This window comes from Magnolia sinica, chromosome 16, assembly GCF_029962835.1.
Source record: "Magnolia sinica isolate HGM2019 chromosome 16, MsV1, whole genome shotgun sequence".
NCBI lineage: Eukaryota > Viridiplantae > Streptophyta > Magnoliopsida > Magnoliales > Magnoliaceae > Magnolia > Magnolia sinica.
The window spans coordinates 26616322-26760500 of record NC_080588.1 but is presented as its reverse complement, the minus strand read 5'-3'; the positions used below and the strand labels follow the sequence as shown (position 1 = coordinate 26760500).

General features: G+C 38.0%; 1 protein-coding gene across 2 annotated transcripts; it reads right to left on the bottom strand.

Annotated features, from left to right (window-relative positions):
* Positions 1–52399: 52399 nt before the first annotated feature.
* On the bottom strand, positions 52400–136424 carry LOC131228565 (chromatin remodeling protein EBS). 2 transcript variants are annotated; one of them, XM_058224317.1, is made up of 5 exons: positions 135973–136410; positions 135506–135848; positions 135327–135395; positions 101985–102123; positions 52400–52812 (listed from the first exon to the last, which is right to left on the bottom strand). In XM_058224317.1, exons 1-5 carry the CDS (start codon positions 136043–136045, stop codon positions 52786–52788), a joined length of 651 nt encoding a protein of 216 aa, XP_058080300.1. In that variant the 5' UTR covers positions 136046–136410; the 3' UTR covers positions 52400–52785. The 2 variants fall into 2 exon arrangements, with proteins under 2 accessions (XP_058080300.1, XP_058080301.1); XM_058224318.1 differs by lacking the exons at positions 52400–52812; positions 101985–102123 and adding an exon at positions 102467–102620 and having other exon boundaries at positions 135973–136424.
* Between the last annotated feature and the right edge of the window lie 7755 nt (positions 136425–144179).

The following is a 144179-nucleotide window of genomic DNA, read 5'->3' as shown; positions in this document are numbered from 1 at the left end:
TTCAAAAAGTATTTTATATATTATCCTAATACTCACAAAATATTCAGATTCATATCATATCAATCTTCAAAAAGAGAGCTTTAAAAATGAAAAACTGGAAAAAAAAATTCCAAAATTTTTGCTCAAAACTACAAAAATACTGATTATATCTATTTAATCTCACCCCCAACCTAAAATCTACATTGCCCTCAATGTAAGAAATATGCAATAAGCACAACATGAGACAACAAAAATAAAAGAGGAGTGAGTATGAAGGATAGTACCTGAGGAAGAAAAATTGTACTATATGAAGTCTTCAATGTCTAAAGGAATTAGTACTAAACTAAAACAAAAACTTAAAACAAACAAACCTAATCCTAAGAAAGCAAGAAATCTACATGGACCTCCATCAGACTAGAAGGTCAATCTTGATACACAAGACCAATCAGAGGAATGGGCATAACCTTTGAATCAAAATTCTCAATGAATGGTTTGAGACGATGACCGTTCACTTTGAAAATGTTTCCATTCATCAAGTTCTCAATCTTGACAACCCCATGAGGATAAATTGTTTTAACTATGAAGGGGGGGCCGGTTCATTGAGATCTTAACTTATCGAAAAAAAGGTGAAGTCTAGAATTGTACAGAAGGACTTTTTGAGTTGGTATGAATGATTTTCAAAGAATGTTTAGGTCATGGAACACCATCCTATCCTTGCAAATCTTAGAATTCTCATATGCTTCGTACTGGATTTCTTCAAGTTCATGTAATAATAATTTTCGTAGTGAGTGTTTCGATAAGAAATGAATGTATTGCGATCGAGGATATCTTATTCAATAATAACAGAGGAAAAGGAAAGAATAATCATCATTGAATATTTTATTGATTTCTGAGTCATTATTGCATCCTCGTTTTCCCCTTGATTCCAATACAAAGCATACATATGCTAATATAATAATATAATGAAACAATTTAAATGGCAATTCCAGCAGCATTTCGGTCCATAGCGCACTTCTTAATGATAGAAGTGTTCCATGGATCTGAGAATCCTTTAAAACCCTATATTCCTTTCTAATATGCTTAGGATAATAATCTCAAAGGATATATATATATATATATATATATATATATATATATATATATATATATGACCCCACAACAGGTCCTCTTTGTGCATGTCTGCGCAACAGGGACTCCCCCATTCTTCTTCTTCTTGTTCTACCCCAAGATACCTAAGGATGTCGGAAAAAGAGAAATCCAGAAGAACTCTGCACTTATGAATGAATCAAATAAAGGCAAAAAAGAGGTATTTATAGGTAACCACACGTGTGAACCCCACTTTTCATACAACCTAGCCCCACTGTATGGGTGTGCCTGGGGACCCATTGTGCGCCGCACCAAAGGCCGGCGGTCAGCCCACACAACATATACATTATGCACATGAATATTTCTACCCTTTTCTCTTTCTTCCGTCTTAATTTTCCTACTTTCATTACTTCTTTCTAATTTTTGTGCACCAATAGTGAGCCAGCATTATTAAGATTAAAATTGAAATTCTTTGTTGTCCAGTGTCCAGCTCCACAAGCAAGTGACAAGCCTTCACATAAATAAGTCACTACACCAAAATAGCGGATTTGTGATGGACCAAATCCGTTGTAAAACCAAATTAACAACGGATTTCGTCCGTCGTTATTTACTGGGTTGTTTTTTTTTACGAATAAAATCCATCGTTGGTCCGTCGCAGATTACCAACGGATAAGATCCGTTGCAAAAATAAAAAATCCGTCACTAAAATTCAAAAAAAAACCCACCTTTATTTTTTGTCTTTAAAAATATTAGCGACGAATAAGGGCCGTCGCTAATATGAGGAGAGCGACGAACCCAAATTCATCGTTGATTTTCAACTTGTTTAGAAATTAGCGACGGATTTGGTCCGTCGCTAAAATATCTATAAATTAAAAAAAATATCGTTAGATTTTTTTATTTTTTTATTATTTTTTTTAATCTGACACCTGATAGTCATTCAAAAAATAATTTATACAATTGTTTAATAAGAATTCTATTCACAAAATAAATCCTATTCACATGATTGTTTAATAAGAATCTTATTCATCAAACTAAAAAGTTCAATCATACTGAAAATAAATACTCCCTGCCAAAGCATTATATGATACCTCATATGACAAATACACGCACATAAATGGAATCCACTAAATATGATACCTCATATAACAACATATAACCATTGACTTGGAAACGCCTGCAACTCCCTAATGAAATCTAATATATACTTGCATACTTCTAGTAGACGGGAGATTTTGATGGGACACTTCTTTCTTCCAACTTGAATTCACAGCTTTGTCTACCATGGGAACATATTCATTAAACTCTGAGAACCCTGCCCTTCCAAATTAGAGAAGCATGTCAAAAACTACTGCTAGACACATTGTCACAATATTTCTAGAAGACAGAACATTAATTAATTAAATACAAATAGAAGAAAAGCCTCATTGAGAGTACATGAATCTTTGAAGTGGTTTTTATATCGATAAAAGACTTCACTATGCTCCACAGCAGCCTAAAACCAGGGCCAACATTGATGATAAACATTCAGCACAATGTCTATACAAGAGAAAGTCCAAAGTTATAGGCAAGCAATATCTAGATGCACATTTTCATTAACAACTCGAATTCCTATTTAATTTCTGGTCTGAACCAAATTATGATTACAAGTGACATCAGGACTCCATACTCAATTAAGACTGCAATTTCTAATACAATTCTGCTTTATAAAACAATGTATATGGAAAGATGTTGGGTGAATCAAGACATACAGATTTATTTTCTTAGAAATATCTATTGGTGACTTCCTAAAAGCGTGCCAAGGCCTACACAAATATCAAGAGTTAGAACAATCTAATTATATTCATATATTTGTTTCAAATAAATAGATAAATAATGAAATCATTAGGACTACCTATCTGGTCGACATCCACATACCTAGAAATGCAATGGATTTATTTGGGAGAGGATCCACCTGCAATGCCTATCTAGTTGAGATCCACATACATGTTAGCCCAATATCTTCATTTGAAACTATCATGCAACTTTTTCTTTTTGTAGAATGAGAACCAAATAATTACAACTTTTTCTTTTTCTTTCCTTGAGGTGGTTGATGTTGGAGTTTAGGAACTTTTTCCTGGCAAGATAGAAATGTAGTCATGTACAAACACAATTACCTTTTCATTTCCCAAACAAAAAATAACCTACCAAATGGGCATCATTTGTCATTTTAACAAAATTCAAGCATTTTAGATTGCACCTCGGAGGCCCTTCGCAGCTCCAAAGGCCATAGTTCAAAAACTTGAAAACTTGATTCAACTTGATGTTTAGTCGGGTCAGGCTGACTTGAAGATTCAGTGGAGTATTTCAGCCATGCTTGGTGTGTTGGCCATGGATGTCGGTGCTCTAAAGGAGATTGTGTGTTTAAACCCTCACTATTTCTACATTTTATAAAATAAAACACTCTTCAGGTGAGTGACTTGGTTCAAGTTGTTCCTAGTTGACTGAGTCATGAGTCGAGTTGATGAGTAACACCAAGTTGAGACTGAGTCTCATGGTCAAGTTTCAGGGTGACTTGGTTCGAAATCATATCAAGTTGGTTCGAGTTGCCAGATTTTCAAGTTGGGTCACCGAGGTTTAGAACTATGCCAAAGGCAATGCATTTTGCACAACATGCTTCCTTGAACATGCAACATTGCAATGCAATAGGGAAAGCAAAAAAGAATAAGCTCTTTCAAGAGACATAGCACACGATTCTACCTTGCTTTTTGTATGAATTGAAGGATGATGTCTACGGTCCAATACCCTTAAACAACACAATTGCAGCCCCGCAAGTTTTTCAGCCAGTCAAGATGTTCAAAAGCTCAAACCTCAGCTTGGACTTGACAAAGGACAAAAACCCATATAGACCCTGTTTTACTAACCCCATTTTGTACTCTCTTAAGTTCTTCAATTTTTCTAATATAGGATTTAGTTATTTAAGGTTCTATAGAAGGAGAGTTATTGCAACATACACTTGAATATAGACTAATTATTCAATCAAATAAATTCATAGAGTTTTCAATTACCTGACAGGCGTTTATAAATCTCGTTGGATCATTTTGGCATACACCCAATCTTTATTAGCCTATTTGTGTAGGAAGAATAAAAAAATCTTCATGGAAAACTAAAAACATGGAAAAGAATCCATGGCCCAATGTTTGTTTTGAAACTAAATCTTTGTAATGGTGATCAAAGTGTTTTTTCTTTGCCATTGTTTGATACAAGTTCTCTTAAGGGCATGTGGAACTTTGATGTTTCTCTCACAATACTGACATAGTTTCCTGTACTAAAAATTCAAATAATAGAAAAGTGTAATAATTGTTAGTGGAATTTATACATTTCTTTGTCATTCAAATAACTTGAATTATAGAAAAGTGTAATACTCTTACACCTGATAGTCATTCAAAAAATAATTCAGATGATTCGATAGCAACAACATCAAACATGGGAGTGAGGTTAGGCAATTTTCATAATCATTATGCGAAAGGTACAGTTACCTACCAAGGGAGAAGTAACTACTTTCGTTGATTAATAAACATGGGATAGACATTCTCATGTATCATGACCATCGTAAGTACATACCAAGGGAGACGGAATTACTTATAAGGGGTCTTTCTGCATGAAGAAACTGATTTGATTGCAATTAGCCAACCAAATCAGGGGTCTTCTGCATGATCCAGATAGTCTATTTGATTTACCTTATAAATGAAGGACATCAAAAAAAATAAACACGAATTATATTGCAACAACAAAAACATGAAATTCTGGAAAAAGAAAAAAATCTAATACAGATACTACAAGAAGTCAGATATAAAAGAATCACAATTTCTCAACAAGAAAATATCTAGCAAATTAAAGATCGGAAGAATCTTACCATTCAGAAAGAGATGGCTGCAAATCAAGAGTAGAAGGAAATGGAGAAGAGAAGAAGAGAAACTACTATTTAAAAAGATATTTTGAAACAAATAGACAGTATCTGCAATGCAAAGGGATGGTTTAGAGAGGCCTTCATAAGAGTATCTACAATAGAGTTGGCCTACATCAGGCTAAGCTGAAACAAATAGATATGCTTGTTAAAACATAACAAAGTACCCATTGTAGTGCGCGTGGCTGTGAACAGGTCATTCTCTTGCTTACTTTACCTTGTACTTTTGAGTTATATGATACTAAGGCAACGTATGGTGCTTGATATGCAGGCACCGAGAAATTATACACATGAAAAAAAATTAACTCAAGTTAAACTGACTAACTTGTGAATTCCACTGTTACTGAGTCACTCAGGGTTTGGTTGGACAATTACCTTTTTAAAAAAAAGATTGGTTTAACAATCCTAACTTCTAATCCATGGACACTTGTTTGTGGCAATAGGACTGTTGGGCATGAAAACATTTTTAATCATCCAATAAATGTCCACCATTTTGATAGTCAGACAATCAGAGAGTGTAATTTTTGGTTCATGATATAAATGTCCAAGGAATGAACCATTGATACCTAAAAAGAATGCAAACCATATAAGAGTTATTATAAGAAAAATAATTTTCTAAACTCATGTTGCCTCTAGAACAAAATAGATGTCGCACTGAGTGAAAGGTCCAGCCATCAGGTCAGATAACAAGAAATGGCTGAACTCTAACAGTCTCATCCCACACTGCCTCATCCACCCCAAAATAAATAAATGAATTGTTAATGGAAGTGAGCTTACCACAGTGAGTCTTTTAAGATGGCCTTCTTTCATTTTGCAATGTATATCCTCACATTCTTCCTGCGACCACAAACATGCAAAAAGAAAAATTCTAAGAGATGGTGCTTGCATGGGCATTGATATGTACTAGTTCTAGTGATTTATTACAGACAAATTCTACGACCTAATGTCTAATAAAATGGAAATCACGAGCTGCAAATCTGAGAACAGAAAGGAATTCCAATCAAATCATATCAAAAGGAATTCCAAACATCTTGTTGTGTATTTTCCAATTAATGGAAACTCATCATCACTTTTTTGGTCCATTTCACCAACATCAAAGATTAAATGCCTTTCATCTTCAGGGAGTTCCTCATAGTTCTCACACTTCTTCAATAGGGCATCTGCAGCATGAAGATCTTGCACTAATAAGCCTTCATGCTGCGTTATCAAATCCCAATATTCCTTAAACAAAAATTCATGTCTCTGTGTCATTAAAATCCACTTTACCCTAAAAAGAGCAAGATAAAGCCAACAAAGAAGGACAATATCAGACGGCATCAGAAACTTATCATAGGGATGAAAGTAGCATAAGACACTAAGGAAATTAGAAGAGCTCGATTGAGAGCATACCCCATTGGAATCGACATCCAGGTTTTCTTCTATTAGTAAAGCAAGTCTTAAGCAGTTAGTGCAGAAGCCTTTTTTCCTTTTAACGTGCACAACTGTGGCGGCTCTTGTACATGCTCGGCAAACTGAGTTTAGGCAGCAAAAGCATTGAAGCTTTGAGCTTTTATGGAAAATAAGGCAAGAATGCCAACCTATCACATCAAATCTCTCATGCTAGTAAATGGTACTGTTTCTTCTATCATGTAAAATTTTAGCCTAGTAAATGCTAACCTATTTCTCATGCTAGCAAATATACCTTGAAGCTTTTAGCTTTTATGGCAAATAAGCCAGGTATACCAACCTATCACATTAAATTTCTAATGCTAGTTAATGGTGTCGTTTCTCATGATATCTTAAATGGAGTAAGCATTAATCATGCTCATTTTTTTTCTTGTATCGAAATTGAAAGTAATTGAATCTATTGAACAAACAGAGATTATATACCCTCAAAAGGCCCATGTTTGAATAAGCTCGAAAAAGAGAGGTGAAAACAATATGGGTTTTAGGAGGCAAGTGAAAGAAAATGAGTGCCAGGTAAATGAATCCATCCAAAGGAAGCAAGCATATGGAGTAGGAAGAGGCTTACTACAAGTCCATTAATCGCCCGTCTCCAAGAATGTGGAATCCTTGCCCACACATTCAGGATGATAAGCTTTAAGATAACATCTGACAAACAATAGCATCATGTTAATTAAATACGGGAATAGTAGATAAGCAACTCCCATGCCAATCATAGGAAGAATAAAAGTTTTTTTTTTTTTTTGAGAATTGGAAGTATAAAATATTTCATTTCACAGAGACTAGACATGCTAAATAAGATATAAAAATAAAACAAAGTGGCTCAATAAGTGAAAAATAAGCATGATTAAGCATTGACTAATCTCTAATAAAGTCAACAACAAACACGTCGAAAGTCACATCAGATCACATTACGAAGGCCGGATGCATTGATTCATACATCAAAGAGAACCAACTAGCCAAGAGTTGGGAGTGGCATTTCACCTTTATTCACAACTCATTCGAGTTGCAAGTTCAACAACCTATTAGTTCTTCTTGCCATTTATCTCACCCACTCACACAAGTTAAAAGGAGGCCCAACTCCATTGGTTGGTCAACGAACAATGAAAAGCCACATTATGAATAATGGTAGATTTTCTATATTTTCCATCTAACCCATTTATTTGCTTGCCCACAATTGGGGCAAGCCTCTTCTATCTGAATTTTTTAAAAAAAGAATGGGCCATCCACAACAGCACTAATCAAATAAAAGATTTGGACCACTAAACCATGAGCTCCAGTTCTACAAAATGAAAACCTGAGTATGTTGTAGATATTCCCGTGTGAAGCACTGTACCACGTGTCAAAAGAGGAAATATATTTGCACTGAAAACTGAAAAGTTGATCTTCTACTATTTTCTATATCATCATCCTACCATTGATCAAAACAATAAATATGGCAATGGATAAGAGTCCTTAATGAATCAGAATCTATTTCAGATCTAAAATTTAGAAAAACCAGGTTTAAAAACCCAAACGTGTTGCTAAAAATTTAGGAACATTTGAAAATCTAATAAAAGAAAACATAGAAAATCGATTCTGAGATAAAATTACAAAGAGTGAGAAATTTACCGATCTCTGAGATGGAAATGAAGAAATCAGAAGTGTAGACCTGAACCGCCATCCATCACAGGCCCCACAAGGTCATATCTGCATCTCTAATTTGCCTAGATCAGACCCAGTTGCACCCCTAGAGAATCAATGGGTGGGGTTGATCCCATGACCCACAGACCTGGTTGGACTCATACCCAGAACTGGGTCCAATGAATAATCCAGTTGGGATCAGGTCCCTGTTTACTGCTCCAGTAGAAAATCATGTAGTCTTCTAAAGCACAATGTAGGATATTTTTGAAGAGAGAGTTTGAATCAGATAAGAGTGCCCTTACCAATTATTTGGATGATGAATTGCGTTGCAATGATCGAAGCCAGCTACTTAAAGATCCAACAGTATTGCCTACTCCTAGACCATTATGTATAGCTTCAATTGGCAACACTGGTTTTGTGCTTATGGCATTTCTCTTGGACACACTCGAAGGAGCAAATGAAATAGATGGCATGTGATCTCTCTCCCTAAAAGTCCCTACTTTCTGTAATAATGGAAACCACAGAATACTAAATGAAGAATCTTCACTATTACATCATGTAAAGTAAATAAATTGCATTAGTAGCCCACAAGTCTTTAAAGAAATGAAAAGGCCTAGCTATATGTCTTAGAGGGGGGGTGAATAGGACTATGCCAAATTTAAAATAATAACAGCAGAATAAAGAAATAAGATAGCCAAGAAAAGGAAAGATAATAATTCATGATACAGAATGTAAAGCAATCACAAAATCTAGTTGTTCTAAGGACAACCTTTCACCATAAAAATCAAGGGTTTATGGTAGGACAACCTTACTAGAACAATTAGAGAATTAAAAGCTAAAACTGTAAAGGAACAGAAAGGAAATAGCAAGAATTGAAATCTAAACTATTACAACATTCCCCACAGTGCTTGAAATGTAAATATTATAACATTCACATCCACACATATATCCCACAATTTTGAATGATAAATGATATAGAAATTAAGCAAACATTCAAACCACAATACACAAAGAATTATAGTGGTTCGCCTATGTGTTCCCCAACTATTAAATAACAACCACACAGATTGCTACTCTACTCCTAATATCCTCACACAGGGGACATCAGTGTTCACTATGAAAATAGGTTTCACAGGTTCACCAAAAACCTTCACAATTGTGTCTTTCAATGGGCTTACACAATTCAAAAACCCCACTTCTAAGTTTTCCTGGCTCTCCTCAGATAACCAATAGATTGAGATTTTTCTGGCTTAATCTCAAACAAAAATCAAAATGAAGGAAATTTACAATATAGTAAAATACTTGGATTTCTCCTTTTGTAGGAGCCCGGAAGAACCAATCGGAGTAGAAGTTCGAATGTGGAAGTTCAATGTCCAATACTCACTTTGAAATGGTTCTAGGTTCTAATTAATTTTAAATTAAACCAGTTGGGCTAGTTATATTTGATTTTGATTCCAAGAAGAAGGAATACAACAATTCCTCTTTTCAATTCAGATTGGAATATAATAATAAAATCAAATTAATAACGCTAACAAAAGAGAATATTAAATATCCACAATGTAGCTTAAAAATGAACACATATTTATCTCAGAGTGATGCCTTGATTTTACTTGAAATTCGATATAAAACTCTGAAATTCATGTTCAATTTATAGTTGCAAAATCGCATCTACAACTAGTCCTGAGGACACTACGATTGCTCGTAGACCGAACAAATTTTTGAAATTTTAAGAAAGATCGAATAAAACCGTTTCACGACTGGTCGTAGGGTGTCCACGACCGGTCATGAGCCCTCCATGACTGGTTGTGAGCATCCTACGACTGGTCATGAGGTACTTGATTTGATCACCGTAGTTTAAGTCAAAGGTACACGACTGGTCCTAGAACGAGTTGACACTGTTCCTACGACCGGTCGAGCAGTCTCCAAGACTGGTCGTAGCTCAACCAAAAAATTTTTAAAAATTGGAACAACTTATGACTGGTCTAGGAATTTCTTGGACTGGTCGAGCCAGAGCTAGGACTAATCGAATAGAGTTCAGGACTAGTCTTAGAATAGACCAAACATCTATAAAATGATTCAATTTCAATTATGTATACAAAATGACTACCCTAAGGTCAATCTAAGGTCAATCATACCTTAAAAGTAAAGTATGAACATTGAGACTTCATTTCTTCAGATGATAGTTGACCTTTGAAGATTGTGAAGCTTGAGATCTCTCTCCTTGATGTAACATTAAGCTTGAGATCTTTTAGAGCTTGAATTACACTTAATCTTGAGTTGTACTTCCTATAGGTTGAATTACACTTGACTTAGGTCTTGAACAAGATCACTTCTTTCGTTGTAGCTTGTACTTGCATTTCTTAAAATGCTTTGAAGTAGTTCTTCGTTCTTGACTTGAAGCAAAGTGTTTAGAGAAGTGATGCAATGTCTTGATCATATATACCAATGAGCTACACAAGACATAGATTGATGTTTTGGCACCACAAAATTTGACAACTAAAGGAGCATAAAACCATAGCACTTACAATCTCCCCCTTTGTTAAATTTGTGACAAAAAAACTCTAAAAAAAATAAGAGAAGCACAACATGCACCAGTCATATATAAGAGAACCAGTTACAGCCTGGTTAAAGAATCATGCACCAGTTGTCATTAACTAGCACAAATTCTTCCTTACTTATTTACTCCCCCTGAGTAGCACACACATATATATCGTAAAAATTAAGGTTACTACCCTTCAATCCATATCCATTCCAATCAATCCAAACTACTTGAAATCTTCTCCCCCTTTTTGTCACAATATGACATAGGAAGCAAAAAAGAAATGGAAAAGGATAATAAATAGGAGTAAGAAAATGATGAACTAATCAAGATTTAAGCAAATTAAAGTCCATAAACCATTAACCAGTTCAAATTTCACAAACAAAGGTCAATCACCCAATTTGAAGTAAAATCAAAGTTCACACACCAACAAACGTAAAATAGTATAAGAGTTAATATAAACCAAAGGATAAAACACTTAATTAGATCTAGATGAAGGAGCAAGTATGGTAGGATCAAGTTAATGAAGGCCCTTATTTATGCGCCAAAGATACTTGCGCATATATTTAAATCGTAAATCATGGGCCACATTCATATTCTCTACCTTCTCCTCTAGAGCACAAAGACGAGCATCAAAATCAGATGGCTCATAATCAAGATCATTAGTATAATTAGATTCAAGTTCATCAAAAATATCATTCATATTAATATCATCAGGAAGATCGCCAGCTTCATCTTCATTCCCTGCTTCAGCTCCTCCAACACCAACATCCACTTGGCCAGGAGCCAATTCCAACTTCATTTTGTTAATATTTGAATTGTTAAAAATAAGATGATAGATAGGAGCCTCTCCAACAGGCATAGCAACTAACATGTGATTAGCTAACACAGTCATAAGATAGGCAAATGGAATATCACTATGACTTGGATGGAGACAAAACTGAATGACGGAATGACATATCAATGAAGGAAGACAAACTTTAATACCAAAGATAACAAAATGCAAAACCTGAACAATAAACGAAGTCAGTTTAGTTTTGTTACCTAAACGAGGATACAGATTAGAAATAAAAATTCTGTGGAGAACTCTGTATCTGGGTAACAAATTCTTTGAGGGGAGCGTATGCCCTTTATGAGTCCATTACACATTCATATTACATAGATCTTTAGTGAGCATGCATTTTTCTGATTCTGAGGGTTTTTCAGCTAAAGTATGAATAGGAATACCCTCATCATTGACAGGTATATCCATAAGACCCGAAATCAGATGGCGGTCTACTTGAAATGGACCTTCTCTAGCATCAATTTTAAATGATAAATTCTCAGTCAAAAAATCAGAGATACATGCAAACATGGACTGCGCAATAGATTGGTGTGCAGGCCCACCCCAATGTAAGATGTTAGCCCATCCTACAGCTTAAAGAAGTGGGAGAATACCAAAAGGAGTAATGTGATCAAGATTAACAGGTCGCTCAACAATGACATTACGCAAACGCAAATCCCGCACATATGAGGGATCATCTTCGAGTGACTGAAGATGACGCTGAGTGATAGGGGTTGATCGAGAAGAAGATGGACCACGAGAAGTTTTCTTTTTCCCTCTAGCATCCATTTACAATAGAATAATTAAAGAAACAAGTAACTAGAAAAGATGTGAAGTGGGGTTTTTATAGATCAAATTTTTCAAGATAAAACTCCAAAATTGCAATGAATGATAAAATAAATTACTCCAAGAGTGAAAATGAAATAATATTGACTAGAATCTACAACAAAAACGCAAAAGACACACTAACCTTGAAGATTTAGGAAGGTTGGTATGATCGGTCGGGCGTCAGCTCGTTGGAGAGGAAATAGAAAATAAGGAAGATGAAGTTTTTTTCAATTTTAAAATGTCCAACGCGCTACACGACTGGTCGTGGGATGTCCATGACTGGTCGTGTACCGAATAAAATATGTATTTTTCATAAAAATTTGAAATTTAAACTAATAAATTATCAAATATATATACAGTATGATACAAGTATGCATGAATATTCAATTTAGATTGCACATACTAAGATCAAATTTTAATTTATTAAACCTACTTTTGTCGAGTAGTTTAGTGAAAATGTCAACAAGTTGAGTCTCGGTAGAAATGTATTCCAAAGATATCAGCTTTTCTTCCACTAATTCACGAATGTAATGATACCTAATGTCAATGTGCTTGGTACGTGAATGTTGAATTGGATTTTTTGAAATGTTTATAGCACTAGAATTATCACAATATTGAAAAGGCTAAGCTATATGTCCTAGAGGGGGGGTGAATAGGACAATGCCAAATGAAAACTTATAACAGCGGAATAATAAAGAAAATGATAGCCAAATTAAATAACAATGCAGGAAAGAAAAACAACCTCAAAATTCAGATCTTGAGAGGTTGATACAAACGTTGTTCTAAGGACAACCTTACACCAAAAACCAGAGTTTATGGTAGGACAACCTTATTTCTAGAAAGGTCTTTGTATCAAGTCTCAAATCGAAGAGGAATACAAAAATAAATATAAACTAAATTGAAATGACTTGTAATTAAAAATGTATTGTTCTAGGGACAGCCATACACCATAAAAATGGCAGGGCAACCTTGCTGGAACAACTTTCAAATGAAATTGAAAATCAAGCTTATAAAGGAATAGTAGAAAGTAAATTCTAAGCTATTACAACATTCTCACAAAGCTTGAAATAATTACAACATTCACCACCATACATACATCCCACAAAAATTAATTAAAAGATTAAAAGAATAAATCAATCAACCACAACTCAAGGGATTATAGTGGTTCGCCTGTGTGTTCACCAACTGTTATACAACAGCCACACAAAAAGCTACTCCACTCCTAATATCCTCACACAGGGGATATTAGCGTTCACTAAAAATAGGTTTTCCCAGGTTCACCCAAAACCCTTACAATTGTGTCTTTGTATGTGGGCTTACACAATTAAAAAAACCCCACTTCTGAGTTTTCCTGGCTTTCCTCAGATAACCAAAATAACAAGATTTTTCTGGCAAATCTTGAAAGAAACCAAAATAATAGAAAGGAATTTACAATATGTAAAATACCTGAAAATCTCCTTCGTTGTAGCAGCCCGGTAGAACCAAATCAAAGTAGATGATTGAATGTCCAAGTTCAATGTCCAGTACTCGATTACAATGGTTCTAATTCTAATAGATTTTAAATTAAACCAAATAGGGCTTGCCTTAATTGATTTTTATTCCAAAGAAAGGAAATAATAATTCCTCTTTATCAAATCAGATTGGAATATAAGAAACAAAATCAATTAAATAAAGCTAAGGAAAGAGAATATTAAATAAGCACACTTAGCTTAGATGGAGCACAGAATTATCTCTCAGAAGTTCGACGAAGATTGGCTTGAATACTTTAATTAAATCGATGATTTCTTCTGAGATTCGTGCACTATTTATAGGTGAGAAGATCGAGTCTTCGACTGGTCTAGAGTGCTCTTCGACTAGTCGAAGCTCTAACAGATATTTGAAAAATCCGGCGGGATTTGCTTTGACCGTTCTACGACGGCGTAGCCCTCCTACGAATGGTCGTAGGTCACCTACGAGTGGTCGTAGGTTTCCTTCGAGTGGTCGTAGGTATATCTTATTTGGACTTCGAGTCGAAGAATGTACGACTGGTTGAAGATCAGTCGACACTGTTCCTACGACTGGTCAAACAGATTCCAGGACTAGTCGAAGGCTAACAAATTTTATCCAGAATTTATAACAAACTTACGACTGGTCGAGGAATTTCTTAGACTGGTCGAAGCAAGTCCAGGACTAGTCGAAGAAGGCCTAGGACTAGTCGAAGAACAGACCAATCACATGTAAAATAAACATTCGACTTATGTATCCGAAATGACCTACTTCTAAGGTCATCCTATGGTCAAACAAACCTCAATCATGAAGTATGGACATTGAAACAAGAGACCATGAAGAATGAGCCTTGAAGTCTTGATGTAGATTAAACCTTGAAGTAGCTCAATCTTGAAAGTGGCTTGAGTTTCAGCTTGAGTCTTGAGTTCAGCTTGAGTTTCAACTTGAGTCTTGAGATCAGCTTGAGTCTTGCCTTGTACTTTCTTTTCAGCTTGAGTCTTGTTTTGTGAGCAGTGCTTGTATTCAAGATCTTGAGTCTTGTCTTCTGAACAGTGCTTGTTGTGAGCTTAGCTTATTCATGAATGTTGATCCTTGAGAGAGCTTCACTTATGCAAGTTATATATAACAGAGTATAATAGTGATTTTGGCACCACAAATTTGACAACAAACAGGGATAGAAACTATAGCACTTACAAATATAATATCATTGATTCCTGTGCAATTCCATAATCGCTTAGCATACGTTTCATCTAAACAAGCTAAGTACATGCATTTCCAGCTGCTATGTATTCAGCCTCAACAGTAGAGAATGATATAAAACTTTGCTTCTTGCTAAACCAAAAAACCAAACAATTTTCAATATAGAAACAACCACCACTGGTTAATTTTCTATCATCAATATTACCAGCCCAATCAGCATCTGAGTACCCAGCCAATTGAACACTAGTATCATATGGATACCAGAGACCCAATTTAGCAGTACTTGTGACATATCGTATAATCCTCTTAACAGTAGTTAAATGTGACTCTTTAGGATCAGACTGATATCTAGCGCAAATACCAACACTTAAAGCAATATCAAGTCTACTAGCAGTTAAATAAAGTAAACTGCCAATCATACTACGAAATAATTTAGGATCTACATTTTTACCTGTAGAGTCCTTTGAGAGTTTTAAAGTTGTACTCATAGGAGTATCAAAATTCTTACCGTTCTCAAATCTGAACTTTTTGATTAAGTTCAGAGCATATTTGGTTTGAGAAATAAAAATGCCATCAGATTGTTATTTCACTTACAATCCTAAGAAATAATTTAATTCCCCAACCATGCTCATTTCAAACTTAGATTTCATTAAATCTGCAAACTCAATAGTCATGTTAGAACAGGTAGATCCATAAATAATATCATCAGCATAGATCTGCACTATTAAGATGTGATCATTAAGTTTCTTAACAAAGAGAGACTTATCTACACTTCCCATTTGAAAATCATGACTTAGCAAAAACTTAGTCAATTTCTCGTACCATGCCCTGGGAGCTTGTTTTAAACCATAAAAAGCCTTTTTAAGGTGATAAATATGATCAGTGTTCTTAGGGTCTTTAAAACCCATTGGTTGTTCAACATATACTTCTTCATGCAGATCACCATTTAAGAAGGCACTCTTCACATCCATTTGATAAATTTTGAATTTTCTAAAGCAAGCAATGGATATAAATAGTCTGATTGACTCAAGATGAGCTACTGGGGCAAAGGTTTCATCATAATCAATACCCACAATTTGAGTGTACCCTTCTACAACTAGTCTAACCTTGTTTCGAATTATATTACCAAGTTTGTCAGACTTATTTTTGAAAATCCACTTAGTTCCTATAATATGTTTATCTTTAGGTCTAGGAACAAGATACCAAACATCATTTCTCATAAATTGGTTAAGCTTTTCTTGCATCGCAATAATCCAATTTTCATCAGTAAGAGCTTCTTTTACGTTTGTCGGTTCAATCTGGGATGTAAAACATATGTAATTACATGTCTTCTAGTTGTCTACGAGTGCGTACACTAGTGAGAGGGTTTCCAAGAATCTGAGTGGTTGGATGATCTTAACAGTCCTCAGTTCAGAGTCAGTTTGATTTGATGAAGTATTTAGTCTGTTAATTAAAAGAACTTTATCATTATCTAAACTTAGGGCAGGTGTATTTAAGTGATCGTCTATGACCACATTAATAGATTCTTGAATAACACCAGTCCTTTTGTTCAGTACACGATATACGTGACTGTTTAAAGAATATCTTAAAAAGATCCCTTCATCACTTTTAGTGTCAAACTTTCTCAGATTTTCACGGTCATGTAAAATATAGCATTTACTGCCAAAAACTCAAAAGTATTTGGCAGTAGGCTTCTTATTGAACCACAGTTCATAAGCAAATTTATTATTTGACTTACTTGTATAAACTCGGTTGACAATATAGCATGCAGTATTTACGACTTCAGCCTAAAGATTTTTAGGGAGCTTCATACTATTCAACATTACATTAGCCATTTCTTGAAGCACTCTATTTTTTCTTTCAACAATTTCATTTTGTTGTGGAGTTTTAGGTGCAGAGAATTCATGTAATATCCCCTAATCGCTACAGAATTTCTCAAAACTGCTATTCTCAAACTCAGATCCATGATCACTACAAATTTTACTGACTTGAGAACCTTTTTCAGTTTGGTTCCGTTTGATAATCCTTTTTACTTCATCAAGGGTTTCTGATTTATCCCTTAGGAAGGCAACCCAAGTGAATCTGGTAAAATCATCCATGATTACCAATATGTATTTTTTGCCACTTTGACTCTCCGCCCTGGTTGGTCTTACAATATCCATGTGGAGAAGTTCGAGAGGTTTAGATGTGGCATTAGAGTCCTTTGTTTGCCAATCTGGCATTCGCCACATATTTTGTCTACTTTTTGCAATTTAGGTAGACCTCTTATTAGTTCTCTTTTGCTCAATCTATAGAGATTGCGGTAGTATACATGTCCAAGGCGTTTATGCTATAACTCGGTCTCATCGGTATGGACCATGTAACACAGTTAATTAGATGAGTTAGAATCACTTACGATGTAGTAGTTTTTAGACGTTCTACAACCAATTAATATTATTGAACCATTTTTGTTTAAAATTTCACACCCTAGGTTAGAAAATTTAACACTATGATTTTTATCACATATTTGAGAAATGTTTAAAAAGTTATGTTTTAACCCTTCAACGTACAAAACATTCTCAAATAAGGGGAGGTTAAAAAGTTGAACTGTACCTTGGCCAATAATCTTGCAATTGCTGCCATCACCGAATGTGACTGAACCATCAACCATGTCTTTGAGATTAGTGAATAGACCTTTATCACCAGTCATATGCCTTGAGCATCCACTATCTAGGTACCACTTTGAATGGCTTGAAGTTTTGAAAGTCGTGTGGGCAACCAAGCTAGCAACCTTAGGAACCCATTTCATAACTGTTTTGGGTTTAGGAGTATAGTTGGTTTTCTTGTATTTATAATTGTTGTAGGAATGACCCACTAAGTTAGATTTTAAGAGCTCCTTAAGCAAATCAACTATCTTTTCAACTAAAGGGTTTTGATTCTAATTTTTATGGTTGATATAATTACTTTTAGGTTTGAAAGATTGAAAAGTTTTAACATTTTTAGAAAACTTTTGATTTGAACTACTTCCTTTTGAGTTTGAAGATTCTCCTTTCACAAACTTAGGAAAAGTATTCTTCTGTTTAGGAGGAACACTTTTATCATAGCCCAAACCAAATTGGTCACCACATTTTCTTAATTCAGACAAAAGTTTTTCTAACTTTAGATCACCTTGGGCATACCTCCATTTATCCTTTAAACTCAGAAGAGAAGAGACTTCAAGTTTTAGTTTTTCATTTTCAGATTTTAGATTTTCAATTAGGGAAGTTTTGAAATCTAAATCGCATTTTGATTTTTCAAAACAATCTGAAATGTAGGATTTTCTAAAATAAGTGATTCAAAATTTTCTTTAAGTTTTAAAAACTTTTCTTTTTCAAGTTTTAGTTTTACGGCAATTTTACAACTTTCCTTGTATAGGGCATTGTAAGCATCTTGAAGATCGTCTTCATTTTCACAATCACTGTTCATATTTTCTTCACTTGTTGAATCATTGTTATCTGAAAAAGTGATTTTGGCTAGAGTCATAAGGGCTTTAACCTCACTGCCCGACTCGGTTTCAGAATCTTCTAATTCAGAAGAGGCTTCAGAATCAGAGGATTCATCCCAAGTAGCCAACATACTCTTCTTTTTGGATTTGTCCTTTTTAGGAGACTTGTTTACTAGATGCCCATATTCTTGGCAGTTGTAACATTGACTATCTTTTAGAGATTTCTAAGTTCTGGTTTTAGATCTTTTCTTATCATTTGATTTTTGAAAGTCAACCCTCTTTTTACTTTTGAAAATCTTGGAAAACTTTCTCGCTAAAAGAGCCATATCGTCTTCAGAATTTTCTAAATCAGAATTTTCTTGAGAAATACATTTAGAAGATTTAAGAGCTATAGAGTTACCTTTAGGAACTTTAAAGTTTAACTCATAGGTTTGTAAAGAACCAACAAGTTCTTCTATCCTCATATTGTCTGTATCACGAAGTTCCTGGATCGCGGTTACCTTAGAATTAAACCGTTCAGGAAGTGAGCATAGTATCTTTGCACACACTTTACTTTCTGAGATTTTATCACCAAGACCCCACATAGAGTTTACAATTTCATTTACTCTTGTATAAAAGCCATAAACATTTCATTTTCTTCCATATGAATTTCCTCAAATTTGGTTATGAGGAGTTGGACTTTAGATTTCTTAACAATTGAAGTCCCCTCGTATGTCATTTCTAAAATATCCCAAGCTTGCTTTACAGTATCATAGGATATAATTCTTTTGAATTCATCTAGTGATAGTGCGCAAGTGATTGCATTGTGCTTTTGCATTGGCACTACTTTCACTTTTCTAAACTGTGGTCCAAGTGAAATATGGTGAAACTTTTTTTTATTTTGAACCATCGATACCAGTTACTTCAGTAGTAGGGAGTTCCATTCAATCACTGTGGCTTACCACACGATCTCATCTGTGGATTTAAGGAAAATCCTCATTCTGGCTTTCCAATAGGCATAATTGGTGTCATCAAATGGTGGAGGCCTAGTGACTGAAAGGCTATCAAAATTTGACATCTTATAAATAGCTTAGATTGATTAGCTCAGGAAATAAATCCAAATATAAAGAATTAGAATGAACTATTAGGCTTTGATACCACTTGAAAAGGCCTAGCTATATGTCCTAGAGGGGGGGTGAATAGGACTATGCCAAATTTAAAATAATAACAGCAGAATAAAACAATAAGATAGCCAAGAAAAGGAAAGATAATTCACAATACAGAATGTAAAACAATCACAAAATCTAGTTGTTCTAAGGACAACCTTTCACCATAAAAATCAAGGGTTTATAGCAGGACAACCTTACTGAACAATTAGAGAATTAAAAGCTAAAACTGTAAAGGAACAGAAAGGAAATAGCAAGAATTGAAATCTAAACTATTACAACATTCCCCACAGTGCTTGAAATGTAAATATTACAACATTCACATCCACACATACATCCCATAATTTTGAATGATAAATGATATAGAAATTAAGCAAACATTCAAACCACAATACACAAAGAATTATAGTGGTTCGCCTATGTGTTCACCAACTGTTAAACAACAGCCACACAGATTGTTACTCCACTCCTAATATCCTCAAACAGGGGATATCAATGTTCACTATGAAAATAGGTTTCACAGATTCACCTAAAACCTTCATAATTGTGTCTTTCAATGAGCTTACACAATTCAAAAACCCCACTTCTGAGTTTTTCTGGCTCTCCTCAGATAACCAATAGATTGAGATTTCTCTGGCTTAATCTCAAACAAAAACCAAAATGAAGGAAATTTATAATACAGTAAAATACTTGGATTTCTCCTTTTGTAGTAGCCCGGAAGAACCAATCGGAGTAGAAGTTCAATGTCCAATACTCACTTTGAAATGGTTCTAGGTTCTAATTAATTTTAAATTAAACCAGTTGGGCTAGCTATATTTGATTTTGATTCCAAAAAGAAGGAATACAACAATTCCTCTTTTCAATTCAGATTGGAATATAGAAACAAAATCAAATTAATAAAGCTAACAAAAGAGAATATTAAAACTGCACAATGTAGCTTAAAAATGAACACAGACTTATCTCAGAGTGATGCCTTGATTTTACTTGAAATTCAATATAAAACTCTAAAATTCGTGTTCAATTTATAGTTGCAGAAATCGCATCTACGACTAGTATTGAGGACACTACGACTAGTCGTAGACCGAATGGATTTTTAAAATTTTAAGCAGGATCGAATAAAACCATTTCATGACTGGTCGTAGGGTGTCCACGACCGGTCGTGAGCCCTTCACGACTAGTCGTGAGCATCCTATGACTGGTCATGAGGTACCTGATTTGATCGCTGTAGTTTGAGTCGAAGGTGCACGACTGGTCCTAGAATGAGTCGACACTGTTCCCACGACCGGTCGAGCAGTCTCCAGGATTGGTTGTAGCTCAACCAAAAAATTTTGAAAAATTGCAACAACTTAAGACTAGTCTAGGAATTTCTTGGACTGGTCAAGCCAGAGCTAGGACTAGTTGCACAGAGTTCAAGACTAGTCTTAGAATAGACCAAACATCTATAAAATGATTCAATTTGAATTATGTATACAAAATGACCTACCCTAAGGTCGATCTAAGGTCCATCATACCTTGAAAGTGAGGTATGAACGTTGAGACTTCATTGCTTCAGATGATAGTTGACCTTTGAAGATTGTGAAGCTTGAGATCTCTCTCCTTGATGTAACATTGAGCTTGAGATCTTCTAGAGCTTGAATTACACTTAATCTTGAGTTGTACTTCTTATAGCTTGAATTACACTTGACTTGGGTCTTGAACAAGATCACTTCTTTCGTTGTAGCTTGTACTTGCATTTCTTAAAATGCTTTGAAGTAGTTCTTCGTTCTTGACTTGAAGCAAAGTGTTTAGAGAGGTGATGCAATGTCTTGATCATATATACCAATGAGCTGCACAAGACATAGATTGATGTTTTGGCACCACAAAATTTGACAACTAAAGGAGCATAAAACCATAGCACTTACAAGAAACCGTTGAAATAAAACAAGAATGCATTATCCCAAACAAAACAACATACTCCAACAGGACTACTATAAGTCTAAGCCTTTTCAAGACTTGTTCAGTTTTAACCATGTTGAATTTGTTAAGAAGAAGGATGGAAATCAAGATGGATTTTGAACCATGCAGAATTGTATAAGTTCTACTCGACCCTAGCATCAACAGATGTTCTACATTTGAACTCCGAGGAGAGCAGCATTACTCAATCTCATTCGATCTGTAACTTCGGCTAAATGAGAAACACCATTTCCCCCTGAGATTGGACAAACAACCAGAATCATAAGAGTTGGTCAAAACAAAGATTAGAAACCAAAAAATTTATGCCCTATATAATATGAATGCTAATAACTACATATTTCCTCAATATTATAGACATTAAGTCAGCATGAAAGAAGGTCAAAACAAAGACTATAGAAAAGTGTTTTTTCTTATACTAGAAATTCAAATAATAGAAAAGTGTTTTTTCTTCGCCTCTTGTTGTCATGATAGGAGGCAATTATATGTCACTAGACCTAAGGATATGCATGGTATCCTGAAATCCTGTGTTTGTCCAAGTGGGGCCCATGCATGGGTGTTCGAGACTTTTTATCTGACTTGCCCATGCTAGTTGCCCAAAAAATTTCTTCGATTAGGACAATCCTAGCCTTTTGGTTGGTGACTTGAAAGTAGATAGTTAAGAAAAGGAATGCAGCAACAATCCACAAATTGAAACAGAGGATCTTCTGCTTTGGCAATTTTTTGGGTTTCTAGTCCATCGACTATGGGGCCCATCAAATCAACAATCCAAGGACCACCAACCATGGGTGCTGCTTATAGAAACCGAGCACCTGAGGATACTACTATCTTGGACCTGGGTTGAGAATCATTTATTCCTCTTATGATAGTGCTTGGACAGTTTGTAAATGGATAGCATGTAGAAAATATGAAAAGAAGCTTAATATATGATATGATTTGCATTGACAAAAGCCTTAAACTTGTAGGTATGGAACTTTGAGGGCACTCCAAGTAAATTGTCTATTGTAGTTTAATACTTCTTGACTTGAACAGAATGGCCCTTTCAATTTCTAGTTTGTCTCAACTTTTATTGATTAGGGTGAAGATTTAAAAATCTGATTGAATTCAGTAGTCAATGTGACTTGATTAAGACCCAGTCCATGTTGTAGGTGTATCAAATTTTTAGAAAAAAAGGGAGTCATAGGTTTAATACTTTTCTTAGAACCCTTTGAAAAGCTTGATTGACTAAGTAAACCTAGCCCATTCCTCTTGAGTTGATCAAAATTTTATGACTTGACTGTGATAAAGTGTCTTCGTGCCTAAAACCCATGTGGAATTTGAAAGTGTCATGTTAATAAACCCTAAGTATTGTCAAATTTTGGTGTGCCAAACCAACTCAAGTTTGTATCTTGATTTATATCAAGCTTGTGCATCTGTTCACATTGAATTTTCGACGTTCGTTCCATTCATGCTAAATTTATCTTGCCGATATCTACGACGAACTTACCGAGATCTTCAAACTGGAAGAAAGTGAAGACTTAGTTTTCAAGAACATTGTTGTTCAAGATCTGGAACCAGAAAAGTTCAAGAATTCAAGACCTAGTTGAAGACTATGTTCGATATGTCAAGTTCAAGCTTCGAAGAGCACGAGAATTAAAGTTATTGAAGTGATCGATAGTTTGATGGTTCATATGTTCTATCTCACAAGTAAGGTATGATTGACTTAGATTGACCTTAGATCATGATTAGATCATTTCATACTTGCGGTCGGTCATTTTGGTCATTTTATAAGTGTTAATTTCTGTTCTTTCGACTAGCCCTAACACTGGCTCGACCAACCCTAGAATTTTCTCGACCAGTCCAAGATTTGTTATGAATTTTCAGAATTTTTCTATTGGTCTATGACCAGTCCTGGAAACTGCTCGACCAGTCGTGTGAATAGTGCTCGACCAGTTGTGCGGTGCTCGACTCATTTTCCAATGAGTAATCTGGACTCACACGACCAGTCATGTGGTGTCCACGACTAGTCAAGCAGGCCACTCGACCAGTCATGGGACCTACAAGGCCAGTCGTAAAATTGAAAAATCTTATCGTGCAAGAATTTTTGAAAATCTGTTTGGATAAGGCCAGTCGTAGCTATTTAAAGGCCAGTCGTGCGAACCGATTTTTCACCTATAAATAGTGCTCGAATTTCAGAGTTTTCTCTTTAATTCTTATCATTTTTAAGCAATCACTTTGAGATTATTTTGAGTACATTCTAGGCTATTTTATGCATATTTAAGATTCTTTAAAGTAGCTCTTGTATTTTGATTTTGATTCTATATTCTATTCTTATATTGAAAAGGAATATTTGATTTACCCTTTCATGAGATCAAAATCAATGTAAAGCCCTTGCTGATTTAATTAAAAATCATCTAGACTTATAACCTTATACACTTGTGAGATTGAATGTTGAACATCTACGTCGTCATCAAGTTGGTTCTACCGAGCTGCTTCAGAATCTTCACACAGATAAGTATTGTACTTTTTCTATAATTCAATTCCTTTTTGGTTTGTGAGATTGTTTCAGAAAATTCCTGTTTGTGGTTTGTCTAAGGTGATCTAGAAAACTCAGAGCGTGGGGTTTTTAAATTGTGTAAGCCCACTTAAAAGCCACAATTGTGAAGGTTTTAGGTGAACCTTGAAAAACCTATTTTGGATTAGTGAACGCTAATAACCTGAGGGAGTGGATATTAGGAGTGGAGTAGTTGTGTAGTTGTTGTTTAACAGTTGGTGTACACACAAGCGGACCACTATAATTCTTTGTGTTTGGTGGATGTGTGGTTTATTTCTTTATCTTTTATGGTTTAAGATTGTGGGATATATTTGTAGATGTGAATGTTGTAATCTTTACATTTCAGCATTGTGTGGTGAATGTTGTAATAGATTAGTTTCTATTTCTTTCATATCCTCTTCAGTTTGAGTTTTTGATACTCACCCACATTCTAGTAAGGTTGTCTTGCTATAAACCAATGGTTTTTGGCGTTAGGTTGTCCTTAGAACCAAGTTTGTATCAACCTCTCAATACTTGATTTTTGAGGTTATTATTTCCTTTGGTTATTTGCATTTTATTGGGCTATCTTGTTGTTTTTATTCCGCTTATTAATTTTATTTGGCATTGGGCTATCTTGTTGTTTTTATTCCGCTTATTATTTTTATTTGGCATTGTCCTATACACAACCCCCCCCCCTCTAGGACATTTTGCTCGACCTTTTCAGAATCTGAATGTCACTTTTATGGGTTTGTAAGCTTTAAACATTTGGACTCTAATGGAGAAATACATGATGATCTTGTAGTAATATACACAAAATGAATTCCTAATCCAGAGCATCCAAGACATGAGACCTACCGTGGAGGTGCATGGCCCAAAATCACACTCATCAGACAACCCTAACCATTCAATTTCTCCCACTGAATTTGAACTGTAAATCTTTCTTTTTACTATTATCTAGGATCATCAGGTCATTGTACATCTTGGGCCATGCAACAACCACTATAGGTCTCAGGATTTTAGGTCTGGATTAATGCAGATCAATGACAGGAGCATATATAGGAACCATACTGTGCGAAAGTGTGGTATAATCCTCATCTTAAAATTGTGATTCCTCTCAATATGAGACTGTTTAGTGTCCCAGGATCCACAGTCCATAAGAGCGAGGCACATCCTTCAGTGGCCCACACCATCTATTGTCCCACATTAGATCACCCATGCCCCAAAAATCATCCCAATAGAACAATCCTAACCCTTCAACCAGTGATTCAATTAGGGCCCTTCATGCATATATGCAGGAGAAAGAGGACATGTGCTGAAATCCATCCAGACCATTCATCAGATAGCGACCACCATGATCAACCTGTTGTATCTAAATGCAATTTCACTGATTCTCAACAGTGTGAAGTAATGCGCCCTAAAATCCCCAAATCCCTAAATGAGGGTCCACATCGAATCAGGAATCCACAAATTGATAAATCCCTAAATTGGTATTGAGATTAAGAGAGAGAGAGAGAGAGAGAGAGATACCTCATGGTCGTGAATGAGCTAGCCTACAACCGAGCTTTAGAGAGAGAGAGAGGGTGTTCGACAACGGTAGGGTGAAGAGAACAGAGAGAGAGGAAGAGAGAGACAGAGTGAGAGAGGAGGGAGAGGGTGCGAGAGAGAGAGAGAGAGAGAGAGAGAGAGAGAGAGTGCAAACGCTGAAAGAATTAGGGTGTCTCTCTGGACTCCCTAATTCCATCTGACGTCACCAAGTTCTATGGGCCGCACTCTGATGTATGTGTTATATCCACACCATCCATCCATTTTGAGATATCATTTTAAGTCATGAGCCAAAGAATGAGGCAGATAAAAATTTGTAGTGGACTCTACCACAGAAAACAGCGTGGAGAGTGATTCCCACCGTGGAAACTATCCTCAGGCCCATCATAATGTTTATTTGAAATCCAACTTGTTCAAATGTTAAAAAAGAGAAATAATGGAAAACACAAATATTCGCTTGATCTAAAACTTTTGTGGCCTTTAGAAGTTTTTAATGGTAGGTGTCACTGTCCCACTGTTTTCTGTGCTGAGGTCCTCTGGAGCTTTAGATTTATCTCATTCTTTGGATATTGCCCTAAAATGATCTCTCCAAATGGATGGAAGGTGTGGATATAAAACATACATCATGGTGGGGCCCACGGAACTAGTTGACGTCACTTCAATAGCTAGTCTCACTACTACCCCTAACACCAGCCCTGTGACTGGTGGTCGGTGCTCTGTGGGCCCCAACATGTTGTATGTATTTCATCCATTTTTAAAGATCATTTTAGGCATTTTTCCAAAAATGAGAGGTATATAAATCTCAGGTGGACCACACCACATGAAAACAATAGTGATTGGATATCCATCATTAAAATCCTCCTAAGGCCCACTGTATTGTTTATTTGACATCGAATCTGTTTATTAGGTCATAAAGGCCTAGATGAAGGGTAAAAACAAAAATCATCTCGATCCAAAACTTTTATGGCCCCCAAAGTGTTTTTAATGGTTGACGCTCATTCAACACTATTTCCTATAATGTGGTCCATTTCAGATTAGGATATACCTCATTTTTGGTCTCATGCCATAAGATAATCTTTAAAAATAGATGGACAACATGGATGAAACACATACATCATGGTGGGGCCCACAGAGCACCGACCACCAGCCATTGGCTGGTGTCAGGGGGAGTAGCCAATCTGTTCCCCTTATTTGTGGTATGGTCCATTTAATCTTTGGATATGATTCATTTTTTGGATAATTCTCTAAAATGATCTTGAAAAATGGATGAACGGTGTGGGTTTATCCCAAATTTTTGGTAAATCCAAAACTCAAGTGGACCATGCCACACGAAATAATGTGAAACAATGATTTCCACCGTTGATACCTTCCTTGGGCCCACAGTAATGTTTATTTGCTATCCAACCTGTTCATAATATCAAAAAGATATGAATGAAGAGAAAACACAAACATCAGCTTGATCCAAAACTTCTATGGCCTCCAAGAATTTTTCAATGGTAGAGGTTCAATCACACTATTTCCTGTAGTGTGGTCCCCTTGAGCTTTAGATATGCTTCATTTTTTTCTTTAGACCTCAAATTATCTGCTAACATGGATGAATGGAGTGGATAAAATAAATAAATTATGGTGGACCCCACGGAGTTTACTTTGGTAAGGGTAATGAGTAACTCACCTAAATGTAATGGAGAGGGGTTTCCTTAAAACATTCATAATCATATATTGGGCCTGCCTAAATGTGATTCACATATCCAACCCACTCATTATGCGTGTCCCACTTGGATGAGGGGTCAGACCAAGTTTCAGCCGCATCCAAAACTCATATGGGCCCCACTAAGTGCTTTTATATTTTTTTAGGATGTCTTCACATGGTTTTAGATGGTATGACCCACCTGAGTTTCGTATACGGATGATTTTTGAGATATCTCATAACCTAAAGGGGACACATCAAATGCACGGTGTTGATGTTTGACACACATCATGATGGGGCCCACAAAACTTACTAACATCAATTCTTAGGTTCTCACGAGGTCAATAAGTTGGGTCACAATTTTTACCAAAATATTTGGCCCATTTTATATGTCTGGTCCATTCACTCTAGTTTACTGATCAATACCCTCAATTTGACTAGTTACTCGCCCCGATCAGGCTACATATTTTTTATTTCACAGATAAATTTCAATTTTCATTCAAAAATAACATTTTTTTCAAAATGTACATTTTTTACTCTTAATTTTTCTTTGAAAACTTTTAACAAAATATCATTTTTATTATAAAATATTTTTAAAAAAATAAAATACAAATTCTGAATTTTTTATTTTCAAAATCCCAAAAAATTTCTCAAATTTAAATTTTTTTTCTCAAAAATTCCAAAATGCCGATTTTTTTCTTCAAAAGCATCATTTTGTTTTCAAATTTTCAATTTTCCTTTTTAAAATGATATATATATATATATATATATATATATATATATATCAAAATCTCAGTGTTTTTATAAATAAATTTTTCTTTTAATTTCAAATTTTGAACATTTTCAATTATTTTTCAAAATCACAATTTTTCAACTTCTTTATTTTTTGTTTCAAAACGTTTGTTTTTTTGTTAAAGTATCGATTCTTTAATATCTTTTTATTTTAAAATTTTCAATTCTTTCTAACTTCTCCATTTTTTTTAAAAGCATTTTTTCGAACTTGTCAATTTTTATTGAACTTCTTAATTTTATTTTATTTTTCAAAATACAAACTCTCATTTTCTTTTTTAAAATATTTTCATTTTTCAACATTGTCAAAAATTTCACATTTTTTTAAATATTTTTAATTTTCTTTTTCAAGATATTATTTTTTTTCTCCAAATCAAAATATTTTTTTTTCAAAATTATCAACTTTATTCAATATTCTTTATTTTTCCCACAGAATAGATTTTTATTAAATCACGATTTTTATTTTTTCAAAGTCTCATTTTTTTCTCAAACATTATTAATTTTTTTAAACTTCTCAATATTCTTTTTCATGTGATATAACAAATCATTTAAATATTAGTTTTAAATTTTTTAAAAATAATAATTTCCACTCATTTGATATAAAAACAAAATAATTTTTTTTTTACATTCAATCAATTGTTAAAAAACAATCTTAGATACAAATATGTACAATTAAACCACTGAAGTTCTATTAAAAAACAATTCATAGACTATAATAAAAACATAATTTTCCACCATATTCTAAAAATGAAAAAATGAAAAAAATAAATGCCAAGGCAAAAGTCCGTTTACGACGGACCATGATCTGTCGCAAAAGCAACAAAAACCGTCGCGAATTGCTATTTTAGGCGGGAATTTGCAACATTTCGTCGCAAAATCAAAATTTGTAACGGCTTTAAAGAAAAGTTTTTAAAATTGAAAGAGAATTTTGATAATCTGGATTTGAAAAAATCACATCTTTCAAATTGCTTTGAAAATACTAAAAGTGACTTAGATTTCAAAACGTCCCAAGTTAAAAACTTAAAATCTGAAAATAAAAACCTAAAACTAGAAGTCTCTTCACTTTTAAGTTTGAAGAACATATAGAGGTATGCCCAAGGTGACCCTAAATTAGAAAAACTTCTATCCGGATCCAGAAAATGTCGTGATCGATCTGGATTAGGCTACTCCTCCCAAATATAAGAATACTCTTGAATTTGTTAAAGGAGAGTCTTCTAACTCAAAAGGGAAAAATCGGAACCAAAATATTTCTAAAACGACTAAAACTTTTCATTCTTTAAATCCTAAAAAGAACCATATCAACTATAAAAATCAGAACCGTAATCCTTTAGCTAAGAAAATTGTAGACTTGCTTAAGGAGCTCTTAAAATCTAACTTAGTGGGTAGGACGTATAACAATTATAAATAGAAAAAGACCAACTATATTCCTAAACCCAAAACTGTAATAAAATGGGTCCCTAAGGTTGCTTGTTTGGTTGCCCACACCATATTCAATGCCATGAGCCATTCAAAGTGGTACCTGGATAGTGGTTGCTCCAGACATATGACAGGTAACAAAAGTCTATTCACCAGTCTTAAAGACATGACTGATGGTTCAATCACATTCGGTGGTGGTAGCAACTGTAAAATTGTTGGCCAAGGTATGGTTCAACTCCCTAACCTCCCTCTTTTTTAGAATATTTTATATGTAGAAGGCTAAAAACATAATTTACTAAGCATTTCTCAAATTTGCGATAATAATCACAATGTAAAATTTTCAAACCAAATATGTGAAATCTTAAATAAAAATGGTTTGTAATATTAACTGATCACAGAACTTTTAAGAACTGCTATATAGTTAGTGACTCTAGATCATCTAAGCTATTGTGTTACATGGTCCATGCCGATGAGACCAAACTATGGCATAAGCGCCTAGGACATGTACAATATCGCAACTTATATAGATTAAGCAAAAGTGATTTGGTAAGAGCTCTACCCAAAATAAAGAAAGTGGATAAGATATGTGGCGAGTGCCAGATTGGTAAACAAAACAGGAGTGTTCACAAAAAGATAAACTCCAATGCCACATCTAAACCACTCAAACTCCACATAGATCTCATTGGACCAACTAGAACGGAGAGTCGAGGTGGTAAGAAGTATATTCTGATTATTGTATATGACTTTACCAAGTAGACTTAGGTAGTTTTCTTAAGAGAGAAATCTGAAACTCTCGAAGAAGTAAAAAGGGTACTTAAACGTATCCAAAATGAAAACGAGTTACAAGTCACTAAGATCTGTAGTGATCATGGGTTTGAATTTGAAAATACTAATTTTGAGAAATTTTGTAGTGACCAGGGAATATCACATGAATATTATGCGTCCAAAACACCACAACAAAATGGGATAGTGGAAAGAAAAAATAGGTGCTTCAAGAAATGACTAATGTAATGTTAAATAGTATGAAGCTTCTTAAAAATCTCTGGGCTGAAGCCGTTAATACTGCTTGTTATATAATTAACCATGTTTATATTAAAAAATCAAACAATAAAATAGCTTATGAGATGTGGTTTGATAAGAAGCCTTCTATCAAATACTTTCAAATTTTCGACAGTAAATGCTATATCTTACGTGATCGAGAACATCTAGGTAAATTTGACACCAAAAGTGATGAAGGGATATTTTTAAGGTATGCTCTGAATAGTCGAGCATATCGGTTGCTCAACAAGAGGACCGGTGTAATACAAGAATCTATTAATGTGGTCATTGATGATCATATGAATACACTTGTCTCAAGTTCAGAAGATGATGAAGTTTTTCAAATTGATAAACTAGATTCTTCATCTAATCAAAATTACACTGAACTACGATCAAATAAAGATCATCCTACTGATCAAATCCTTAGAAATCTCCTCACTGGTGTACACACTCATAAATAATTAGAAGATATGTATAACTACGTGTGCTTTACATCTCAGATGGAACCAACTAACGTAAAAGAAGCCCTTACTGATGAAAACTGGATTGTAGCTATGCAAGAAGAGCTCAATCAGTTTATAAGAAATGATGTTTGGTATTTAGTTCCAAGACCAATTGATAAACATATTATTGGAACAAAATGGATTTTTAAGAATTAGTCTGATGAACTTTGTAACATAATTAGAAACAAGGCTAGGCTGGTTGTACAAGGGTACATTCAATTTGAAGGTATTGATTATAATGAAACCTTTGCTCCAGTAGCTCGTCTTGAATCAATCAGACTGTTTATATCTATTGTGTGCTTTAAAAAATTCAAAATATATCAAATGGATGTTAAGAGTGCATTTTTAAACGGTGATTTGCATGAAGAAGTATACGTTGAACAACCCAAGGGTTTTAAAGACCCTAAGCATGCTAATCATGTTTATCGCCTGAAAAAGATACTCTATGGTTTGAAACAGGCTCCAAGGGCATGGTACGAGAAATTAACTAAATTCTTATTAAGTCATGAGTTTGTAATGAGAAGTGTAGATAAAATATTATTTATTAAGAAACATAAAGATCATATTTTAATTGTGCAAATCTATGTTGATGACATCATCTATGGATCTACCTGTGCTAACATGTCTGTTGAGTTTGCAGATCTTATGAAATCCAAATTCGAAATGAGCATGGTTGGAGAACTAAATTATTTCCTAGGGTTGCAAGTTAAACAGCTTCCTGATGGATTCTTTATCTCTCAAACCAAATATGCTTTGAACTTAGTTAAAAGGTTCGGATTTGAGAGTGGGAAGAATTTTGATACTCTAATGAGTACCACTCTGAAACTCTCTAAGGATTCAACAGGTAAGAGTGTGGATCTTAAGTTGTATCGCAATATGATAGGAAGTTTACTTTATTTAACTGCGAGTCAACCTGATATTGCTTTTAACGTTGACATTTGTGCCAGATATCAATCGGACCCTAAAGAGTCCCACTTGATTGCTGTTAAGCAAATTTTACGATATGTCGCTAGTTCAGCTAATCTTGGTCTCTAGTATCCACATGATACTAGTGTGTAATTAGCTGGTTACATGGATGCTGATTGGGCTGGTAACATTGATGATCGTAAATCAACCAGTGGTGGTTGTTTCTATGTCGGGAACTGTCTAATTTCCTGGTTAAGTAAGAAACAAAGTTCAGTATCGCTCTATACTACTGAGGCTGAATATATTGTTGCAGGTAATGCATGCACTCAGCTAGTATGGATGAAGAGAATGTTAAGCGATTACAGAATTGCGCAAGAATCTATGATGTTATATTTTGATAACACAAGCACAATTAATATTTCCAAAAATCCTATTCAGCATTCACGAACCAAGCACATTACGTTAGGTATCATTATATTCGTGAATTGGTGGAAGAAAAGATAATTTCATTATAATATATTCAGACTGAGAATCAACTAGCTGATGTATTCACAAAATCGCTCGAAAAAAATCAATTTACAAAATTGAAATTTGACCTTGGTATGTGCAATATGAATTGATGATTTATGCTCATTTGTATCATAATGTATGTATATATAATTTTACATTTTTTAAAATTTAAATATATGTAAAATTGCACATTTTCTATGTTACACGACCAGTCGAGTACACACTCGACCAGTCATGGCACCACGGGTCAAGTATGTACACGACCAATCGTGAAACGCGTGAATTGGGTTTTTATTTGGGGAAAAGTGATTTTTCTTCATTTCCTTCTTCTTCTCCATCAAGCCCAACTACGACCGGCCGAACCCATGTCCAATTACTCTCTGGTTAGTGCTTTATTTTTTATTTCCTTGTATATTTAAGTTCATTGATCATCCTTAATCTTGATTTTGCTTCTTGTTTCAAGATTTATGGTGGTTTAAAAGTGTTTCTTCCTTAAAATCTGATTTGCTTGAAATCCGTTCATTCCTTTATGTAAACCTTTGTTTCTTTGTTATCTTGTTGCAATGAAAGGAAGAAATAAGAAGAGAACCACTCGCGGTCCCTCTTCTTCCCGTTCCGCACCCACTACCATGCATCACCTTCAGCCTCTCGAAGAGGATCCCGAGAGTATGTGGGATTTCCGTCTTAGAAATGTTATTATTGAGCATGTTATCCTTATTGATCATATTGAGCGCTTCAACATTGTCCCTCTCCTTCATGCTGTAGGTTGGGAAAACATACTATATTGGGACAATCTCGCATACCGATCCATTGCGCAGGGCATGTACGCTTATATTACCGAGTTCTCTCAAGATGATTTGACATTTACTATGTCAACTAGGGAAGGTCCAATTAAAGTAAACCAACATTTGATTTCAGCAATCATGAATATACCTATTGTTGATGATGTATCCATATCTACTTTGCAAGCTAGACCTTCTGAAAATGTTAAACAATTGATTACAAGAGTTCTCTGTAACATGAATGTGGAATGGAACGGCGGTACTATGCTCAGTTCTAAATATATGTTGCCCAGATACAGGGTCTTGCATCATATTTTTATTTCAAATAACTATCCTCACTCGGGTAAAAAGATTGAGCTAACCTCTTTTATGGCTCGCATTATGTATTCTATTGTAACTGGCATCCATATCTGTCTTCCTTCTCTTATTTGTCATCATATTATTCAGTTTTGTCTTCACCCTGGTCATAGCGATATTCCTTTCGCTTATCTTATGACTGCTTTAGCTACTCATGCTTTGGTAGTTATGCCTGTTATGGAAGGTTCTATTAATCTTCGTCCATTTAACAATTTTAATATCAACAAGATGAACTTGGACTTGGCACCTGGTCAAGTTGATGGGAATGCGGGATGAGATAAAGAAGCTGATGCTTTACCTCAAGAAGATGTTAATATGGATGATTTATTGGATGAACTTGAATCAAATTCTGAGGCTGACCCTGATTATTAGCCTTCTGATTTCGCTGAGGTTGCATACTCTTGAGGAACAGGTGGCTCAAATTCGAGTAACCCAGGATTCTCAATTTGCTTATATGCGCAAACATATGAGGCGCATTACAAAGGGTTTACATCAAATTGATCCATCTATTCCTGCTCCCTCTTCAGGATCTGACAAGTTTCGTTTTGATTCGGATGATATCTGTAATAACTTAATTCTAACTCTTTTCCCTATGACTGCATGGATAATGTTGTTTAAACTTTTATCTATGGTATCAGTTCAGATACTTTGTCTTATTTGCTTTGGATTAGTAGTTATTAATTCTACTTGCTCTCTTATTATCTGGGAGAACATTGTTGAATGATATGAGGATATGATAGCTATGATATTAATATTTTTTTTGCAGAGAGTAGTGTGGATTAAGGGGGAGAGTTGATTTTTTTATTATTATATTTGATTATTATATTATTGATTATGGATCATATCATAATATGCTTGTGGAATGTGTTGTTTGAATATCTATTGTGCATATTGTAATTTTAGTTTTGTCACAAATTTGACAAAGGGGGAGATTGAAAGTGTCATGTTAATAACCCTAAGTATTGTCAAATTTTGGTGTGCCAAACCAATTCAAGTTTGTATCTTGATTTGTATCAAGCTTGTACATCTGTTCATATTGAATCTTCGACGTTCGTTCTATTCGTGCTGAATTTATCTTGCCGATATCTACAACGAACTTACCGAGATTTTCAAACTAGAAGAAAATGAAGACTTAGTTTTCAAGAACATTGCGATTCAAGATCTGGAACCAAAAAAGTTCAAGAACTCAAGACCTAGTTGAAGACTATGTTCGATATGTCGAGTTCAAGCTTCAAAGAGGGCAAGAATTAAAGTTACTGAAGTGATCGATAGTTTGATACTTGCGGTCATCAATGTCGATCATCGATGTGACCTTCCCTTAGGCCCTTTATCAAGGCCGATCATCGATGTCGATTATCGGTGCCAGTTATCGATACCGATTATGAGTACGCGACAACATAGCATCATCATACCTGGTCATACGCATCATCTGCATGTTTGTGTGATTGTGATTACTGTACGCCCTAGCGACATCAGGGTTGTGGCCTCCACAGGCATGTCGTGGATAGCCAAATGGGACACCGAAAATATTTAGTTCAAGCATCTGGGCACTTTTGATGTCCGTGGGTGAAAGTTCCTAAACCTCCAAGGCCAGGAGACGCCCTAACGTCTAGACCAAGTGGATACATGAGCACCCAAGTGCCGAATACCAGTAGGCCATGTTTCCCACTATGTCGTGGTCGGTTGGGAGGGGGTGTGACCTTATCCGCCCGAGTGAGGGGGGTGTAAGCTAGGCTGAGTTTGACCAGCTCCCAAATGGGTCTGCTTTCGACGAGCCGGGTAGGTATACTAATAGGCGGGTAATGAGGTCTTTTCCACTCATTGGGCTGCGCGGTCGACCGGGGCAGTAGCCAGCTTGGAGTGTACTAGACCCCAGTGATGAACCCAGAGATGTACAGTACTAGTATGTGGACTTATTAAGCAGGAGTTGCATACTCAGCATTTTAACCATTCATTCATTCATTCACTATCCACTCGGGCTGGTGGTGTGTAATTAATTGTTATGTGTACCTTCACAATGGCTAAGATTTCAGTTGGGGCATGTGACTAACCTGAGATCAGGAGTTTACCACACTAAGTCTAACTATCCAAATTTAGGTATGGGACTAGTTTGGATAAAAGTCTCTTGTGATGGACCTCATAGCCTGCGATACTATGTACTATTATCCCGACTTCACACTTCAGCTTGGTCATTTCATTCACACCGCATATTGCATTACATCCGCGGCATATGGTATTTTGGGTTGCTATGTTTCTACATTTATATGGCTTAAATGAGGCTAATAGTATTCTTAGCTCTTCAGAATTGCATATTGTATTGCATCATTGGTATCTGATATTTGGCTCATTATGTCTCCACATTGCATAGTCGACATACATTACTTTCTCAGTATATGTCATTGGCTTATTATGTCTTTGCATCACATATCTTGGATAAGGTTAATGATATTTTATGGACTTGTTAGTATTTTCACTTGCTCTGATATATTGTGTGCTTGGCACTTATCTTATAGACACACTTACACCACCCTCTAAGCTTTCAATAAGCTTATGCACGATAGATGCGTGCAGGTGACGCTAGGATGCAGTCGAGCTGAGGTAGGAGCGTGCGGCAGAGCTTCTGGAGCTTTTGGCATTTATCTTGTATTTCACTTTCATGTATTGTACTCAAGTTTTTGATATTAGTAGATATGTGATGATGATATTGTCTTTGTGATTTGGGTATACTTGTGGTTATATTCATCATCAAACAAATTCATGTTGAAAATCCTCCTTGTAGGGTCCAGGGATCGAAATCTGGCATGTGGGTACTGGGAGCCGAGAATGGGGTACTATGGAGGCTGTCAGCACTGGATTCGCCGATCAAAAATTTTGTGAGCCCTGTTTCCGAGTTTGGGGCGTGACACTTTGCTTTATGGTAAGTGAAACTCCAAAGAGACAAACATTCATATAATGTAAGTTATCAAGTACATAACATTCAAAAAAGTAGCACACATGCAAGATATATAGACCTTTCATCTATTGAGGCCGTAAAAGGTAATATTTTAAAAAATATAACCAGCCTAATCATCCCACATGAGCCCACATGAGCCAATATAACATTTGTATGGATCTATAACTTTCTAAGTACATGACCCCCACAATTTTAAATTTTATAGATGGGATCTTTTCCACATATATACAATTTCTGAATGTCTATGTATCAAGAGTCATATAGTATTTAATGTTTCATATTGTAATAGGAATAATATATTTTGTATATGTAACACATGAATACAAGACTCAAATATATTAATCATTAACCACATATGATGGATCAAAGACCACAAGATACATGCAATGATACAAAAGGAATAAGGTGTGTTATCTATAGATATATAGTGATATGTGGGCCCATGGTTTGATAGACTTGACCATTGATCTGATCAAGTTTAATATAGTATACTCATTTATCACTTGTGTGCACTCATTATCATAAAGGTCATTCATTCCAAGTCTTTTTAACCTCATACAAGATAGAAGCCTAATGCCTAGGGCATGTATGATGCCAGTGTTGGATGATGGCCATGTTATTGATAATGCATGTGAATCCTTGTATGCTATATACTTCATGCATGAGCTTGCATGACTTTGATAATTCAGCGTAAAATGTTAGTATGACACCTGATTATTTTTTTGGCATTACATTAGTGATTGGTGCGAGGGTTACACTAAATGTTTGCTAATAGCATTTTCTTTATGTTGATATGGCACTTTCTTTATATTGACATGGTACTTTCTTTATATTAATGTGATACTTATTTTATATTAGAGGTAGCAATGTTCTTACATTTAAGTTAGCATTGCTTTATATTGATTTAATCATACTTTATGCTTAATATGATATTACACATCTCATGCATAGTACTTATAATTGTACGTTATCATCTCTCATACGCATCATTTGTATGTCTGTTGTGGATGATGATTATTCACGGTATATGTCATTCGGCTTGAGACACTTAGGTGACTCTATATAAGACAAGGTTGTCCGGCATGATTCGCGCAATACGCGCAGGTTTGATACATGCCTTAGATAGTATGATTCATGCATTCTGTACTATGTGTGACACGTATATCTACCCCCCTAGAGTCACCAGGGAGGTGGTCCCGTAGCCTTGTTGTGGTGGGCGGATGATAGACACTGGAAACTACTGAGGTTACAGGGTGTCACAGGCCTCCCTGTATGAAAGTCCCTAAACCCTGTAGTACATGTAGGATGCTTCAACGCCTAGATCGAGTGGATTCATGAGCACATGATGGCTGAATACCAGTAGGCTGCGTCTCCCACTGTATCAGGGTCGGTTGGAAGGGGGTTTGACCTTACCTGCACGAATGCAGAGGGTTATATGCTATATTAAGTTTGACTAGCTCGTGAAATGGGTTCGCTATCGAGAACTGGGTAGTTTTTATGTACCATTGACGAGGTGGATAGTGAGGTCTTTTACACTTACTTGGTTTTGTGCGCAATGGGCAGAAACCGGTGTTGGAAGTGTACTAGACACTTGTAATGTTTCCATATAGGAATTGTACTGAAATGTGGACTTACTAAGTAGGACTTGTGCATTCATTCATCCATTATCTACTCGGGTTGGTGGTGCATAATTAAATCATTATGTGCACATTTGCAATAGCCATGATTTTGGTTCAGTACGCGACTAACCTGATATCAGGAGTTTACCACATTGAGTCTAGCTATCCAAATCAGGTATGGGACTGGTTTGGATAGAAGTCCCTTATGATGAACCCCACGACTTGTAATACTGCGTACTATCATCTCGACTACACACACCAGATTTATTATTCCTCTTCCATCGTATGCTCCATAGTGGAATATGAAATTTGATTATCTTGTACATGATGATTGGCTATTCTCATGATTCATAATCGTTCGTCTGAGTAGTATGCCTAAAATTGATCACTTCATTTATGATAACCTGACGAACTTTAATAATATGCTCAGTTGATAATATTGTCACCTATGATAACATGCGTGGCTGATAATATGCTTGTACTTGTTTTGGATGTCTTTATGGGAGTAATAAGCCGTGTTTTATTTCCGGAACGCAGTAGACTCACGAGATATGGTTTGCTCATACAGATGATTTAACCTTTTTTTAGGATATGTTTAGTAGCATGGTGCGTGCAGGAGTTATAGGGGATTTGTTATCTCTTATCCCTCATTGTTGAGCTGGTGCACCATCATATGTGTGACATGTCGAACAGGTTCATTTCTTGAATATGCATTGATTCCATATATAAAATATGTAACTGCCTAATCAAATTAACCATTCAACAAAAAAAAAAAAAAAAACAAAAACAAAAACAAAATCAAAAACCCCCTCACCATGAGTTGGGTTTGGCGTTTCGGAAGTTCGCTAACCGTTCACCAAGTCTAGCGAGTGGCGAGGAAGCTGTCGTGACCCGAGTTCGGGAATTATGAAGTAGTAGAGCTTGAGTTCCGAATTTGGGACGTGACACAAACAATCATTCGAGTCCAAGTTGACTAACCTTTTATGCCTACCGTCAATTTAACAGGAGTGACTTTTATATGATACCAAGCTTATATTAGAATAGTTCTTATCACATGAATCTTGGTATAATCACATAACAAGGACAAGGTTATATCTTCCTCCTCTTTACCGTATAGGATGACGATTGCCCGTGACACCCACTAAACTTTACATTTTTAATAAAAATATTTTATTAAAAATCCTAGTTTTACTAAAAAGTCAATTCAGCATTTCAGCACGAGGATTTGATATTTATTGGATTTTAGATCACACAGACTAGATTTGTATCCTGACATTAGCCAAGTTATCTTCTTTTTTTTTCTTTAATATTTTCTATATATAGTTATTATCATTTTCGTTATATTTGAGAAAAAGGAGGTGACTCGGCAGATTGACTCATCCAGTGCAACTCGAATGTGGCCCAAAAAGAAAGTCCACGTATTGTGCAAAGCTACCAATTCAATACAATCCCACCCATTGGGGGATTGTGATGTTGTCCTTGGATCACAATGGTTGTAAACCCGAGGAATGGACGCACTTCTCTTTTTAAAGGTGACAGAATACACAGGCACCACCAAGCTTGTCAAATAGCAATTGTACAGTGGAACTCAGTTGCAGTATATCTGCATGAATCATCTTGCTGATCAATCAAATAAAAGGAAAAGGAAATTTCTTTTTGAAACCTGAGCATTATGATCATGTGTTCCACAAAACTTACTGAAACACACAACCACAGAAATCCAAGTCAACCACTGTGCATTGGACCGCACCAATGTTCATACATCCAAAACAATAAGAATAAGATGATCGTCAAAGAGATGTTAGATACCGGAATCATTTTGTAAGTGCTATAGTTTATATCCCTGTAAGTTGTCAAATTTGTGGTGACAAAATCTCTGTTATGTTTTATATAACCTGCTTAAGTGAAGCTCTCTCAAGGATCAACATTCATGACTTCATGAACAAACTAAGCTCACATCAAGCAAAGCTCTCAAGTACAAGACTCAGGATCTTGAATGAAAGAACTGATCACAAGACAAGACTCTTGAATGCAAGAACTGCTCACAAGACTCAAGCTGAAAAGAAAAAGAAAGTACAAGGCAAGACTCAAGCTGAACTCAAGACTCAAGCTGAAACTCAAGCCACTTTCATGATTGAGCTACTTCAAGGTTTAATCTACATCAAGACTTCAAGGCTCATTCTTCATGGTCTCTTGTTTCAATGTCCATACTTCATGATTGAGGTTTGTTTGACCATAGGATGACCTTAGAAGTAGGTCATTTCGGATACATAAGTCGAATGTTTTTTTACATGTGATTGGTCTGTTCTTCGACCAGTCTTAGGTCTGCTTCGACTAGTCCTAGACTTGCTTCGACCGATCTAAGAAATTCCTGGATCGATCGTAAGTTTGTTACAAATTAGGATAAAATCATTAGCCTTCGACTAGTCACGGAATGCATTCGACCGATCGTAGGAGCAGTGTTTCGCATCTTCGACCGATCGTAGAATCTACGACTCGAAGTCCAAGAACCTTTGTAGGACCTACGACCGTCGAAGGAAACCTACGACCGATCGTAGGTGACCTACGACCAGTCGTAGGAGGGCTACGACCAGTCGTAGAACGGTCTGCGCTTATCCCGCCTAATCTTTCAAATATCTGTTAGAGCTTCGACTAGTCGAAGAGCACTCTAGACCAGTCGAAGACCTGATCTTTTCACTTATAAATAGTGCACGAATCTCAGAAGAAATCATCGATTTAAATATAGTATTCAAGCCAATCTTCGTCGAACTTCTGAGAGATAATTCTGCGCTCCATCCAAGCTAAGTGTGCTTATTTAATATCTTCTTTCCTTAGCTTTATTTTAATTGATTTTGTTTCTTATATTCCAATCTGATTTGATAAAGAGGAATTGTTATTCCCTTTCTTTGGAATCAAAATCAATTAAGGCAAGCCCTATTTGGTTTAATTTAAAATATATTAGAATTAGAACCATTGTAATCGAGTACTGGACATTGAACTTGGACATTCAATCATCTACTCTAACTTGGTTCTACCGGGCTGCTACAACGAAGAAGATATTCAGGTATTTTACATATTGTAAATTCCTTTCTATTATTTTGGTTTCTTTCAAGATTTGCCAGAAAAATCTTGTTATTTTGGTTATCTGAGGAGAGCCAGGAAAACTCAGAAGTGGGGGTTTTTTTAATTGTGTAAGCCCACATACAAAGACACAATTGTAAGGGTTTTGGGTGAACCTGGGAAAACCTATCTTTAGTGAACGCTAATATCCCCTGTGTGAGGATATTAGGAGTGGAGTAGCTTTTTGTGTGGCTGTTGGATAACAGTTGGTGAACACACAGGCGAACCACTATAAACCCTTGTGTTGTGGTTGATTGTTTTACTCTTCTAATTTTTATTCTTTTTGTGGGATGTATATATGGTGGTGAATGTTGTAATTATTTCAAGCTTTGTGAGAATGTTGTAATAGCTTAGAATTTACTTTCTGCTATTCCTTTATAAGCTTGATTTTTAATTTCATTTGAAAGTTGTTCCAGCAAGGTTGCCCTGCCATTTTTATGGTGTATGGCTGTCCCTACAACAATACATCTTTAATTACAAATTATTTCAATTCAGTTCATATTTGTTTTTGTATTCCTCTTCGATTTGAGACTTGATACAAAGACCTTTCTAGAAATAAGGTTGTCCTACCATAAACTCTGTTTTTGGTGTAAGGTTGTCCTTAGAATAACATTTGTATCAACCTCTCAAAATCTGAATTTTGAGGTTGTTTTACTTTCCTGCATTGTTATTTAATTTGGCTATCATTTTCTTTATTATTCCGCTGTTATAAGTTTTTATTTGGCATTGTCCTATTCACCCCCCCTCTAGGACATATAGCTTGGCCTTTTCAAGTGGTATCAGAGCCTAATAGCTCCTTTTTAATTCTTGGATTTAATTCCTGAGCTAACGATTTAAGCTATTCGGATGTCAAATTTTGATAGCCTTTCGTCACTAGGCCTCCACCCTTTGATGGCTCCAACTATGCTTATTGGAAAGCGAATGAGGATCTTCCTCAAATCAATGGATGAAAATGTGTGGCAAGCCACGGTGAACCGAATGGAATCCTCCTATCATGGAAGTTTGGGGTTGATGGTTCAAAGTCTATGAAAACCACACCATATTACCAATGGACCACCCTTCAGAAAAGTGAGAGTAGTGCAAATGCTAAAGCACTAAATGCAATTACTTGCGCACTATCACCGGATGAGTTCAAAAGAATCATCTCTTGTGATACTGCAAAGCAAGGTTGGGATATATTAGAAATGACACATGAGGGTACTACAATTGTCAAAAAATCTAAAGTCCAACTCCTCACAACCAGATTTGAAGAAATTCATATGGAGGAAAATGAGATGTTTATGGACTTTTACACTAGATTGAATGACATTGTAAACTCAATGTGGGGTCTTGGCGATAAAATCCCAGAAAGTAAAGTATGTGCAAAAATTTTACGCTCACTTCCTGAACGGTTCAATTCTAAAGTAACCGCAATCCAGGAACTTCGTGATACGGATAATATGAGGGTTGAAGAACTAGTTGGTTCACTACAAACCTACGAGTTAAACTTTAAAGCTCCTAAAGGAAAATCTATCGCACTAAAATCTTCTAAATGTAATTAAGTGATTTTGAAGATGATATGGCTCTTTTAGCTAAAAAATTTTACAAAATTTTCAAAAGCAAGAAAAGGGTTGATTTTCAAAAATCAAATGACAAAAAAAGGTTTAGACCCAAATCTCGAAAAACCTTGAAAGATAGTCAATGTTACAACTGTCTAGAATATGGGCACTTAGCAAATAGATGTCCTAAAAGGGACAAACCCAAGAAGAAGGGTATGTTGGCTACATGGGATGAATCATCTGATTCTGAAGGTTCTTCTGAATGAAGATTCTGAAACTGAGTCGGGCAATGAGGTCAAAGCTCTTATGACTCTAGCCAAATTCACATTTTCAGATAATGACTCTACAAGTGAAGAAAATCTGAATAGTGAATGTGAAAATGAAGATGATCTTCAAGATGCTTACAATGCCCTATATAAGGAAAGTTGTAAAATTGCTGTCAAACTTAAACTTCAAAAAGAAAAGTTTTCTAAACTCAAAAATTGTTTTGATTCACTTGTCTTAGAAAAATCACAAATTTCAGATAGTTTTGAAAAATCAAAATGTGATTTGGAATTCAAAAACTCACTAATTGTTGATTTAAAATCTGAAATTGAGAATCTTAAAACTGAAGTATCTTCTCTTCTGAGTTTAAAGGACACATGGAAATATGCCCAAGGTGATCCAAAGTTAGAAAAACTTTTATCCGGATCAAGAAAATGTGGCGATCGATCCGGGTTGGGCTATGATAAAAATCAACCTCCTAAACAAAAGTATACTCCTCCTATGTTTGTTAAAGGAGAGTCCTCAAACTCAAAAGGAAAAAATACTTATCAAGATTTTTCTAAAAATTCAAAAACTTTTCAAAAACCTAGAAACAGCCATGTCAACTTTAATCAGAATCGAAATCCACTAGCTGAAAAGATAGTTGATTTACTCAAGGAGCTATTAAAATCTAACTCTATAGGTCATTCCTACAAATATACACAAAAGAAGACCAACTATGTTCCTAAACCCAAAACAGTTATGAAATGGGTTCCTAAAGTCACCTGCTTGGTTGCTCACACTGCTTTCAAAGTAACAAGTCATTCAAAGTGGTACCTAGACAGTGGATGCTCCAGGCATATGACAGGTGACAAAGCTTTATTCACCGATCTGAAAGATATGACTGATGGGTCAGTCACATTTGGTGATGGTAGCAACTGCAAGATAATAGGCCAAGGTACGGTTCAACTTTTTAATCTTCCTGTGTTTAAAAATGTTTTATACGTTAAAGGTCTAAAGCACAACTTGCTTAGTATATCACAAATATGTGATAATAACCATAATGTTCGGTTTTCTAATCAAAGCTGTGAGATATTAAATAATAAGGGTTCTGTAATATTAACTGGACGTAGAACGTCTGAAAATTGCTATATTATTAGTGAATCCAGCTCATCTAATCAAACATGTTACATGGTCCATACAGACGAGACTGACTTATGGCACAAACGTCTTGGACATGTACATTATCGAAATTTATATCGATTGAGCAAACGAGAACTTGTAAGAGGTTTACCCAAACTTCAGAAATTAGATAAAATATGTGGTGAGTGCCAGATAGGCAAACAAACAAAGAACTCACACAAAAAGGTGAATTCAAATACCACATCAAGACCACTCGAACTTCTCCACATGGATCCGATAGGACCTACAAGAACTGAAAGTCATGGTGGGAAAAAGTATATCCTAGTAATAGTTGATGACTTTACCAGATTCACTTGGGTAGTCTTCTTAAGGGATAAATCAAACCCTTGAAGAAGTAAGAAAAGTTCTCAAAAGGATTCAAACTGAAAAATCTTCTCAAATCAGAAAAATTCGTAGTGATCATGGATCTGAATTTGAGAATAGCAATTTTGAGAAGTTCTGTATCGACCAAGGAATATTACATGAATTCTCTGCTCCCAAAACTCCACAACAAAATGGAATTGTAGAAAGGAAGAATAGGGTGCTTCAAGAAATGGCTAATGTCATGTTGAATAGCATGAAGCTCTCTAAAAATCTTTGGGTCAAAGGCAGTCAACACAGCTTGCTATATTATTAACCGAGTCTACACAAAAAAGATAATAATAAGACGGCTTACGAATTGTGGTTCAATAAAAAGCCTACTGTTAAATACGCCTCGATCAGTCGAAGTGCTATATTTTACGTGATCGTGAAAATTTGGGAAAATTCGATACGAAGAGTGATGAAGGTATTTTTCTAGGATACTCTTTAAACAGTCGAGCTTATAGGGTCTTGAACAAAAGGATGGTGTGATTCAAGAATCCATTAATGTTGTCATTGATGATCATTTAAATACACCAACTTCTAAATCAGATAATGATGAAGTACTAATCATTGATAAAACTGATACTTCATCAAATCAAACTGATTCTAAGTTGGACTGTTAAAGATCATCCAACCACACAAATTCTTGGAAACCCTCTCACCGGTGTTCGCACCGTAGACAACTTGAGGATATATGTAATTATGTATGTTTTACATCCCAAATTGAACCATCTAACGTAAAAGAAGCGCTAACTGATGAGAAACCGGATTGTTGCGATGCAAGATGAACTCAACCAATTCATAAGAAATGATGTTTGGTATCTCGTACAAAGACCTAAAAATAAACACATCATTGGAACAAAATGGATTTTCAAAAATAAGTCCGACGAATGTGGAAATATAATTAGAAACAAGGCTAGTGGTGGTACAAGGTTATACTCAAATTGAAGGGATTGATTTCGATGAAACCTTTGCACCGGTAGCACGTCTTGAATCTATCAGACTATTTATATCCATTGCATGTTTTAGAAAGATAAAGATCTATCGGATGGATGTGAAAAGTGCTTTTCTAAATGGCGATTTACATGAAGAAGTCTATGTTGAACACCCAATGGGATTTGAAGATTCCAAAAATACTGATCATGTATATCGGCTTAAAAGGCACTTTATGGATTAAAACAAGCACCTAGGGCATGGTATGAGAAACTAACGAAATTTCTTTTAACTCATAATTTTCAAATGGGATCTATTGATAAAACTCTGTTTGTTAAGAAACATAATGATCATATCTTAATGGTACAGATTTATGTTGATGATATCATTTATGGATCAACTTGTACTGACTTGACTACTGAGTTTGCAGATTTAATGAAATCACAGTTTGAAATGAGCATGGTTGGGGAATTGACTTATTTCCTTGGATTGCAAGTAAAGCAACAACCTGAAGGAATATTCATTTCTCAATCTAAGTATGCCTTGAATCTAATCAAGAGATTTGGATTTGAGAATGGCAAGAATTTCGATACTCCTATGAGTACTACCGAAACTATTAAAAGACGCTACTGGTAAATATGTTGGCTCAAATCTTTATCGGAGTATGATTGGTAGTTTGTTATATTTAATGCTAGTAGACCTAATATTTCTCTAAGTGTTGGTATTTGCCCAAGATATCAATCTGATCCAAAAGAATCTCACTTGATTGCTGTCAAGCGAATTATTAGATATGTCGCAAGTACTGTAAATCTCGGTCTCTGGTATCCTCATGAAACCAATGTTCAATTAGCTGGGTACTCGGATGCTGACTGGGCTGGTAATCTAGATGATAGAAAATCAACCAGTGGTGGTTGTTTTTTTATTGGAAATTGTCTAGTTTCCTGGTTTAGTAAGAAACAAAATTCTATTTCACTTTCAACAGCTGAAGCTGAGTATATTGCAGCTGGTAATGCATGTACACAGCTTGTTTGGATGCAACGAATGCTAAGTGATTATGGAATTAAACAGGATTCTATGTTATTACATTGTGATAATTCCAGTGCGATAAATATTTCAAAAAATCCTATTCAGCATTCTCGTACTAAGCACATTGACATTAGATTTCATTATATAAGGGAATTAGTAGAAGAAAAAGTTATATCTCTAGAATATATTCCTACTGAAGATCAACGTGCTGATATTTTCACAAAACCTCTTGATAAAAGCAGGTTCAAAAAGATGAAATTTGATCTTGGCATGTGCATTTTAAATTGATAATTTATGCCTTTTTGTATAATATTGTATATATTTGCTAGATTGTATTTCAATTTTTGTAAAAATTGCAAGAAAATTGAATTTTTGGGGTTTGTACGACCAGTCGTGAGTATACACGACCAGTCGTACTACGACCGGTCGTAGATACCCACGACCAGTCGTGGAGCACAGGTTTCACTTCAAATGGTATCCATGCTATCTCAAATGGTACTCAGATTTGTTTGTCATCCTTAATCTGTCATTTCATTATTTAGTTTCGACTCCATCCTGGTCATAGTGACATTCCATTTGCATACTTTATGACTGTATTGGCTACTCATATGTTAGTCGATATGCCTGTTGATGAAGCACCTATCCATCATCTGATCTTCAACAATACAAATATTAATAAGATGAAGTTGGATCTGCTTCCTGAACAAGGTGGTGGTGTTGATGGTGGTCCTGAAGAAGCTGGTGTTGATATTAATATGGATGATATTTTTGAGGAACTGGATTCTGACTCTGCTAATGATCCAGATTTTGTACCATCTGATGTTGATGCACGTCTGAGTGCATTAGAAGATAAAGTTGAGAATATTAATGTTAAGTTGGAGAACATGTCTGTTGCTCATGATTTGCAATTCAAATACATGCGCAAATACCTAAGGCGCTTGAACAAAGGCATGCACCAACTTGATCCTTCTATTCCTGCTCCATCTTCAAGTTCTAATTCTGACTAGTTTCTATGAGACTTTTGGGTTGTAATAACTTTATTTCTTTGCTCTTGTTTGCTTGAGTTTGAGTTGGATTCTATGCTGGATATTTGTTTTTCATGTAATATTTATGCTGGATGCTATACTCTATTTCCTCCTCATGTTTACTCTCATTCCTTTATTTAGTTCTCCTTTGTCATATTGTGACAAAAAGGGGGAGAATGGTTTGTTGTTAATGTGATTGTGATTGTGAGAGGAGTAGCATTGGTTATGTTACTCAGGGGGAGTGGGGTGTCAAGAAGAATATATGTTTGATCTTGTTTGATCTTGTTTCTTGTTGAATGTTGAAACTGGTTGAATGTTAAATGTTGATTATTGATTTGCATGTATTAACCAGTTGATTTACTTTTGTTTGGTTATGTGTTTTGTCACTAATTTGACAAAGGGGGAGATTGTAAGTGCTATAGTTTATATCCCTGTAAGTTGTCAAATTTGTGGTGACAAAATCTCTGTTATGTTTTATATAACCTGCTTAAGTGAAGCTCTCTCAAGGATCAACATTCATGACTTCATGAACAAACTAAGCTCACATCAAGCAAAGCTCTCAAGTACAAGACTCAGGATCTTGAATGAAAGAACTGATCACAAGACAAGACTCTTGAATGCAAGAACTGCTCACAAGACTCAAGCTGAAAAGAAAAAGAAAGTACAAGGCAAGACTCAAGCTGAACTCAAGACTCAAGCTGAAACTCAAGCCACTTTCATGATTGAGCTACTTCAAGGTTTAATCTACATCAAGACTTCAAGGCTCATTCTTCATGGTCTCTTGTTTCAATGTCCATACTTCATGATTGAGGTTTGTTTGACCATAGGATGACCTTAGAAGTAGGTCATTTCGGATACATAAGTCGAATGTTTTTTTACATCTAGTTGAGTACATTCTTGACCAGTCGTGGTCTGCTTCGACTAGTCTAGACTTGCTTCGACCGATCTAAGAAATTCCTGGATCGATCGTAAGTTTGTTACAAATTAGGATAAAATCATTAGCCTTCGACTAGTCCGGAATGCATTCGACCGATCGTAGGAAGCAGTGTTTGCATCTTCGACCGGTCGTAGAATCTACGACTCGAAGTCCAGCGAACCTTTGCGGGACCTAGACCGATCGAAGGAAACCTACGACCAGAGTCGTAGGTGACTACGACCAGTCGTAGAACAGTCTGCGCTTATCCCGCCTAATCTTTCAAATATCATAGAGCTTCGACTAGTCGAAGAGCACTCTAGACGATCGAAGACCTGATCTTTTCACTTATAAATAGTGCACGAATCTCAGAAGAAATCATCGATTTAAATATAGTATTCAAGCCAATCTTCGTCGAACTTCTGAGAGATAATTCTGCGCTCCATCCAAGCTAAGTGTGCTTATTTAATATCTTCTTTCCTTAGCTTTATTTTAATTGATTTTGTTTCTTATATTCCAATCTGATTTGATAAAGAGGAATTGTTATTCCCTTTCTTTGGAATCAAAATCAATTAAGGCAAGCCCTATTTGGTTTAATTTAAAATCTATTAGAATTAGAACCATTGTAATCGAGTACTGGACATTGAACTTGGACATTCAATCATCTACTCTGACTTGGTTCTACCGGGCTGCTACAACGAAGGAGATTTTCAGGTATTTTACATATTGTAAATTCCTTTCTATTATTTTGGTTTCTTTCAAGATTTGCTAGAAAAATCTTGTTATTTTGGTTATCTGAGGAGAGCCAGGAAAACTCAGAAGTGGGGGTTTTTTTAATTGTGTAAGCCCACATACAAAGACACAATTGTAAGGGTTTTGGGTGAACCTGGGAAAACCTATCTTTAGTGAACGCTAATATCCCCTGTGTGAGGATATTAGGAGTGGAGTAGCTTTTTGTGTGGCTGTTGGATAACAGTTGGTGAACACACAGGCGAACCACTATAAACCCTTGTGTTGTGGTTGATTGTTTTACTCTTCTAATTTTTATTCTTTTTGTGGGATGTATATATGGTGGTGAATGTTGTAATTATTTCAAGCTTTGTGAGAATGTTGTAATAGCTTAGAATTTACTTTCTGCTATTCCTTTATAAGCTTGATTTTTAATTTCATTTGAAAGTTGTTCCAGCAAGGTTGCCCTGCCATTTTTATGGTGTATGGCTGTCCCTAGAACAATACATCTTTAATTACAAGTTATTTCAATTCAGTTCATATTTGTTTTTGTATTCCTCTTCGATTTGAGACTTGATACAAAGACCTTTCTAGAAATAAGGTTGTCCTACTATAAACTCTGTTTTTGGTGTAAGGTTGTCCTTAGAATAACATTTGTATCAACCTCTCAAAATCTGAATTTTGAGGTTGTTTTACTTTCCTGCATTGTTATTTAATTTGGCTATCATTTTCTTTATTATTCCGCTGTTATAAGTTTTTATTTGGCATTGTCCTATTCACCCCCCCTCTAGGACATATAGCTTGGCCTTTTCACATTTGCATAAGCACAAACCCTTTACTGTTCTCTTCTTCAACCAGACAATTTGACGATATGGCAACCAAGGACATGTTCCCTATTCTGGTCATTGATGAGTTCCTTGATGTCAATTAGGTTTTCTAAGCTCCAACTCCAATCAAATCCAGATACATGACAATAATGCCATCGTCAAAACTGCCTTATCTTCCATTTTGAGTTCTTGATCATGCATGCTATTTGGACTCACCCAAGATGCCTTCAACATCTCAGAGCCTTGTGAATGAGGTATTCCCTTCTTTTTTTTTTTGCCTTGTTAATGAGGTATTCCCTTCTTTTTTTTTTGCCTTGTGAATGAGGTATTCCTTTGTGTCCGAGAGAACTTGAGCGTTTTTTTTTTAATAGTAATTCTTGTATTGACTCGGGAGACTCACAATGACCTGGTTAATAGTAATTCTTATATTGACTCGGGAGATTTAGCATGCCCACAGATGAAAAGATGAGATTTTGAAGGATATCATAACATGAACTTTTGAAGGGTATGCCACAACTTCACGGTCAGGAAGCAGAATCATCATCAGTGAAGCTCTGAAAAGAATCCATGAGCACAGCCCTAGTAATAGAATCAGTTTGTGGGAAAGCTAGAGAGTTGACAAAAGGAAGGATATGCTAATATGGAGGGCCTCTAGGAGACCTAAAGGGGGAAAAGATGGGAGGGGCAACCACAACTAATCCTAATTCAAATCCGATTTGAAGGGCTCCCTGGAGATATCCACATTTTCTCTAATGACCACTCTGGATCTAATATGACTACCCAAAGGTCCCTTTTTATAGACATCAGACAGTTCAAGCTCTCCATCATGGAATGAATGGGATGGATGACCATACGATGCTGTTTTTCCCAAATCTTTGAAGCTGCTCTTTTAGCCTGAAAATGAGCACCCCTTTACCACCCCACCACGGTCTACATATATTGATGGTGTTTCGTTGGTGGTTGCCTGAGTGCTATAATACCAGTCTTCGCTTGGAGCTGTTGCATGTAAATGCAAACGACAGAACATACGAGGAAGTTTATGACCCACGTCTCAATTCAATTCTTATGCCCAGATTCCCGGAGATGGAACGTAACTGAAAGAAGAGCACCTCAACCTACATAGAGAGATATGTCCTTGGCACTTCAATTGTACGAGGATAATGGGCATTAAACTTACACTACAATGCTTAAAACATGCACCAAGATATTAGGAAAATGATAAACCATTCTTAACACTTATCTAGCCATCCATCTCTTCTTTGGAGTGGATGGACAAAATCCAGCCAAATGTCAACAATCAACAGCCAAAGTTCCTCTGGTTTGTATCCAACCAGCCACTGCAAGTTTTAGAAAACATACCAATATCCACACCTTGACCCAGCAAATAAAGTCTTCAACTTGTACCTGTGTGCTCCCTGGACAGACAGGGCGTGATAACTGAAGATATATGCCTTTTTGAGGTTCGCTCGACCCTTCAGACCCGCCATGTAGTAATCCAACCAGCTCATCTAGATTCTCATTGCGGTCAACACGTGAATAAATTCATTTACAGGAGATAATTACTGTTCATGCTTTCCTTTTCTTTCTTTTTCTTCTTTTTCTTCTTTTTCTTCTTCTTCTTCTTTTTTTTTTGGATCGCTGGCTTTAAGTTAATTCTGTATAATGACTTTTTTATTCCATGTGAACCATCTACAGTATGAATTTATAGATGAATGGTCTGGATCATCACATGGGAGGGAAGGAAGGGCAAGCCTGTAGGCAAAATCCTTGCCAGCAAATCCCTTTTCGTATAGTTTACACCATTTAAAAAGGTAGCAGTTTGCAACCGGAGTTGAGTAACTGCTTGGATTATTCCTGTTGGAGAGACTTGAGGGAATTCACGGTTCAAGGGTAACAGAGCGCATAGTTGAGACATTTGGGCCTCTCATTGGTATAATTCGCACAATATACATGCTAATGTGGTCCATTCATCATCTGCTAATGTGGTCCATTCATCATCTGGCCCACGTGTACAGACTAATAGGTCATTCGTTTTTCTTTTTTCTTTTTTTCTTTTTTGTCTATTTTTCTCCTACATGTTGCCCACCTATTCTGGGCAGTGGCTTGTTCACTGTCATACCAACTGATGAGTTGTCCAGGCCTCTCACACGTGCGCCATGAGTTGCCTTGTCAACATCCGAATAGCTATGATTTTACAATTCTACCTAGTTCCAGAGTTAAAGGTGACACTTTGTATCTTGTAGATAATGCTACGCCCATGCATGAGCTGATTGGTCCACTAAGCAATGGAAAGTAACCCAGCACAGCCCGTTCTTTGATTAGGGAGTTCAATCAGCGCACACGTGAGTCACTTAGCATCTAATAACCTGTCAATCATACTTCAACAAAAACTGGCTGTTTTAATAAGTTGGACACAAAGTACATACCGTGACAAGAAAGCATGTGACGTGTACAAAATCCACACATTACAAAAAAGAAGAAGAAAAACAAACTTTTTCCCTTCCAATCATTCTCTGTATTATCTCTATGCCTAAGGACTGACATTTTGCACAGGTTGTAGATAGACAGGACAGGTTCCAAATTCAACTTCTGGACCCGAGGACACATATTAAGTTAAACATTAAATTAAAGAGATTAAAGAAAAAAAAACGCCTCAGTTGGGTGCATACAGTCTGCTCTCTGCACTGTACATCTCCCAATAGCCAACGATAAAGAGCTAATGTGCCAGTAAATGCATACCTTGACCATGACCTTTGCATCAGAATTCACCGCTTTCGGCGTTTTGGTTCCACCTGGAACACGCTTACATGCATCAGAAACATGCCACATGAAATCATGAATTGTTTTCATCAACATGAAGTTGAAGATGGCTCTCCTATTCAACACTAGCAGTCACTTCTTAAAACAAATTAAAATGAATTATTATTATTATTATTATTATTTGATGTAGGGATTACTGTCAAGAGGAAATCTCTGATATTCTGGCAGAGTGTGATAGATGATACACAGGCACATAAAAATTACTTAGAAACTGCATGAGTGGAATACCAAGTACTACCAAGTTAAACTGTCTAAATTATGGCTCCCAATTTAGATGAATGATAAATCAGAAGTTGTGCATATCTCATAATCGTATTTAATGTTTAACGTATCGTTATCGCATAATCTCACCCTTGGGATACATATCTAAATCGGTTATTGCATGGGATATATTGGTTGTATCGCATAATGTATCGCACCATTGGGATACAGATATATATCAGTTATCGCATTGGATATATCAGTTGTCTCGCGTAATGTATCGCTGTTGTTGGGAAACATAGGGAAACATTGGGAAATTTGTTGAATTTTTCAATAAAACTTCAGGGATTGTTAAAAAAGACAACAATACACACTGAAATCAAAATATTACCAAAAAACAATAGCACCTAATAGGTTTCCTTTATATGGGGCCCTAATTTTTGCATTGTCTTACTGAACTAATGTAAGTATAATCAAAGTATATGTATATAATTTATAAATGTAAGAAGACATGTAAGGAAACAAAAATACATTAAAAAGTAAAAGAAGAACCACTAGATTAGGTTACATACATGTTTGATTTTGTGTTTGGATGCAAAGATTGCAACCGATTTGTGAGAAATTGAGAAATTTCGATTTTTCTCAATTTTTCGCAACTCGGCCCATCTCCCTCAAATCCCGAAATCGGGTCCAAATCCATGATTTTTCATGCAAAACATGAAGAATTATGGATTTGTAACCCTTTGACACTGATTTAACATGATTTAGATTTTTTTTAAGGATTGAAAATTAAAAACGCTCACTGGATCTTAGAGGTGGGATATATCACACTATTTGTGTTTCATATCAAACAGGTGAGATACAAGATATATCATGGGATATATCGACCGATATCATCGATATTGAAAACATTGACCGTATTATCACATTGGTGGACATTTATTGGACGGCGAAAAATGAAAAATGTGATGTTACTATTTCAGCAAAAAGAAAAAAAAAAAAGTGAGCACGAGTTGCAGGTTAAGATTGTTCAACCAATCTGATTTTGGTACTGTGACTTGACAGTGGGTTCTACATTTTAGTTGGTTTAATTTGAGTGAATTTATGCCATGTATATAGTTTGAGTGCCTGCGTATCAAGCGTCATACTCTGCCAGTATCGAAGAACTCCCCATACCATCAACCATTGCACTGTGAAAAGCACGGACCATTTTCATTATTATTATTATTATTATTTTGGAGAGGCAAAAGTACAAAATAATTCAATGTGCTGTAGAGTGATGAGTTCAGTTAATGTTTTTGATAGATGCGTAATGTGAACAGCATATATATAACTCAAAGGACCCACCATGCAAAAAATATGTAAACATTTTGTGGGTCACTAGGAAATGAATATCCAACAAATCAAAATCAATCATAGACTAGATTTACTTTTTAAGCACTTGAGTGAATTCTAGTGCAAACAATCAACTATAATCACCATATAATCTAAGAATCAAGAAGGATTTTAGCTTTCAATACCAGGGTCGTCCGGTAAGCATACGGAACATCTACACAGTACACTACTTCCTATTGTAACTGGTAGCTGGTATTATGGTGGCTCAGGTCAGTCCAGTGCAAACTATGATGTATATGCAATATAGTTGTATGAGCATTGATTCTGTAATATGGTGGGGAAGCTAATGTGAAAACTAGAAGTTTAAAGAAAGGCCCCTAATTGCTGATGGTTAATTGGCCACATGGCTTGTGAAACTAAAACAAAGTTCTCCAACCCCCAGCCACTAAAACCAGAAGAAAAAGAAAAAGGTGGGCAATGCCCGACATTGGAATTTAAGCATAGATGAAGGAAAAAAAAAAAAAAAAAACTAACATATGAAGCAAGTGAAAATCGCTCAGAATAAATCTATATGCAAGAAATTCATGTTGATATTAAGGCTTACTGATGATCAAGTCTAGAATGCTCTTACAGACATAAAAAGAAACAAGTGAAAAAAATAGCAAAGCCCATATTAAAGCACCATCTCAAATATTTGGTAATTTGATGGCCATTTTTATAGCTAACTTCTAAGATAACATCATTTATTTGACTATTTTACCAGTTAAAAGAGGATCCATATGACTATTGCTTTCTGAATGTCTGAGTAGGCTGCAAAAAGAACAAGGAGGCTATTAACTCATAACCCAGCAGCTCTTGATGTAGGTCAACAATAGTTGTCACCTTCAGACATTATTTTTACATCGACAGCAGTTGTATTCTGTTTAGAAGTTCAAAATTCATATAAGCTTGGCTTGATCATAGCATGTCATCAAGCAGAAGTCCAATCATTGTTAGGAAACAATTTCCATGTGTAATATATTAAGATGACTGGTTTAAAAGTACTCATGTGTAACTTTCTGACGTTAAAATCATGTAAAACAATATTGGATGAAATCCCTTCGCCAAGGGCATCATCATCGTGGTCTTAGCTTTTGTCCCAAAAACTTGCAATTGGCATTATGAGTCCTGTTTCACAAATCAGTTCCTAACGCCCTCTCCTCAATAATGAACAAGCCTTCATATCCCTTCTAAAAAGTTTGATCCAAGTCCTTTTCGGCCTTCTTCTCATTCTATTTTCAAGTCCTTTTAACTCTAATCAAGGTTCCCCTCCTTAAGGGAGCCATCCTTGATCTTTGTGAATGAACCATCTCAATCTGCTCTCCATCATTTTATCTCCTTATTGGGGCCATTCCCAGGCTTCTTAAGGTGAAGGTGATGTCATTTTTAATTCCATCCTTGTCTTCCCAGACATTCGTCTCTATAACACTCATCTGCTGCTCACATTGCTTTCTAATTGCCCACCACTTGCCCCGTGAAGCATAGCTGGTTGAATAGTCGTCACATAAGATTTTCCCTTAAGTTTCGTAAGCATGCAGCCCTCACACACCACTATAGAGGCATGTCTCCATTTCATCCTTTGGCCCGAGACCCACCGCGTGTTAAAGATTTGGATTTTCTGTTGTTGAGTTTGGGGCTGAATTTCCAGTAGTACAGTTTCTTTTATTTATTTATCTGTTTCTTTTTTTATGAATATCATCAGATTTATTGCAAACAAAAAATTAAAAAAGAAAAAACAGAATACAATGACAAACCAGAACATAAAAAACAAAAGACAGCGCAACCCACAAAATCAAAACATGGACAAGATTTTGTTAATCTAGAGCCTTGTCCAACTAAAGTTGCATTCTAAATACTCCATGATTTTGTTACTCTAAGCCTCTAGAATCTAGAGCCTTGTCCAACCCTCCAATTTAGCATTTCTCCTTCCCTAGTCTTGTCAACCAACGCCTCATCATCTGCAAACAACATATCCAAGGGGCCTCATCCTGCACACCAGCAGTTAATTCATCTATGACAAGTGCAAAAAGTTAAAGAGTTTATGCTGCTAACCCTTGAAGGCCTACTCCATTGACAATTCAATGGTCCTACCACAACTAGTTCTAATTTCCATAACAGCATCCTGATGCATGTGTTTATTTATGTTGATATAACCTCTTGGAACCCTTTTCTAATCAAGCACCGTAGTAACCTTCCTAGAGCTATGTTATATCCTCTCTGCATATTTATGAAAAAACATGCAGATTCTTCTCTCCATTTTTTCCTTCAAATTGTCGAAGGGAAAAAAAATATCCATTATTGAAATCCACAGTGCGAAGCCAAATTGATTTTTGGAAATCCTTGCTCCTTGCCCTAATTGGCTTCCACCACCCTCTCCTAGAGCTTTATAACGTGACCCACAAGTTCAATTCACCAATGGTTGGTGCAACTTTGTATATCTCAATTGTTTTTGTAATAGATATCCTGAATCCATGATCAGTGTTTTAAATAGCGGTAGCTTGTTGCTAGCACTCAACCTCTGTAGCGTGTAGAGTAAATAGCATAGCGTGTAATGTAAGCTACACGATACGTCTATTTTTTTAATTTAAAATTAGGAAAAATATAATAAATAGTAAGGAAATATATATATATATATATATATATATATATATATATATATATATATATATATATGCCTCAAAGATTATTCATTTTTTCAAGTATAGGCATGTTCAAACAAGTTATTGATTATCATTTATCAAAAGCCAATCCACATATATAAACCAAATCAAATAATTATCACATCAACAACTTTCTAAGCAAACCACTTTAATTAATAATGTCTAATTGAAACCACAAGTCACAAGTATGAAAAGAAATAAAAATCCCATAGGTTATAAGTATTAAGTATAATACAAGTATTTCGTTCATCAACATTAGATATAAAGAAAGCGTAAATAAATAAATAAATAATAATAATAATAATACATCAAAGCATACGCTATGCAGCTATAGCATACTCTACAACCCCTGTAGCGTACATTAAGGGGATTTACGCTATTTAGTATGCTACATAGGGCTATGGCGTACACTGCGAGTGCTATGGAAACATTGATCATGTGTGTGCGTGTGTGGACAACAAAGAAACTTCTCCAAACTAGAAGAAAGACATAATTCTCCATTAAGGCAATGAATAAAGAGAACTACAAACTAAGGCTTCTCTACATGCAACATCCTTAGCTAACCCATCAGCTAGACTTAAATTGTGTATGTCGATCCTCTCTTCCAAGGAGCACTACGTGGGCCGAAAGCCCACAACATGGCCTCTTTGACAACTCATTCCACGATGAGTAGATCTTAAAAAGATTTCCTGTAAAGAGTAACCCCATTTTTTTCCACCAAGAGCTCTTAATAGAATGCCACTCCTACTCAAACCCAAGAAGGCAAAATGATTGATCATCTCTTATAACCAATGTTTACAGTCGTACATGAGCGATACAAAACCAACCTCAAATGTATTAATTCCATGATATCGGTCAATGTATCGCAATGTATCGCAAATATCACAATGAATCGCGAGATATTGGTGATCTTTCTTTTGAGAAAATCCTTTATATCGACAATATCTATCAATATCAACAGATATCGTCGACACCAAACAGATACCGTAAGAACTTCCTCCAAAAGCCCTTTCTAACTCTTTTTCTTTTCTTTTTTACTTTTTCCTTCAATCTTCTCTCTACTAAACAGATTGTAAGTGGATTTCAGTCCATCCATTGTAATCTTTTGAAAGAAAAAATTGCATTTTAAAGTGGAATCAAGATTTTTCTAAGTTTGGGGCCGGTTCTCAATCGGTGAGTGTTTTTGCATTTCGATCCTTTTTTGTGTAAATCATACAAAATCAGTGTGAAAAAGTTAGAAATTCTTGACTCTTCATGAGATGAATTACTTTTCTTGAGCATATTGATGAGAAATGAAAGATTGATGGTTTTTTTATATAAATTTTTCAGTTTTTTATTTTTTAGATTTTTCCAAACTAACTCAAAAGAACAAAAATTTGATTAAATACATGTTAAAATTGTGACACTAACATCACCATGGGTTTATTCACTTTTATGAGCCCAAATGACCCATGTTTCACATGTTAACAAGGCCTGAGTGTTAGTGAACCCTTGAAGGGGTATATTTTACATTTCCCTCTTTAGAGGGTGGCTTTTAGGGTAAGTTATGTTAGAGTTAAAAGAGAGTTACGACTCCTTTATTGGATTATTTTTTTTCCTTTTTTTTTTTTTTTTTTTTGTGTGTGTTTTGAGAGCCTCCAAGGGAAGAGAGCTAGGGTTTTTTGTTGTAAGTTCTCTCCATCCCTGTAATCTTCTCTGAATAGTAGATTGATCGTCATTGTGTCGTGGTTTTTTCCCGCAAGGGTTTTCCACATAAAAATTGTGTGTTCTTTACGTGTGGTTGCTTAGATTTTTCGTTTTCTCTTGTTTATTTGAATCCAGATTAAGGTGCTTTCGCAAGGCCGGTCGGTTTGTTAACTTAGATTTGAGATATGGCGTCAAGGAAATCGAATATGAAGTTCGAGATGAAGAAATTCATGAGTAAAAACAACTTTAAACTATGGAGATTGAAGATGAAAGGTCTCCAAGTGCAGCAAGGGTTGCAGTATGCACTCCCTGGGAAAGTGCATCGTCAGGAATCTGTGAAGGAAGAAGGTTGGGATGAACTGGATCAAAGGGCAATTCGTACAATTCAATTGTGATTGGCCAATGAAGTCCTTTACAATGTCATAGATGAGACAACTAGTACAGGTTTATGGGCAAAGTTGGAGCGTATTTACATGACGAAATATCTCACCAATCGTCTATTTCTAAAGAGACAGTTTTATACTCTGAAAATGGTGGAAGGGTCGGATCTATTTGAATATATTAACACATTCGACAAACTGGTTTGCAAGTTGATGAGCGTTGCGGTGAAGATCGAAGAAGACAAAGCCCTAATTTTGTTAACATCTCTTCCCAAGTCATTCAAGTATCTGGTTAATATTCTTTGCCATAGTAGGGATACTTTGGACATCAAGACTGTTATTGCAACCCTTCAGTCGAAGCAATTGCAATAGCAGAGCGGCAGTGAAGGTACCTCTACGGATGCGTTGTTTGCTTGGGGAAGACTTGTCTTAGCGAAATTAGAGAAAACTGCAATCTAGACCCAAGTTAAGAGGCAAAGGAAAGTTGAAGTATTGGAATCGTTGGAGGATGGGACATTTTAAAAAGGACTGCCAATTTCTCCAAGCCTGGAAGGATGAGAAGTCAAATTACTCGCCGAATGAAGCTAATTCAGTTGAATCTAGTGAAGGCTCGGATGGTTGTGATGTATTGTCAGTGACCAAGACAGAAAATTTATATCATAAATGGATTTTAGATAGGGGGCATCATACCATATGTGTCATCATCAGAGTTGGTTTACGCATATATCGAGTATAATGGTGGGTTGGTTCTTATGGGCAATGATCATGCCTGCAAGATGAATGGAACTGGTTTGATTCGTATCAGGATGTTTGAAGGGGTGGACATACTCCGACAGATGTGACGCACGTTCTGAACTTGAAGAAGAATTTGATCTCTCTGAAAGCTCTATATGCAATTGGTTGCATGTTCGTCGATTATGATGGTCTCGTGAAGGTTTCAAAGGGGGCTCTTACAGCAATGAAGGCACATAGGAGCAATAATCTTACCAGTTGATCGGAAATACTATATCTAGTGGAGTTGCAGCGTCTGTAATGAATTCCACATCGGCACGTTTGTGGCATGCACGCCTAGGCCACATAAGCAAGCGGGGTATAAAGGTACTTCTCGATCGTAAGTTAATTCATAGTTTTAAAAGCCTTGATTTCGATGTATGTGAGCATTGTATATATGGAAAACAATCAGGGCTGCGTTTTAATGCCGGAAAACATGTCGGTAAATGGCAGCTTGATTACGTGCATTCTGATGTGTGGGGGTCGTCACCCGTTGTTTTTAGAGGAGAATCGTCTTACTTCATCACATTTATAGACGACTTATCTAGAAAGGTTTAGGTTTATATTTTGAAATATAAATCCAATATATTTGCCACTTTAAACATATGGAAAGCAATGGTAGAAAAACAAACAGGGCAGAAAGTTAAAAATTCTGATGACAGATAACGGTAGGAGCTTTACTTCAAGAGAACTAATCAATATTGCAATAATGAGGGAATAGTCAAGCACAACACAATGAGGCATATGCTAAAGCAGAATGGTATGGCAAAACCTATGAATTGGACTCTTTTGGAAAGGACTCAGAGTATGTTGAGCAATTCTGGGTTGGGCAAAGAGCTTTAGGTTAAAGATGTTTCTACAGCTTGGTATCTAGTAAATAGGTCTCCCTCTACAGTTATTGATTGTAAAATTCATGAGAAAGTATGAAGTAGTCAGGCAGTTGATTACTCAGGTTTAAGGATTTTTTGTCATGATGCTTATTCTCATGTACTGTCTATTGAGAGAAATAAGTTAGACTAAATAGTAAAAAAGTGCACCTTTGTTGGCTATAGTGATGGGGTGAAAGGTTACAGGTTGTTAGACCGTACTTCACGAAAGATCATTATTAGCCGAGACATGAAATTTGGTGAGGGTTCCTTTTTTCGAAAAGATGAGCAAAAGGAAACGGAAAAGTCAGTGGTTGATATGAAATTAGACAAGGGTGAGGCACTTGAGGAACCTGAGTCACAAGTTGACATATAGTAAGAGGTAGAGCCGTCACCTGTCAGGAGAAATCCACCGAGGAATCTCAAGTTACCGTTAAGATACAAAGATGACTCTAATGTTGCATTTGCTCTCATTATAAATAAGGGAAATCCATCTACTTTCCAAGAAGCTTTAAAAGATAAAGATTGAGAAAAGTGGATGGTAGCTATGCAATGAAGAGATGGATTATTTATATAAAAATCAAATGTGAGAGCTAGTTAAGCTACCCGTTGGGAGGAAGGCAATCAGGTGCAAGTGGATATTCCATAAGAAACTGGTTAGGTACAAGGCCAAATTATTAGCGAAGGGATATGCTCAAAAAGAATATGTCGACTTCAATGGGATTTTTGTGCCAATTGTAAAACAGGTATCTATCAGATTTGTATTGGCTTTGGTTGCCTAATACACTCTGGAATTGAAACGGTTGGATGTTAAACTGCATTTCTACATGGGAAATTAGAAGAGCAGATTTAGTAACCAGAAGATTTTGAGATGCAAGGAAAGAAGGATCTTGTTTGCAGGTTGAAGAGGTCGTTATACGGCCTGAAACAGTCGCCTAGGCAGTGGTATAGGAAGATTGATTCTTTCATGTTGATTCAAAGTTTTGCTAGAAGTGAACTTGATCATTGTATTTATTTTAAAGCACTGAGTGGCAGGGAATTTATCATTTTAGTGTTATATGTTGATGATATGCTCATTACCAGCCATAGCATGTATAAAATCAACATATTAAAGGGTCAGTTATCCAGGAGGTTTGTAATGAAGGATCTGGAGATTGCAAAGAGGATTCTTAGCATTGATATATACAGGGACAGGGAGAGGAGCAGGCTAGGGTTGTCTTAGGAGGAGTATCTTGAGAAAGTTTTAGTCAAGTTTGGACTGGAAAAGGCGAAACCGGTTAGCACTACCCACATTGCTCACTTCGGACTTCTTCATAACTATGTCATACATCAGATGAAGAAAAGAAGTATACGTCTTGTATGCCTATTGAGGCATAAAAAAAGAAGAACAAAGATTGAAGATTAAAAAAATAAAGAAAGAAGAAACAAAAGATGAAAAAAAAAATCTTTAAGGGTTGCGCAGGTCCACGCAAACCATATCATTTGCGCGGGTCCGCACAAACAGTGGTACCAGTTATGCGGGTCCGCGCAAAGGATTTCAGGACATGTTGTTCATGAATGGTTAGATCCAATGAAAGGTGGGTCTCATGGCACAAAGATCGAGGGTTCGCACATGTGAAGGCCTATAAATACCCCCCCTCCCCCTCTCATTTGGGGTGATTGAAGATTTTGGAAGAAGTGCAGAGCTACAGAGAAGACTGAAGGCAAGACTGAAGAGAAGCCTAGAGTTTGCGCGGGTCCGCGCCACGCAACCAAACTGCCATGCAGTCAGTAATGATAGGTGTCGAAATGTTGCCAAAATGATTAGGCTCCAGTTCTCCTTTTGTACAAGCTTAAGAAAAAGAAATCAGACAATCGAATCCGCACAATATTCCTCTTAAAGAGATGATCAAATCGCAAGTCGAAATCCTGCCGAATTTGATATTTAGATTCATTGTTTAAAATCTGTCAATTTGTTGTATTCCAAATAATCTATCTCAAAATGAAGGGATATCCGAGGATGTAAATGAACTCAATATTAATAATGCGATAATTGTTCATGATACACTCTCTGTCATGTTTGAATAAGATAATCTCTCAAATCAAATACATTTGTTTCTTGTTCGAAACAAAATGGCGACTACACTAGGGAATAAATTATCTTATTCAACATTAACATTGAGAAGGTTATGGGACTTTTGTCATAGTTTGGCGTCTTTTGACGCCAAAATGGTGACTCTCAGTGGGAACATCTTCCCCTTCATCTCTCAAATAGATTATCTTATCATTCGAATACTAATTAAAGTTTTATGTTTTATCTTTAAGGTAAGAAGATAAAACCGCAATTTACAATCAATGGCAAACTCGACGAAGAAAGTGAACTTCTATTTCACTGCGACTGGGTTCGTGGTAGAATATGCAGCAAACAAATCATCAGATCGTAAAGTCCAATCTCCTGCAAGTAAAAATGACAAGTCTTTAGCAATGGTCGGAGTCATATCCGCTTCACCCACAACACAAGAAGACGATCAAGATTGGATTGTCGTTACGTCTCGAAAGACAAGGGCTCGAGATGCAGTGACAACCAGAGTGAACTCACCTGCACGAAGAATCAGAGGACCACTGACGCGAAATGCAGCTAAGAAAAATCCTAAATTAGCTCCTCCCGCGTTATACCCAGGGAAATCAATTCCTCCCCTGACAGCATACGATTTTCCAACTCTGCCTACTATGGAAGTTCGACAGACAAGAGATCAGAAGGGTAAAATGTTGCTCGTAGGCTCACCAACTCCGGTATCACTCCAATCTCCCAATTATTACGGAAGTAGCGGGAAGTCTAATGAAACCCCTCTTTTCGTAAGCCCCATCACATCGATATATTCATGCTCTACCCAAACCACAGCTTCATCAGGAAGCGGAGAGGCAATTGTATGTATGGCCGGGACAAGTCAGGGACCTCTGTTGACTGGTAAAGATCGTATGGCTGAGATGGCACAAGCACAGAGAACACTGATGGAAGAATACAAAAATCTCCAGGAAGCTTTAGCAACTCTCGCGCACAATGTGGCCCAGATAACAGTACCTCCGATGATGGGTACTATGAACGGGCAAGAACCGCAACCCGAAGGCTCGCAACCCCCAGGACCAAGATCGCTCGGGTCTGCTCCCGTAGCAAGGGCGATAACGCAAGAGGAAATGTGACAAGTTATGGAGGAAGCTGTTAGAACAGAAAGAGAACGCGAAAATGTCGGTAGATTCAGCTATCGAACACCATACCCGAGAGAGGTGAAAGATGTTCCTTTTCTAGTTAATTTCAAACAGCCAGATTCTTAGAAATTTAACGGAGATGGATCGCCAGAGGAGCATTTGATGCATTTTATCACCAGCATGGGAAATTTCTCTACAGTACCACAAAATTGCTTTCGATTGTTCGGCTCATCCTTAACAAGGCGTTTCGCTAGTACTCCAACCTGGCCCCGGGATCAATGCGCACTTGGGAACAAATGCAGGACGCATTTATGTCAAATTTCTTCTCATCTGAACACGATGTCAGTATTACAGAGTTGGCTTCGGTACGGCAGAGAGGAGAACCTGTGGAGAAATTCATAGACAGATGGAAGACATTGGGAGCTTCTTACAGACAGTTACCGGAAGAGAAAGAGCAGGTTAAGATGTGCTTAAACTCCATGGAAACAGCACATTTGGGCTCACCAGTGCTGATATCAAGACTTTCCGTGACCCGGCCACCAAAGCCCATGCCTTAGAATTGATGATGCGGAAAATGTCAGCATTCCATTGTGATACTGTAAGGAGAGGGCCCAGTAGATTGGTCGGAAATACTGTGGATCAAGAGAAAAGAAGTCAAGATACGAGAGAGAGAGAGAGAGAGAGAGAGAGAGTCAGGAGAGAAGGACGGAGCGGAAGGAAGAATCAAGCCATCCTAGAAACAGATTCAGTGGAAGAAAGTTCAGATCACTTAACTCCCATGATGGGTTCGCATTCGATAGGGAAGATGTAGTCCCTATGATGAACCAACTGTTAAAAGCCAGTACGATAGAATTACCTCCATCCAAGCACCCCGAAGATGTAACGAGAACAGGAGAGGGATTTTTGCCGGTACCATCGTTTGGTAGGGCACCCGACAGAAAATTGTTACACGATAAAATCCATAATACAAAGAATGATAAACATGGGGCGAGATAGTGATCGGGAAAGAAAAAGAAAGAAATGCAAAAGCGACAGTGAATGTACTAACAGCTTGGGAAAATACTCGTGAGAGAACAGAGGAGGAAAATCATAAGATGATAGGCAAGGCTGCAATGATCACACTATGATTAGGGAGAAGAATGCCAAGTCCCCTGAGACAGAAAGCTAGAACCACGAGAATAGAAGTCATCAAGGATAACCATGATAATGATAAAAGAAAAGAGAAAGATGAGGCAGCAAGGGTGACTTATGATGTAATAAGTCATCTGAAAAGTATACCAACTCGGTTAAGCGTTTATGACGCAGTAAAGCTGTCAGAAGATTTTCGGCAAAGCCTGATTTAAGCACTATCCGACCAGGATGTCTGAGAAACGTTGCTCGTAGAAATAGAAAATGAAAAACACAAAGAACGAGAGGATTGCATGCCAGTGGTTTCCTTCTCTGACGACGATCTGACCTGTGATACAGGGCACAATTGGCCACTGATGATAGTAGGCCACATTTGCGGCAAGGAAGTAAAGCAGATTATGCTCGACAACGGGTCTGCAGTGAATCTATTACCATTAACAATGTTGAATAAATTAGGTTATCGTCGTTCTGATCTACACCCTAGTGGAATGATGATACAGGGCTTTAATCAAGATGGACAGCATGCACTCAGTAAAATTATAGTAACCTTGGAAATATGAGAATTGGTTACTAATGTTGTTTGTCATGTCATTAATGCAGTGACGACCAACAATCTTCTCTTGGGAAGACCATGGATGCATCAGTATGGCATCGTATCTTCTACCTTACATCAGTGTTTCAAATACTGTACGAATGGGGTGCAACACAAAGTGATTGCCAACACAAGGCCATATACAGAAGTCGAAGCCTTCTTCACAGATGCCAGTTACTATGACGGGTTTGCCCGAAAGGAAGAGAGAGAGTAACAAGAACAAAGCCCTAGAAAATGCTCATACGAAAGTAATGAAAGAGGAAACTGAAAAGGCAAGATCATCTGAAACTTCACAAAGAAGAAATTTTATTTCATGCCGAAACATCCAATATGACCGGGTCAGCCGCCGTTAATGTTGTTATCGCCCGAACAGTTGAAAGTCCTACAGTCCAATTACACAGTGCCAATACCATATATTGAAAGAGACAAGGCATTCTCAGCTGTTCCGGAGAGATTTCACATCAAAGCTAGCGCGATGTACCCGAAACCGATCAAATTCTACGCTCCTGTGGAAGTAAAGATAAAAGAAGAGGCCGAAAATAATGTATATCACGGAAAGCTGGCATCTCGAGATTTTAAAAAGTATAGCCCGGCAAGTAGGAAGATCATGAAAAGCATGGGTTTTGATTACGAAGAACCTACTGGCCTAAATTATGGAAAAGGAATCCAGATCCCTATCGGGGTTGGCCAGAAAAGGCAAGGAAAGTTTCAGGGGTTGGGGGCAGAGTCTTCAGTGAACATGGTTACTATTAATCAGCTACCAGAGACATATTCTAAAATAGTCAAGCAGCCTGAGACAGCTCCAAAGCAGATAGAAGATGGGGGGCAACCAACGATTGATAGTTTACGAGAAATAAATCTAGGAACAGAAGAAGAGTCACGGAACACATTCATAAGCATCGGCCTCCCCGAGCAAGAAGCCGAAAAATACATCCAACTCTTGAAAGAGAATAAAGACGTCTTCGCTTGGACGTATGTGGAAATGTCGGGTCTAGAACCCTCAGCAGGGATGCATCGATTGAACATTTCTAAAGATACAAGGCCGATTAAGCAAGCACAAAGGCAATTTCATCCAGACTTGGTGCCTCTAATAGAAGAGGAAGTAAGCAAGCTAATAAAAGTCGGATTCATCAGGGAGGTTAAATATCCCAAGTGGATATTGAATGTTGTCCCAGTAAAAACGAAAAGCGAACAGATCAGGGTTTGTGTAGACTTCAGAGACCTAAACGAAGGTTGTCCAAAAGATGACTTTCCATTGCCAATCACCGAATTATTAATTGACAGTACGACACAATATATTGTCATGTCCCTCATGGATGGCTACGCCGGTTATAATCAAATTAGAATGGCTCCTGAAGACGAAGAGGCAACAGCATTCAGAACTTCGTTGGGAATCTTCTGTTATAAGGTCATGCCGTTTGGTCTCAAGAATGTTGGGGCGACGTACCAAAGAGCAATGCAGAACATCACACAAACATGTCGAGTGTTATGTAGACGATTTGGTGGTCAAGTCAAGTAATCATGAGGAACATCGCGAGCATTTGACATTAGTTTTCCGTCAACTCAGAAAGAAACAACTGAAGATGAATCCATCTAAATGTGCTTTCGGAGTATCGTCAGGAAAATTTCTCGGTTTTGTTATCAGGCACAGAGGAATCGAGATTGATCCAGGGAAAGTTAAAGCCATCCAAGATATGCCGCCTCCGAAAACATTGAAAGAATTGAAAAGCTTGCAAGGAAAATTGGTGCGTATATTCGCCGTTTCATTTCAAATCTGGCAGGGAGATGTCAGTCGCTTTCTCATCTAATAAAGAAAGGAACAAAATTCGTATGGGACAAAACCTGTCAGAATGCATTCGACTCAACAAAAGAACTACTGAAACAGCCTCCAGTACTAACAGCTCCTATATAGGGTAAGCCACTTATCTTATACATATCTGCAGCTGAGAATTCATTGGGAGCATTACTAGCCCAGGTAAATGAAGATGGAAAAGAAACAGCTCTTTATTATCTGAGTCGAACTCTGATAGGGGCAGAATGCAATTACTCTCCGATCGAGAAAGAATGCCTGGCACTTATATTTGCAGTACAGAAGCTGAGACATTACTGCCTTTCCCATGATATAACCCTAATCTCAAGAGCAGATCCAATAAAGTTCTTAATGACAAGGCCAATGTTATCAAGCAGATTAGCCAAATGGATGATATTACTTTCGGAATACACGATCACCTATGAGCCGGCGAAAGCAGTAAAGGGGCAAGCAGTGGCAGATTTCTTAGCAACACATCCCGTAACGGGAAGTGAGACCATTAGCGATGATTTTCCTGATGAACAGATTATGATGGCTGAGTCGCGAGACCCGTGGCAAATGTATTTTGATGGTGCTTCCCGAGCATCAGGAGCAAGCGCAGGAGTAATATTCATTACTCCTTAGGGTGAACTGTTACCTTATTCTTTCACACTGGGTACCGTGTGCACGAATAATGAAGCCGAATATAAAGCTCTTATCATCGGAATGGAAATTGCCCATGAAATGAAGATAAAGACGCTGCAGATTTTTGGAGACTCCAAGTTGATTATAAATCAACTAATGACTAAGTTTGAAATAAGAAAACAAGATTTGTTGTCGTACTGTCGGAAGGCACAACAGTTACTTGAACAATTCAGTCACATCGAAATCAAGCACGTACCTCGATCTGAAAATGCAAAAGCGGATGCTTTAGCAAGCCTGGCAGTAACCTTGCCTTGTCCGAATCGAAGTCCTCTTCAAGTAACTATAGAGGAAAGGAGGTTCTTGCCCTCTTCAGAAGTTATCAATGAAGTCACCGAGGCACTTCTCATTTCATGTGTAGAAGTAATAGCAAATGATTGGCACCAGCCTTTTGTAGATTACCTCAAATATGATATCTTGTCGGAAGATCCATCACAAAGACAGCAAATCGAGCAGAGAGCGAGCAGATTTATCATATCTAGCGAAGTATTGTACAGGAAATCCTACAATGGGATATTGCTGCGTTGTCTGGATGAACAAGAAGCAAATCAAATGTTACGAGAAGCACATTCCGGGGAATGCGGAGCACATCAAGCTGGCCGGAATCTATTCCATCAGATACATCGAATGGGGTATTACTGGCCCACAATGTTCAAAGATGCAATAGACTACGCAAAGCGATGCCATGAATGTCAAATCCACGGAGATGTTATGCATGTGCCTCCTTAAGCGCTCCATTAAACAGTCACTTCTTGGCCTTTTTCAGCTTGAGGACTCAATGTTATCGGTCCAATAAATCCGCCTTCGTCCAAAGGGAAACAATATATTCTGGCAACAACAGATTATTTCTCCAAGTTGACAGAAGCAATCGCGTTACGCAATGTCAAGGAAAAAGACGTGGTCAATTTTATCCAGCACGCGATAATATATCGACATGGCATCCCGAAGAAAATCATTACTGACAATGGCACCCCTTTCAAGAATAGAGGCATGAAAAAACTATGTCAAAAGTTCGTTATCCACCATTCATTTTGAACACCTCACTATCCACCAGCCAATGGATTAGCAGAGGCATTTAACAAAACGATTGTGAAAATACTGAAGAAGACGGTGACTGGAAACAAGCGTGACTATGGCGAAAGGTTGCAGGAAGCATTATGGGTGTACAGGACTACCCACCGAACAGCAACAAGAGTGACACCGTATTCATTGGTTTGCGGTGTAGAGGCGATCATCCTGATTGAAACACAGGTCGCGTCACTCAGAGTGGCAGTGCATCGGTCAATTACAGATGATGAAAATGCAAAGATAAAGTTGAAAGAACTGGACCTACTCAATGAGAAGCGCCTGGCAGCTCAACAATGGTTACAGTTATATCAAGCAAGAATATCGGCTGCCTTTGATAAACGAGTCAACTATCGCTCTTTCAAGAAAGGTGACATGGTACTAATGTTGAAAAAATGGATAGTGGTCACCAGGAAGACGGGGTAAGTTTGAGCCTAAGTGGGATGGGTCATACATCATAAAAGAAGTATATTCCAATGGAGCATACAGAGTAGTAGATTAAGATGGACAGGATATCAATATACCAGTCAATGCTCGCTTCATCAAGAAGTATCATCCCTAATGATAGTTATAGTTTTGATCCAAAAGATTATCAGTATAATGCTTTTATATCAAAAGGGGGCAAGAACAAGTGAAGCCATGTATTCTTCTTTAGATAATTGAATAAGAGAAGGAATTCCAAGCATATCAACTTATCATATCAATGATTATCAAAAAGAAAGAAAAAGAGTAGCCATCGCTGTAATCATCAAACAAGCTTTGTTAAACCTAGCCAAGCCTATATCAGCAGTGGTGCTATATCAATCAAGACATCTACTATTATCACTACAGCGATGGCAACTTATCATTATCATTTAAGGCAGCCTAGCCAAGCCTATGAGGCCAACTACACATAAGGCCTATCGCTATTAAAATTCGGGCAGCAATGAGAAGCCAGTGGCCCTAAAAAGCCCGCCTAGGCTATCATATGCATACCTATGCTGGCAGCGGATGAAGCCAACGATTGAGAGCCCTAAAAGGCCGAGAAGTCCTAAAACGACCAACCACGCATAACACCAATGTCATCTGTATAGCTTTCCGACAGCGTCATGGGGGATGGATGAAAGTGCCCTCCCGTGAATGGGTCCAACCTTGCAGATGAAGAAAATGTGGGCTGCAGTGTGCGCTCTTTAGCCCTGTCCATGGATAGGCCAACCATGCATAAGACCCCACAGATCTCTGGCTTGATATCAGTAGTAACCCATGAGGAAGGGCTTAAACCTACTCATTAATGGACTGGCGGCCTTAGATTTGGTACCCCAAAGGTAGCCTTGTGGCCAACCCCGTGCGTAAATCCAACCGAGTTCACGACCCCGATAGCTTCACTGGGCCCCTCTAATGGATCGCGGTTTGTGAACTCACTAGGCGATGAAAAGTCCAGCGAACTCATAAGAGTTACAGAGGCCATCACGTGAGACTGACTCCAATAACCTAAGAGTCTAAAAATCTATGCTGCTCCAACTACTCAAGATCTTAAACTGTGTGTGGCTATCTAACTAAATTGAAACTTAGTTCCGCCAACCAAAACATGACCATATAGGGAACCCCTTACTAACAATCATAATAAAATATAATAAAACACAATGCATCAATCAAATAATTGCATGGACACATGTCTGGAATGAGTTGTAAAAAAAAAAAAAAAAAAAACAGAGAGAGAGAGAGAGAATAAAAGAAAATTCAAAAAAGACATTCATCCTCAAAATATCATAATATATTCATGTCTTGCAATTCAAAAGGTACATATGGTGATAAAGGAAAATAAAGAAAAAAAAAAAAAAAAAACTTTACAATTCTTCTGCTATGCCTAGCATTGCTAAATATTTTTGTAAATTCTCTTTAAGATATACTTGAGCAACAACATGTTCCGATTAAGCTTCAGAAATGATTCTAGTATGATCTGGAATGCCAACTAACTTCCTTTCCAGCGAGGCAATTAGTTCTTTATTCTTTGCTAGTTCAGACCGCTCAGCATCAGCAGAATGAAGACTAGATTGCATCTTTTCCTGTATCTTCTTTATGTTCAGATCTTCTTCCAAATCCTTTGTCTCCAGCTGGGCAATCTCTTGCTTCAAAAGAGCGATCCAGCTCTGAATGAATATCTTGTTATCAGTAGAAGCCTTCAATTGCTCTTGAAAAGATAATTGCTCCTGATCATGCCTGGAGATGATTGAGGTGATCCGGGAAGCTCTCTCTAGAAGATGTTAGTTGTCTTCCATACTCCAAAACTTCCGGCGAGACAACTATATTCTCAGCTGACTTCAAAGCAATTATGGAATTATGAAATCTTGAAAGAGCATCATATACAGGGGAGATGTTGATCTTGGTCATTCTCGAAGTGTTGTCTAAGATGTCCATAGCAGCGGCTAGATCCGACCATTGTTCAGGATCTTTAAACATCTCGACAACTGCTGACATAGAATTCCTCATCAATGTCAACTTGTATGCAGGAACCTTCTCAAAAGATAATATATCTGATACAGTAGCAACGGAGCTAGAGCTAGTCGTGCCACTTTGAGGCAGATTTCATGTCATATAATAAAAAGGAAAGAGCTATAGTAAGAATCACAAGGGCAAGCAATATAAAAGCATAAATAAAGAAAGGAGTATACCTTCCGCCAAGACATGAGCAACAGGAGATTGCATCTCCCTGACAGAGGAAGGACCAAATCCTATCATCTCAGCGAAAGAAGGTGTTCTAGCCTCAGTACTTGAGTCTATGGTCCTCGGAGTGGGTAAATCGGTTGGCTCTACCGGAAAGACAATTTCACGAACCACCGCCTTTGATGCCACCAAGGGAGTCAAGGAAACCCTCGGCGAGGCCATTGGTACAGCAGGAGGAAGATCCGTAGGAGAAGTATCTTCCATCCCAATGTTGACAACGCAAGCACCTGAAATAAAGAATATAACAATGATAATAAGATAACTATCGCAATATATATATATATATATATATATATATAAGACTGCAAGAGTTCCTTACTCGGTGAATATCCATATTCTTCATAATCTAGAGGCTCCTCCTCTTCCTCTATGACTGCCAGGGTTTTTGTAGGGATGATAATATCTTCTTGGGGTTCATGGGCTGTTGGAGGATGTTCTTCACCAGTAAGGATGCCTTTCGTAACAACATCATCCTAACCATCAATATCGACATCTCCCTCTTCATAATCATCGTCTTCATCTTCCCCTTCGGTATCATATTCAGCAGAAGCAGTACCTTCAGACGAAGAAGCTTGAGAACTCTCTTCTTCCAATTCTCCTTCTTCTACTCTTCAATCGTAATTTGCTTCCCTTTCGAAGAAGGAATTCTACTACTTTCAGGTTGAGAATCTTTATTAACCAGGATTGGAGAAGCTGGAACAACAATGCATTCCTGAGGTGAGGGGGGAGAAGCTTGAGAGTGTCCGAGACCTTATCATCAGTGAAGAAGGACTAGGACAGGCAATTTGGGGGGCAGGAGAAGGAGCCGGTTAATCTTGAGGTTCAGCAACATTTTTTTGAACCGGAGAATGAGCTTCTATCACCTCCTTGGTCACTCTTTCAGAACGATCCCGAGGGACCTTTTCAAAGTCCATGATAACCCCATGGGTGATCCACCCTTCTTAAGTGTTATCAAGTTTGCGTTCGCGAATGGGATCGTTCGTGGATATCTTGACGTAAAGATGACCAGGAAAGGGGGCATGGCTTGTCTCCGGTACACAGCCTATCCCTTCTTCAATTATACGGCCCCTGAGTCTTGGTGGCGAAATCCAGATGGGTTCATTTACAAGTAAGCATCTGTTAACTAGATATGACTGATGAGCCCACCATCTCATGTGACTGTATGAAGCACGAGGAACGCGATTGCAGCCCGGGATAATAAAAGTGGATCTAACACAACCACCCAAAAGTTGCTTCCATATCATCGCCCAATTATAAGGGCCGGTCCCATAGTTCTGCATTCTCCTAGTCACCAACCCGCAGTCCTCTAGAACGGTTTGGTCGAAACCAAATTGACGAGCAAAGCGACTCAGATAATACAACTCCCTCCAAAATTCCACTCCCTCCCTCAGCGAGAGACTACAGGATCGGATCGACAGGAAAAACACCCTTTCCCCTGAGGTAAGTGATCCGATATCTACTTTATCTGTATCCTCTATGTAGCGATGCAGGCAAAAATGGAAGTAGTGGATATTATCATCAAAACGAATCGCGTCAACGACCCATTCATATGATCTTTTCACCATCATTCTCCTCTGAAAAAACCAAAGCGGGATATAGTAGGGATGGATATAGGCCTTCTCTGAAGCTTCGAAAGTCTAGGGGAAATATACACCGAGCCAACCGGTGATGTAATGCCATGGGGTGTAAGAGGAGGAAGAGCCAACTGAAGGACTTCTGATATGTGAGGCAATCTCCCCAAGAGCCCTATAGATTGAGCATAGGACTAGAGGGGCGAGAGAAAACTTGAACCCTTCTACCATTACGCTGGCAACAACAAATACGATAGGACGGATAGCGTCTACCCACTTCGAGATAGGGAGAACTACCACGCTCAACCAATACGTCGCCAGAAACGCCGCATGCTCCCCTTCAAGACTATACTTCGAACGCTCTTTTATATTATTGCGGAGAGTTGTCAATTCTCGCGAATGAGCGCCGCTAAATCTGTAAAAGAAAGAAAAGATAGATGATGAGAATTATAAATCAAGATACAATAAGATTGGTAAGCTCATAAGAGAGAGAAATTACCGAAGGGCTCTACTGAAATGTGCAAGCCATTGTGCAGATGAGATCTTGTGAATATTCAGGAATTTGGCCATTTCTTTAAAGAGTTCAGTGGTCGTCTCTGAGATCGAAGCCACGCGGCCTGGAGAGGAGATGTAAGCCAATTCTTCATTCGTCGGCACGAATTCATCATAGAATTCCCAGTTATCGGAAGACTAGCGATGCGGTGTAAATCCTCAGAGCATGATGCTCATCTCACCTATAGGAAGATGGAAGGAATTGGTTGTGGGGCACCAGTAATTAAGGAAACCTTTCAGAACAGAAGGCTCCTTGTAGAAATGATGCGATGTAGCTTCTATCGCATTGTAGAGCTCGATCTTGATCAAGGTCTTCGAATGTTTGGTCAGGATTGTCGCTGCCCATTCAGGATAATAATCCCGAGAAGTCAAGAGGCCTCGTCCTGAACTCTTCCGGGCTCCAAAGAGATGCACATTCTACGCGTTCTCTGAAACGCTGCTAAAGCATCTCGTAAAAATAGGTTGGAAATAAGGTGTGCGGGTTGTGAGAAGGGGTGAGGAAGATCATCGGGTGAACATCGCCAATCTGCTGACGTGGCTTCTTCACCGATAAGATACCTTGAAGAATCCTGGGTTCCCTTGATGACCAAGATTCTGTATATGCCAGCTTCTCTCCGTCCATCTGGTCCGATGGCTCGCAGTTGAGAATAGACTGATGACGATGAAGGTTCAGTGCAATCACTGTCATACCTTGCCGGTAGGGGTTATCGAACTTCATTATGCCCTCAATCACTTGAATCGACTCCCAGGAATTTTGGAGTTTCTTCTTATTGTGCTCTTTTATCTTCTCCTGGAATTCCTTGGCCTTGTTGCGGCGAGTTTTCTTCGACCTAGACGGTGGGGGAGTATCTTCTCTCAGCGGCGGGTTCTGACTCATCGTCAGCAGATATGTCGTTGTTTTCAGCCACTCATCCCAGTCATAGTCCCGGCCTTGTCTCAGTGGCTGTTCAATCTCACCCATGGAGATTGCCCGATGGGTTGGAGAGGGTAGCGTTGTAATGCAGTCGGCAAAATCAAAGGTGGGGAGCACAGGCTCCTTTATGTAAGCAGGGCGTTTGCTGGTGGTTTTGAAACGTTTGCGAGAAGGTTGGTCAGAAGATGATGATGGTTCAGTAGCTTGGGAAGATGGAGGATTCGGTAGTTCTTGGTGAGAAGGTTGTGTGGTAGGGGGGTCAACGACACGATATGTTCACTTAGTGCGGGCCATGATGAGGAAGGTTCAAGTTCTGAAGATATTTGAAAAAGAAAAAGTTAGAAGTCTGGAAATCCTTCTAAGTATCAGTTGAGCGGACTCGCGCAATCAAAATCCGTTGCGTGGAGCAGCGCAACGTCCAGAGACCTTGCGCGAACAGGAGATCTGTTGCGCGGGTTCGTGCAAACACAATTGGTTGCGTTGAGGAAAAGCGGAAGGGCAAAGGTTCGTTACGGGCACAACAAGTGGAGAATGATTGGAAGTTTGAGGTATTTATAGTGAATGGGGCCGAGCACGGTACACGGGTGTCAGTTGCGCGGGTCCGCGCAAACCATTTTAGAGTGGAAGGGGTGATTGATCCCGATTCTTTGATTCTAAAGAACAAAGAAAGGATCAATGGGGCATCTGTTGAGGCAAAAAAAATAAAAAATAAAAAATAAAAAAGGGAGAAGAAGAAAGATTGAAGATTAAAAAAATAAAGAAAGAAGAAACAAAAGATGAAAGAAAATTGTCTTCAAGGGGTTGCGCGGGTCCGCGCAAAGGATTTCAGGACATGTTGTACATAAATGGTTAGATCCAGTGAAAGGTGGGTCCCATGGCACAAAGATCGAGGGTTCGCATGTGTGAAGGCCTATAAATACCTCCCTCCCCCTCTCATTTAGGGTGATTGAAGATTTTAGAAGAAGTGTAGAGCTACAGAGAAGACTGAAGGTAGGACTGAAGAGAAGCCTAGGGTTTGCGCGGGTCCACGCAAACCATATAGGTTGCGTGGGTCTGCGCAACCAAACTGCCATGCAGTTAGTAATGATAGGTGTCGAAATGCTGCCAAAATGAGCAGGCTCTAGTTCTTTTGCACAAGCTTCAGAAAGAGAAATCAGACAATCAAATCCGCACAATATTCCTCTTAAAGAGATGATCAAATCACAAGTCGAAATGCTACCGGATTTGATATTTAGATTCACTATTCGAACTCTGTCAATTTGTTGTATTCCAAATAATCTATCTCAGAATCAAGGGATATCCGAGGATGTAAATGAACTCAATATTAATAATGCGATAATTGTTCTTGATACACTCTCTGTTATGTTTGAATAAGATAATCTCCCAAATCAAATACATTTGTTTCTTGTTCGAAACAGTGCCATATTCGAACTTAGTTGGCAATCTTATGTATGTCATGGTCCGTACAAGACCAGATATTTCACATACAGTTAGTGTTATAAGCAGATACATGTTAAACCCAAACGAGAAACATTAGGAAGTGGTGAAATGGTTACTTCAGTATATACAAGGTACGATGGACTATGTCTTGTGTTTCGAAGATTCAAATGAGAAAATCGTAGGCTATGTTGATTCGGATTATGCAGGGAATGTGGACAATAGAAGGTCTATTTCTGGTTACTTGTTTATGCTAACGGATGGAGCTATCAGTTGAATGTCTAAGCTTTAATCTGTGATTGCACACTACCGAAGCTGAATACATGGCAGTGACGGAGGCATTTAAGGAAGTTGTTTGGTTGAAAGGGATTATGAATGAGTTGGGGCTTCAGCAGGAGGTTGTGCCTGTGCAGTATGATAGAGAAAGCATGATTATTTTGGTGAAGAACTCGGTATATCACTCCCAGACTAAGCATATTGATGTTCGTCATCACTTTATATGGCATATGCTAAAAGAATGAGATATTACTCTTGAGAAGATTCACACCAATGAGAATCTGGCGAACATGCTTACGAAGATCGTTCCTACAGAGAAGTTCAGGTTTTTCTCAATTTCTCTGGGCTTGGCATGAAAGGAATAAAGATGGAGCGTGCACGAAGCGATGATGGTGATGCTTGAAAAGAAGATTGGAAAGGCAAGGAAGTGATTTTTCTATCAAGGTGGATATTGTTAAAATTGTGACACCAAAATCATTATGGGTTTATTCACTTTTATGAGCCCATATGACCCATGTTTCACATGCTAACAAGGCCCAAGTGTCAATGGACCCTTGGAGGTATTTTTGACATTTCCCTCTTGAAAGGGTCGCTTTTAGGGTAAGTTATGTTAGGGTTGAGAGAGTTACGATTTTTAATTGTTTTTTTTTAAGAGCCTCCAAGGGGAGAGAGCTAGGGGTTGTTGTAAGTTCTCTCCATCCCTGTAATCTTCTCTGAATAGTATATTGATCATTGCTTTGTGCCATTGTTTTTTCCCGCAAGGGTTTTCCACATAAAAATCATGTTCTTTGCTTGTGGTTGCTTGGATTTTTCTTTTCTCTTGTTTGTTTCAATACAAATTAAAGTGCTTCCACAGGGCCGATTCTCCAAACAATACGTACGCATAGAAAATTACAAGAATAGTTTAAAATATTCAAAAGGGTTTGCTGCCCACATTAACTTTATTTAACTTTCCAAGGTGGGAAAATTTTCAAAGGTGTTGGGATTTCCTTTTCTACGCAATACAAAAACCTTCTCATTAGAAATTTCCCATTACATCATGTTGCCCTGAACATGGGGCTCACCTTAATGTACCAACTGTATATCAACACCATCCATCCGAATTTTCAGCTCACTTTAAGGCGTTATCCCAAAACTGAGACATATTCAAATCTCAGGTGGACCACACCATAGGAAATAGTGGTGATTTAATGTCCACCATTCAAAACTTCTTGGGGCCACGAGTTTTAGATCATGCTGATATTTTTGTTTTCCTTAATCCTAATCTTTGTGACATAATCAATATGTTTCAATGGTGAGTGTTCAATTACCACTATTTTCATGGGGTGTGGTCCACCTGTAATGCAGGGACATGTGATGACCTAACCCTAGATGTTGTATAATCAAGTTAAAGAATATTCAAATAAATATACCAATTAACTAACTGTTTCCAATCAAAGGGATTAGGTAAATCTCAATACAAAGATGAGGTTATTCCGTCAGGATCATGCCTCTTAGCATAATATCACGTAAACTGTAAAAAGGGAGGATCTCGGGATATGAGGATATCCCAGATCTAACATAAGTCGATCCACGATTAAGCTTGGATCTGATTCTACTGACCAGTCATCCCTCTTTTCCATTCGAACTAGAAAGGGGATATCCGGAAAGAAACGAAAGGGGTGAAGGATGAGGGGTTCGAGATGAAGAAGGTATAGGTCCTTTTATCGTCAAAAGAAAAGAAAGAGGATGATTCTTACCTTTCCCTGCACCTCGAAGATCTTAGAAAGAGGGAAATCTAAAATCAGGGTGGAATCCTCAACACCCAAGAGTCAATCCTGAAACTGTAATCTCTTGAATAAAGATGAAGAAAAGAAAAGAATTTCTATTCATTGAATAATAATCAAAATAGGGTTTCTCACAACGTATATATAAGCTATGGAAAAAGTAAAAGTGTACTAATGCCCCTAGAAACTAGAAAAATAACAAAAAGATGAAAAATAAATAAAGTTGCAATAAAGCCCCTGAAATAAGAAAAATAACAAAAAGTCTAAAACTAAAACACCTGTGTGGTAGGGTGTGAAATCCGACCCATGGATCTATGGTCGGGGTGCGGTCATGCCGCTCCGGCACTTGTAGCGCATCAGAAAGTGGGTCCGATGGACCCGTCATCCATCCACATCAACTCCTCCGCTCTGGTACTCTGTCAATGACGCCTCCTCCTCTGGTACACTCTAAAGGGTGCACCACTGATGTCCGCATCAATTCTCCCTGGGTAGGAAGAATTCGCCACTGGCCAAAGTGAACTCCTGTATCTCTCGAGCAAATCGAGATCGATGCACTGCAGCTCTGCCTCTGTGATCCAAGAGTTATCTGTAATGGGCCTGTTCCTCCATTTGACTAGGAATTTCTGAAAACCTCCAGAGCGAGTGGAAACCGCCTCGGAGTCCAAAATTTCCTCGATCTCGTCTCTTCTCGGTGCAGGTGGAAGAGAAGGTAAGATGGGTACAAGAAGATCAGGTTGTGGCCAAGGTCCATATGTAGGGGGGTCTGGGAAGAAACAAGGGAACCAGTGGATAGATGGCTCGTGAAAGGGAACAAGATCTTTCACATTAAATGTGGAACTGATGCCCATGGTAGCAGGGATATCAACAACATAAGCATTAGACCCCAACCTTTTCACAATTTTATGTGGGCCTATGCTACGGGCACGAAGCTTCTTCACGGATCCAGGTGGAAACCGATCAGACCTAATACGAACCATGACGTCATCTCCAGGTTGAAATTCCCTAAATCTCCTGTGAGTGTAAGCAGAAAGTTTATAATGTTCATTACTTGAATTAATCTTCCGCCTAATCTCACTATGCAATGCATGTATATGTTGGGCGAAGGACTCTCCTAACTCTGATGGACGCTATGAGGTAGCCATGGGGATTAAATCTATGAGGGCTCAAGGTTTAAGACTTGAAACAATTTCAAACGGGCTCTCATTCCTGTGGACATGTTCACTGAAGAATTATACGCGAACTCTATTGTGGGAAGAACAGTATCCCAAGTCCTGTGGTGGTCTCCGACCAGACATCTTAACAAATTCCCTAGGCTACGGTTCACTACCTCTGTTTGACCATCTAACTGGGGATAATATGCTGAAGAAAACTGGAGCCTCGTACCCAAAAGATGCCAGAAAGTCTTCCAAAAATAACTAGTGAATCTAGTATCTCTATCAGATACGATGGATCTAGGTACTCCATGGAGTCGCACAGCCTCCCGAAAGAATAACTTAGCAATGTGGGAGGCATCTGAGGTCTTATAATAGGGTAGGAAATGGGTCATCTTAGAAAATCGATCAACAACCACAAGTATGGAGTCGTGCTTACGAATAGTCTTGGGAAGCCCAAGCATGAAATCCATACTAACATCTTACCACGGGGCATGTGGAACTGGCAAAGGAGTATATAAACCTGTATTTTGCTTCCTCTGCTTTACTAGTTAACATGTCTAATACTGCCCTACAATCTTAGCCACATCTCGCTAGAGATTAGGCCAATAGAAACGATCAGACACAAGGGCAATTGTTTTATCTCAACAAAAATGACCTGCCATCCCTCCAGCATGCAACTCCCAAACTAGAAAATCACGGAGGGATGTGCATGGGATACAGAGCTTGTCCCCTCTAAAAAGATATCCATCTGTAAGGACGAACTCCACACTCCTCGAGGCCGGGTCACTAGACAATGACGCATAAATGATCCCAAAATCAGGACAGTTTGAGTACTCACCCTTGAGTTGCTCAAAGCCTGTAACTTCAATGCTCATGGACCACAACGTCATGATACGACGGCTAAGCGCGTCGGCAACCCTATTCTCTTTTCCAACCTTGTGCTTAAGCCCAAACGTGTACTCTTGAAGAAATTGTGCCCACTTGGCATGCCTAGGGCTCAACTTCTTTTGAGAGCTCAAATATTTCAAGGCCTCATGATCAAAGAACAAGACGAATTCTTGCGGTAATAAATAATGCCGCCAATGGCGCAATGATTGCACAACCGCATAGAACTCCTTGTCATAAGTAGAGTAACATTATTTAGCCTCGTTTAGCTTCTCACTGAAAAAGGCCACAGGATGTCCCTCTTGGCTTAACACTCCGCCTATGGCAATTCCTAACGCGTCACACGCTACCTCAAAGGCTTTGATAAAGTCAGGTAGACGCATGACTGACGCTTCCGTCATCTTCTTTTTAATTTCCGAGAAAGCCCATGCCGAGGCTTTAGTCCATTGAAACTCCCCTTTTCGTATGCAATCTGTGATGGGAGCCATAATGGAGCTAAATCCACGGATGAACCGCCGATAGAACATAGCTAGGCCGTGAAAGCTTCACACGTCGTGTATAGTACGCAGCTCAGGCTAATTGACAATGGCCCTGACTTTCTTAGGGTCTGCAAACATACCTCTAACGATACAACGAACCCCAGGAAGATAACACGGGAGGTCAAGAAGGAACACTTCTTGAGGTTCGCATAGGGCTTTTCTGCGCGCAAGGCGTTGCAGACCTGCCTCAAGTGCTCGATGTGCTGGCTAGGGGACGTACTATAGATGAGGATATCATCAAAGTACACAACTAAAAACTTGCCCATAAAGGGTTACAGCACCTGGGTCATCACCCTCATAAATGTACTTGGGGTATTGGTTAACCCGAAGGGCATAACCAGCCACTCGTACAGCCCGTCCTTCGTCTTGAAGGCAGTTTTTCATTCATCTCCCGGGCGAACACGAATTTGGTGATAACTACTCTTGAAGTCAATTTTTGAAAAGATAATAGAGATGGCCATCATGTCAAGCATGTCATCAAGCCTCGGGATAGGAAACCAATACTTGACAGTGATCTTTGTTTATGGCTCTACTATCAACACACATGCGCCACATGTCGTCTTTCTTGGGCGTAAGAAGTTCGGGCACGGTGCACAGGCTCAGACTCTCATGAATGAATCCCTTTTTAAGCAATTTATCTACCTACCTCTTCAACTCGGCATGCTCGGTGGGGTTCATTCTGTAGTGAGGGAAGTTTGGTAGGGTCGCCCCTGGGACAAGATCTATCGCATGCTGAATGTCTCGCATCGATGGAAGCTAGTCTGGAAAGTCCTCATGGAAGACATCCCGAAACTCCTCTAAGACCAGACGAGGCTCCTGGGGTATATCCCTATAGTAACCTCAAGTGTTCTCTCCCTAGCCGATAGGCCGTACCCCAGTCTCCGCCTTAGTCTCTCTCTCAAACTCCTTAGCATCTATGATGTGGAGAGACTTCAACTGAGGCACCCTTTGACTCTTAAGACCGACTTGGGACACAACATCTTTTGCTCCTGTTGACGATTTGAGAGGGAGCGGGCTCAAGACAAGCTTCTTTCCTTCATGTTTAAATACACAATTATTCGTACACTCGAACATTGTGACATCTTTGTCATAGAGCCATGGCCTTCCCAGATGATATGACCAACGTCCATCAAGACCACATCACACCACAACTTGTCCTTGTATGGTCCAAACTCAATCGGAACAAGGCATCGCTGGGTCACAGGGAGGGATGTCGCATCCACCCAAGAAACTCTATATGGGTTGGGGTGAGGGACTGGCTTCAACCCCAAGCGACTCAAAGTAATTGGGGAAACTACATTCTCACAGCTCCCGCTGTCTATGATCACTTTGCAGCTCTTTTCTCCGCACTTGGCGTAAGTGTGGAAAATGTTGGTTTTTCATTTGGGTCAAGGCACACCTCACCACTACAAGTAGGATAGTCTCCACAGTATCATCCTCCGCATCACTAGCCGGGTCAAGGGAGGGGATAATGATCTCCTCATCACCTTGGTCACCATCAACTTTATCTGCCACTTCTTTTATGGGGTGTTCGGAAACAAAGGCAATGAGCCTACCCTTATTTGAACACTTGATAGCGATGTAACCCATGCCACCACAGCGGTAGCACTACCCTGGCATCGCGGGCCTAGTACTTGGTCTAGCCATATTATTAATTCAATTTTTGTTGACTAGCTGTGTACCAAGTTGAGCTCTGGGTTGAATTTCGACCCGAGGTCTCGCTCCCTACGAAGCTACTCTAGGTATAGTAGGTCGAAAATCGATCCCCCTCGCATTGTACTGGCGCACACAATGCTCTAGTTCCTGCACCACCTGGTAAGCATGTTCCAGACTGGTGACCATGTGAAGCGTGATCTCCCGCTGAAGCTCAGGCCTGAGGCGCATACGGAAACGGGAGAGAACCATAGCAGGGTCCTCATTCACATCGCACCTCATCATATATTCATCGAACATGGCGATGTATTCCCTCACCGTCATGGATCCTTGGCGCAAAATGTGCCATTGATCCAACAACTTCTGCCTATAAGAAAGGAGAACATACTTCTCTCACAACAACTCTTTTATCTAAATCTAAAAGAGAACTGGCCCCTCTCCAGATCGCTCACGGTGACGCTCCACATTCCCCCAATGTAGTTTTGCTTGGCCCACCAATTTCATCCTGGCGAACCCGACTCGTCATGGGTCTGGCAGACCGTGCCACTCAAAGAAGTGGTCCATGTCTGCTAACCAGTCAAAAATAAAACTTTGGGGTCCAATCTCCCATCAAAACTGGGGGCATCAACCTTGATGCCCTTCGTGACCCTAGAAACAGGGTCCTCATGCTCATGATATCTCTGGGGGTGCTGACGCCGCACCTCATCATGGCCCTCCCATTGGGCGGGAAGAACAGGATCACGATTGTGTGTGGGTGGTAATGGATACACCCCATCGTGTCTGTTGCCAGGCCCACGGGCCTAGTCTGCGCCTAAACCATCCCTAGGTGGATCAGGACCCACAACTTGGGATTGATCGACAACCCTAATGTCGAGGTTCGCCTGGGCTCCACCTACAGTGGCGGTTAGAATACCAGCCATACAACTCTCTCCTCTAGACGCGTGAACCTACCATCCTGATGCATAAACTGCTGCGCGATATTATCCCTCAAGGTTCAAAACTATTGATCCATTCTCTTAGTTAAGCCCTCCATAGCCTTAGTAAATTGATCGAAGTCCATGGTGTAATGGAGACCGAACCCACGACCAGTGCGCGTGGGCATACACCAGGAATGACAAGTGAATGGTCCTAGATCTATGTGCGAGAAAGGGGTAAAAACGATCATACTAATGCAATGCAACTACCTTATATGACCTAGATTTATATGGGGACTCGACAAAACCTAGGAGAAAGGGCCGACTAAACTCAACAAAATATGACCCCTACGCAGAGCTGGTCATGCAGGTCGAGCTGTTCTCTAATACCAAATTTGACAATAAACCGACCTACGCTAAAACTGTTCTCTGATACCAAATTTGATGCAAGGACATGTGATGACCTAACCGTAGATGCATGTATAATCAGGTTAAAGATTATTCAAATAAATACACCAATTAACTAACTGTTTCCAATCAAAAGGATTAGGTAAATCTCAACACAAAGATGAGGTTATTCCGTCAAGATCATGCCTCTTAGCATAAGATCACGTAAACAGTAAAAATGGAGGACCTCGGGATATGAGGATATCGCAGATCTAACATTAGTCAGTCCACGATCAAGCTTGGATCTGATTCTACTGACTAGTCATCCCTCTTTTCTGTTCAAACTAAAAAGGGGATATCCGGAAAGAAACGAAAGGGGTGAAGGATGAGGGGTTCGAGATGAAGAAGGTATAGGTCCTTTTGTCGTCAAAAGAAAAGAATGATGATTCTTACCTTTTCCTGCACCTCGAAGATCTTAGAAAGAGGGAAACTTGAAATCGGGATGGAATCCTCAACACCCAAGGGTCAATCCTGAAACCCTAATCTCTTGAATAAAGAAGAAAATAGACGAATTTCTATTCATTCAATAATAATCAAAATAGGATTTCTCACAACGTATATATAAGCTATGGAAAAAGTAAAAGAGCACTAAAGCCTCTGGAAACTAGAAAAATAACAAAAAGATGAAAAATAAAGAAAGCTGCAATAAAGCCCCTGAAACAAGAAAAATAACAAAAAGTCTAAAACTAAAACACCCGTGAGGTAAGGTGTGAAATCTGACCCATGGATCTATGGTCGGGGTGTGGTCATGCCGCTCCTGCACTCATAGCGCATCAAAAAGTGGGTCCGATGGACCCGTCGTCCATCCACATCAACTCATCCGCTCTGGTACTCTGTCGACGACGCCTCCTCCTCTGGTATACTCTAAAGCGTGCACCACTGATGTCCGCATCAACCTGAGACTTGAATCTACCTCATTTTTTAATCTTAGGCCCTAAAATAATTATCCAAAATGGATGGACAGTATGGATAAAACACACATCATGGTGGGGCCCACAAAGCACCGTCTAGTAGCCACCTTGCTACTGGCAGCACCGGTAAACAATTCACGTCCCCATGGGAGGGCCTAAATTAGGTTACGACCTCGGTTTCACTGTACACAGTGTTGCCCTAACCGCGGGGCCCATCTTGATGTATGTATTGTATATCCACACCATCCATCCGTATTTCCATATCAATTTAGGGCATGACCCAAAAATTAAGTAGATCCAAATCTTAAATATACCAAAAACACAGGAAATAGTTATGTTTGACAATCTAAACTTCTTGTGGACCACAAAATTTTTGGATGAAGCTGATATTTGTTTTTCCCCTGCATCTAGTTGTATAACCTTATCAAAAAGTTGGTCAGTGTGGATACACAATAGATGAATCAAGGTGGGCCCACTATTAGGGTCGCACCATGTTGGCCGATGCTAGGGTTGCACCTACTCCACCCCAACATCCTTATGTGGTAAGCTAGGTGAGGCCCACCATGGGTGTTTGTGAAAAATCCATACTGACCATCCATTTTTTTTCAAATCATTTTAGGGTATGACCCCAAAAATAAGGGAGATCTAATGCTCAAGTGGACCACATTAAGTAAATTTATTTTACAGTTCAAAGATTGTCCACTGTTGAAACCTTCCCTATAGCCCACTTGCAATTCAGATCTACCTCATTCTTTTTTGCTCATGGCCTAAGATAAGTGTACAACACAAATGGACGGTTTCGATCAACTGTATATGCAACGATGGGACCCATAGACTCTTTCACACACCGTTCCCAAACAATAGGATAGATTCATGAAAATGTATGCCCTTAAGGGCAAAATAGTCATTTTCATGCCTTAACGGTGTGTTTCCATCTGCCACAGTTAGTCAAAGTCAGCTAAGCGGTTTTCTCACCGTCTTTTCAAACGGCAGGCGCATTACTTTAAATAACTTAAAAGCATGTGGCTTTCCGAATATCGACTAAAAGGAAGGCGGATATCCCTAATTATCCCTATTTTATACTACCTAAGATAGACATATAAGACATGTCATGCAAAAGCAAAATTCTAAACATATCCCTCATACATCACTAAGGTGTAGACTTGGAAAATATAGGTATCAAAGAACACTAAATAAATAAAGGCCGCACATGAACAAAACTATATGGCTTCCTACCTACAAATTTTCAATGAAATCAACCTACATGGGAGTAGGGCATAATAACACGTAATTGCATTTGTCTTGTCTCCACCTTTTTGGAATTCCTATACCAATGACCTACATTGATGATATAGATACAGTGGCCCTACAGTGCATCAAACATCTAGAAAGAATCACCTAGGGCCATTGATCAAAGGACCACAAAAAGGAGTGGTACCTGATGGTGGGAGTTCCAATTTCTGCCATGGCTGAGAGGTCCCTGTTTGGCAGGAATCCCATTTCTTGCCAAACAAGAACACAACTGCATTCTTTTTAACAGTATATATCGAGTCCTTTGTTGGGAGGGATTCAAGGGGCAGTTTTGTGATTTTCTCAATGGTTATTTACAAGCTAGTTGCATTAGTGCTGATAGGGAAACCTTTCAGATCTCATCACCTTCATTATTTGGGATTATATAAAAACCCCATAGCCTATCACTATAGTTAGTTCTTAAATCTAAATTTCAAAATAAAACAGAGGATTATAAGAGGCGATCTTGCCTTCCTCCTTGTTGCCCAAATCTTACCTAATTTCCCTTCCTTTTCCTTCACTCCTGTTTTGAGGGGTGATTGGAGTGGTTTTTGTTGATTTGGAAAGAGCAGATCTATGTCAGCTGATATCAAAGCGGGTTTCAATGAAAACTCGTTGCCAAGTTCTTGTTGTTGATTTCTCATACTAAAATGGAAGGTCTTCGTAAGAGAGGCATTTAAAGGGGAATCGACTAGACTGTTGCTAGCCAGATAAGAAGGTTGCATGAACCAGATTTGAGTATATTCAAAGCAAAAACGTGATGCCACCTCACAGAAGAGATCGCAAATGAACAGCGACAACTGGCGAGCCCAAGATGGATTCAGGTGATGAAGAGATAAAGCGTCTGTGAAGGTGGGTATAGGATATATTCTAGCACCAAGCCCAAAATATCCTATTGACTGACGATGATGTAAATCTGGAGTCTTTGCATGAATATGAATTTTCTCCTCAACATCAAGCAATGTTAGAGGATGTTTACAAGCAAGATGATCAGTGGAGAAATCCTTTGATTTGATGTTCGAATTTAATGATGAGCAGGAGGATCAGCAGTTAAAATTGGTTGCATTTTGCCCGAAGGACAAGACAATGCCATATTGCAATGGTCAACCCAAGAATAGGATGCCCTGCATCCATGGTGACCACGTCAAACTACACTACGTTATCTTTCCTTGAAAATGAATTGAGGTTGTGTTAGAAATGCGTGCCTGGAAAGCCAATTTTATGTGTGTGTGCATGCATGTGTGTGTGTGAATGCCTGCGTGTAATTGGCTTTCCAGGCACACATATCTAACAGAACCTCAATTCGTGTGTGTGTGTGTGTGTGTTGATGCATATTGTTTGTCTATGACTACCTAGTTGAATGGAATATACTTTTGTTTTTCATCAGTAATTGTGTGGAACATAAAGCATTAAATATGTTTAGCGTGTTATAGGGGTTCCTTATGGAATCTCTTGTGGAGAACATTGTGAAAAGCTCACAACGAACAACAGGAATATATAGAAGAGGTGAAAGAACTGTGTGAGATTTGTGTGAGATCTGTAAAGATCTTAACATATACACTTATTAACAAAAGAGGAAATATCCTAATCATAAGGTGCTCTGAAAGAAGTAACTTGAGTTTGATAGATACACTAAACATTTATTCAAAAGCAAATATATATATATATACACACACACACACACACACACACACACACACACACACAACTGTAGTATGAGGCGAACATGAGGCGACAAAACGAGTAGCATGAGGCGAGCAGGCACTTTTGACAACTTCTGGAAAGTGAACTATTGTTTTATAGATCTTAACGAATACAATTGTTAACAAAAGAGGAAATATGCTAATCTAGAATATTACCCTAATCTTAAGGTGTTCTGAAAGAAGTAACTTGAGTTTGATAAATACAATAAACATTTATTCAAAAAACAAATTTTGTAGTATGAGGCGACGAAACGACGAGTAGCATGCGGCAAGCAGACACTTTTGACGACTTTGGAATGTGAGTTGTTGGTACTTCCAACGAATGGTGAATGATCTATTGGCACTTCTAGTGGCTAGGATTTCAACCATTACTCTTCTGATGGATACACTTCTAGTGGTTAGGAGTTCAACCATTGCTCTTTCAATAGCTCTAGATGTTCTGACAACAAAGAAAAATAGGTTCGACCATAGGTCGACTAAGGTAACAAGGTCTAGTCCAAAACGCCCGGCACAAAGACAAGTCCGTTCCAAACTCCTGGCATAGTAACAAGTCCAGTCCAAAAGCCTGGCACAAAAACAAGTTTAGTCCATAACGCCTGCACAAACGAAAAACACATCTTATCCAAAGGCCTACTACAAGAAAGATACATCGTGGAAGGTCAACGGAGATGCAATGAGGCTTTGATTTGTTGCAGACTAATTAGCTAGTGACATTGGCAGATAGAAAATGAGGGATAAAACAGATTCGGTGTGGCAGAGATTTTTGGTTAAATGGTCTTCGTTTGCTGCTCTGACACCACTGTCAGCTGAATCTGACATATTATCTCCCACCATTAGCTATCGGCCCCAATCAACAGTGGGTGCAGGTTATTCAACAGCGATGACGAGGAGGAAGGGGATGGGCTCTCTTCTATCAGGACATTGTTCAGTTGTAGCAACAACCAAACTTGGAGAAGCCCATGCACTCAAAATGCTAGAAAATTTCAACCCCCAAAATGAAAAAAGAAAAAGAACTTAAATATAGAAGAATCAGAAGGCTACTAAAGCACAGAACTACATGAAATACATTGAGAGATGGGAGAATCAGATGTTTTGAGGAAAAAGGGCCATTTGGATCGGCCAAAATCATGGCTAGGGAGGACAGGAACCAATTGGACGGCACAGAGTTTCAGCTAGACGAAGAGTTGAGCGGTGAAGGGATTAGAGTTGTCACAATGGGCTGCAATTTTCACTCACCAAAATTGAAGAAGACTGGCACTGATGGTGGATAGAGCAATTAAGATGGGCGGTGAATAAGGGCTCCAAATCTGACAATGATTGGGGATATTCCAGCAATGGGTTCTAATGGGTCTTGCTAACAAAAGCCGAAAACCACGTTCAACCCTACAATGCTAGAAATAAAGAAGACGGGTCACCAATTTGGGTTTGAATGATGGGAGATGGATGAGTTGTTGTCGTGGCACCACTAATGTTAGAGTAGAATAGGGGTTCAATGCGTGTTATTGGCAACGCATATAATGGGTTGCAGCGGTGCTTGTGGTGATGGTTGATTGGGTCAGGCCAATGATAGGGGTGCCAAATCGGTACTACAATGGTGGAGCCAAGCTAGGTTCTAGTTCCAAGTGGGATTGAGCGGCTGATGGATCGATTGATGATGGTGCTTCAGTCCCAACAACGAGTTGAAACAACAACAACAACAGGTTCATCCGAAACAATGAGGTGTAGATCTAAGGAGATATGGTCGCAAAATCAACAAGGAGACAAGATGGGTGCGACGACCCCCAACGACCGACAAAGGAAACAATGTTGATCTTTGGGGAAGATAGAGGCAGATGTTGAAGACGAGATGACGATGGATTCGTCGACACAGGTGATCAATCGGATGGTGTTGTTGGCCGATGCCAAGGCCATGATGGCAAGATCTGCGATGGTGGGAGTGACCAGACAAAGTACAGGTCCATATTTGTGTTTGACATTGATTAGCAGGTCCAAAAATATATTGATTCAATATTATATTACCAAATAGACCAAATCTTTCTAGATTTTTGTTCGATTTTACCATGTACACATAGTTTTTCAATTTTATGTATTTGGCTGGTTTTTATGCAATTTTCAAAAATACTTATTTTTGTAAAATATTTAGAGTGTAGATTGTTCAAATACATATATGGAGTTTAGATTTGTAAATGCATGCACTAAGTCAATGTTTTTCATCTCTTTTTTATAATTTTTGGTAATTTTGGATCATTTTTTTGAGCTTTTTTTACAATTTTTCCTCAAATTTCCAAAGGAGAAGGCTGACAAAGCTTGGGGATACGCATTGGTGAGATGAATCCAATAGATTGCCTGAATTTTGGCTCATTTTGGGGCATTCGAGTGATCCAAAATCTGACTGACACTTCATCTGACACCATTCCACAGCCGGATGATGACAACGTTGAGGTTGAGTAGCACGGTTTTCTTTCTTGTGGTGACATAATAAGGTGAGTAATGTTTTTGTATTTATGTTTGACATCACTTTATCACTCATGAGTTTACTTCATAGTTCATACATTAGCATTTTATGGACCGATACTATGGTAGTCTATGGTAAAATGGTTAATTAAATATCTTCTTTCTAGTGGATGATACTATTTTATTTTGTGATGAGAATCAAGCAATGGTGGACAACTTGAGGAAAATCTTTGGATTTTATGAAGAGGTGTAAGGTCTTAATGTCAATGTAGAGAAAATCGAAATGCTAGGCATTAGGTTATCTAAGGAGTTTCTACTTTTGTTGATGTATTCAGGTATAGTGTGGGATCCTTCCCATCTACTTATCTAGGCCTTTCGCAATGCTTAGGTAAACCATCAAAGCATTTTATGGAGTAAGGTGTTAGAAAGGTTTAAGAGGAAGTTATCAAGGTGAAAAAGTCAACATCAATCGATAGGAGGGTGTCTCACTCTTATCAAAGCGACTCTGTCTAACCTTTCCTTACACTTCATGTCCTTGTTTTAAGTGCTTGAACTCAGTTTTAGATAAACTGGAAAAGTTGAGGCACGACTTCTTATGGAGAGAAGACAAGGAAAGCATAAATTCAATTTGCTCAAATGGAAATCAAATGGAAATAGGTATGAAAATCTTTTTCAAATAGTGGTGCGGGTATTAGAGTGTGGATGGCACTACTAGGAAAGTGGTAGGAGATTTGGATTCGAAGAAAGCAGGTTATGAAGAAAGGTTATCACATCCAAATACAGTGTCCAAGCGGGGGGGGGTGGGTGGTGGTAAACGAATCTTTGTATTATCGGTATACGGAAAGCTATAAATGCAATAGCTCCAATGTTTAAGACTAGAATATCCTTTTCTCTTGGCAATGGATCACGCATCCATTTTTTGGAGGATTGTTGGTGTGGGGATAGGCCTTTGGAAGTGGAATTTCCTTCCTTGGCAATGTCTCCTATAAAGAACATATCAGTGACTAGTTGATTCTCCACCGTTGGAAGAAGAGGTGTTTGGTGCCCTCCACGCCGTAGGGCACCAAACACCTCTTTGTATTATTGGGCATTCGAGATATGGAAAGCTATAAATGCAGTAGCTCCAATGTTTAAGACTAGAATATCCTTTTCTCTTGGCAATGGATCATGCATCCATTTTTTGGAGCATTGTCGGTGTGGGTATAGGCCTTTGGAAGTGGAATTTCCTTCCTTGGCAAATGTCTCTTATGAAGAACATATCAGTGACTAGTTGATACTCCACTGTTGGAAGAAGAGGTGTTTGGTGCCCTCCATGCCGTAGGGCCTTATCTAATCAGGAGGCGGCAGAATTTGTCATTTTGTTGAAGTGGCTTCATAACATTCATCCTTCCCCTTCATTTTAACCCTTAATGTATTATGGGTGATGCTAGGCTTTCTTCCACAATTTTTGGCGTCATGTCAAGGTGGTGGTATCGGGAAAGATGGTAAGATAGTTTGATGCTCGTCGAGGATGGCCACTCTTTGGGCTATTTGGGGGGAGAGAAACAGACATTGTTTTGAGAATAGGTCGGATCTGGTGGAGCGGATACTCCGCAAGGCGATGTCTCGGGTGGTCGAGCGGTCTTCTGATTTCAAGGATTTGGACGTGTGTGTCCAAATTGCCCTTAGGGACTGTAGCTTTCACTTCTTTCTTCTTTCTTTTGTATTCTTTTCCGCCTCTTTTGCAGGTTTTCAATAAATTTAGTTACCTTTCAAAAAAAAAAAAACATTCATCCTTCCCCAGCTTCACACGACTCTTTAGTATGAATGCTTCACCATCAAAGAAGTTCACAGTGCGATCCTTCTACAAAATGTTTTGAGCTCCATCGAATTCGAGAAGAAATAGGCTCTTTCATGCCTTTTGGTTCTAACCTAAGCGGCATCCTTTGCTTTGTTGGAAGAAAGAAGATACTGACCATAGGCAATCTACAAAAAAGGGCTATGATGATTCTTCCTAACATTTGCCTAGTGGGTATGAATGATGCAGAATCAAGTGATCATCTCTTCATCCATTGTTCCTTTACAAGGCAAGTGTGGTGTGAGATTTTTGCGTCTTTAGAAGTGGATTGGGTAATGCCAACATCGGTAGAAGATCTACTTAGGCATCGCTAGCATGATTCTTCCTAAGGAAAAGTTAGACATTTGGCGCATAGTATTGCTAGTTGTTTTATGGAATATTTGGAGGGAGCACAATAGGCGATGTTTTATGAACAAACAAGGCTTGTGGGAAGAAGTTCTATGGAAGTCCGAGAGAGATGTTTTGGAATGGGCAGCTGGGATTAAAAACATGTGTTTCTAAAGTTGTGCCCATGCTTGGGTTGTAATTTTAGGTTGTATTCTTTGTTGCTTCGAATTTTCTTAGCAGATTTTCAATAAAACAAATCTATTATCCTTTAAAAAAATATATAAATATAAATATATAATTGTATCATCATTAAATTCATGCTCATATAACCTTACTTATATTGAATAGCTGATATTAGATATTTAGAATATAAAGTAAAGGAGTTTTGAAGTCAGATTAAGTTTCTTAGGTTAATGATACCATCAGGCAGCCCGAGACAACATTCTTACCAAAGAATGGCACGTTGTATTATCATAAACATGTTCAAAACCAAGAAAAGAATATATATATATATATATATATATATATAGTTGGAATCCTCCCATTTTTCTGGATTTTTCTAGCATTTTTTTTTCTTTTTTAAAAAATCTGACCATTACGGCCTGTAACATAAAGTTCCAAAGGCCAGCCATTGCCGTTATTGAATACCCCGCTGCTATCCCTCTTAATGTCAAGTAGAAGTCGTAGAAAAGCTACAAGCCATCCAAACGTTCAGAATGACAACAGTGACTGCCATAAATATTGTATTGTGGTCTGGAAGGGAGAACGCAAGCCAAGGAAAATGAAGGAGAACATAGATATTGTATGAAGAAACATGGCTTTCTTGCTATAAGAGAATAGATAAATATATTGCAGCAATGTATTTTCCATTCCAAAATGAGATGGAAGCTACCAGAGAATATACTCTACACCATTCAATGGTATCCGGAAGGCATAATAACTTAAGCAAGTTGTATAAATGATGAAGTGATGAACTTACTAGAAAGCCTTAGGAAACCTCTCCAACACAGCTAGATGACATAAACTATCTTTTATGGAAAAAAGAACATTATATGCATCTAATGATTGAGAAGATTATGTGAGCTTTTCAAAAAAGGGTCAAAAGGAATAACTTGATGAAGTTGAATATTAACAAAAGAACTATCAGTATCAGCAGCAACATTATCACTTCTAAATTCAGCTCATGTGGCAAATAAGGAAACAATGGTATCATATGCTATGGTGGTAGGATTCATGCGGAGTAGAATATATTCGTTTTGGCAAGAGGCTCTAAGTTGCGTGCATGATGAAAATAAGGAGAAAAGAGGGGGGGGGGTGGTGGTGGGGTTGCGAAATGCAGTCCCTTAGCATTAAGTTGCATGCATGATGAAGTGGGAATACAGCCTTTGTATATCAGATCTGGCATAGTCATCACCAATGCCTTTGGTTGGTTTTGGTGGTTAACAATTTAAGAAAACTATTACTGTAACATATTTCCAACCTTTTCTTTGGCGAGAATTGATCAGCTACAACTGGTTGTATGGTACAATCCACTCTTTTACACCTTTGCACTTTTGCCCTTGAAAATATTGGACGTTGTTAAGGGAAAATTGCTTGTAAGAAAAGGTCTTAAGGTAGCCTAGGACTGGCTGTAAGTGATCAGTTCGCTAATTTGGCTATAGGAGTTCAGTAACCAGTGAGCTACTTCTGAGTATGCCAAAACCTGAAGCTTTAGGAATCTTACAGACACAATAATCTAGAGAAGAAGCTAATATCGTGAGGAGGTAAAAAAAAACCACATCAATGCAACTGCAAAAAAATAAATAAATAAATAAATAAAGTTCCTGTCTCATCATCAAGTACAGCTTTCTCACAGCAGTCTGAGGTTGGCCTTTAAATGGTCAACTGATAAAAGTTTTGGGATCAGCTGCCCACCAGAGATCAGCCATCCTCTTTTACCTGGGCTATTGGATCTGGCCATGCCAAAGGCTCACATTCACACCAAACACATGCCAGCATGATCTTACCCAATACTGACCCCTGGCCCAACTACTAGATTCACGAGCTACAGGGAATGGAGGGTTTGTTGCCAGGAAAACAATAATGCAGAAAGCGTCTATATGCATTAAAGGTCATGTATGAGTAGTTCAATAATCAAAACAGCAGGAAACACACCAATGCATGGTTACCAATATTATTCACATGCCAACGGAGAGGAATATTGAACAGTTAGATGCCTAGAGAATGCAACACCAGATAAGCCCACTTAGCGTGAACCACAGGGACCATCGCAATGCTTTGTTTTAATTAAACAGTTGGATGAAATGTGTAAACTACAATTTCCACCCACCTCGTCTGCTGTCCATTTCTTTTTTTCAAATTTTCAGTTCTCTCAGAAAAAAAAAAAAAAAAATCAGTTTTCTGCCATGCCAGCTTGACTTTTTTAAGCTGAGTTTCATAGGCTTCTACAGCAAAGAGATTCAGCAATTGGTAACAAAGAGAATAGAAGAGTGGCTCATTATGTAGCTCAATGATAGTTGATCAATACCTAAGCACAACAAAATCCAGAACCACACAAAACTCAAAAAATAATATCAATAGAATTAGCAGCAATTAGTACGCAAATAGATAGGAGAAACTAATGCTAAAAAATTCAGTTTAAAAAAAAAAAGGCAGCAGAGAAAAGAACAGCAAAGTAAACATGAATCTTTGAAGAGAACAACATTCGAAGACAGCATCTTCTTGGACTGCTCGTCGAGAGATTGGAGACAGAATCTTCTTGGTTGGACCAAAAGGGGAAGGTACGGTTCTAGCTGAGCGAATAGTAGATGGGGGAGGTTGGCGAATGGAGTTTTCAAAGGACGATCGACTCTATTTGTCGACGGATATCCAGCAGATTGGGGCGAATGGCACCTACGAAGAGCTTTTGGGAACCGTGGGTCTTCTAGGGAGGTCTTTATTCCTACTAATAGAGAATCGGGTGCCCCAAAAGGGTTTGTATTTGTAAGGATGTCCTCTGAGAGAGAAATCAGGGCGGCCATTGAAGCTTTGGATGGGAAGCATTATAAAGGAAAGAGACTTGGCGTTAAAAAGGCTCGATAAGGGCCGATGGAAGACAACAAGGAGGTGGTGATGGGAGGAAGGGGCAAGGGGTCTAGGTCTGTTAATGGGGACGGATATGTGGAGTCCAAAAAGGGTGGGGTTAGGGGTGAGTTGCTGGGGAGGGAGAACCATAGAAGAGTACCACAGAGGGTAGAAGTAGAGGGAAGGAGCTTGGGTGAGGTGCCTAAAGCAAGGGTCGTGAGTGAGGGCATCTCATATCGTGATAGGCCAGCGGGTTCTCGAGATAGGGTGGAGATCTCAAGGGATAGAATCGAGAAGGGAGTACAAGGAACATCTTTAAAATAGTTTGATGCCAAGGTGGGTAGTGGAAATAGGGGGGTAGTTTGGGGGGGAGATCGGGGGAGGATCAGGGCGGAGGAGGTTCCGGCAAAGAGAGGGGTTGATGTCGATGTTGTTCTTCAACAGGGGGTTGCATGGATCAAGTGAAGCTGGAATCTAAACCAATTATTGTCTCCGTTGACACAGCGATGATTGAGGTGGTAACGTAGTCCTTCCGTTGGTGTTTGGAGGTGCTGGTAGAGGAAGGTTATGCGGAGGAGGTCAACCAGTGGTTGGAGTTCAAATGCAATTTGAAATCCAGTGATAGGGTTCTCAAGCCATTATCTGATTCCGAGATTTTTATTTTGCTAAGACCGAGAATGGATAGGAACCGGATTATTTTATTGGGAAATCTTTTCAAAGATGAGCTAGTCTTAGTTCTGCAGTCATGGGAGCAGTGGTCACCTTTGGGGGTACGAGAGGGATGGTTCCTATTTCATAGCTAGCCTCTAGAGCTTTAAGTGAGGGAAGTCTTCCTAGAGGTAGGGGCCTATGTAGGAGAAGTGGTGGTAATTGATCCCCTGACGGAAGCTTGTGCAAAATTATGAGTGGCAAGAACGTATATTTGTTGTCGTCGCCGAAAAACCCTTCCGAAGAAGAAATCAATATCAATCGTTGTGGGGAAATGTAAATCTTTGTGAGGGTCTCCAGAGATTGATGCGTTAGTGCGCCTCCCATGTCAGCTCCGTTAATGGCGACAGGAAAAGCCGATGGTAATGGCAGTCAAGTCGATGAAGGTGTACAGCTCCAGCACTCCTGCATTCCACCAGTTATTGTGGGAGGCAAGTGTTGCTTGTTGAGCATGGGAGGGACTGTGATGGATAACATGGCAGCGTTTAAAGCCACTCTCTCTCTCTCTCTCTCTCTCTCTCTCTCTCTCTCTCTCTCAGTAGATGAGAGGGGGGTCCATGAGGATTTATGATGTAGGACTGATGCATGAACTGAGTAACATATGAGATCAAATAGCCAAATTAAGATATTTAATTTAAAAAAAAAACACACAAACATTGCTATAATCATCACAAATATCATGAAAATCAAAAGAAAACCATGCATAATCATAGCCTAAGCTACCAACATCGTAACTCAAGATCATTAAAATAAAAAGAAACTAGGATCTAATGGATGTAAGGACATCCCATTAGAATAGGATATAGTCTATTTCAAAATAGGAAACCTAATACAACCTAGGGTGAAAATTAGGGTTTTGGTCATTTGGGAAAGTAGAAAATTTATGAAATTCAGGTTTAGGGTTAGGGTTTCGGGGATGGAAGAAAGAGGTTTTGATATAATGATGGTGGGAAACCAAAAGGGGCAGGTGAGTTTCACACATGTGGTCGTACGGTCACACGTGTGGCGTGGGCGGATGAGTTTAGGTCGGTTAAGGTTTGGATTGGGGATAGGTATGGAAAAGTTGGGTTTGGGAGAAGACGAAGATTTGGGATGGGAGAATTAAGAATCTGAAGAAAATACTTGGATGGGGAAGAAAAGAGAAGATGGGGTGGGGATAGATGGAGACCTCGTACCTTCGTTGATGAAGAATAGCATCGCACCAATCTTCCTCCCAAATCGCATGGAAGTATATCTTTAAATCGCATGAAGATGGGAGAAGAAAGCAAGAGCTTTTCTCTCTTTTTTATCAAGAAATTCAATGAGGGAGAGGTCACACGCCCTCCCCTTTTTATAGATCTAAGAAGTTTCAAAATTTACAAAAATCCCCGTCTTGTGAGCTTTAACGAAAATAGCCCTAGTCTAAATAAAATTAACTAAAACACCCATAATGTGTCCAAATATAAAATAATCGAAAACTAAATCCTAAAATATGATAAAGTCTAAAACTGATGTGGACGATCAACGATCAATGGCCCAATCATGTGATCCATCTGATCCAATAGCCCGATCGTCGCATCCCTCCGATCCAACGGTCTGGATCACTTCATAAAGCAGCTCATGCGCATCTTCCTAGTGTGGGGTCTTCCAGATGCTCGCACATGCACAGGGGTCTTCAGCACGATCACGGGTACTCGCCTAGCCATAGGGAAAGTGGTGTGGCCCGCCTCCTCTGATACATACGTAAGGGTGTACGTGATGTGATGTCCTCATCAATTTATCCATGTTGCAACCTCCTTCAAAGGCATTTATGGAGAGTCAGGAGCAGGCGCCGCCTAACGTCTCTCATGAGTTATTAGCCCCCTACTCGCATGATGCATCCGCTACTTTATGACAACTACATCTGAAGTTCTGCAGTCGTTTGTAGGGCCCGATCGTGGCAAAAGCATGGCCATCAATACTATTCATAAAGATGCCAGTTGTTTGCCTTCATATGTCGATGTCAAAGAATCTGTTTCACTCGTGTCGGACCATTCATATGGAGATTTTCTATCTATTCGATGTCAGCTTGCCATGGTCGCAACCAGTGTTTTAAGTATCGAAGATGTCGGCCGATATATCCCACAATATAACTTGTATCCCACTTGTGCGATATGAAATGCACAAGTAGTAGGATATATCCCACATGTTTGATCCAATGAGCATTTTCAATTTTCGATCCTTTTTTTCTGTAAATCATGTTAAATCAGTGTCAAATTGTTGCAAATCCATTTTTTTAATGAAAAATCATGGATTTGATTTCAAGATTTCGAGGATGTGGACCGATTTGCGGAAAATTGAAAAAAAAAAAATCAAAAATTTTCAATTTCTCACAAATTAATTGCAATCTGTGTCCAAACATAAAAAACCAAACATGTATATAACCTAATTTAGTGATTCTTCTTTTGCTTTTGAATGCATTGCTTGTGTTTCCACGTCTTCTTACATTTATAAATTATATGAATAAACTTTTAATATACTTGCATCAATTCAGTTAGACATCGCATGATTAAGACCTCATACAAAGAAAACCTATAATGTGCACTTGTTTTTTGTAATCTTTTGATTTATAGGAGTGTATTGATGACTTTTTTAAAAATCATCGAAGTTCATTGAAAAATTCAACCAATTTCTCAATGTTTCCCCATGTTTCCAACAGCAGCGATACATTACATGATACAACCGATATATCTCATACGATAACCGATACGTATCCATATCCCAAGGGTGCGATACGTAATGCGATACCGATATTTCGAACATTGGTCCCAACAGCCCACACATGAGATGGGAGAATCCTCTCTATCCCGTGATATTGTCATCTATTCATCTCCCAAATGCAATGCCAAAGGCGATAAGTTTTTTGACAATAGGGAGATGTTCCATTCTGCAGGGGAGGAAGCTTACTCGCCCGTTCGCATCCTTACAAACCCTTTGATGCTGGGAATGAGATGCTTTATTAACGAATTATCAGAAAATAACAAGCTAGCGTCAAAATTGTGTGCCATGTTCACAGCTTTTATCCCAAAGGAAAGGGGAGCAAAGTCTCTAAAAGACTTCCGACCTATCAGCCTCATTGGTGCTCCATACAAAATCTTAGCAAAAGTTCTCACATTGAGGTTTTGCGCACTTATGGGTCACCTTCTCTCAAAAGTCCAAGGGGCCTTCATGGAAGGTGGGCAAATATTGGATTGTTCTTTGATTGCTAATGAATTAGTCAACTCTTGTCATAAGGAGGGGGAGAGGGGTTTGGTATGCAAACTACATTTGGAGAAAGCTTATGGTCATGTCGATTAGGGCTTTGTGGACTACTTGTTAGGCCATATTGGGTGTGAGGTTAAGTGGAGAGGTTGGATTGCGGAATGTTTGAGATCGGCTCACTTCTCGATCCTTGTCAATGGATCTCCTAAAGGTTTCTTTAAATCAGGATGGGGGCTAAGATAGGGAGATCCCCTTTCACCGTTTCTTTTTGTTGTGGTGGTAGAAGCAATGAGTAGAATGCTATCAAAAGGTACGAAGGTCTTTTTCAGGTTTCAAGGTGGATAGAGGAGCTTTCCAAGTTACACACCTTCAATTTGCAGACGACACAATTCTTTTTTGCGAACCTTTCCCTACTTAGGTGGATAATCTCCGCATTACTATTATATGGTTCAAGGTTATTTCGGGCTTATCCGTCAATCTTCGAAAATATAAGGTGTTGGGCATAGGCTTGCTTAGAGAGGAATTGAGTCTCCTTGCTCACTTGTTTGGCTGTAAGGAGGGATCATTCCCCACGTCATATTTGGGTCTTCCCTTATGCATCGGGAAGGTGAATAACCAGCTTTGTGATCCGGTTATTGAACGTTTTGAAAAGCAATTGTCCATATGGAAGGATAAAACGTTATCTTTGGGTGGTAGGATAACCCTCATTAAATCGGTTCTCTCCAATCTCCCATTGCATTTCATGTCTCTTTTCAAGTGCCCAAAAGGTGTCATTAAATCAGTTCTCTCCAATTGTATTTCATGTCTCCTTTCAAGTGCCCGAAAGGGGTACTTAAAAAGTTGGAGAAGATTAGAAGGGATTTCCTCGAAAGAGGGAGGGGTAGGCATTAAGGGCATGGGTCTTATGAATGAGGCGCTTCTAGGAAAATGGATTTGGAGATTTGTGTTGGAAAATGGGGGTTTATGCAAGGAGGTTATCTCTAGAAAATATGGGGTAGAGAGGGAGGGTTGGTGGCCTAAGAAGGTCTCATCATATAGGGGCTTGGGTGTTTGGAAATCTATTATGTATCTTAAAAGGGAGGTTCTCAATGGGGTAGGTTTTGGGGTGGGAGATGGGTCTAAGGTGAGATTCTAGAAGGATGTGTGGCAAGGTGATCGAAGCCTTCAAGAAATTTTCCCTTGGCTACTTGTTGCTACTGATCCGAACATTACGGTTAAAGGTTGCACCTCAAGTCATGGTGTGTGGCTTCCTCCATGTAGAAGAAACCTTCACAACGATGAAATTGCTGACCATGCTTCTCTTTTAAACCTCTTGTCGGGAATATCTCTTTCAGTTGAAGCTGATTCAATGCATTGGTTAAATTCGAGTTCAGGCCATTTTTTAGTTAAGTCACTTTATTCCGTGCATTCTGGGGAGGCCCACAGTGGTTCCAAAGGTCACACCTTTTATTTACGGTTCTACGGTGCACCCTCCAAAGTGGTGGCATTCGCTTGGCTTGTTGGAATAGATTTCTCACCATCGACAACTTAAGAAAAAGGGGTTTAATGTTAGTCAATGCTTGCCCTCTCTGCTTGCAAGATGAGGAATCAGTGAACCATCTCTTCCTACACCGTGTTTGCTAGATAGGTTTGGATCAGTTTCATTGGCATTTCTGGGGTGTCGTGGGTCATGCCAGAATCAATCGATGTCTTCCTAGTGCAGTGGCACGCAGGTAGAGTAGGTAATTTGGGCCTCGAGGTGTGGAGAATCTCTCTTTCGGTGGGATTACGGGCCATCTGGAAAGAGCGGAATAACAAACGCTTTTGGAATGTGTTAGGCAGTCCAGACAATGTCTTCCTTAGGGCCAAATCTTTTGTTATAGTAGGCAGCGGCGGCCCCTAAATTTAAGGGTTCCAGGTAGTTCGGGTTGTATTTTTCCGGCCTTCGTGCACGCAGCGCTGGAGGTGTTTTTCTTTTGTTATGTATTCTTTTGGCTTTGCTGCTTATCAATAAATTGTCATCCTTCAAAAAAAAAAAAAATGAATGAAATAACAGATCCACCTGAAATACTCAAAAATGTCAAATTAAAGAAGACAAATCAAGCCAAAAGCTTAAGAATTAAGATCCACTTGTACCTCACATATAAAATGCACTCCAAGAGCATAACACTTAACAGATCAACATGAGCATACCACATATTAGTAGCCATTGAAGGACCATCAGATCTCCCTCCATATTGATGATCCAAATATTGTAACCCCACAATGGACCGCCACAAACATACTAATGGTGAACCAAAAATAGTAGTCTTGTATACAATGAAATAGAGGAAACTTAGATATCCATCCAATTTAGGTCTGACTAAGCAAGATAAAAGAAGAGTAAATAATAATTAGCATCATTACCTTAGCCTTAGATGATGATGATAATTATGAGCATTACCTTAGGCTCAGTAAGTGGTGAAACAGGAAATGTGTTCAGGGATCTTTTCGTATCATCGTCAGAGGAACAATCAGAACACAAAAAGTGATCTAGCTTTTTTGCTTGTTCGATAGTCATGCCCATACAAGAAGGATGAAACCTGCAAAGATAATGAGGAATATGTGATAAATCATGTAATATAGGAAGCAAAAAAAAAAAAAAACCAGAAAGGAGCAAAAGGTGAAGATCATTGAGAAGAGGGAACACTATCAAATAGCAAATGCCTGCTCTCAGTAAGTTCTAGATTTCTTTCCTTTCTTTTTTCTTTTTTTCTTTTCTTGATCAGCAACAAAAGAATTTTAATAAAAGACCTCAAAGGAAGCAAAAGAGACAAGACCCATCCAGGCAATGGAACGAGTCCCCCATACATAAAGGAAGCTTATGGACCCATCCTTAGCCACAGAATTAGTGATACGAGTGGATTCACAATTAATTTGATTAGCAACAATTTCCCATGACTAAAGAGGGTGTGATCCATTGAGGATGAAGGCAAGCTTCCATGAGGTAATGCCCCACATGCTCAAGCAATCAGAACACAAAACATGATCTGGCTTTTTTGCTTGTTCAATAGTCATGCCCATACAAGAAGGATGAAACCTGCAAAGATAATGAGGTATATGTGATAAATCATGTGATATAGGAGCAAAGGTAAGAATCATTGAATGGAAGGAACATTATCAAACGGCAAATGCCTAATGTCAGTAAGTTCCAGATTTCTTTTTTTTTCTGCTCTTGATCAGCGACAAAAAAAAAAAGAATTTTAATAAAAGACCACAAAGGAGGCAAAAGAGATAAGATCCATCATGGCAATGGATACAAGTCCCCCATAAATAAAGGACGCCTATGGACCCCATCCTTAGCCAAAATTAGATTCACATTTAATTTGATTAAAAACAATTTCCCATGACGAGGATAGAGGGCATGATCCATTTAGGATGAAGGCAAGCTTCCATGAGGAGGGAATGTCCCACATGCTCAAGCAATAGCATTATGCAAATCCACTCCAGTTGCAAATTCGACTAGGAAAACCTAAATTGGCCTAACACAACACCCCCTCCAGTTGCAAATTAAACCAGGGAAACCAGAAAATTTATTAAATTGCCTAACCAACAGCCCAAAAATCTTTTGATTGTGCCAATCATATGGACAAGACTAGAATAAAGGTCTTCAAAAATTCTTCTATTCATTTCTTTCCATATTTCGCACATAATTGCAAAGGAAAGCATCCTCCACAGGACTCTTACCTTTAAGAGTTAAAAAGGGCCTCCAGACCACCTTGACATCAAGTTGACTCAGGAGACCAGCAAAACCAATCGAGTTCATAAGGCACAAAAAACTTGGTCCGAATCTTGCATGCCAAAGTATATCAAAAATAAAAAGTTGATACACGGGTTTTCCTTCTTTTGACACATAATGCACCTATTAGCAAAGGGCAGCTTCTTTTCTGAAGTTTGTCAATAGTTCAAGATCTTGATTGTTGTGGCTCCCAACAAAAAGCTTTCAACACAGGGAGGTGCACCTCTGCCCTAAACCTTTGCCCATGGGTGCTAGTTGAAAGTAGAACATTAAAGAGAAAAGATGATGAGAGAGATTGAGTAGAATAACGAGAAGAAGATGGGTGAGAAAAGGACAGAGAGAGAGAGAGAGAGTGAGTGAGAGAGAGAGAGAGAGAGAGAGAGAGAGAGAGAGAGAGAGACTAGGGTTAATGTTGTATTAGTCCCAAAATGACTAATGCTATCTTATTAATAAGAGGGATGCATAATACTCTGCAGGACTACACAAAATACAAGAGCATGACTCATATATCTCTACCCTCCCCTGAAGCTAGAGCATCAATATCAATCATGCCAGCTTGTTACAAACCCTATCGAGATAGTTAAGTGCAATGCCTTCAGTGAGAAAATCAACAAGTTGATCTTCAAACTTCTGATATGATATATTCACTTCTTTGAAGTCACCTATTCTAGAAGAACATGGAAGTAAACTTCAAAGTGCTTGGTATGGTCACAATACACCGGATTAGGAGAAATATGAATTGCAGCCAAGTTGTCACAATGAAGTGTTGTGGAACAAATAACAGGCATCCATATCTCAAACAACAATGTTTTTAACCAAAAGAGTTCACAAACTCCATAAGCCATAGCACGATATTCCACCATAGCATTAGAGTGAGCCACGTCACCAAATCACCACACTCAAGAATACAATAGGCAGTAGCCAATAGTAGATCATGGATCCGTCTAAGGTCCTGCTCAATCTGCATTTGTGTATGCTTCAACATTTAACTGAGCATGCTTCAAATACAATAAACCTTTACCAGGAGATTTTTCAAGCATCTCAAGATTTGATAGACAGCTTTTAAATGACCTGAGTGTGGAGTATGCATGAGTTGACTGACAACCCTAACAGGATAAGCAATGTCAGATCTCATGATAGTCAAATAGAGAAAGCTTCTGACTAACCGCTGATAAATCCTAACATCAGGCAACAAGTCCCAACTAACTGAAGCTGATTCTGGTTCAATAGGAGTGTCCACTAGCCTAGCACCAAGTTGCCTAGAGTCACGAAGTACGGCCAGAGAGTATTTCCATTGAGAGATGACTAGGCCTTGACACGACCAAGCCACCTCAATGCTGGAGACATACCACAGAGGACACAGATCCTTTATATCAAACTCTTGAATTAAGAATCACTGAAAATATTTTATCCCCTCAGAATCATCTCATGTAACAACAATATCATCTACATAGACAATCACAGTTGTTATTCTAGTAGCACATCTAAAGGATAACCATGATCAGCACTGCTACAAGTATATCCACACTTCAACATTGCAGCGTTGAACCACTCAAACCATGCACGCAGAGACTTATTTAAACCATAAAGAACTTTCCCAACTGCTACACTGTATCAGCACCTGTCAATGGAGAAAACCAAGAGATGGAGCCATATACACCTCTTATTAAAAGTCCCCACAAAGAAATGCATTCTTGACATCTAATTGGTATACAGGCCAAGAATGATTCTGAGCAAGAGACGAGAACACAAAAAGGTTCAGTTTAGCAATTGGTGAAAAGGTACAATGGAAATACACCCCTTGAGATTGAGTAAGGGCCCCTGACTACTAGACATGATTTAGAGTGCTCAGTTCCTAGCATCGGTCATCTTCCTGCTTGTAGGCAAAACATATCTTCTTAATTTCTATCTGTTGAGGGGTAAGGAACTAGTAGAGGAAGAGGAACACTGGGAAACATCACCAGAAGATTCAAGAGGCCAATAAGAGTTATGTTATCACTAGAGAAGCCCCCCTGAATCAAAGGACTATTGAGGCATTCACTTTGAGATGTGTAGAAGGAATCAATGTTGTCGAATCGCATACAGAAGATTCAAGAGGCCAATAAGAGTTATGTTATCACTAGAGAAGCCCCCCTGAATCAAAGGACTGTTGAGGCATTTACTTGAGATGTGTAGAAGGAATCAATGTTGTCGAATCGCATACAATCGCATATATATATATATATATATAGAGAGAGAGAGAGAGAGAGAGAGGAATGCTCACCTATGCACCAGTTCTCATGAGAACTTGTGAGAACTTTTTCAGAACTCATCTCCCATTATACGAGCCCAAAATCTGAACTATCCACGTGATACAACACCCCATGAAACCACCGAGGCCCAACTTTTACCTTGATCCAAAACTTTGGTGGGTCATGGCAAAAGAGAGACAAATCAAGGGAGGAAATTGTTTCCTTTTGCCATGGCCCATCAAAGTTTTGGATCAGGGTAAAAGTTGGGCCCCAGGGGGTTTCATGGGGTGTTGTATCACGTGGACGGGAGATGGTGTGTAGGTGAGCATTCCTCTCTCTCTCTCTCTCTCTCTCTCTCTCTCTCTCTCTCTCTCTCTCTCTCTCTCTCTCTCTATATATATATATATATATCTATCTATGTGTGTGTGTGTGTGTTGTGTGTGTGTGTATTATATGCAAATTGCATATATATATATATATATATATATTGTTATGCGAAAAATGGGGTGACCCATGAAAGGAGGTCGAACCAACAACCAACACAAACCAATGGGCCAAGCTACTCGAAAGATAACTACTGTCAGAGAAGTAGGATAGGTCAGCACAACCATAGGTCGACATGACCACAGGTCGGCACGACCTCCGACGAGCTTCCCCGAAGAACAGCTTAATAGGGTTGTCAGGCCCAGCAAAGGGAGCTAAGAACTACTGGAGTCAATGATCACAAAGACACCACAAGCTTGCTTCATCAGTATTATCATCGGAGTGATACCGACCCACTGATAGCTCGGTATCGTCCATCTCCAAGGTGTCGTCTACCTCTACCGTCCGATCTTATCTATGAGTCGGACGGATCTATCGGCTTTCGACTGACGTTCAATCTTATCCAAAGCAGACGACCCGAAGGTCTCCCCTGAGATCTCCGGGGATAAGATTGGAATCCCAGAGATCTCGGACGTCGAAGATCTCGGGAAGATCTCCGATATATTAGGAGTCCTAAGCAAAAAAGATCTCCAACGGTGTGATCTTCCCTCCAACAGGAAAGATCTTCTGACTGTGTGATCTTCCCTCTATTATAACTAGGCAAGGCCTCTAAACAGTGAAAGGTACACACTAAAATACAACTCAAAAACTTTTACACACTGATGACTCTTTTCCTTTAAGATCATTTCTACAAAGACCCGGATCCCTGACTTAGGCATCGGAGGGTCCCCTGCATGAGCCAGGGTCTTCCTTGTTTGTTTTATGTGCAGGCACCCAAGGGTCTAAGAAGCGTCTACCGAAAAATAGCATCAACATATATAATTTAAGAAAAAAAAAAAATTTTAAAAAGAGTAAAAAAATATAAGAAACTAAGGGGAACTTTCCTAAATTAATAGATAACTAATTTTACATATTGAAAATACATTTGTGAGAAATAAAATCACTTAAACAATGAATTAAACATCAAGTCATTAACAATCAACAATATAGTTAATAAGTAAGAAGTAACAACAAAATCAACAAGCTATTTATTTATTATTGTAGAAAATCAACAAGCTATCTTCCATGAAACTTGAAAGTGCTTGAATATTGATCTTTCAATCTCCAAGAGAGAGGGAATGTAGGGGGGAGAGAGAGAGAGAGAGAGAGAGAGACCACTTGGAAGTAGGAAATGTAAGATAGAGAAAGAGAGGCTAAGACCACTTGGAATTAAGAAATGTAAGAGAAGAAGAGAGTAAGAGAGTTTTGGAGTGAGAATATTGCAAATGGATGAGGTTTGGAAGCCTTTTTATAGGCAACAAGTCGTTTTTTTTTTTTTTGCAAAAAATAAAAATAAAAAATTTAATGGGTCATGGCCAATATGCGATCGCATATTTTCACATATGCCACACATGCGATCGCATATTTGCCATGATCGCATATGCAATCTGCATATGGATATGCGCATATGTGGTCACACATGACAACACTGGAAGGAATATATTCAAAGAAGTCACATCCATAGAAATAAATGGTTTGCCACGAGCACTAGGACAATAATATCTGTACACTTTTCTTGGAGCTGAAGTATCCAATAAATATATATATATATATATATATATATATATATATATATATATATATATATTGCCTTCACATTCAATTTATGATGGTGAATGCTAGGAACATGGACAAAGTATACTCAACAAAACATTTTTGAAGGTATTGGAAACATAAGCTTAGTTGGTTGGAGCATCTGAATCGGTGTTTTACCACCCAAAACTCTCAAAGGTACACAATTTATTACGCAACTGTTAGAACTGCACTTACCAAAAATATTTAGGAGCATTTCTCTCAGTGAGTATAGCATGAGCTACTTCAAGGAGATATATATTCTTTCTTTCAACTACTCCAATCTATTGAAGACTATACAAACAAGTGGTTTGAGATTCAATCCCACTGTTCAACAAATAGAATTCAAAATCATTAGAGATATACTTCCCTCTATTGTCAGAATGAAAAAACTTAACCGTTGCATCTAATTCAGTGAAAACCATTTTATGAACAATCTGATAGATGAAGAATACTTCATCTTTAGATTTCATAAGAAAAATCCACGTAGTTCAAGTACAATCATCAATAAAGGACAGAAAGTTCTTAAAGCAAACACGGTTAAAACTGAAGACACCCTACACATCAGAATGAACTGAAGAAAAAGGAAGATCAAATCTTAGACTACTAAGATAAATGTTTCTACAATGCTTAGCTAACTGGCATGGCTCACATTGAATTTTACTCGAGATATTTGAAGTAAATAAAGAAGTAACAATCCGAAACTAGAAAGAGGCATGTCATTAACAACAGTGCCAAAACATTTCTCAATCTTTAACAGGAAGATTGAAATGCTGATTAAACATTGTTCAAAAGGTAGAACAACTAGAGACCACCATTCTCACTACCACACCAATCATCTGTCCAGTCTTCAGGTCTTAAAACACACAACAGGAAGGGGAAAAAAATGTTACACTAACGGCCTGGAAAGACTGCTGACAGACAACAGATACGGAAAAATTTGCAACATGAAGCACATAAACAATGATAAAAATGGAGATACATTGACAGTGTACATATTCCCTTAACATGGATACATGATCCATCTGACATTTTCACTCGATTAGTATTAGCTGAGAATGAATGAGGAAAACTCAGTGTTCATGCCTGACATATCATCTGGAGCACTACAATCTATGATCCAGGATGGACTCACAGAAGATGAAGACACAAGATGAGCAAATGCTAATATACCTCGCTGATCAAATACAAGACAGAGAGGAGGCACCTTCAAGAACAAAGGGACGACAAAGCAGCCCTGAAATCTCATATGATGGTAATAACTGTTAATGACTGTGGATGTGGGCCATACAGTTCTGGATGAATGAAATAAGTGCCCGTACAGTGGTATGGCCCACCTAGTCTTGAGTTTAGTCTCTGTTTCTCTCTATTTAGTCAATTAGGTACAGTTAATATTAAAATGTCATATTGTGAGGGATACTTGTGGAATTTTTGCTATTTTAACTTAATATGGAAAAGAGAGAGGGAAAGGGTGTGTGGCCCTAATCAGATTCTCACTCCATTCCCTGTTTCCATCTCTTTTTCTTTCTCTCTTTTATTTATTTTCTCTACTACATACTTCTACATGGTGTCAAAGTGGATTTCATTCTGATTTACACCACTTTCTTTTCTTCTATCTCTTCCATCTCATAAATTTTTCTTTTTCTTTTTCTCTTTGCTCTTTACATTCTCATTATGCTGCAAGTTCTATAGGAAACCTAGGGTTCCTTCTTTTTCTTAGCAAACCGGGCCTTTTGTAATGGTCCATGTGCAAGAGAGTGAATGTTGTGTCCATGATCATTGCTCTTCTTATTCAGTTGGAACGTGTGGGCTGATTGTTTTGTCAAGTGTGGTGTGTACATCATATGGAGTGTTCTTATAGCACGGAGAGTCAGCCCTCATTCGTGTAAGCACTCTCGCATTCTCTCTTTTTTTTTTCTTTTAAATGAAGATGAAGGGTGATCGAAAGATTTGGGTTCCTAAATCCATCTGATCTTTTACAGGTTCAAATAACCTTTATGAAACTAAATAGAGCAAATTATCTCTAGTGGTCTAAATCAATTCAAGTGTTTCTAAGCAAAGGCAAATTAAAATATCTAACCACGGCGAAACTAGATGAAAGTGATAGCACATATGATCAATGGATCCAGAAAATAAAATAAAATAAAATAAAATAAAAAACTCTTAGATCATGACGTAGTTGTGGAACAATATGGAAACATATGTTAGCAAGAATATATTGTTTTTAAATACTGGAACTTGGATGCATTACAAGAGAGATGAATTCATCCAACAAAAACATCTCTCATACATATCAGTTTTTTGAAGAGATCTTTTATTTCAACAAGGAGATAAATCCCTTGATGAATACTATTCAAAACTCAAAGGAATGTGGGAAGAGTTGAATGTGTATTAGCCACTTAGGTGCCGTTTGATAAACTGAAAAATAAGCTTTGAAAATTAAGTTAAGTGCTAAATTGTAATTTTGAAATAATTTTAGGGATATTTTAGTCAAAAGTGAAAAGAAATTTTAATACACCACCACTTTCAACATTCAACCTTCAGCATTAAGTGAAGAGAGGGGAGCTAGCAAACAGGTCCATGTTTTCAGTGAAAATTTATTTAAGCACTGAATAATCTAGATTTTTCAAACGACCTGAATCATAGAAGTGCTGAAAATAAGTGACAAGTGCTAAAAAATAGTTTTATCAAATGGCGCCTTACTAGTAATCTAGAGAAATAACATTAACATCACGAGGAGTTCTGTGTGGCGAAATGCCTACCAGGTTTTAAACCAGAATATGAGCTAATACATCCATAGATCTTGAGTGGCAAGGATGTTCCATCTCTAAATGAAGTTTATGATTGCCTTCAACGTGTATCCCTTGGCTCTGCATGTAGAGTCAATGATAATTATGCTCTGACATCATTTGTTGGATGAGGAAGAAGTGGTGGTCACGGTGGCCAAGGTAATCAAGAAAGTGGCAAAGGTAATCAAGGTGGTCATAGTAGAAGTTATGGAACTAGGAAGTCAAATCACACTGTTAAGAAATGTTGAGACGTCCATGGGAAACTAGCTTGGACAAATCAGGCATCTTATTCTAAAGACAGTAGCAGGCCACATTCTATTGGTTCTACTCCTACAACTTGGCATCCAAGTACCTCTAGTGACATACGCTTACAATGAGTATTCCAAGTTATTGAAGAATCAAACTACCAAGTTATAGAAGAATCAAACTATCTCTGTTGCTACTCCCATCCTACAGCCACATTCATGAACTCGAGTATGATTTGTTTACGATTGAGCTCCTAAACTTCATGGATCATTAATTATGGGGCAAGTGAATCCAATGCCTCTTCTCTATTGATATATTATTGTCGAGTTCCTCAATCACTTCGGCAAATGGTACCCAATCCAAAGTGTGTAGAATGGGTATTGTTGTTCCTTTCTTTCATTATCACATGTTCTTGATGTGCCTAAATGTCCCTTTAGCCATATGTCTGTTAGTAAACTCACAAACACTAACTGCTCCATGTCTTTCTATCGTTCACACTACGGTTTCCAAGATCTAAAGACAAAGACAAAGATTGGTTGAGGATGTGAACATGGTGAGCTTTACTATATTAACCATGAAGTAATTGGAGCAATAACACAAAACAACATCACTCCTTGCCAGTAGCATTGTCGTCTTGGTTACCTATCCTTGAAAATTCTCAAAAGTGTTATTCATTCATTGTTGTTTGTGTCAGTTTTAGAATGTGAAGTGTGTGAGTTAAGTAAGATCAATGAGTCACTTTTCCACCAGGTGTGGATAAGCGTAATCTAGTTCCATTCGCTTTTGGTTCATTCAGATGTTTGAGGACCTATTCCGGTCTCTAATTCAAGGTATAAGTATCTTATTACTTCTGTTGATGATTTTTCAAGAATGACTTGGCTTTATTTAATAAAAGATAGATTTGAACTATTCTCTATTTTTAAGATCTTTCAGATGGAAGTTCATAATCAATTCAACTCCAACGTGTGTGTGTGTGTGCGTGTCGTTCAGATGATGGTAAGAAGTATATATCCAATTCACTTAGCCTGTATTCATCTGAAAATGGTTTTTCTCATCAAAGATTATATGCCAAACTCCACAACAAAATGGTATCACAAAATGGAGAAACTGCCATTTGCTTGAGATGACACGTGCCTTGTTGATTCATATGAATGTACAAAAAGTTTTTAGAGTGGTACTATTTTAACAACATATTATCTGATGAATTGAATGCCCTTTACTGTCTTAAATTCTTAATGGGTTAGTCGCCTCATGCAGTTTTGTTTCCATGTGTTCCATTATTCTCTTTGCTCCCAAGGTTTTTGGTTGTGTGTGCTTTGTTCATCAATTGAAGTTGGGCCATAATAAATTAGATCATTGAGCAATTAAATGTATTTTTCTTCGATATTCTAGAGCACCAAGGTGTTACAGCCATCCTCTTCGAATACAATTTTTTTGTGCAGATATTACCTTCTTTGAGTCCACTCCACTCTTTTCAAATAATGGTAGCTCTCTTAACTTAGAAGCTTCACCATTAGTACTTATGCTTATTCCTGTTGAAAAAGACACTATCCAATTGCCTCCTCCCACTAGTATGTCCATTCTTGCCGTGCTTACACTCAAAATCTACTCATGGTCAAAATGAGGACATAGTGTTACTAATCATAATGTGTCATCCACCATATCTTCTTCCAACCATGTTGATCCAGTCACTCCACCTATCTCCTAATTCGTTTGATATCCCTGTTGCTTTGAGGAAAGGTAAGCCTTCATGTACCGACCACCCTATCTCCAAATTTGTTTCTTTTCAATGTTTGTCTTCTACCTTCTGTAGAGTTGCATTGCCTTTGTTATCTCATTTTATTCCTATGTCATAGTAAGAAACATCATCACATACAGAGTGAAAGCAGGATATGGAAGAAGAAATGGCTACATTTTATCGAAATGACACTTAAAAGCTAACTAGTCTTCCCGCCAATAAACATATTGTTGGTTGTCAATGGGTGTATACCTTCAAATTTCAACCTGATGGCACAGTTAAATGATTGAAGGCTCACTTAGTAGCTAATGGATATACTCATACTCTCAACATCGGGTATACCGAAACCTTCTCTCCAAATGCCAAGCTTAATTCCATTCACATCATTCGATATGTAGTTGTTAATCATGGATGGGCCCTCTTTCAGTTTGATATTAAAAATGTCATTCTTCATGGTGATCTAACAAAGGAGGCATATATGGAGCAACCACATGGGTTGGTTGCTCAGGTGAAGTCAAATATGGTTTGTAAACTGAGAAAGGCAATTTATGGATTGAAGTCGTCACTGCATGCATGGTTTGATAGATTAAGGTTGTGTTAGCCTATGATTTTATTCGAAGTCATGTTGATCATTTTGTCTTCATAAGAAGAGGCGCACGGGTTTGATTATATTAGCTGTATATGTACATGGTATTATAGTTACAGGGAGTGATAGTAAAGGAATTGAGGATCTTAAAAAGTTATCTCCAACATCTCTTCCTAACAAAGGATTGGATCATTTTCGATGTTTCCTTTTTTGGTTAGAAGTTATCAAATCAAAGGAAAGTATTAATCTGTCTCAAAGGAAATATGTTTTGGATTTGCTCAGCTCACAAAAATAGGCCTTCTTGGTATTAAGTGGTTAAGACACTAATGGATCCAAATCATAAACCAGTTAGTGATCAACAAGATGTGGTTAAAGACCCAAGAAGGTATAAAAGATTGATTGGAAAATTCACTGGGCTAGATATAGAATATGGTATAAAAGATTGGTTGGAAAACTCACTAGGCTAGATATATAATATGCTACAAGTGTGGTAAGTCAATTTATGAGTTCTCCTAAGGTGTCTCACATGGATGCAATTATTCGGATCCTACGATATCTTAAAGGAGCACTGGACCAAGGAATTTTATATAAAAGAAATAATCATATTCAAGTTACAAGGTATTCTGATGCAAATTGGGCAGGCTCTCCAACTGATAGGCAATCTACTACTGGGTATTGCACATTTGAGGGGGGGTGGGGGGTGAGAATTTGGTCATGTAACCCAGTCAAGAAATGAATTTTGCAGTAACCTAGCCACAATCAATCTACACGAATTTATTCCAAGCTAGGCATCGACGACATCCATGCTCCAAATTGGGGGGGGTGTTTAGGCCCAGTTGACTTTTAGGAGAATGGGACTGGGGGCGTCCCACTATACGGCCTGCCTAGCTTCTTTCTTTTTTATATTTAGTAGTTATATTGGATTATTGATCTATGACTTGTTTGGAATATGAACTTCTTTTTCAAAATTGCAGAAATTTATTAAAATACCAAAAGGCGAGAACAAAAACAAAGCAAAAGACACACAAAAACAAAGAAACAAAACAACAAAAGAAAAACCAAAAACATCCGCTTAAGACTAAAACCAAAACAGAAGACCCAGCTTATCTACACAACTTGAAACAAGGCAAAAACCTAATTAGACCAACACTAGCAAGGGAAGGCTTGAGAGTCCAAGGCCGCAAGGCAAGACGACCAAACCACATCGTCTCGAGAGATTAGAGCCAGGGAAAGAGGAGTTCTGGAATGAGCATTATTGGTGGGGGTATTTTTATACTTTTTGGTTTTTATTATTAATATAAAGGGGAAGAGTGAGGACGTCCATCCCTAACTCTTTTTATTTTCTTCTCCTCTTTTCTTCATCTCTCTTTAATCTATGATTCTACATGGTATCAAAGCATCCTTGTTGCCGATCTAATTAATCTTTCTCTTCTTTTATTAGTTGGTCTCTCCCATCCCTCGTGCTGAAAATATTTTAACAAACTAGGGTTTCTTTTCTTGTTGTTGTGCCTGGCCTTTGTAATGGTCAATGCATGAGAAGGGGATGAAGTGTTCGTGATCATCACATGTCATGTGTGGGACATGTGGACATGTGGGTTGATTGCCTTCTTCGAATGCCATGTTTGTGATCATTGACCTTGTGATTGGTTGGATAGTTTGGACGTGTGGGCTAGTTATTCTCTTCAAGTGTGATGTTTATACCGGATGAAGCGTACAAGTTGGATATTCGTCTATTGCAACATTTTGATAATAGGAGTCGGCAATTGAATCCTGCACCTCCTTTGTTGTCTCAATGTACATGAACGTCCTAGCACTTTTTAGCTTCACAGAATGAAGCAACCATAACACAATTGTCATATAATATCTTCCCATTACCATGGGAGGGTAAATACCTTTGACTCCCCAACTATATTGTCCAAGTACCCCAGTTTCCGTCTCCCAACCAATAAACATTTTTGCGAACTTAGACTGCTCTAGATAATTCTCACCATCAAATTTAACTACCATGATCTATAATCTTGAATGTTCCACAACACTCGAAACTGAAACCCCCTTGAAGTTAGATACCACACCCAAAGTAATACTTGTATTTGACAACATTGCTTCAGATGCACTACCTACCTTCTCCATATACAAAAAATCACCAACAACAAATAGCTAACAAGACTGAAGTGAGAGCAGAGAGTTGTTAGCGCATGGCTTTCATCACACATAAGAGAGGCAAGGCAATGTTTTCTCTATCGTTATCGCATAACGTATCGCACCCTTGGGATACAGATATATATCAGTTATCACATGGGATATATCGGTTGTATTGCGTAATGTATCGTTGTTGTTGGGAAACATGGGAAACATTGGGAAATTGGTCGAATTTTTCAATAAAACTTCAAGGATTGTTAAAAAAAAGACATCAATACATACTTAGAAATCAAAATATTACAAATAATAATATGTGCACACAACAGGTTTCCATTGTATGGGGTCCTAATCTATGCGCTGTCTGACTAAACTAACGTTAAGTATAATCAAAGTCTATTTATATAATTTATAAATGTACAAAGATATGTATCGAAACACAAGCAATACATTAAAAAGCAAAAGAAGAATCACTAGATTAGGTTATGTACATATTTGGTTTTGTTTTTGGACACAAAGATTCCAACCAATTTGCAAAAAATTGGGAAATTTCGATTTTTCGCAATTTTTCGCAACTTGTCCATCTCCCTCAAATCTCGAAATTGAAGCTCCAAATTCATGATCTTTCATGCAAAACATGAAGAATCATGGATTTGTAACCATTTGACACTGATTTAACATGATTTACAACCCCAAAAAATAAAAAGGATCAAAAATAAAAAATGCTCACTGGATCGAACAAGTGGAGATATATTGCATTATCTATGTGTTTCGTATCGCACGGGTGGGATGCATCAGCCAATATCGTCGATACTGAAAACATTGAGGCAGGTAACTCCAAGAACAAGTACTACAGTCCATGCATCATCCAAACGCAGATTAGCCCCCATTATCGTCGATGCTGAAAATATTAAGGCAGGTAACTCCAAGAACAAGTACTATAGTCCATGCATCATCCAAACACAGATCAGCCCCCGATATCGTTAATACTGAAAACATTGAGGCAGTTAACTCCAAATACAAGTACTATAGTCCATGCACCATCCAAACACATAGATTCAACCCCACCCCCTCACAAAATGCACAAAACAAGATTGTACGACAATAATATGGAACAAAAATCATCACAGCTCCCTCGATCTTCCACGAAATTTCTCAATTCTTGTTTTTGAGGTTTACTAATATTCAACCAAACTTTTGATGATACTTTCGGAGTCCCATTAACCATATATAGAGAAATTAACCAAAGAGACACAAGCCTCAAACCACTTGCTCCACTTTTCACCAAATCCCATTTTTCTCAATTGGCATAGAAGAAACAACCAATCCACTTGATTATAAGATTTTCAATATCCATTTTACAAATAAGGTGTGGTTCTTTGCTTCTAAACAATGAATTGATCCACTCATTGGCTACATAGATATCATCCAAAATTTGCCTATCCATTACAAAGGCCCTTGGAGTGGAGAAATGATAAAAGCCCATAACTTCCTGAAGTCTCTAACCCATGACCTCCTAAATTCTTCCCGCTAACATTTTCCCAAGAATCTTGTATAGGTTAGTGACCAGGCTTATTAGCAAAAAGTCAACCACTTCAAAGCATCTTCTTTTCTTGTAGATAAGCATGATGAAAGTGGAATTTGCACATATGTGGATTTGATCTCATTTTAAAATTTGCCAACTACCTTCATGATATCATCTTTGAGAATTTCCCAACATTTCTAATAGAAAGCCATTGTAAGCCATTGTAAACACAACGGCATGGTATTAAAAAACTGTTATGTTGTGGCCGTAAAGGCCGTTACGTAAAGGAAAAGGTCATTCCCATTACGCGATAGGAGGGTGAATTAGTCCATTATGAAAAAAAGGGCCATATCAGCAATGTTATGGGGACAATACACTGTTACCAGCCAATACGACCATAAAGGCAACCTTCAAGATGCAAGACTATTTTGAGGGTCAAAACACAAAATTGAGTGGGATTTGATCAATCAAAGCGGAGTGGACCATGTTGGGAAATATTGGAAGAGGTAAACTATCACCTCTTTTTACTTTTCCATCTCCATTTTGTTGTAGTTACATGTAGTAGGCCCTAATCCACCAAATCATGCTTGACTTGTATTCAAAACTTGCATATAGTTATTACATAATAGCATGTAATTGTGTCATCAACTCTCTTTTATTAAAGATTGGAAAGAAATATATTGAAAAAGACGTAACGCCAAAAACAAGCAAAACAAAGAGGAAGGAAGGAAAAAAAAAAAAAAAGAAGAAGAAGAAGAAGAAGAAGAAGAAAAGAAAAGAAAAAACAGAAATAACCAAGAGATTTTTTATATTTTTTTTTTAAAAAAAAAAGAACTATACAACTCAAGACCTAGCTTCAAAGAAGCTAACTAATCCAAGATCAAAGAAACAATGGAGTTGTCTAAGAGATTTGGACTAAATGACCATTCCTTGAGATCCTAGATGATCTAATTAGAAACCAAAGAAGAGGAAGAGACATCCCAAAAACAACGATTGTTTCTCTTTCCATAAGGCCTAGAGAGTAGCCATCAGAGCCATCTTCCATGCTACTTTGGAATTCTTCTCGAGAGCTAGCCGTTCCAAATAAATAGAAGACATTGAACCGAGTCAGGCATGACCCAAGGGACATGGAATCTCCTACAGATAAACAACCACGCTTCAGTAACAAAAGACCAGTGAAGGAAGAGGTGTCTAATAGATTCTACATTGCCAAGGAAGAGGAGACAAATGTTTGGGTGAATGAGACCTCACCATTGAAGGTTATCCACTATTAAAATTCTCCCTCTCGCTAGAAGCCAGACAAAGGCAGAGATCTTGGGGGGAGATCTTGGGGGGAGCTTTATAAACCTAGATGAAAGAAGGGAGGGTGTTTCCCTGAGTGGACGTGGAACCTCTAATCTTGTTGAAGAAAGATTTGGTAGAGAATCCATTGGATGAGGAGAGGGTGCTAGAGAAGTTGAAGGAGATCTAGGAAAGAGTCAAATTCTTCATCTGACAATGTCCTTTTACATGGGGGGCATTAAACACCTGTTCCATCAGAGGAAAAGCAATCAAATATAGAGATAGAGATATTGGAAGATATTCTTGCTAAACCTGGATAAAGAGGAATGGGGATTGTCTAATATCCAATGATCTAACCAGAATCTAATCCTTGAACCATTTACCAACCTAAAAGAGACACCCTCAAGGAGGGTGGCCTTACGGGTAGAAACGGCTTTCCAAATACAAGAAGCTCGGTAATTGGAGGGTTTGGTGAACCATCCACTGTCCTCTAAACTAGTTTGGTGTCATCAACTCTTCATTACTCACATGTAGACTTATAAACTTCATTATATATTGATATTAGATATTTGCAAGCCAAAATATACGAATTTTATTATTTTAGAGTCAGTCGTAAGTTAACAGTATCAGGCAGACCGAGACAGCATTCTTATTAAAGAATGGCCCATTACACCATCGAATACACGTTCAAAACTAGAAAAGAATACATATTTGGGATCCTCACATTTTTCTGGATTTGTCCAATATTTTTTACATTTTTTCCTTATTAAAAAAAAAAAAAAAAAAGTCCAAACGTTATAGAGACGGCCATTACAAGGGTCGTAAAGGCCATAACAGTCACAAGGCTAGCTTTTATGCCGACTATTACCATTACCGAATACCTTGCCCACTAGGCCCAAGCTTATTGAATTCTATAATAAAATTGCATATGTTACGTATCTTCCTCAATCAAATCTTCCAAGCTAGTCAGCTTTGTCGAGAAGGATCAAATTGAAAGCAACGCCATCTAACAAGGGTCCTTTATAGGACTGATGCGCACGATGAGCAATAGTCTAGAAAAAAGGGAAAAGAAGAAAAAAGAAATGTCTTTTTTCTCCTCATCTAGAATCCATCGTTATGAATATCGGTACTAGGGGCATATCATCCCAGCCAGAAACATGATATGATATTAATGTCGCATATCTGTATAAGCCCATATCAGACTGTATTGGCCCATACCAATCGAGATTTTTTTTAAGCCAAAGAATTGAGAAAAAAAAAAACATCAAGAAAAGGGGGGGAAATGAGATAATAAAGAATCTATCATTTTTATGTATTTTTGACATGCATATAATCATGTATTAGACCATGCTTTAATAAGAATGTTGTACGTCGGTTTGACCTCTTGAAAATCAATCAAATGGGCCCTAATCGAACACAAACCAAGCACAATTTGGTGAATTGGGCTCATTACAATGAAATACAACAAAAAGAAGATAAACATCAAAACAAGTGAAGATTTACCCTTCTTTCCAAATTTTCCCATAATGGTCCACTTAAATCATTTATTTTAATCCCATAATGGTCCACTTAAATCATTTATTTTGATCCTAAAATAGATTTAGATATAACTTAAAATGATTTTCAAAGATTTCTAATGGTTTAAATGAAGAGAGAGAGAGAGAAAGAGAGAGAGAGAGAGAGAGAGAGAGAGAGAATGAGTGAATTTAAATAAATAAATAAATAAAATCAAAATTGGGCTTTATGGGTGTATTAGCGTTTAGTGGTCCATATCGAACCCGTATCAGTCATTACATTGAAATACCCAAAAAAAAAAAAAAAACACACATCAAAAAAATAGTGAAGATTTGCCCTTCTTTTTGATTTTTCCATACTAGATTCAAATCATTTGTTTTGATCCTAAAATTTCTAATATATATCAAAATCAAGCCTTTATGGGCATATTGGCCGTTAGTAATCCATACCAAACCTGTATCGGTATCAATACGCCCCATATTGGTCAATACGGCCCTTTTTGCAAGAGTGGGCCGAGTCAATCCCGTATCGTATCAGTCGATTTGATACGGATATTGAAAACCATGCTTTAATCCTTAATTTGCAATCTCATAATTAAAACCATAACCTTCTATTTACAAAGAGATAATTACCAGAACAAATCAAACAACCAAAAGATACCTAAAAGATGACTAAAGAATAATAACTAAGACATACACATGAATATGGTGTTCATCAAGCACACATAAGATTGTGTACACCATTAGTATGGTGCTCTTAAAATACACACAACTATGCACTCCAGCACTCCCCCTCAAGTTCGAGCATGTATATCATGGTAGCCCAACTTGTTGTGCACCTAAGAGTTGCAGGAGAGGCCTGCATTTTCGATGACTTTTGGGATGTGAACCATTTGCACATCCGATGACTACCAAAGGATCTAGCAGCACTTCTGGTGGTTGGGATTTGAATCATTGACTCTTTTGGTGGCTACAACACTTCCAGTGGCAGAGATTTAATCGATGGTTCTTCTTCGATGGCTCTATCATGATTCAACCACAAATCGATGATGGCATTGATTCTGACTAGAAGCCCGAGAGATCTGAATTAGGGTAACCTTTTAATGTTTTAGCAATAATGAGCCTGTTGAAGGGTTAGAAGGGGGGTGGAACTTGTATGATGACAAACTGACGATGAGTGCAAATCTACTCCTTTAGAACTAGTGTTAATTCCTGCTACGCCATCACACTAAAAAGAGAGAGATGGACGGTAGACTCTTAAAATAGAAGAGTAAAATCAACCAAGAGGCTTTGATGCCATGTCAAAATAGGAAAAAGAAGAGAGAAGAGAATATGTTTTTCCCCTCCTCTAGTCTAGAATCCTCTATTTATAATATCCTTATTAAAAAGATAATCATCTATTTATAAATAGATAATTATCAAAACAAATCAAATAATCAACCGTCGACTTTGCAGAATAGTTGCTGGGGCTGAACAGCTTGTTGCTGAATTTGAGGATAGGGGTGCTGATAGAATCGTTGCTGCTGCATTGGTTGAGGGGGAAAAGGCTGTTGATAGACCGGTTGTTGTACCCTAGGCTGATACATTTGCCCTTTTATTTGGCTGAACACTTGGGATACCTAAAGATAACTAAAGGATAATTCGTGAGAGATATGCATCAATATGATGTGCATCAGGAACAACAAGACTTTGTATACCATCAATATGGAACTCAGCACGTATACACAGAACTGTGTACTCTAACAGATAGAAACCAATAATCACAATCTGAACCTCTAATTCCTCTTTAGTGGAGTTCCCAATCATCCAAAGCTTAGATATTTGATTAATCCTTCTTGTAGCAATAGCAACTCGAAGGGGGGAAGTATGTAATTTGGTCTCCCTCTTTGGGCCAAGTTGCTTTCAACTTATTGTCTACACAATTTTTTTTCATTTTTTAGAATATCACCGTATCTGACTAAAGCTCCTCCCTTGCTTCCCATCATAAATATGGGAGAATCCCACTACTTCAACAAAATGAATAATGGTTGTTACTAATAAGAATTGATCACCTATGAGAAACGACACTACAACTTGTGAGGTCATATCGTTCCAACAGGGGCCTGTTTGGAATGCGGGATTAGAATGTATTCAATTTGTTTATTGCAATGATTATATGTTTCAAGAATGGTCGGTTAGTACCATTGATTTATGCCAATTCAATACCATGTTTGGGATTCATGGTGCAGAACACAGCACCAAGGTCGATGTTGATGTGGCAAAGTTCTATGGGCCCCACCACGATGAGTTATATCCACACCATTCATCCATTTTGCATGAGCCCAAAAATGTGGCTGATCCAAAGTTCAAGTGGACCACACCAAAGAAAGCAAAGGGACAATGACGCCCACCGTTAAAACCTTCTTAGGGCCCACCAATTTTATTTTATTTTTTGTCATCCAACCTGTTCATAAGGTCACACAAACCTAGATGAAGAGTAAATGCAAATATCAGCTTGATCCAAAACTTTTGTGGCCCCCAAGCAGTTTTCAATTGTAGGCATTCAATTCCCACAGTTTCCTATGGTGTGGTCCACTTGAGCTTTGAATTTGCCTCATTTTTGGGCTCATGCACTAAAATGATCTGGCAAAATGGATGGACAGTGTGGATACAACACATATATCATGGTGGGGCCCTCAGAACTTTGCAACGTCAACACAGTACCAAACGTTGGTGCTATGTTCTTCACTACGCAATCTGAGTCCCCATTCCACATCGTGAATCCTCATCGCAACCAAATGCCTTATCAAATTTAGTTCAACCTAATGCAATACAATACATTCTAATCCCGCATTCCAAACAAGCCCTAAGATGCCATCACATCTTCAGAACTTATCAGGAACAATAGACAGAGACTGCAATGGTAAGTGTCCAAGTCGTGTCTGGCATATGGTTACTCAATCTTTATTCCTAATCCTAATACCATAAGTAGATACTAAGGCAGATTGAGAACATCCCAAATCAACAAGGTAGTGTCAAACGAGCTTCACGATCACTACCAATCTTCTTCTTAGTTGCTATTAGAGGAGACACCATTTATGGTGTACATGAGGAGTACCATCATTTCAGTGGGAACCCATTTTTCTATAATCCCTACAAGTACTAACTTAAGGGCATTGGATGAATCTTATAAATTTCATTGTAATTATTTTGGAACTGCAACACTTCTCTTGCAATCTTGAGGATATGATAAATAGTTTTCTACGAGGAAATCAAATCCTCTCCATCTCTTCTCCCTCTCACAACTCCTTTTTTTCTTTCCTCAGTCTCCTCATTATTCTACAGGGTATCAAAGAGTATCTGATCCATTTTTTCTTTCTTCCCTCCCATATCCCTAATCCCTTCTTCTCTCTTAATCCAATCTTTATTTCTTCTCTACACGGTATCAAAGAGTATTTGATCCATTTTTTTCTTTCTTCCCTCCCATAACCCTAATCCCTCCTCTTTAATCCAATCTTTATTTCTTCTCCTTTTTTTGGTTTGAGAATCGTCCAATCCTTACAATGGTGAATGTGGTATTGAATTTCTCCCATCATTGTCCTACAGGTATCTAGGATCCTTGCTTAAAAATTTTGGTTCATATGAGACCTTAGAACTTCCATTCTTGTTCCAAAACCAAGTCCCTCCCACCTAAGGCAGCGACAGTCCTTAAATCTTCACATGTAGACTCCAATGACAATAATAGCTCTAGAACTAGCTTTTGGCAACCCCCAAGTCACCAACACATCTTTTCGACACCACCAGAGCTACCGAATTTCATTTCCAGCCACCCAAGACCCTCTACATACAGTTCAGATAGGTCCAGCCTCGTTAGAACCATTTATTGTCACCTCCGGCACTATCAAAAGCATCGGATCTGAGTTCCGACATCTTCTACTCTATCAGATCTTCGTTTTGGCACATTCCGACAAGCCAAGCCCATCTTCAACTCTTCAACTCCATCTGACGTATCCTACGTTGCCAACTTCCATTCCCAACATTGTCGTTCAGGTGTTAGATCTCATATCTGGCTTCAACCAGGAGGGGAGGGGGTACTTTTCGACATTTCCATGCAAATCTAACCTCATCCAGCCGCATCCATATTCAGAGGACCATCGAGTAATTTGTTCAAAGGGCTACGACTCCGAAGAGCATAAGCAATTGTCTTCTGTGATATCCACCACGAACTAGCTATCATTTGACTCTTAGGCCTTCGCATGATGTTGTGTATGACCTCCTTATTGACACCTTTAGCTACAAATAGTTTATCAGTCTAGGCAAGGATGTTCCTATTTGGGCATCTTTTGGGCTACTGGATTTATGTTCTTAATTTTCCTGGTGTGGATATTGGCAAGAATTGATTGAAAATTTAGCATGTTCTTATGAACGCATGCCTTTGGCTAATTTGATTTAATGGAGGGATAAACACGTGGTTCTTTCCATTGTGCAAGCAAGATTGGTAGGATTAGCCCACCTTTTTTGTAGGTTATATATTCACTTATGCAGCTTTCTTGATTGCCTATACATCAGGCATTTTCCACCTAAATATTTCCTTGTAAACCCGATTTCCTACTAGCCCACTGTTCCGACCCTTCAAGTGTGATTCTTGACGTATCAAATGACCTTATTAGCATCCTCCTGCACTCTCTTAAGCCAAAGCTTCCCTCCAACAACTATGTGATTCTTAGAATCCTGTTTAGGATTGTCATCGTCCCTTACCAGCTTTACTAGAAGATGGAATTGAAATCTTGATGTCCTTTGCTATCTCCCTTCTTCGCACATTTGCTCAACAAAGAGCCTTCGTGTGGAATTTTCCACTCCACAAATCCTCACCAACTGATATCCCCAAATAACCCATTACATCTGAAGATTTCTTCCAAAATTTGGGGATCTCAAATGGCTTGGTGGCCCTGGATTTCTGGTTGAGCACCTCCGATCCAATTTTCCCAAAGGCTACTTCCGTTCCTAATCAGAGATCTCCCATTCAGCTCCACCATCACTTGTTCTGGTTCATATTTCTCCCAAAAGGAGACGAAAGCCAAACCTCATCCAAACCAATCTATCAGCAAATTAGAATCACCACAGCAGAACTTTTCCAAAGTTCCCAAAGAGTCAAAAGAATTCAACTTTTCTTCATAATAAAAAAAAGAAAAGAAGGTAACCTTCGGAGAGGAGGCCTCTTCTCCATGGTATTCAAAATTGGTTACGGCCGTGACATAAAGGTAACAGTCATAACCGTTACGCATTACAGAGCTGAAATGGTTGTAGTGGCCATTATAGAAGAGAAAAAAACTGCCCATAACGGACTTGTAATGAACCGGTAGCAGTTCTTGTAAAAAAAAAAAACCAGAGTCGTAATGGCTTACACAAGGGCCGAAACGGCCATTACAGCCCGTATCATAACGGTAACAATGGTAACTGTTACGGCCACAGTTACCGTTATGGAACACCTTGCTCTTCTCACAAAGAGAATGTTTACCTTTAACTCGCACACCCACACACATGATCCTTGGCAACTCAAAACTTAACCACCCCAAAACATCTCATCCACTTTTACACATACACAGCCCATCACGCCGTCCGTCCCTTCAACATCCCCCACACACACTTCTCACCTGCTCCAATATGTCCCCATTACATGCAAATATTTTTCATAGGGAGTCATTTCATCCCAATATTATAAGGTAGGCAGCGTCAATACAGCCCTATCGGAACTATTCTGGAACCAAACATTAGCCAACTACATCGATAAATGAGGAGGAATCCAACACATCCACTTGACCTACGGTGCAGGAAGGTATCAAAAGGCTCAACGGCAGGCACTCAAACATCGAAGATTACACCAGAGATTGTGCCAGATTCTTCTTCTCAAAACTTCTGCTAAAAATCTTTCACTAGTTAGAAAATCTTCAACCAATCCGAAAATATATCCAAGCAACAAGGTTACAGAAAACACTTCTTTGTCTAGAAGGGAAGTACGTTTATGAAATATAATATATAATAAAATTACAAATTAAAAAATAAAATAGCGGAAAACAGAATGAGTTCCCATTACTCTTCAAGTGAAAATTTATGTGCAAGTTACCTAAATCTCAGGTCACCCTAGGGCCCAATATGGGCAAGGATAAGTGATATGCTACTTCCTCCGACAAATGGAATGGTAGGGATAAAATTAAGTGAGTTGCTCCAGCACATGCCACTAAGCATATGAAACATAGTTATATGTACAAATTGATAATGTAGTTTTTGCAAAATGATGAATGTTAAGCTTATTAATCCTGGATGCAAGGTATTATATTTTATGCCTGTTATTGTAAAAATGAAAGTATCAACTCGATATTCAAAATATAAATTTAAATTACAACTAAATCAACAAAAAGAGTGTACAACTATAATGTTGGTAAAAATCCCAATCTGGACGAAAAAGAAATGACCCATAAATTTGGTGATAGCACGATTAGAATGAAAAACATGGGAGGTCGGTGTCCTTGATACCAATGTGATTTTTCTACAAATAAACATAATATGGTACAACAGCAACGAATAAAAGGGTCATAAAGAAATATCAGAGACCAAAACTGAAGCTGTTAGAAATATCAATCCTAGGCTACCCACCACAACCACACATAAGTGCCTAAAACGGGCAATTAGGCACCTATATAGTGACTTAATCACAAGGGCACTACATGTGACTATGGCACAATCTCCCATATTAAACCCGAATTGTTAATCACTTCCTCAAACCCTTCTATCTCCAATCATCCCTCTTATGAGGGATCCTAGAACCAGCTTTCACTAATGATCAAAATCAATACTCGGGCATCAGAGACGGACAAACAGCCCTCTCAAGGGTTGCTCTAGCTCGACATCGCCATCCCTGGTTAACAAAGAAAATTTGATGTATTCATGAAAGAAGTTCATGATTGTTGAGATGAAAGAACCCAAAACCAAGAAAATTTGACTTCCATCTTCAGTCTTCGGGAAAATTTTGGGGATGATAATGGACCAGGTTAAGATGGACAAAAAAATCAACTGGTATCACATGTCTCAGTTTTGGTCAAATTGGGAAGGAGTGCTATTGGGCGGATAGCAGGTAACAAAGTGGAGACGCTTACCGGCTGGTTATTAAAGTTGAACTTCGATAGGCGTTCCCTGGGTAATCCCATACCTGCTGGGATCAGTGGCATAATTTAAAATGACTGGTGAATCATCGGTCAAGTTTTCCAGTTCTGATCAATGTTGTTGACTACAACTTCGCCGAAGCTGCAACTCTTGGTCAAGGGGTAAAATTATGTGCCTGGTTCAATTACTCTTTCATCATCGTTGAGGGTGACTCTCATACTGAGATCAAATGGGGCACATCCGGCTGCTACCCCTGGAAATTGGCTAACATGATCGATGAAGTGCATTATCTAAGTGCTTCAATTCAAGCATTCTTTTATCATGTTCCCCGTGATGCAGATTAAGTGGCAGATATTTTAACAAAAGAAGGGAATTCTAGGGAATCAATCTCCATAGTTGACAGAAGATAACGGTTTTGTTTTGTAATGTTCCTGTGGGATGACTGTCGTAGTTTGCTTTCTCTGTTTTTTGCTCTTTTCTTTTCAATAAAACTGAGTTACTCATTAAAAAAACAACACAAAATGGACAAGCCCAAAATCCCAAGAAATAGCTCTACTATTAACAATTTGGAACACAGCTTTAAGTTGATTCCATTTTGACCACCAGACTGTCAATAATGTACGCTTTCAAAGAGATCTATTCCTTTTACCCTAGGCTCCCACTCTCCAAGCATATACCATCACCATTCAACGCAAAAGCCAAAGAGATATAAGAACATCCACCTCAACGCAAAAGCCACCCCACAATGGATAAACAAGTAATGATCAATCCCGGAATGACCCAACAAAGACCAAAGAGATATAAGAACATCCTCCTCAACGCAAAAGCCACCCCACAATGGATAAACAAGTAATCAGCTGACAATATAGCCTCATGGGTTGTGGCATATTATACAAACAAAAATCATCTCATTCCTACTCTGCAGATGATCAATGGTTAAAACCATGGAATGTCATAATAGTTACGTAACAGTAACGGTTGTAACCGTTATGCGTTATGGGGCTAAAATGGCTGTAATGGCCATTACAGAAAAAATGACCTGTATCAGTCCAGAAATTTTTCCAAAAGATGAACAAGAAGAAGAAAACAAAGCCGTTACGGCCGTTACGGCCCGTATCGTAACAGTAACAGCAGTGGCCATTATGGCCACCATTACCGTTATGGAACACCTTGGTTAAAACTAGATGACCAAAAGCAATCACCCTAGTAGGGCCCAATAACACCAAATAGAGAGCAATGGCTCCAAGGTGCAGCTCAAGTCAGTCCTGCAAAGGAACTGACAGAAACCTCACTGTAAAGCTCCCCAAAGGGCTAAGCTTCCAACAGCACCTACCCCTCATTGAGATGCAGCACAAACATTACTGATGCAGTCCTGTGAGCAATAAAATCTTCCGTCTTGTCATCTCTTAGGTTCATGTGAAAACATGGCCATCAAACCACTCCACTTCCACCCACACTAAAACATTGAACAACTGAAACGTTGGTTGGACGAAATGCTATACAATCTGAGAAAGGCGGGAGAGATTGACATATTGCCACACCAAGCATCTTTCGAAAACTTTGTTCTAGTCCTATCATCGACACTAAAAACTACCCCCTACATTATCTTCTTTTTTTTTGAAGACACAGGGTGTCCCCACCTCTTTTTTGAAGTGAGAATAATCCCTGCGGATACATGCAATCACCCACAACCACATGTATCAGGTAAAGCCAAGGAGGGGAATCGAACCTTCACCTATAGGGAGCAAACCTATGGTGAAGACCATTCGCCCAAACCTTGTTGGGTACCCCCTACATTATCTACCCAGTCACACAGACAATTGCCTTCCATATGCCCAATGCCCGATAACTGGATGACACAAGCAAGAGCCAACCTCCCTATTAACCCTGCATTTGCATGCTATGGCTCTTTTCCACAAACTATCATCATGTATCCTGAATCTTGTAGATGTGTTTTAACTGATTCTCGTTGCATTGGGATGATCTTGAAATCAGGACATTTTTTTCATATTCTTGTCAAAAAACAAAACTCACATATTAGGATGTATTATCATAGAACTCTAAAAACTTTAGTTGTTAATAAAGTTAGCATTTCAGACATACTTGTTTTTTTAGCAGTTAACAGGATTGCATGCATTCCAAAAATACTAAGAAATCAATACCTCATTTCATAAAACTAACTAATAGAACTGATCACATGTTTCCCTAAAAAACTTCAAAACCAAATACATCAGCATGTTACAAATGGGATACCTGCACCTTATCCTGGATTTTGAGAAATGGAGTCATATCCCCATTTCCATTTGTCTCCATATAATTGGGTATCAGATGGCATACAAGACCATTTTTATGTGCATTTCTTAGAGACAAGTATCAAGTCATTTGCATGGCTTGGCTGGATTTACCTAAATAGCAATGTTGTCAAAATCGTTATCATATCACAAATCGTAATAGGGGTTGAATCATAACGAATCGCAAATCTTATCATAAATCATAAGATTTTTTTTCTTTTTGAAGAGTGCAAATAGATAGATAGATATAAAGGAAAAGGAAAGGATGCAAAGCAGCAGCTGAGAAGCCACCAGAAAAAAGGAGTAAAAACAAAAACAAAAATTAAAAAAATAAAAAATTCCAAAAACCAAAACCTAGGCAGCCATACAACTTTAAACTGAAGGGACATCCAGCAGACGGAATCTGTCTCGACCAAACAGCCCAAGAACAGTACAGAGGGACGAGGCCTCAGCCGTTATCCAGGAAGGTGACCACAGATTACATGTCCAAGAGGTTTACAATTCCTGACCAAGCCTTCACATCTTTGCATATTTGAGAAGTAACTTTTGAGGAAGGAGAGGCAGAGTTGTTGAAGCATTTGGAGTTTCGCTCTAACCAAACATTCCACAAACAAGCCATCAAAGCTAGTCTCCGTACTATAGTGAGTTCATTGCCGAAGCCCACTCCGTGCCAGGCAAGCAAAAGATTTGGAATGGCGCACGGCATGACCCAATAGAGGTGGAATTTTAGTAGAATGAATGACCGGATATCAGTCGTAAACGGATAGTGGATGAAGAGATGAGCGATCAACTCTGCTTGACGGAATCAGAACAGACAAACATTGGGTAAAATCATTCCTCTCTGCTAAAGATTGTCTACCATTAACATTTGACCTCTAGCCATAATCCAAACAAAGGTCGTAACCTTTGGGGGGCTCCGTAGTGCCAAAAGGATGAAGTGAAGTCTGGAAGATGCGGGGGGAGGCGACACTTGATGAGTTCCCAAAAAGATTTGATGGAGAATTGGCCTGAAGAGGCAAGAGACCAAAGAAGAGAGTCCTCGAGATCAAGTGGGCTGGATGACCTACAGAAGCTTTAATAATTCCAGGAGCTCGAAGACCTCGATATCAGTCAGGTTCCTTCTACAAGGAGGACACCACAACCCATTAAAGGAGAAGCAATTAGCTACCAATATGGATATATTGGAATTGCAGCCAGAGCAGGAAAGGAGATGGCTAGAGGTACGAAGGAAATCTAACAGTCTATCCAAAATCTAAACTTAGATCCATTTCCTAGACTAAAAGACAAACCTTCCCAGAGGAGGGATTGAGAACAGGATATGGCCTTCCAGGCAAATGACGCTCTATATAAGGAGGAGGTTTTGGTGAACCAGCCTCCTGTTTCCACTCCGTACTTGGAAGCCACAGCCTCTCTCCACCTACAAACAATCCCTTTCAGAGGAAAAATGCAAAAGCCATTTCCCTAGCAGGGCAGTATTTACATCAGACAAAACCCTAATTCCCACCCCTACTTCCATATAAGGCTTGTAGCTTCCAATCAACTTAGGAGGTGGAACCTTGGGCCATCTGAGTTCCCATTCCAAAGGAAATCTCTCCTAAGCTTCTCGATCTTGGCGAGAACAAATTTAGGGCATTTGAACAAAGAAAGAAAATAAGAGGGGAGGTTAGAAAGAGTAGTTTTAATGAGGGTTAGTGCCAATGTCCCATAGGTGGATGGCAGGTTTGTCTATGCAAAAGGGGGAGACCCATGTAAGAGGAGGGAAAGGTGTCGGCCCCGCAACCAAAAGCTTCCGCCAATCTAGAAAGGAAAGGAGAAGAAATATTAATGCCCGATAATTCACTTTTAAATAGATTAATCTTAAGGCTTGAGATGGCTTCGAAACAGCATATAACTTTCCTAAGATTAACCACTGCCTAGAGAGAAGCTTCACAAAATAGAAGTGTGTCATCAGTGAACTAGATGTGGGAAATTGCAGGACTACGGTGCAAGACTTTGAATCCTTGAAAGAAACTAGATTCTCCTTTGGAAAGTATACGACTAAGACCATCAGAGGCTAGAACAAAGAGAAAGGGGATAGCGGATCCCCCTGGTGAAGCCCCCTCGAGGATTGGAAAATTTCTTCAGAGAAGCCATTAACCGGCACGAAAAAGAAAGTTGAGGAGAGACAGGACTGCATTCAACCTCTCCATTTTAGACCAAAACCAAATCTGGCAAACTAATAATCTATGTATCTCCAATCTACATGGCCGAAAGCCTTTTCAATGTCCAGTTTGCAGACCAAACCGCCTAATCCTTCTCCGTGACGGGAATTAATGCATTCATGAGCAAGTCGGGCACAGTTTAAGATCTGCCCGTTAGCCAAGAATGCTTCTTGAACGTCAAAGATAACGTTAGAAAGCACAAGGCGCATTCTCAAGGACAGAATTTTAGCAAGGATTTTATACAGAGCACTCAAAAGGATTTTATGATTTTCTTAAAATTGAAGAAAAAATCTAAAAAAATATAACTAAATCAGAGAAAAAAATTAAAAACTCATTGGTCATCCTTTTAACATCAATATGCACCAATAATACCATATCATTATCATGATAGTGTTAAAGGATTCTCATGTTTCCTTTATTTTTTTATCTTTTAAGAAGCTTTCCTTAAAAAACATAAAAGGATCCTTTAATAATTTATGTTCTTTTTACCTTTCTCAAATGTAGAATCACGTTAGAAAACAGCATTTGATTCCATAATACATGGAGCTCAACATGACCGTAACCACTAACCATCCATAAAAACATTCCAATAAGTCATACATCAATTCGGTGTTTCAAATAATTAAGTAAGAAATCATAAATTTAAAATAAAAAAGTCTCTATGATTTAACATTGAAGAGAATATATATCGTTTAATCTCCTATAATAATAATAAAATAAAATAAAAACAAAATTAAATAGTCTACATTTTCTAAATGAATCTTAAAGTCCCCAACAATTTAAAAACATAAAATGAAAGCCAAGTGAAGCTTAAAATATAAGAGAACAAGTACAATTTGAATCGTAAATTGGCATTTGAATCAAAAATTGTAGGATTCAAATCATAAAATCTTACAGGATTCATATAAACAAGGATTCATGGTGGGAATCAAATCGTTTTGCTTAATATTAGACTCAAATCGTAAACCATAGGATTTTGAAAACTATACTAAATAGTATATCTTAGTAAAGAAACTTGACTTATAATAGTAAGTTTTGTTAGTGATTACTTAGAATATGGTAAGTGATGCAAATTCCAAGTGATGTTAGAGATGGTTTTTGGAACATGTAATGGTTGTTTCCTAGGGGGGGGAATAGCTGATCGTTATTAAGAAATTGGAGATAGTTCTCTTCTTTTCCTTCCTTTCTACAGTTGATTTGATTGATTACATTTCTTTCAATCTAGTTTCTATAAGAAATTTCTGTTTTATTCCAAGATTGCTGGAATTCGGGTTTTGTGGGTTTGAAAACCATTTTACCATCTTTCCAATGAAATTCCTTTTTTATAGGAAAAAATTTATTTTCAATTTCATCATCTTACAACGATGAGCCAACATCAAATTGGTACCAAAGCAAGCTCCAATCTTACAAGTGATTTCTTAGGGAATCCCGATTAACATAAATGAAAGAAAGTTTTGACTAACTTAAACATGTAGACAAGATTTACAACCTAACTCTAATCTAGGTTTAACATTTTGTTTAGAAATGTTATTAGAGAGGTGAACGGTGCAGCTAATACCTCGGGCAAGGGAAGTTATGGGTGATACTCTCTTTATGTGAGTAATCCATTCCCATTTTCTAGATGTATTTCTTTCCTAACATCTCTCTTAATGTATCTATTTTTGTTCTTTTGATGAAAAGTAGTTGATTTAAAAGAAGAAAAATGAAAGAATGGTTCAACTTTTTAGGTTTCGTTGCCTTTCTAGATGAAGTTGATTAAGTTATCATTCTATTTTAAAAAAATTTTAAAAAAAAAATTAAAAAAATTAAAAGAAAGAAAAGAAAAGAAAAGAAAAGGTAAGAATGAAAAAAGAAAAGAATGGAAAAGAAACATCTCAATGGATGTCATATCCACTTGCAAAATCAATAGAAAAGATGCACTAGATGAGGATGTAGAATAAAGAGATACGCAGCAAATCAAGTTGGCTGGCAAACTAACATATCGTCTTCTTTTATCAGGAAAAACGATGTATAGTTTGTTTTTTTTTAATGCAGGGTGTTGGATCTTACCTTGTAAAAGGGTGAAAAACAATGTACAGTTAAACACCAAATCAAGAAGAAGATGGTGGAAATGTAGCCGAATACAACAAAAGTGATTTTGAAGTCGAAGTCATTGAACATGTAGTAGGGAAAGGCAAAGGGTTGGATGATGGGGCTTCTTCAATTGGATGGGAAAGGCAAAAATGTCCATGCCCTTGAGTGTGGCAAGGAACAATGGATCTAAGTCAATGTGCTTAAGTTTAATGCGACAATAAATCTCCAAAGAGCTTCCTCAATTGGATGGTGAGCAATGAACAATTTTTGCAAACTGAAGAACCAAATTGATCATGAAGAAGTCATTGTTACATCAAAGTTGAGAAGCCACCATTGATTGGGCAGAAACATGTAATCAACTTCAATCAATGCGAGAACGAAAATGGGGAAAATTAGAGCTTGGGTAATATAGAGAAATGGGGGCAATAATTCCTATTGTTAGATCATGCAAGCTTTATTCCAAAAGTTCATTCAACTCAACCATAAGGAAAGAAGCATGATCAAGCATATCGAGATCTACAAACTCTTTATCTACAATAATTGTCCCAAAGATGAAGGCCAAACCATAAAGAGTTAGGTAAGCTGGTTGAATTTAAAATTCAAAATAATAGAAATACGGTTAGAAATTTTCTTTAAACAATCAAAATAACGAAAGAAATATGATTAGAAGTAGCAAATAGCTTCGAAGGCCCGAGAAAAAAGTCAATGGATGAACCATGGGTGTCACATTGTGGGATCAGCTCTTCACATACTCAAGAAGTGAGGCTTTCCAATGTGAATCAACCAAACCCATCCCAAGGGAGTGAACAAGGAAAGTTGTTCACAAGAATACATGTGATGGATTTCAATCATTGAAATTGTGATCATCTTGGGTGCAAGGTATTCAAAATTGGTTACGTAACAGTAACGGTCATAACCATTACGCGTTACGGCATCGAAACGGCCATAATGGTCATTACAAATATATATATATATATATATATATATATATATATATTGTAAAGGCCCTGTAACAGTCCCATAACGGTCTGTAACAACCCTAAAACAGTGTATTCAAAAAATAAAAAAGGGTCGTAACGGCCAATATGGGGTAGTAACAACCATTATGGGGCCCATATCATAACGGTAATGGCCGTTACGGCCACCATTACCGTTTTGGAACACCTTGCTTGGGTGTATATCTTCCAATTTTTCAAGTAAAAGTTTTGATAACCAAGCAAATTGGGCAGCACAAGAATAGGAGAAAAAGAATTGGGGCATGCTTTAGGGACAAAAAATGGTCATGTCAAAATGGTTTATTCTGGATGGCGGGGCATTAAAGATGCTAGGAAAGTAGAAGTGATTACTCCCCCACATGGACTTTCACTCATTTCTTCTTCCTTCTCCATCCCTCGATAATTCTGCCCATGCAATCAAATGGACTTCTATTTTTGAGGAATTAGGAAATTTTTATCTTCTTTGGATGTATATTTTTGTCATGTTCTCGTAAAGAGGAAAAGGAGTTTGATGATTCCTTGCTAGAGACTTGAGGATTAAGAGCGTCAGCCACCATCAGCAGTTCATTTGCTTTTCCTTATCTTTGTTTTGTTCTTTTTTTTTTCCTTCCCTAAAAAGGAAATGGATCAATGAATTAAAGCAAGATATCCAACAGGACATAACGTATGGTTTTCTTCCTTCTCGGTTCGTCTTTAGTGTGAATTTTTAAGAGAAATAGATGAGTAGACCATTTTCCCACCTCTTGTCATGGATTTTTGCCTGTCCCTTGGATTGCTCTCTTTTTATTTTCCTCCTATATGCTTGTATCAAGCGGCAATGTCAATTCCAATGATTGAGAACCCTGAAGTTCCAATCTCACATCATCACCATCTTATATTCATTGTTCTAGCATGGAAAAATTGATTTGTTCTAGTAAGATACTGGAAATGCCATTGTCAATTCCAGAAAATTATAAAACTATAGTAGTAGTATCATGATTAAAGTTCCCATTGTCATCATAAACACTGCCAACATTATCATTTACCATCATTGGGACAAAAGATGCAAAGAATCCAAGAAGAGAGAATAGAAGCATGTCAAACTCACATGCCATCTTCAGTCCAACGAGAAAAAGGCAAATGAATAAACTCTTTCAAATGGTTAAATTCAGTTGATTTGATGGTTACCAGTCCTTGCATCCCTCACACTGAACCATAAGGTCATCTGGGTTGTACGGCATCTCACACTTGCAATAACTGCAAACACCACAGAACAACATTAAAACAACAACAGACGGTTGGCATTACTTAGAAAATAATTTTTTTAAAGTAGGAGGAGAGAGGTAAGAAAGGAGAGGACTGCATACACAGCAACACGGTCAGGGGTGAATCCCCCAGTAGCAGCCTTGTACTCAAAGCGGCAGAAGTAATCCTCAGCTCCGACATTCTCAAGCTTGGTGTAGTTCTTGAAGGTATGCACAATGCACTTGCCCTCAATGGTGTGGGCGCTCTGAATGTCATAGTGGTCGGAGAGGAAGAGCTCCTTCGCCCCGTGGAACTGTCTCCTTCCTCCAATCGACTCCTCCGGACGGTAATACCACCTCACCCGCACCTTCACATTGTTGCGGTTGTCGGCCTCGATCTTCTCCACGCGAGCCACATATGGAGGCTTGTCCGAGTCGGAGGGACGCATCAGAACACAGTCACCAGCTGCAAATGCCAAAAATGAAAACAAAATGAACTTAGTTACATTTTCAATTTCAATAAGGTAAAATAAATAAATAAATATTTATTTATGTATTTTCTTTTTCTTTTTCTTTTCTTCTTTTTTTACCTTTGACGACCTTGTTGGTGCCTTTGATGGTGTAGGAATCTAAGTCTTTCTTTCCGGGCTTTGTCTTTGCCATTCTCGCTCTCTCGCTTTCTTTCTCTCTCTTTTATATTTATCTGCTAACTGCAGCGGGGAATACTGGAAGGGGAGTTTACTGGCGTTTGGTTGTACCGAATCCAAGAACCAACTGCATTGGATTGGGTTTTGCTGAGATTACGATTGGCTGAGGGCTTCTCAAATGATGATGTTGATTGATTTCTCTTCTATATGGGCGTTGAGATGGTTTTCAAAAATAAAATAAAACCCTAGATATCGCAGATGGAACCTTCTGTACTACAGAGAGAGAGAGAAGGGAGAGAGAGTGACGGAGAGGGAGGGAGAGGTGGGGAGGAGGGTTTGCTCTTTCCGACGGGGTTATGTCATCAGTACTCTACCATCCATCCATCCATGTAACCTGCAGGAAGTCGTTCCGTACGTACGTATGTATACGAATTCATCTGTATCTGTATCTGTATGTGAACAAAAAGAATATATTGATGCGTTAGCACCGATTGACGACCGATACGCAAGCACACGGACATTGTGCACGTTAGTGATTTTTACCTCGATCTAAACCGTCCAGATATTCGAAGATCTAATTGATATATGATCCTGACCCTTCTTTTCTAATGATTTTAGACAATTGATTCCATCCAGAATTTAACTGGCTATTTCTCGAAGAGAAAAAATACACTTGGATTAATATATCAATTACTAATCCACTGTTTGAACGGATCCGATTAGGTTACGTACGTGTCACTTGTACATATGATAAATGCATGCCTGTTGGCTTAGTAGCTGCTCCATATGTGAATAGAGTATGACGATCCACGTGCATGCACGCTGTCAAAATGTGCATATGCAGTGCATGCTGCGTTGCATAAATGGTTCTGAACATCTGATTGTTAGTAGATTGCAAATGGGCGATTAAAATGAAAAGGCACCCAAGCGATTCAAAATCTGCCCAAAAAAAAAAATCAATGAATCAGCGGTTACGGTAATCCTATCCATCTGATTGGGGTACTTTGCCCCACCGACCACGGGACAGTACTGCGACGGATGTCCACATATCAATACTAGTGAGTATGATTTTTCATACTCTGTCATTGTATATTAAATAACGACGAGATACGAAATGTTACCCGGGGAAAGTGGTGTTGACTGTTGCGTTGCGTTCAAAAATATCTGAAATTTTTCATGTTCCGTTTCCCCCCAAACAGACCAAGAATTATTTGGAACTACGCTCGTCGCTCGGTTCAACGGGCTTTAAGTGGGTTTCTGTGATCCATACCGTTGGCATGATGGTCTCAACATTGGATGGCAGTACGTTCTAAAACTTTCCTCAATAGCATAATCTTAACCCTTCCCTTGATGGACTATAAATTGACGGCTAAGGAAAGAAGCACCACAATGTTTACCCATTCAACTGAAAAAGGCCCCATGATTGGACGGCGAGGGTTCAATTCTAGGATATCATTGACGTCTTGTTCCATCTACATAAAGGCCTATCTCGCCTGATCAACCGTGTAGATCACTAGAATTCAAGATACCAGGCAACCCTCCGGTGATATCATACAATTCTGCTTTTCTCAACGCAAGAGTGCGTACACGCACTCGGGTAGTTTTCAATGAGTGTTCATTGGGTGCCCCGGCCTAGACAAGCCAGGTGCGACACCGAACTCACCGTAACATATGTATTATATAACTACCCAGCGTATCATTTTTTCAGTGATTTCAGGGCATTAGTAAGGTGGATTGCACAATAGGAAGCATTGGTGCTTCTACACCCATCATTAAAAGCTTTCTATGGTTTACTATAATGTTTATTTACAATCCAACTTATTTAAAAGATCACACAAATATGCAAAATTGTAAAAAAACAAATATCAAATTAATCCAAAACTTTTATGACTCATATGTCAATTCCTATTGTTGATGCAGAAACCATTATAATTGAAAGTATTTCTCGTACAGCGAAGGATAGAAGAAAACGATAACGAAACAATCAGATTTATTGGGTTCAAGGCTCGACTTGAACAGTCAATTTCTCAAGATAGATTTGCTGCCCCTTTTCTGAAAGTTCCAGCAAGTGCAAACGAAGGAAATCTGCAAATTGTCTTCGGGATACAATGAACTCTTAATCCGATTTTAAACACGAAAATTTGCACATTTAAGTGTTGAACAGATATCTAGTTTGACACCGATATACCTTAAGACGTTCAGTAAAAACACAGCAAGAGATCAGATCGAGAGTAATTACACAGAAGATGATAAAATCTTAAGGATTAAGTGTGTTTTCTTCTGGATTATAGTATTCAGGATTTATATCAATTGAAAGGTTATGGATTTCTTCCTGAAGAAGTGCTAAAGTGCCTCTTCAAGAAATTCATACCCATTCAAAGCAAATAATTGCCTTCAATGAAAGGACATGACTATTTATCCTATGGCAGTTATTTTTGTACCCATTCAAACAGAAGCAGTTATCCAATAGGAAAAACTGTATCCACGTAAGCAACACATGGCACAGGTGTCACATGTACAATCACGTTACAATTACTCTCAATTAATAAAAAAAAGGTAATAAAACATCAGGGTACCACGACCCAAGAAATTTGAATCGAGGGCCAAAAAGACTAAGGCTCTCTTAACTCCTTGCGACGATGCACACGTGCGAAGTGCTAGGTGCGCCTAATAAAGCACCCAAAAGCGCCCAAGTAGCCCTACAACCCATGCCTCGCACGCGAACAGTACTTCGCACCGTCCTTGAAGAGATTTGAACCCTGGTTGCATAAGCAAAAACCCTTTCTCTTATCAACTGGCTATATACATTATTTATGAAAAGTTTAAATAATTAATATATTTATTTACTTTCTAAAAATAACTTTTATTTTTAAAATTTATTTTTATTCTAAAAAACACAACAATCCCCCACAATTTCAAAAATAAAATCAGATTCTAGAATGAATGGCATATTAGTATAAATAGGTGCATAAGTAAATGTATCTTTTGGATTTGAATATTTACTTTAGTGTATACGTATCAAAGTTATGTCAAGTACTTAGTGACCCATTAGTCTTAAACTAAAGACTTTATATGACTCACCGGACACATAACACACATCTATTCATATTTAACTGGAGATCTAAAAGTTCGCACATTTATGGCCTTGTGCATATCCTTATTTCATGAGTATTCTAGAGACGATCTCAATCTCTTCAAAAGCGGCTCCACTTCTCTACTCATATAGGTAGATCTATCAAAGATGATTCTGTTTCATCTCAGTAATATCTGCTTATATATCTATTAAGAGTTAGTACTCAGCCTCTTATGAAATGCAGAAATCAAATACTAAACTTTTTAGGAATGAGACTTAAATTTTCTTTTTCTAGTGTATATTTCAGTCACATACTTGACTTGTTTGTCCCTTTGAACTTAGCCTATATTTCAAAACATAGGTAAGATTGCCATCAAGAGTGAAAGTTACATCTTTATGGATCTTAGTCTCATTCCTTTAATGGTTCTTCTTATTTGATCTCTTGATAAACCTTTTATCAAAAGATTTGCTAAGTTCAAAATGGATTTAACATATTCCACTGTGATTACTTCATCCCTTAGCAATTCTTTAACAAAGTTATGCCTTAGACCTACATTTCTAGACTTACCATTATAAGTCTTACTCATAGCACGACAAAGAGTAGCCTGACTATCACAAAAGATAGATATGGCAGGAGTAGGTTTTGGCCAATACGGGATTTCCAACAGTAGGTATCTTAATCATTTACCTTCTTTACAAGCAGCGCCAAGTGCAATAAACTCACTTTTCATTGTAGAGTGAGATATGCACGTTTGTTTCTTAGATGCCCATGATATTGCTCCTCCTCCAAGAGTGAATATCCAGCCACTTGTAGATTTAGATTCTATGCTATCTGCATTTCGGCTTGCATCGTTGTACCCTTCAAGTACAGCGGGATATTATTTATAATACAGTCCATAGTTTATGGTTCCTCTTAGATACTTTAAAACTCTCGAAATCGCATTTCAGTGTACTTTTCCTAGATTACCGGTATTTTCCTAGATTACTGGTATACCTGCTTAGTATTCTTACTGTGAATATTATATCGAGTATAGTGCAATTCATTACATACATTAAACTCTCAATAGCACTTGTATATTCTTGTTGTGCTTTACATCTACCAGTATTTTTAACTAACTTAATACTTTGATCAAATGGGGTTGAAACCGGTTTATCATCATAATGATTAAACTTCTTTAACACTTTCTTTAAGCAATGAGATTGTGTTAAGGCTATTCCATCATTAAGACTATAAATCTTAATACATAATATTACATCGACTTTACCCATATCCTTCATGTCGAAGTTGGTACTTAAAAACTTTTTAATTTCTTTCACACAGTCCTCATTTAGTCCAAATATTAGCATATCATATACGTATTGGCAGATAGTGATTTAATCTTTAATATATATGCACTTATCTGCTCGGTTTACTCTAAAACCATTAGATTGTACTACTTGATCAAACTTCCCATGCCATTGCTTAGGAGCTTGCTTGAGCCCATAGAGAGATTTGACCAGTTTACACACTTTCTTCTCTTACCCAAGTTGAACAAACCCTTCAGATTGTTCCATATAAACTTCCTCATCTAGATCACCATTTAAGAATGCCGTTTTGACATCCATTTGATGGATTACTAGGTGGTGAATTACTGTAAGAGCAATTAAAGTCCTAATGGTAGATGTTCGAGCAACAGGAAAATATATATAAAAAAATTCGATACCTTCCTTTTGTCTAAATCCTTTGGCTACCAACTGAGCTTTAAACTTATTTATGGTTTTATCAAGATTGAACTTTTTTTAAAAAAAATCACTTACATCCTATAAGCTTTGAACCTGGTGGAAGATCGGTCAAACACCAAGTATTATTTGAGACTATGAAATCCATTTCATCGTTTATGGCTTCCCTCCAAAACCGTGCATCAGGAGATGAGAGAGCTTCACTAAGTGTTGATGGATCACTTTTAATACGTAGTGGTAGAGTAATCTCCTTTCGTATTTCATTTCTATCCCCTTTTATAAGGAACATATAGAAATCTAGGCCAAAAGATATTTCTTTTCTTGCCCTTTTCGATCTCCTTGATTCATTTTCTTCTGGATGAGTGTTAGATTTATCATGAAAGTTATTATACTTTTTGTTCATTGGTTCTATTATATTTTCATCAACCTGTTATTAGCATCCCTAAACTATATAATCATGTTTTTGTCAATAAAAGAAGTTTGTTCTAGAACCAAGAATCTATATACGGGACTATAAATCCCATAACCCACAAAAGCACACCCGATTCCTCTAGGATCTAACTTTACTCTCTTAGAATTAATAATCCCGACTTCTGTTATACTTTCTCACACTTTGAAGTAATGAAGATATGGTTTATTCTTTTTTCATAATTCACATGAGGAGATATCCAATTTTTTGTGTGGGATAGTACTTAGAATACAGTTTGCTGTTAACAATGCTTCCCTCCACAAATTCAGTGGTAATTCAGAATTTAATATCCTACAGTTGATCATTCAACTAATGTCTTATTTTTGCGTTCCAATAGGCTATTTTGTCGAGGTGTGTAAGGTACCGTAAATTCATAGATTATACCATTTGATTCACAGAAGTTGTTGAATTCATTAGAAGGGTATTCACCCCCTTTATCACTTCTAAGGGTTTTAATCTTTACATTCAACTGATTTTTCACTTTGGCCTTATAAAGTTTAAACTTTTCAAAGGCTTCATCTTTAGATTTTATCAAATATACATAGGAAAATCTAGTGAAGTCATCGATAAATGTGATAAAATACATTTTCCTCCAAAAGTTAAGGTATTATTAAAATCACAGATATCGGAATGAATTAACTCCAAGGGTTGTGATTTTCTCATGTCAATCCCAAATGGCTTTCTGGTTATTTTAGAATGGACACACACATTATATTTCATTTCTTGTTGAAGTTCATATTTTGGTATAAGTCCTAAGATCATCATTCTTTTCATTGAATGATAATTAACATGACCTAGTCTAACATGCCATAAAGATATAGAATCCACTATATAAACGGAAACATCATTATTATTATTAATATTCAATTTAATCATTCCATTACATGAATGTTCATTGCCAACAAACATACCATTCTTGGTAATAACCAACTTATCAGACTCAATCACTATTTTGAATCCTCTCTTATTGAGAAGATCGCTTGACACTAGATTTTTAGACATGTCAGGTACATGCAATACATTTGTTAGTGTCAGTCTTTTGCCTGATGTAAACTGAAGCTCGACTATTCCTTTTCCAACAACGTTTGCACGAACATTATTACTTATCTTTACTTCTTGTCCAGTTGTAATATCTTCATAGGTTTTGAAGATGTTTCGGTCATTCGATATGTGAATGGTTGCACTAGTATCCATCCACCATCCACCATCAGATATTACTGTGTTAGCTTCAATAACCATTACTACAAGTTGGTCTTCTGCCATGTTAGCCTGAGCTTTCAATTATTTCTTCCTGTGTCGACATTCTTTTATGTAGTGTCCAGGCTTATTGCAAAAGTGACACTTGCCCTTTTTCTTTCCCCTTTTCTTAAACTCTGTATCTTTCTTTTGGGGGAATAGATTTGGAGTTCTAAAATTTTGATTTATCATCTTTTACTATATTTGCTTCGGAATGATTTTTCGAAGCACTTTCTTTCTTGTTTCGGTTTCTGAACTCTTCTTCTATACGAAGATGCCGTTGAAGCCCTTTAAGATTATACTTCCTCTCATCATGTTTCAGTTTATTTTTATAATCAAATCATGATGAGGGTAATTTTGTAATTACTACACCGACCAAGAATTTTTCAGGAAGATCTACACTACCAATCTTCAATTCATCAACCAAGTTCTGAAGCTCGGTTACTTGAGAGAGAATTGGCTGATCATTTTTAAACTTGAAGTGCACATAATTGTCGATCAGAAATTTTTGAGTACTGATCTCTTTAGTTTTATATTTTTGATCTAATTTTGTCCACAGATCTTTAGCAGAGGATATTTTACGATACAAATTATAGATAGAATTAGAGAAGGCGTTTAGGATATGACCTTTGCATAGAAAATCATCCTCATTCCTTTTCTTCTGTTATTCCTTCACTTGATCTGAGTCGTCTTCTTTTGGCTCAAGTAGAGAAGATAGATCATCATCTAGAATATATGATAACTTAAGAGTAGTCGGAAAGAAAAGCATCTTCTGCTGCCATCTTGAGAAGAAATGACCGTCGAAACGATACAGTCGTACAAAGTCTTGGTTCATAACTTGAATGGAATGAATTGTCTCCATTATGAAAAGATAATAAATCTATCTTGAATGTTAGAATTGAAAGTGTTTCTTGTACACAACGGAGGATAGAAGAAAACGATAATGAAACAATCAGATCTATCGGGTTCAAGGCTTGACTTGAACAGTCAATTTCTTAAGACAGATTTGCTGCCCTTTTTTCTGGAAGTTCCACTAAGTGCAAACGAAGGAAATCTGCAAATTGCCTTCATGACACAATGAACTCTCAATTTGATTTTCAACATAAAAATTTGCACATTTAAGAGTTGAACAGATCTCTAGTTTTGACGCCGATACGCCTTAAGACGTTTAGAAAAAACTCAGCAAGAGATCAGATCGAGAGTAATTGCACAGAAGATGATATAATCTTAAGGATTAAGAGTGTTTTCTTCTGGATTATAGTATCCAGGATTTATATCAATTGAAAGGTTGTGGATTTATTCCTGAAGATGATCTAAAGTGCCTCTTCAAGAAATCCATACCCATTCACAGCAAATAATTACCTTCCATGAAAGGACATGACTATTTGTCTTATGACAGTTATTTCTATACCCATTCAAACAGAAGCAGTTATCCAACAGGAAAAACTGTATCCACATAAGCGACACATGACATAGATGCCACATTTACAATCATGTCATAATTACTCTCAATTAACAAAAAAAGGTAATAAAACATCATGGTACCATGGCCTAAAAAATTTAAACCGAGTGCCAAAAGGATTAAGGCTCTCTTAGCTCCTTCTGACGATGCACATGTGCAAAGTGCTAAGTGCACCTAATAAAGTGCCAAAA

Bases quoted from the DNA above. Each gene is read 5' to 3' on its own strand.
- LOC131228565 (XM_058224317.1), bottom strand. From the start codon at position 136,045: ATGGCAAAGACAAAGCCCGGAAAGAAAGACTTAGATTCCTACACCATC. The intron at 135,849-135,972 runs GTAAAAAAAGAA...TGGCATTTGCAG, and splicing joins CACCAACAAGGTCGTCAAAG to CTGGTGACTGTGTTCTGATG. The intron at 135,396-135,505 runs GTATGCAGTCCT...TGGTGTTTGCAG, and splicing joins ACCCCTGACCGTGTTGCTGT to TTATTGCAAGTGTGAGATGC.